The sequence below is a fragment of the Ornithorhynchus anatinus genome, chromosome 7 (assembly GCF_004115215.2).
Source record: "Ornithorhynchus anatinus isolate Pmale09 chromosome 7, mOrnAna1.pri.v4, whole genome shotgun sequence".
NCBI classification, from domain to species: domain Eukaryota; kingdom Metazoa; phylum Chordata; class Mammalia; order Monotremata; family Ornithorhynchidae; genus Ornithorhynchus; species Ornithorhynchus anatinus.
The window spans coordinates 78348424-78491223 of NC_041734.1; the positions used below are offsets into that span (position 1 = coordinate 78348424).

At 53.0% G+C, this 142800-nt stretch overlaps 2 protein-coding genes across 5 annotated transcripts; both read right to left on the reverse strand.

The window, feature by feature from the left end:
• Positions 1 to 8960: 8960 nt before the first annotated feature.
• SGO2 (shugoshin 2) lies at positions 8961 to 37633 on the reverse strand. Of its 2 annotated transcripts, XM_039912669.1 has the most exons (9): positions 37491 to 37633; positions 33153 to 33317; positions 30570 to 30745; positions 27837 to 27914; positions 24923 to 25005; positions 23535 to 23725; positions 16961 to 18517; positions 15726 to 15876; positions 8961 to 9395 (listed from the first exon to the last, which is right to left on the reverse strand). In XM_039912669.1, the coding sequence occupies exons 2-9, from the start codon at positions 33289 to 33291 to the stop codon at positions 9281 to 9283; spliced, it is 2490 nt and encodes an 829-aa protein (XP_039768603.1). In that variant the 5' UTR covers positions 33292 to 33317; positions 37491 to 37633; the 3' UTR covers positions 8961 to 9280. The 2 variants fall into 2 exon arrangements, with proteins under 2 accessions (XP_039768603.1, XP_039768604.1); XM_039912670.1 differs by lacking the exons at positions 24923 to 25005; positions 30570 to 30745; positions 33153 to 33317; positions 37491 to 37633 and having other exon boundaries at positions 27837 to 27900.
• A 7586-nt stretch (positions 37634 to 45219) lies between these two features.
• On the reverse strand, positions 45220 to 116853 carry SPATS2L (spermatogenesis associated serine rich 2 like). 3 transcript variants are annotated; one of them, XM_039912769.1, is made up of 15 exons: positions 116753 to 116853; positions 107495 to 107578; positions 97870 to 98031; positions 88689 to 88732; positions 75948 to 76016; positions 74036 to 74144; positions 71928 to 71977; positions 69975 to 70218; positions 63422 to 63580; positions 59494 to 59629; positions 56264 to 56322; positions 55664 to 55773; positions 52362 to 52464; positions 49116 to 49366; positions 45220 to 45628 (listed from the first exon to the last, which is right to left on the reverse strand). In XM_039912769.1, the coding sequence occupies exons 5-15, from the start codon at positions 75984 to 75986 to the stop codon at positions 45257 to 45259; spliced, it is 1632 nt and encodes a 543-aa protein (XP_039768703.1). In that variant the 5' UTR covers positions 75987 to 76016; positions 88689 to 88732; positions 97870 to 98031; positions 107495 to 107578; positions 116753 to 116853; the 3' UTR covers positions 45220 to 45256. The 3 variants fall into 3 exon arrangements, with proteins under 3 accessions (XP_039768703.1, XP_039768702.1, XP_028925517.1); XM_039912768.1 differs by lacking the exon at positions 88689 to 88732; XM_029069684.2 differs by lacking the exons at positions 88689 to 88732; positions 97870 to 98031; positions 107495 to 107578; positions 116753 to 116853 and adding an exon at positions 92011 to 92077.
• Between the last annotated feature and the right edge of the window lie 25947 nt (positions 116854 to 142800).

Below are 142800 nucleotides of genomic sequence, written 5' to 3' on the forward strand. Positions count from 1 at the left end.
CAGAGGATGTTTGTATTCCACTGAGTAAATAATAGATGACTTAACCCTCATGGACAGGAATGTGTCTGCTAATTCTGTTGTAACAATAATAAAAATAATAATTATGGCATTTATTAAGCGCTTGCTCTATGCCAAGCACTTTACTAAGCGTTGGGGTGGATCCAAGCAAATCGGGTTGGACACGGTCCCTGTCCCACGTGAGGATCATGGTCTTAATCCCCATTTCCCAGATAAGGTAACGGAGGCCCAGAGAAGTGAAACGACTTGCCCAAGATCACACAGCAGACAAGTGGCAGAGCTGGGATTAGACCCCCTGACCTCTCCCTCTTGTACTGTACTCTCAAGTGCTTAGTACAGTGCTCTGCGTGTAAGGAAGTAACACGGCCGAGTGGATAGAGTGCGGCCCTAGAATTCATAATAATGATAATAATAATAATAATAATGATGTTAGTATTTGTTAAGCGCTTACTATGTGCCGAGCACTGTTCTAAGCGCTGGGGTAGACACAGGGGTATCAGGTTGTCCCACGTGGGGTTCATAGTCTCAATCCCCATTTTACAGATGAGGTAACTGAGGCCCAGAGAAGTGAAGTGTCTTGCCCACAGTCACCCAGCTGACAAGTGGCGGAGCCGGGATTCGAACCCATGACCTCGGACTCCCAAGCCCGGGCTCTTTCCACTGAGCCCGCTGCTTCTCTAGCCACGCTACATCTAGAAGGAGAAGCAGCGAGACTCAGTGGAAAGAGCCCGTGCCTGGGAGTCAGAGGTCATGGGTTCTAATTCCGACTCCTCCCCTTGTCTGCTGGGTGACCTTGGACAAGCCACTTCACTTCCCTGTGCCTCAGTGACCTCATTTGTAAAATGGGGATGAAGACTGTGAGCTCCACGTGGGACAACCTTATTACCTGGCAACTACCCCAGCGCTTAGAACAGTGCTTGGCACATAGGAAGCGCTTAATAAATACCATCATTATTATTATACAGAGACGGAGAATGAGAGAGACAGAGGCACAGAGACAGAGAACGAGAGAGACGGACCCAAAGGGAGAAGGGAGAGGAGGAAGAGTAAAGGAGGGGAAGAGGGAGGGACGGGTGCGAGAAGGGAGATCGGAGGAGAGAGGCGGGCAGAGACGGGGAAGGGGAAGTTGAGTCAGACCCTGAGGGCCTGTCATCATATGTGTATACGTGTGCACACGCCTGACATAGAGACAGGAAGAGACGGAGACAATAGCAGCCAGAGCCTGGGCCTGGGTGTCAGGAGGCCATGGGTTCTAATCCCGGCTCTGCCACCTGTCCGCTGTGGGATCTTGGGCAAGTCGCTTCACTTCTCTGGGCCTCCGTTACCTCATCCGGAAAATGGGGATGAAGACTGTGAGCCCTCTGTGGGACAGGGACTGTGTCCAGCCTGAAAACCTCGTCTCTACCCCAGTGCTCGGGAAGGCGGTCCCGTCGGACAGGAGATTGGGATCCTAACTGTACCATCATCCTTATTGGGCTTCTTTTCATAATAATGTTGGTATTTGTTAAGCTCTTACTATGTGCCAAACACTGTTCTAAGCGCTGGGCGATGTCCCACGTGGGGCTCACGGTCTTAATCTCCATTTTACAGATGAGGGAATCGAGGCCCAGAGAAGTGATTTACCCAAAGTCACACAGCTGACAATAATAATAATAATGATGTTGGCATTTGTTAAGCGCTTACTATGTGCAGAGCACCGTTCTGAGCACTGGGGCAGATACAGGGTAGTCAGATTGTCCCACTTGAGGCTCACAGTCGATCCCCATTTTGCAGATGAGGAAACTGAGGCACAGAGAAGTTAAGTGACTTGCCCACAGTCACACAGCACTGTGGAAAAGAGTCCGGGCTTGGGAGTCAGAGGTTAAGGGTTCTAATTCCGGCTCCACCACTTGTCAGCTGTGTGACTTTGGGCAGGTCACTTAACTTCTCTGAGCCTCAGTTCCCTCATCTGTAAAATGGGGATGAAGATTGCGAGCCCCACACGGGACAACCTGATCACCTTGTATCCCCCCAGCGCTTAGAACAGTGCTTTGCTCATAGTAAGCGCTTAACAAATGCCATCATTATTAAGTGGCAGAGGCGGAATTAGAACCCACAACCTATGACTCCCAAGCCCGGTCTCTTGACACTAAGCCACGCTGCTTCTTTTTCCAGCAGAATCTAAGCTTTTGGCTGCTTTGGGGTTGTGGGTTGGGGGGTGACAGGTGGGTCTTGGGGGAGGACGGTCTCTCCTCGCCGGTCTCCTGGAGGGGCTCTGGGGGGGGGCGTTTTGGGCCCGAGGGAGCCCCTAGGAGGGTCTCCACCTTCTGGGAGAGGCAGCTCAGGTAGCGCGGGGCGGGGGATCGTTCGTGGGGGGTCTCGGGGCCTGCGCCCAGCGAGGGGGCATTCCAGGGGATTGGGGAGAGCGCTGGTCCCCCGAGACAATTTTCCAGCTGGAGTGCTTTTTTCCTGATAACGAGGTGTCCGAGAATTCCGGGCCCGGCTCCTTTAGCTCCGTTCTTAGCAGCGTGGCTCAGTGGAAAGAGTCCGGACCCGGGAGTCAGAGATCATGGGTTCGAATCCCGGCTCCGCCGCTTGCCAGCTGTGTGACTTCGGGCAAGTCACATCTCTGGGCCTCGTTGACCTCATCTGTAAAACGGGGATTAAAAAAACGTGAGCCCCACGTGGGACAACCCGATCACCTTGTGTCCCCCCCAACGCTTAGAACAGGGCTTTGCACAGAGTAAGCGCTTAACAAATACCACCATTATTATTATTATTATCATGGATGAATAAATTACATGCTGGCATTAGTTACATACTGGAATTTGGAGTTGATGATGGGAATGGCACACTGAGGAGAACGAAAACTTTCATAGTTTTCACTTTCCCCTTCTTTGACCGTCACGTTGCCTCTCCCATCATATACTAGACGATAAGTCAGTTGTGGGCAGGGAACGAGTCTACCAGCTCTCCAAGCCCTACACAGAGTAAAGGCTTCTCCTTCGCTCCTCTAATGCCAACACAACTCCTCTGTGTACCTCGATCCCGTCTCTCCGGCTGCCGACCTCTCGCCCCGACCTTCCACCGGCCTGAAACTAGCCCCGCTTCGTATCTCCCAGACCACCACCCTCCCCCCCTTCGAAGCCTTTTTAAACCGATATTCAGGGTCAACGTCTCCTCCGAGAGGCCTCGGCCCGCTAAGACCCCATTTCCTCTACTCCCTCTCCCTTCTCCGTCGTCCTCGCCCTTGGATCTGGACCCATTAAGCACCTGATATTCACCCCACCCCCGGTCCCACAGCACTAAAATACACATTGGGGATTTATTTTCAGGCCTCTCACCCTTTATAGTTTCTAAGCGCCTCGTGGACAGGGAAAGTGTCTTCCAACTCTGCTGAATTATACTCTCCCAAGCACTTGCCTCAGTGCTCTGAAATAGTAAGCACTGAATAAATTCCAAAATCGACCGATCGATTGACTTGCCCTCTGTTCTGCATCATTTTTTTGATGGTATTTATTAAGCGCTTACTACATGCCAGGTACAGAAAATATACACACAGCAGCGTCAGAGCTGGGGTTAATCTTGATGTCGGATGGACACCGAATCAGTCGATCGCTAACAGCTCATTAATCGTAATAGATTGTGGTATTTGTTAAGCACTTACCATTGCCAAGCACCGTATTAATCGTTGAGGGCAGGGACTGTGTCTGTGGTTGTTTGTCGTCATCCTCTCCCAAGCGCTTAGTACAGCGCTTTGCGCATAATAATCGCTCAATAAATATGATTGAATGAGCTAGGAGGAAAACACACCATAAATGCTCTCGGTTGATCGATAGTCTGTCCTAACATGAGCAGGTAATTAAGGTTTACTGTATTAAGTCTGATCTCATTGCATTTGACGGTTAAAATTTCAGAACAGAAATCAAATAGAGAAGCAGCGTGGCGCAGTGGAAAGAGCACGGGCTTTGGAGTCAGGGCTCATGAGTTCGAATCCCAGCTCTGCCACTTGTCAGCTGTGTGACTGTGGGCAAGTCACTTAACTTCTCTGTGCCTCAGTTCCCTCATCTGTAAAATGGGGATTAAGACTGTGAGCCCCACGTGGGACAACCTGATTCCCCTGTGTCTACCCCAGCGCTTAGAACAGTGCTCTGCACATAGTAAGCGCTTAACAAATACCAACATTATTATTATTAAATATAGGGTTCGATATGTGGATTGTTTCTCTCTGACCTCTAATAGGGCAAGCAGCAAGCGGCATAGCCTAGTGGATAGAGCCCGGGTCTGGGAGTCAGAAGGTCACGGGTGCTGATCTTGGGTCTGCCGCCCGCCTGCTGTGTGACCTTGAGCAAGTCATTCATTCATTCAATCGTATTTATCGAGCGCTTACTATGTGCAGAGCACTGCACTAAGCGCTTGGAATGTACAAATCGGTAACAGATAGAGACAGTCCCTGCCCTTTGACGGGCGCACAGTCTAATCAAGTCGAATCACTTCTCTGTGCCTCAGTTCCCTCCTCTGTAAAATGGGGATTAAGACTATGAGCCCTATGTAGGACAGGGTCTGTGTCCAACCCGATTATCTTGTATCTACCCCAGCGTTTAGTACATGCCTGGCACATAGTAAGCGCTTAACAAATACCATTATTATTATCTCCATTCTGCCACTTGTCAGCTGTGAGACTCTGGGCGAATCACTTAACTTCTCTGTGCCTCAGTTATCTCATCTGTAAAATGGGGATTAATAATAATTATGGCACTTGTTATAGCGCTTACTATGTGCAAAGCACTGTTCTAAGCGCTGGAGAGGATACAAGGTGATCAGGTTGTCCCACGTGGGGCTCACAGTCTTAATCCCCATGTTACAGATGAGGTCAGTGAGGCCCAGAGAAGTGAAGTGACTTGCCCAAAGTCACACAGCTGACTAGCGGCCGAATGGGGATTTGAACCCATGACCTCTGATTCCCAAGCCCGGGCTCTTTCCACTGAGCCACGCTGCTGGAGCCCCTGGTAGGACAACCTGAAATCTACCTCAGCACTTAGATCAGTGCTTGGCACATAATAAGCGCTTAACAAGGATTTTATTATTATTATTATTATTATTATTTCAGGATTGGAGGTTGAAGGCCTTATACTTGACTGGGTGCTGCTGCCACCTCGTGGCAAGATGAAAAACTACTCCTAAGCAATAGGAACCAGACGGCGTAACTTTCTATAATAATTAATAATAATTGTGATATTTGTTAAGCGCTTACAATATATCAAGCACTATACTAAGCGCTGGAGCAGATACAAGATAATCAGGTCTCATATGGGGCTCACAGTCTAAGTAGGAGGGAGAACAGGGATTGAATCCCCATTGTGTAAATGAGGACACTGATGCCTAGAGCATAATGATTATTATTATTAATGAGGAAACTGACGCCTAGAGAATAATAATAATTATTATTACCGTATTCGTTAAACACTTACTATGTGCCAGGCACTGTACTAAGCGCTGGGGTGGATACAAGCAAATTGGGTTGGACGCAGTCCCCGTCCCACCTGGGGCCCCCAGTCTCAATCCTCATTTTTCAGATGAAGTAAATGAGGCACGGAGAAGTGAAGTGACTGGCTCAAGGTCACACAGCGGGTACGTGGCATCGCCGGGATTAGAACCTCTGACTGTCAGGCCCTGGCTCTTTCCACCAGGCAATTGTGCGTCTAGACTGTATGCTCGCTGTGAGCGGGGAAGGTGTCTCCCAGCTCTGTTACGTGGTATTCTCCCAGGAGCTCAGTGCAGTGCTCTGCAGACAGTAGGTGCTCAATAAATACGATTGGTTGGCCGATTCTACGTGCCTCATAAACTGTATGGGAGCGGTGCCTTTTTCCGACCACAGTTAAAGGCCGTGAAACTTGTCCATTTCTGGGCAATGGGGATGGGGTAGCTGTCAAGCACGCTGGCTCCGGGGTCAACCCCTGAGATTCTGAGTCCCGAGAAGCAGCCTGGCCTAGTGGGTAGAGCCCGGCCAGGGATTCAGACGGTCATGGGTTCTAATCCCAGCTCCGTCACTCGTCTGCCGGGTGACCTTGGGCAAGTCACTTCATTTCTCTGGGCTTCAGTGACCTCATCTGGAAAATAGAGACTGTGAGCCCCTCGGGGGACAGGGATTGGGTCCAACCCGGTTTGCTTGTATCCACCCCAGAGCTTAGTACAGGGCCTGGCCCATAGCACTTAACAAATGACACAATTACTATCTCTGTTATTCTCCCAAGCTCTTAGATACAGTGCTCCGCACGCAGTAGGTGCTCAATAAATACATCTGTAATTCTATTTACACTGATGCTATCGATGCCTGTTGCATTGTTTTGCTGTCTTCCCCCTTCTAGACTGTGAGCCCAGTGGTGGGTAGGGATTGTCTCTGTTGCTGAATTGTACTTTGCAAGGCTCAGGACGGTGCTCTGCACATAGTAAGCGCTCAATAAATACGATCGAATGAATGGATGAATACCAACTGATTGTCCGACTGATTTTACAAGCCTCGTAAACAGTATCGGAGTGCTGTGTTTTTCCAACCGAAGTTTAAAGGCAGAGCAACTTGTCCATTTCGGTCACCTCGTTCCCTCCTACCTCACCTTGCTGTTCTCCCCCTCCAACCCGGCCGGCACGCTCCGCTCCTCTAATGCCGACCTCCTCGCTGTCCCTCCCTCACGTCCATCTGGCTGCCGACCTCTCGCCCACGTCCGGTCTCTGGCCTAGAACGCCCTCCCTCCTCATAACTCTCCCCCACTTCAGGGCCTTATTGAAGGCCCATCTCCTCCACGGGGCCTTCCCCGATGAAACCCTCTTTCCTCTTCTCCCAATCCCTTCCGCGTCACCCTTGTGCTTGGATAGGGTCCCTTTATTCACCCCTCGCTCGGCCCCCTAGCGCTTACGTGCCTATCCGTAATTTATTTATTTCTATTCATGTCCCTCTCCTCCTCTAGAGCCGAATGCGGGCAGGGAAGGCGCCTCTTGACTCTGTTCATTTATTCGGTCGTATTGAGCGCTTAGCGCGCGCAGAGCAATGTACTAAGCCCTCGGAAAATACTCTCCCGCGCGTTCAGTGCAGCATTCGACAGGCAGTAAGTACTCAAGAAATAGGATCGGTTGATTTGTCGACGCAGAGTCCAGCGGCCAGGACTACGGAGGCTACCCCGGCGCTTGGTACGAAGTAAGCACTTCACGATCTCCACAGTCATCATTATTATTCTGTCAACCATCGATCAGTCAATCCCCCTGACTTTCCCATCCCTGTAGACGGCACCCCCCCCCCCCCCCTTCCTGCCTTACAAGCCCGGAATCTCGGCGTCATCCCCTCCTCTTCTCTCATTTAAACCCACAGACTCCCTGCATCACTAAATCCTGTCGCTTCCACCTCCCCCACCTCCCTAAAATCCCCCCTTCCCCCTCCATCCGAACGGCTTCCGCGTTAATACAATCACTTCTCCTCTCCCGCCTTGATGACTTTTATCGGTCTCCTCGCTGACCCCCCCCCGGCTTCCCGTCTCTCCCCACTCCGGTCCAGACTTCATTCCGCTGCCCGGATCGATCTTCTATAAAAAGGTTTAAGACCCGTCACCCCGCTCCTCGAGAATCTCCAGTGGTTGCTCGTCCACCTCCGCATCAAACGAAACCTCGTCACCGTCGGCTTCCGAGCCGTCCGTCCCCTGGCCCCCTCCTACCTCACCTCCCTTCTCTCCTCCTCCATCCCAGCCCGCGCATTTCGTTCCCCTGATGCCTCTGACCTTCCCACCGGGCCCCCATCTCGCCGCCAACCCTCCGGCCCACGTCCCGCCCCTGGCCCGGAACGTCCTCCCTCCTCAGATCCCACAGACGATGACTCTCCCCCCTTTCAAAGCCTTACTGAAGGCCCATCTCCTCCAAGAAGCCCTCCCTGACTAAGCCGTCCTCTCTTCTTCTCCCACTCCCTTCCGTGTCCCCCCGACTTGCTCCTTTTTCTCATTCCCCCGCCGCCCCCAGCTCCGCACCACTTACCTCTGTATCCGTTTTATTTCCATCAACGTCTAATTTCTATTAAGCGCTTCACGAATACCGGAGTTATCCTTACTTAATAAATCTACCATTTTAGACCGTGAGCCCGTCCTTGGGCAGGGACGGTCTCCATCTGTCGCCGAACTGTTCTTTCCAAGGGCTTAGCAGGGCACTTCGTGAGCACTTCAGAAACGCCACAGCCAAGTCCTCCGGTTTCATCTGATGAAGCGGCCCATAAGGAACGGTTGAAATGCTCCCAACAGAAAAAGAGTTATTTTCGCAAGGACGGCGTTGTTTGCCCGGCTTCCATCCCCACGCCATTCCTTCCTGTAAAATCGAGGCGGGTTTCCTCCCGCTAGGTTTCAGCGACCTGCGGGCTCTATTGCGGGGACGCGAAGAAGGTCTGGGAAGAAGTATGCCCGCGTCGCATCGACGCCTCTCCCTTCACTCGGGGATTTTCCGCATCCCTTTCCTGTTTGCAGCCAAAGCCCATCTAGAATAATATGATAACGATGGTACCTGCTAAGCGGCTGTTCTGCGTCAAGCACCGTTCTGTGCTGGGGTAGATACAACCTGATAAAAATTACAATAATAACCGTAGCATTTCTTAAGCGCTTACCGTGTGCCAGGCACTGTAATTAAGCGTCGGGGTGGATACAAGCAAATGAGGTTGGACACGGTCCCCGTCCCACTTGGGGCTCCCGGTCTTCATCCCCATCTTACAGATGAGGGAACTGAGGCCCAGAGAAGAGCGACTTGCCCGGGGCCACCCGGCAGACAAGCGGCGGAGTCTCGAGCCACCGGGTGGCCGGCAATACAGCTTTGATAAAGACAACCCCTCCCCACCGAAAACCCATCCCCAGAAACGGAACGCGGTCGCCTTTTCTCCGGTGGGAACGAGAGACACTTTGCCGCGCTCCTCCACGTGGAATACAAAATACCCCTCGATCTTCAAAGCTAAAAAATGACTTTATTCAGCAGAAAATCGGGAAACGGTTTTCACGTTGTCTTAAATCGGCTGACGTATATCACGCGAAGCGCAGTGGGGAAGTCAGCTGACGTATATCGTGCAAAGGGCAGTGGGGGTGAGGACATAAATCACAAGGGGAAAAAAAAAAAGCCTAAATATTTGTAAACAGCTACTTGACACAAGATTAGGCTCTAGAATGAGGGAGGGGAGGGATCTGACCTCATCCGCCCCCCCCCCCCCCCCCCAGGTAAGTGAAATATAAATATAATTCTTTGAGCTTTTCTTCTTTGTTCGATCCATTCAAGATTTCAATTCCTTCTGCTTCTTCGTGTTTTTGTGCTTTGACTTCTTGGATTTGAAGATGGGGGAATGCAAGAACATAGAGTCCGTGAAGTCGTCTCCCCGCCTTAGCTTCCTGTGGGACAGAAGGCGGTACGTTAGCGTGGGCCGGGCGCCTACGGACACGGAAAGGCAGGCTGGCCGTTCCCGGAAACCAGCCGACGGCAGCCTGACCCTCGGATCCTGACCGCCCCGGGGCCTGGGTTCAGGCTCACGGTCGACCGACTCGACGGGCCGCTTACTGTGAGCTCGTCGGAGGCGCTTCTCTGTCCGTCTGGCGTTCTACTGTCCTCCCCCAAGCGTTTAGTTCAGTGCCTCGTCCACAGAAAGTGCTCAATAAATACGATTAAATGAATGAAGAATAATAATAACGGTATTGGTTAAGCGCTTACTATGTGGCAAGCGCCGTTCTAAGCGCTGGGGGAGGTACGGGGTCATCAGGTTGTCCCCCGGGGGGCTCACGGTCTTCATCCCCGTTTTCCGGATGAGGTCAATGAGGCACAGAGAGGTTAAGTGACCTGTCCGTGTCGCCCAGCTGAGAAGCGGCGGAGTCGGCATTAGAACCCACGACCTCTGACTCCCAAGCCCGGGTTCTTGCCACCGAGCCACGGGACGCCACCCTCCGTAGCTTCTGAAACCGCGGCATGTTTCTCAATGGTATCTGTTAAGCGCTTACTTTGCGCCAGACACTGTATCACGCGCCGGGGGAGACACAGGCTAATCAGGTCGGGCCCAGTCCACGTCCCACGTGGGGCTCCCGTCGTTCATTCACTCGATGGTATTTATCGAGCGCCGACTGGGCGCAGAGCACTGTACGAAGCGTTTGGGAGGGGAAAAGAGAACAATCAACAGACACGTCCCTGCCCGCGACGAGCTTATCACCTGCGGGGGGGGACGGGACGGGACGGACGACGTCTTCATCCCCATTTGACAGATGAGAAGACTGGGGCCCAGAGGAAGTGAAATGACTTGCCCAAGGTCACAAAACAGACAAGGTGACGGAGGCGGGATCGGAACCTTGATCCTTCTGACTCCCAGGCCCGACCTCCGGCCACCCTGCTTCTCTACGCCCTTGTGTGATCTACTTTATCGCAAGCACTCCTCCCCTCCTCCCAAGCGCTGAGTACAGTGCCCTGCACGTGGCAAGCGCTCAATAAGCGGCGTTTGTGACGGACCGCCCGCCGCGGGAGAGGCCCCGACCCACGCCGGCCTCCCCGCAGGGCGCGGGAACCGGGTCGGGGCGGGGCTGATTCCGTGCCCTCCGTCACCGCTCCCGGATAAGCAAACGGAGAAGGGGCCGGCTGATCCGAGAGGCCGCCACCTCCGGGGATCCCACCGTCCACTCCGGGAGCGTCCTTCCCTCCCCGCCCCGGTCCGGATCCGCCCTCCGTCCTTCTCCTCCACCGGGGGCCGGGGGGCCGGGGGGTTCGCTCTCGGGGCAGGGAGGCGGCCTTCGCTAGGGTCAGCCGGAGAGAGAGGGAGGCCCCCCGCCTCCTGCCCCGTCTCCGGCCCCGAGAGGAGAGAGGCAGCTCTCCCCCCCGCGCCGCGGCATCTGTGTGACTTTGGACATGTCGCTTCCCTTCTCTGGGCCTCGGTGACCTCATCTGGAAAATGGGGATGAAGACCCCGAGCCCCACCTGGGACAACCTGATCACCTTGTATCTCCCCCAGTGCTTAGAACGGTGCCGGGCACATAGTCGGCGCTTAACAGAACAGCACGGTGGCAAGTGCCCGGGCTTAGGAGTCAGAGGTCGTGGGTTCTAATCCCGGCTCCGCCGCCTGTCAGCTGTGTGACTTCGGGCGAGTCACTTCACTTCTCGGTGCCACGGTGACCTCATCTGTAAAATGGGGATTAAGACTGTGAGCCTCACGTGGGACAACCCGACGACCCCGCATCTACCCCAGCGCTTAAAACGGTGCTGGACACGTAGTAAGCGCTTAACAAATGCCAACGTTATTTTTATTATTAAGAAAAACATCGTTAATGTTCTATCATCATTATTAATCTTATTATGATTATTAATTAATCTTCTCTATCATTATCATCATCTGCACCAGTTGCCTTGATTCTATTTAGTCGCCATCGTTTTTACGAGACGTCCTTCCCCTCGACTCTATCCGTCGCCATCGTTCTCGTCCGTCCGTCCGTCTCCCCCGATCGGACCGGGAGCCCGTCGGACGGCGGGGACCGTCTCTATCTGTCGCCGACTCGTTCGTCCCGAGCGCTTAGTCCGGTGCTCTGCACACGGTAAGCGCTCGATAAATACTATTGAATGAATGAATGAACTTCGGGCGGGGGCAGCGGTAGACAATAAGCTCGTTGCTGGCAGGGAACGTGTCCTTTCATTGTTCTGATAGATTCACCCAAGAGTTTAGTACAGCGCCCTGCACACAGTAAGCGCTCAATAAATACCACTGAACGAACGGTGGGACGAGTTAACCCTCTTCCTCCTCCTCCTCTTCACCCTCATCCTCCCGCTCCTCCCCTCGTCCTCCCCCGCCCCCTCCTCCATCACCGAATCGGTCGTACTTCCCGAGCGTTTTCTATGCGCAGGACGCTCTACTAAGCGCTCGGGAGAGTCCGACAGCCGAACGAGCAGACACCTTCCCTGCCCGCAACGGGCTTCCGGTCTCAGGTTCTGCCGCTCACCCACCCGGAGAGTCCCGCTTTTGTGTCAATAAAAAAGGGACTCGCTTTCTGGAATTGTAATGATGATAATTGTGGCATCTGTTAAGCGCTCATTGTGCGGCAGACACTGTACTAAGCGTCAGGGTGGATAGAGGCAAATCGAGGTGGACACGGTTCCCGCCCCACTTAGGGATCCCCCCACATCCCTCCTCCTGTTCCCCCTTTTCCTTCCTTCCTTCCTTCCTTCCTTCCTTCCTTCCTTCCTTCCTTCCTTCCTTCCTTCCTTCCTTCCTTCCTTCCTTCCTTCCTTCCTTCCTTCCTTCCTTCCTTCCTTCCTTCCTTCCTTCCTTCCTTCCTTCCTTCCTTCCTTCCTTCCTTCCTTCCTTCCTTCCTTCCTTCCTTCCTTCCTTCCTTCCTTCCTTCCTTCCTTCCTTCCTTCCTTCCTTCCTTCCTTCCTTCCTTCCTCGCCCCTTCCCATTCAGGAGAGACAAACTTGGTTATGGGAAAGTTGGTTTTAAGGCCCCGGGCGAACCAGATTCCCTCTGCTACTTCAAAACCCCAAGTTCTCCCCGGGCCAAAGGTTTGACATTTACCCAAGCTAAAATGTCAACTTCTCGGAAGGCTCTGAACACACCAGATGACGACGCAAAGAAGCGCACTGGGGTCAAGAGAATATTTACGAGGCAACGGAAAAGAACGAGGACAAACCGGATCCTACGACGACCCCTGATTTTTCTAACTTTCCCACGGAGGTGGGGTGGGAACGGGCGGGGGGGGGGGGGCTATCGACTCTTTAAACCAAACTTCGGCACCTTCTGGGGTGAAACATCCGTCGGAGCGCAGATGATGATAATAATGACGGTGTCTGTTAAGCGCTTACTACGTGCCAGACGCCGTATCGAGCGCCGGGGCGGATCCAGGCAAATCGGGTTGGACACGGTGCCCGGCACGTAGTAAGCGCTTAAACACCACAGTTTTCGCTATTCTGATCATTATTCCGTCTCCCCCTCTGGACTGTAAACTCACCGTGGGCAGGGAACGTGCCTGACGACTCTCCCAAGTGCTCAGTACAGAGCCCGGCACATAGAGAAGCAGCGTGGCTCAGTGGAAAGAGCATGGGCTTTGGAGTCAGAGGTCATGAGTTCGAATCCCAGCTCTGCCACTTGTCAGCCGGGTGACTGTGGGCGAGTCACTTCACTTCTCTGGGCCTCAGTTCCCTCATCTGTAAAATGGGGATGAAGACCGTGAGCCCCACGTGGGACGACCTGATTCCCCTGCGTCTACCCCAGCGCTTAGAACGGTGCTCGGCACATAGTAAGCGCTTAACAAACACCAACATTATTATTATTAGTAAGCGCTTAAACACGACGACTGTCGTTACTATGATTATTACGTCTCCCACTCCGGTCTAAACTGTGAGCTCGCTGTTGGGGGGGAACGTGTCTATTGGTTGTTATACCGGGAAGCAGCGGGGCTCAGCGGAAAGAGCCCGGGCTTGGGAGTCCGAGGTCATGGGTTCGAATCCCAGCTCCGCCGCTTGTCAGCTGCGTGACTGTGAGCGAGTCACTTCCCTTCTCCGTGCCTCAGTGACCTCATCCGTAAAATGGGGATTAAGACCGCGAGCCTCACGTGGGACGATCTGATTGCCCTGTGTCTACCCCAGCGCTGAGAACAGTGCTCTGCACGTAGTAAGCGCTTAACAGATACCAACACTATTATTATTATATTGTACTCTCCCAAGTGCTCAGTACAGCGTTTTCCCCAGAGTAATAATAATAATTGTGGCGTTTAAGTGTTTACAATGCGCCAAGCGCTGTTCTAAGCGCCGGGGTAGCTAGAAGGTGATCAGGTCGTCCCCCGTGGGGCTCACGGTCTTCTTCATCCCCACTTTACAGATGAGGGAACTGAGGCGCAGAGAAGTGAAACGGCTTTTCCAAGGTCACACGGCCAACAAGCGGCGGAGCCGAATCAACGAATGGACTGCAAGCTCATCGCGGGCAGGGAACGTGTCAACTCCGTTGCGACGAACCCTGCCAAGTGCTTAATACAGGGCTTTGCACAGCGCTCAGTAAATACCACTGATTGATTGCCTGAAATACCAACGGCCCGCGGTCTGCCTAACTGAAGAGTCCTCCGCTCAGGCCCGTTCCAAAGAAAATTCCGTTTCCCGAGAGACAAAATAATCCTTCGAATCGAGCGACCTGTACGATTAGGCCGAAGGGCCAGTTCGCTAGAGGAGTTTTCGAATGCGTCGCGTACCGGTGAGGACCAAGAAGTCGCCGGGGGCTCGGGGTCGCGCGGCCCCCGGGGACCGAGTCCGCGTGAAAACGCTCGGGGGGCGGGAAGCGGCTGTCCGCAGCTGGCCGTCGCCCGGCTTACACGGACCAACCGCCTTAAGGTCTGGTCCTCCCCCGGTATTTTGCCTCATTCACTCAGTGGTATTCATCGGGCGTTTACTACGCGCCGATGGCTCCGGAGGGTCCGCTACGACGGAGTTGGCGGACGTGATCTCCGGCCCGTAACGAGCGGGCCTCAGATCCCACGGATAATTCCTCTCCCGCCCTTCTAAATCTTACGGAAGGCCCATCTCCTCCAAGAAGCCTTCCCTGACCGCGCCCTCCTCTCCTCCCACTCCCTTCTGCGTCGCTCCGACTTGCTCCCTTTCTTCATCCCCCTTCCCGGCCCCTCAGCCCTCACGGGAATACCTGCGTTTATTTCCCTCTCTTAACGTCTGTCTCCACACCTCTAGACCGTAAACTCACTCTGGGCAGGGAATGTGGCGACCTGTTATTCTACCGTCCTCTCCCAGCCGCTCAGTCCGGTGCTCTGCGCACAGTAAGCACTCAACAGATAACAACAACAACTGCGGGGCTTGTTGAGCGCTTACTACGTGCCCGGCCCCGTACCAAGCGCCGGGGGTTGGACACCGTCCCTGTCCCACCTAGGGCTCGCAGTCCTCGCCCTCATTTTCCGGATGAGGTCACCGAGGCACAGAGAAGTGAAGTGACTCGCCCAGGGTCACACGGCAGACACGTGATGGAGCCCGGGCCCGGGAGTCAAAAGGACGTGGGTTCCGAAGGACCAGCCGGCTCTTCGGCGGATATACGTTTGGTTTGGTTCTGTTTCGCTGTCTGTCTCCCCCGTTTATTTCGTTGGTATTTGTTAAGCGCTTACTGTGTGCAGAGCACTGTTCTAAGCGCTGGGGTGGATACGGGGGAGTCAGGTTGTCCCCCGTGAGGCTCACAGTTAATCTCCATTTTACAGACGAGGTCACTGAGGCACAGAGAAGTCAAGCGACTCGCCCACAGTCACACAGCTGACAAGTGGCAGGGCCGGCATTCGAACTCATGACCTCTGACTCCCAAGCCCGGGCTCTTTCCACTGAGCCACGCTGCTTCTCTAAAAATGTTGGTATTTGTCAAGCGCTTACTATGTGTGGAGCACTGTTCTAAGCGCTGGGCTAGATACAGGGTGATCGGGTAGTCCCACGTGAGGCTCACGGTCTTAATCCCCATTTTCCAGATGAGGTCACTGAGGCCCAGAGAAGTGAAGTGACTCGCCCACGGTCACCCGGCTGACAAGTGGCAGAGCAGGGATTCGAACCCACGACCTCGGACTCCCAAGCCCGGGCTCTCTCCACTGAGCCACGCCGCTGTTCAGACCGTGAGCCCGTCGTTGGGCAGGGACTGCCCCTATCTGTTGCCGGATTGGACATCCCAAGCGCTCAGTACACGGTGAGCGCTCGATAAATGCGACGGAATGAATGACTGTAGTTACCCGGTGAGTTTCGGCTCCGTGTAGCACACGGCCGGTCGCTTCCGCCTGGTGAGCAGCGGAGAGGGGTCGGCGTCCGATCCTCTCGGGGAAGTCGGCGAGACGGGGTGGGGAACGAAGCTGGTGTTGGTCAAATCCTGCAGCGCGTGGCTCCCTGCGAAACAGGACAACGCGACTCTTACTCTCAGAGGATTTCCGAATCGCCATGCCGGCGAGGTAGAGGGACTAATGATAACGTCGGTATTCGTTGAGCGCTTACTGGGTGCCCAACACTGGTCTAAGCGCCGACTAGAGGGGGAAGATGGAGAGGTTTCGTGGGAGACGAGGGTTGCTGAAATAAAACAAAATAAAAAAATCCCATCGGGAGCAGTCCGCATCCATCACCCCACGATCCCTCGGGTCGCTATGTTGCTTATAGGACTACCTTCATTTTATAAGCCGTTCGGGTTGGGTCATTTCTCCGAGATCCCTGAAGAATCGAGAAATGGTATTTACTGAGCGCTTACCGTGTGCGGAGCACTATACCGAGCGCTTGGGAGAGGACAATACGACAATAAACAGACACACGCCCTGCCCACAGTGAGCTTCCAGTCTAGAGGTGGGGAGACAGACATCAAAATTGAAAAAGACATACGTAAAAATGATGACGACGACGATATTTGTTGAGGGCTTATTATGTGCCAAGCGCTAAGGGCTGGGGGAGATACAAGGTTATCGGGTTGCCCCAGGTGGGGCTCACAGTCTTCATCCCCATTTTGCCGATGAGGGAACTGAGGCGCGGAGAAGTCCCAAAGTCACACAGCTAAGTGGCGGAATCGGGATTTGAACCCATGCCCTCAGACTCCCAAGCCCGGGCTCTTGCCACTAAGCCAACCCGCTTCTCGGGGAAGAACCAAGTCCATCAGCATGGACACAGTCACCGTCCCGCATCGGGATAGGCTTAATCCCCGTTTTTTTTTTTTTTTTTTTGCAGTTGAGGGAACCGAGGCCCAGAGAAGCAAAGTGACTTGCCCGGGGTCACACGGCAGACAAGTGGTGGAACTGGAACCCATGGCTTCCGACTCAATTCCCTCCTCTGTCAAATGGGGATGAAGACTTCGAGCCCCATGTGGGACGGGGACTAATTTTTATCTACCCCAGGGCTCAGACCAGTGCCTGGCATAGAGTAGGCGCTTAGCAAATATCGCAATTATTATTCTTGTTGTTCTTCAATCACCAGGTCGCGCCCCGTGGCCTACCGGGAATCGGCGTCACCGGTTCGGCTTTCACAATCGGCTCCGCCATCGTCCCTCGGCGCTTCCTCGGGGAGAGCTCGACGTCCGTCGCCCTGAGGCCCGGCGGCTTCGCCGGGGCAGAGCCCGTGGGCGCTTCTCGGCCGGCGGCGCCGGAAGCGCCCGGGCGCGGGCCGGCCGGCGGCGGGATCTTGCGGGAAAACGTCGGGGGCGGCTCAAAACCCGACTCGTCGTCCACCGTCCCCGCCTCGTCCGGGAAGCCCACCGGCTCCACCTTGACGGTCTCGGCGACCTCCCCGAGCTGCCACCCGGCCGGACGGCCCCACCCCGCCGCGGGGTCCGGTCCGCCGCCCCCGGCCCCCGACGGGCCCCCGGGACGGGCGACGACGACGACGTACGTCTTCCCGCTCTGGGACTCGGCCCGGCCGCCCCTCCCGGCTCCGCCGCCGGAGCCCGGCCTCTCTCCGGCCGCTCCCGGGCCGGCCCCCTCCGGCCTCTTCCTCCTCGGAGCGGGTCCCTTCCGGCAGGCATCGAGGCCGGAGGCTCCCACGTGGCTGGGGACGGCTTCCGCCCGGGGCCGAGAGCTCCCGTCCTCTCCCCCGGGACCTCGGGGGAGGCCTCCCGGGCCGCCCGGCTCCCCGACGCCGTCGTCCCAGAGGGCCTCCGTTCCGGAGGGCGACGCGGGGGTCTTCCGGCTCCCTCTGGGTCCGACCGGCTTCCCGGCGGCTCCCGGCCGAGCCCTCCCGCCCTTGGATGGTCCGGTCCTCCCTTCTCCGCTAAGCGCGGGCCTCGGCGGTCCGGTCCCCGGGCCCGCCCGGGCCTCGGGAACGGGTCCGGCCGGCTTCTCCACCACGTAGGTTCTCCTGCGGACGGCGCTTCTCCCGCGGGGTTGGGAGCCCTGCCCCGTGGCGCGCTCGGTGACCTCGGGGCGAGGCCCCCCGCTCGGTTCGGGGAGGAGACCCGGGGCTCCCTCTCTCCCGCTCACCACGTACGTTCTCCTCGAGCCGTCCCCTCCGGCGCGGCGGGGCCCAGGGGAGCCGCCACCCGGGACTCTCCGGGGCGGCGTCTCGCCCGACGGGAGCCGCCCGCCCGGCTCCGCGTCCCCGCCGGCGCCTCCGTCGTCCGAGACGGGGCCGGGTCGGCTCCCGGCCCTCCGCCCGGTCGCCCGCGGGCCGGGCCACCCCGGGAAGCCCTCCGTCCGGGCCGCTCCGGCCTCGCGGCTTCCGGGGCTCCTGCCGCCCGCCCCGTCCGGCGACTCCCTTCCGGGGGCGACGGCCGGGGGGTCCCCGCCCGGGCGAGGCGGGCCCGGGCCCCGCGTCCCGTCGGGCTCGGCTCCGGCGCCCGCCCGAATGGATTCCGGGCTCGGGGCCGGAGCCGCGAGGGGCGGCGTGCCGGGAGGGGGGCCCGAGCCCGCCGACGTCACCCGCTTTTTCCTTTCGGTCACGTGCCCGGACGGGCGCTGGCCGCGAGGCCCGTGCTCCTTCCCTCGCTCGGCGCTCGGACGGTGGTCCCGCTCACCATCGAGGCGGCTCGGGGCCCCCCGTCCGGAGGGAGACCGGCTCGCTGCGGGGAGAGGAAAAACGCACACACACACACACACACACACACAGAGAAAGGGAAGAAACCAGTCAGGAGGTGCTGCTGCGAGGTGATTTTCTCCCCAGGGCCCATCCCGCTCCCGCCGGCCTCCCGAACGCCGCGCTCGGAGCCCCCGGGGGCGGCCGGGCCTCGCCGCACAACGGCCCTTCGGGAGGGCCGCCCAGAGACGCCGAGCCCCACGGCGCAGGCTCGCGGGGAAGGCGCTGTACCGCGCGCCGGGGTGGAGACGAGCAAATCGGGTCGGACGCGGTCCCCGTCCCCCACGGGGTTCACGCTCCCAATCCCCGTTTTACAGATGAGGATGCCGGGGCCCGGGGAGGTGACCCGCCCGAGGTCACGCGGCCGCCGGAAGGAAGAGCAGGGACGGGGAATCCTGGACTCCAACGGACTCCCCCGGGTTTCACGGTCGACGCGCGCGAGTGCGGCCGGTAAGCGCCCCGCCACGGCCGCCGTGTGATAGAGCGTTGCGGCCGCTTCACTTCTCCGGGCCTCGGTTCCCCCGTCTGGAAAACGGGGACGGGGACTGGGAGCCCCACGGGGGACAGGGACCCCGTCCAATCCGATTTCCTTGGATCCGCCCCAGCGCATAACACAGCGCTCGGCGCACAGTGAGCCCCTGACCGATCCCACGGTTATTTTTCTTCTTCTTCTTCTGCCCACGTCTCTCCGCCGCCCCACGTTCTCTCTGCAGGCTATTCGCCCGGCTCCCCTCGCCCGAGGTGGGCAGGGGAGCGGACAGAGCCCGGGCCCGGGAGTCAGAAGTTCAGGGGTTCTAACCGCGACTCCGCCACTTCATTCATTCATTCAATAGTATTTATTGAGCGCTTGCTAGGTGCGGAGCACCGTACTAGGCGCTTGGAACGGACCAATCGGCAACGGATAGAGACGGTCCCTGCCCTCTGACGGGCTCACGGTCTGATCGGGGGAGACGGACGAGAACGAGGGCAACAGAGAGAGTCGAGGGGGTGAACATCTCATTAAGACGATAGCAAATAAATAGAATCAGGGTGATGTACATCTCCTTCGACAAAATAAATAGGGGTGATGAAGATACACACGGTCCAGCGGACGGGTACGGCGCCGAGGGGAGGGGACGGGAGAGGGGGAGGAGCGGAGGGAGAGGGGGGAGAAGAGGGTTTAGCTGCGGAGAGGTGAAGGGGGCGTGGAGGGAGCAGAGGGAAGAGGGGAGCTCAGTGTGGGAAGGCCTCTTGGAGGAGGTGAGCTTTAAGTAGGGATTTGAAAAGGGGAAAGAGAATTAGTTCTTGTCTGCCGTGTGACCCTGGGCGAGTCACTTCGCCTCTCTGGGCCTCAGTTCCCTCGTAATAATAATAATAACAATAATAATAACGTTGGTATTTGTTAAGCGCTTCCTACGTGCAGAGCACTGTTCGAAGCGCTGGGGGAGATACAGGGTCATCAGGCGGTCCCACGCGAGGCTCACGGTCTTCATCTGCATTTTCCAGATGAGGTCACTGAGGCCCAGAGAAGCGAAGCGCCTCGCCCACAGTCCCGCAGCTGCCAAGTGGCAGAGCCGGCCTTCGAACCCACGACCTCTGACTCCCAAGCCGGGGCTCTTTCCACTGAGCCACGCTGACTCTCATCTGGAAAATGGGGAGGAAGACTGGGAATCCCACGGGGGACGGGGATCGTGTCCAACCCGATTTGCTCGTGTCCACCCAGGTGCTTAGTCCGGCGCCTGGCACTTAAATACCATAATTATTACTATTATCAGCAATGGGCCGCGGTGAAAAGGCACTGCCTTCCGGGCAGGTGGAAAGTAAAGGTTTGGCTAAGAATTTAAAAAAACAAAAACCTCCACAGCCCAAACCCTGCTAAGCTTGGCCCGGATCTAGGGGCTCCCAGATGAAGCGGAATGGCCTAGTGGTTGGAGCCCAGCCCGAGGAGTCAAAAGGATCTGAGTTCTAATCCCAGATCTACCACGGGTCTGCGGTGTGACCTGGATAAGTCCCTTCACTTCTCTGAGCCTCAGTTCCCTCATCTGGAAAATGGGGATCGACCGTCAGCCCCACGCGGGACTGTGTCCAACCCGAACTGGCCTGGGATCCACCCCGGGGCTCAGAACACAGTACTACGCGTACTCAGAACTACGTGCCCGGCACACGGCAGACGCCTCACGAATGCCGTCGTCATCATGATGATGAACGCAGGGAAGGGTAGGGCCGGACCCCAGCTAGGCCGGCAGGGCGGGCGGCGCCGTTCTGGCTTTCCCCGGGCGGGACCAAGCCTTCCGTTTCCGGGGGTGGCCCCCGGGTAGTTTTTTAACCTTTGAATCCGAGGGAAGGGATCTGGGAAAAATCTATTTTCGGTTCCACCTCAAAAGGCCATCCAAGTTGTCACCCTCGCGAGGTGGCTCGGCGGACAAGAGCCCGGGCGTCAGAGGAGCCGGGTTCTCATCCCGGCTCCTCCTGGGGGCTGCTGCGTGCCCCTGGGCGAGTCGCTTCCCTTCTCCGTGCCTCGGTTCCTTCATCTGTAAAAGGGGGACGAAGACGGTGCGCCCGCTGTGGGGCGGGGACCGTGTCCAGCCTGACGATCTTGTAGCTCCCCTAGCGTTTGGTACGGCGCCTGCCAACGTGATAAGCGCCCAACAGATGCCGCAAGAAACGAAACGATAACGTTGGCGCCCGTTAAGCGCTTACTCCGTGCACGGCGCCGTTCTGAGCGCCGGGGGAGATAGAGGGGAATCAGGTCGTCCCAGGCGAGGCCCACAGTTAGCCCCCATTTTACAGATGAGGCGACTGAGGCCCAGAGAAGCGAAGCGACTCGCCCACGGTCACCCAGCTGACAAGCGGCAGAGCCGGGAGTCGAACCCGTGACCTCCGACTCCGAAGCCCGGGCTCTTTCCACCGAGCCGCGCCGTTTCCCCGCGAGAGGCGACAGCTGGGAGAAGCTGCCCTAGGCCTCCCAGCCCCCGGAAGGCCCAGAGGAGTGGAGGCGAGGAACTTTACCCAAAGCAGAGCCGATAATAATAATAATAATCACGGTACTTGTTAAGCGCTCACCACGTGCCAAGCACTGCTCTAAGCCCTGGGGTAGGAAGCTCGTTGTGGGCAGGGAATGTCACCGTCTGTTGCTGCATCGCACTCTCCCAAGCGCTTAACACAATGCCCTGCACACAGTAAGTGCTCAACGCGTAATAATAACAATAACGTTAATTACGGTATTCGCTATTGGCGCTCACTGTGTGCCAGGCACCGTACTAAGAGCCGGGGTGGGGACAGCAAATAGGGTTGCACACAGCCCCCGACCCATGTGGGGCTCGCAGTCTCGATCCCCATTTTCCAGCTGAGGTGACTGAGGTGCAGAGAATAATAAGAATAATAAGAATAATGATAGCATTTAAGCGCCTATATGTGCGAAGCACTGTTCTAAGCGCGGGCGGGGGGGGGGGGGGGGGGGGGGGGCGGGGGATACAAGGTGATCAGACCGTCCCACGTGGGGCTCCCGGTCTTCATCCCCATTTTCCAGATGAGGTAACCGAGGCCCAGAAAAGTGAAGTGACTTGCCCAAAGCCACCCAGCTGACAAGCGGCGGATCCGGGATTAGAACCCACACCCTCCGCCTCCCAGACCTGTACTTTATCCACTACGCTGTGCTGCTTCAGTTACTCGGGTTGGACACAATCGCCGTCCCCCGTGGGGCTCACGCTCTTCGGCCCCATCTGACGGACGGGGAAACCGAGGCCCGGAGGAGCGAGGCGACCCGCCGGCGCGACGCCAACGGAAAGGTGAAGGGGGAGAAATGTTCTTCGGAAGCGTCGGTGGGAGAGCGAGCGCGTCGGGGGGGGATTCTGGCCCCGGTGCCTCGAGCGCAGGGTCTGCTTCATTCACTCAATAGTATTTAGTGAGCGCCTACTGATAAAAATGCTGCTATTTGTTAAGCGCTTACCATGTGCCGAGCACCGTTCTAAGCGCTGGGGTGGATGCAGGGCCATCAGGTTGTGCCACGGGAGGCTCGCGGTTAGACCCCATTTTACAGATGAGGTCACTGAGGCACAGAGAAGTGACTTGCCCGCAGTCACACAGCCGACACGTGGCAGAGCCCGGAATCGAACCCATGACCTCTGTCTCCGAATCCCGGGCTCTTTCCGCCGAGCCACGTCTACCGCGTGCAGAGCGCTGTACTAAGCGCTCGGAATGGACAATTCACCGAGCTCCGAGGAACCGTCCGCTCGGAACCCAGCCTCCTCTCCCGGCCGGTCGACGTCCCCCGCCCGGAGGGGCCGACCTTCCTCTCCACCGGTCCGAGAAACGCCACCGGAAAACCCCACCTCGCCGCCGGGGCCCCGGGGCCGGGGCCGTAAGCTCGCCGTGGGCTCCGAATGCGTCCGTTTGCCGTACCGGACGCTCCGGAGCGCTCGGCGGAGCGCTCTGCGCGTAGTAAGCGCCCGACGAACACGGCCGGATCAACGAACGCATGACCACCCGGAGCCGGCCGGCATCCGACGGCCCGGTTCCTCGGCCCGGTGAACGGCAATACCGACGGCGGTCCGCGGGGAGCGCCTCCTGCGGAGGAGCGGCCCGGCGGAGCGGGTGGGGCCCGGGCCGGGGAAGGTCACGGGTTCCGATCCCGCCTCCGCCCCCGGGCCGCCGTGTGACCTGGGCCGAGTCGCCCCGCTTCCCCGGGCCCCGGTTCCCTCATCCGTAAAACGGAGACCGCGCCCCACGCGGGACGGCGACCGGGTCCGCCCCGCCCCGCCTCTCTCCGCCCCGGCGCTCGGCCCGGTGCCCGGCGCGCAGTCGGCGCTTCGCCGATTCCACCGTCGGCGTCGCCGTCGCCACCCCGTCCCCGGGACCGTCCCGAGCGCCGAGGCGGACGCCAGGAGGGACGGCGGGTGTCCGATCCCCGTCGGGCGGGCTCCGGGCCGAAAGCGAGCCGCGGTCGTATTTATCGAGCGCCGCCCGCGCGCGGGGCGCTGCGCTAAGCGACGCGGCGACGGAAGGGGGCCGAGGTCCCGCCTCACCTGGGAAAGGGACGGCCGAGGCCCGGAGGCCCGCCTCTCCTCCCTCCGGCCGCCCGGACCCCCGCTTCCTCCTCCTCTCCCGGCGGGGCGGCTCGGCCGGCGGCAGGTCGTCGTCCGACGGCTCTTCCTCCTCCTCCTCCTCCTCTTCGTCGTCCACGGTCAGCGGGACCCTCATGGGCAGCGGGGCGGGCCTGGCGGGGGCGGGAAGGCAGCCACCCCCCCGTGAGCCGCCGGCCTGCCGCGGTCCGAGTCCGAAGCGGGGGACCCCGAGACCGGAATCCACCCGCGGGTCGGCAACCGCGGGTCGGAAGGGTCGCGTGGGTGCTTGATGCCCATCCGGCGTATTTACCGAGCGCTCACCGGGTGCAGAGCACCGCCCCAAGCGCTTGGACCGCACAGTTCGGCAGCAGGTTAGGGACCGTCCCCGCCCGACGACGGGCTCGCGGTCCGAAACGGGAGGATTATTAAGTAATGACGATTCCGGCATCCGAAGCGCTTACCGCGTGCCCGGCACCGTGGTGAGCGCCGGGGCGGACGCGAGCCGATCGGGCTGGACCCGGTCCCCGTCCCACGCGGGGCTCCCGGTCTCGATCCCCGTTTTAGAGGCGAGGGAACCGAGGCCCATAAAAGTGAAGTGACCCGCCAACGGTCACCCAACGGGGCGAGTGGCGGGGGTGGGATCAGAACCCGCGACCTCGTCATTCCCAGGCCCGGGCTCCGTCCGCTACGCCTCGCTCCTTCTCACCGTTGCCGCCTCAGTTCCCTCGCCTGTGAAACGGGGATCGAGACCGGGAGCCCCGCGTGGGACGGGGACCGCGTCCAACCCCACTCGCCCGGATCCGGCCCGGCGCTCAGTACGGCGCCTGGCACACGGTAAGCGCTCAGCGTATACCACGGCTATCGTTGGGATCATAACAGAACGGGCCAGGGCGGCCCTCCGCGGGGCAGCTTAAGCCTACGCCTATCTCTCAGCGAACGATGACGAGCGCAGCATCCGTGAAGCGCTCGCCACGTGCCTCGGACCGCGCCAAGCGCCGACGAAGGTCCGAGATCGTCGGGCGGATCCCCCCCCCCCCCCGGGGCTCCCGCTCTGAGGGGGAGGGAGGAGGGAGGCCGAATCCCCATCCCGCGGACGAGGGAACCGAGGCCGCGAGAGGCGACTCGGCCGAGGTCCCGCGGCGCGAGCGCGGAGGGGGGCCGGGGTTAGAACCCGGGTCCTCTGACCCCCGGGCCCGGGCTCCACCCACGGGGGCCGCGCCGCTCCTGACGCTTTTCGGTCAGGCCTCGGTTCGTCCCGCCCGACCCACGTCTGATGGCGGCCGAGGGGGACGGGGTTTCCCGCCGGCCGGCGGAAGGGGAAGGGAAGGAGAATCCCCTCCCTCGATCACCTCGGCGAAAACGGGGCCGCGGCGGGGTGACCGTCCTCACCCTTCTTCGCCTCGTCCGGTAAGACGAAGGGGCTGTGACGGTCCTTTGGGTGAAGGAGAAACGGGTGAGGAAAGCGAAAGAGCGGAATTCATTCGTCCATTCATCCATTCAGTCGTCTTTACCGAGCGCTTACTATGTGCGGAGCACCGTACTAAGCGCTCGGAACGGACAGTTCGGCAACGGATAGAGACCGTCCCCGCCCACTGACGGGCTCAGGGTCGAGTCGGGGGAGACGGCCGGACGAAAACGATAGCGACGAATAGGATCGAGGGGACGCCCCTCTCGGAGAAAATAACGGCAGTAACAAGAACGACGACGATGACCGCGGTATTTGTCGATTCATTCACTCGATCGCATTCATCGAGCGCTCGCGGTGTGCGGGCCGCTGGGCTAAGCGCTCGGAGAGCACAACCGGGCAATAAGCGCCGAGCATTCGACGACGTCTGGGCCCGTTCTGAGCGCCGGGGTAGATGCGAGATGTACTGTATTCATTACAATCATAACGGTAATGATAACGACGACGGTATTTGTTGAGTGCTTCGTATGTGCCGAGCGCTGGGGTAGGCACAGGATGATCAGGTCGTCCCACGTGGGGCTCACGGTCTTCATCCCCATTCTACAGAGGAGGGAAACTGAGGCCCGGAGAAGGGAAGTGACCCGCCCCAGGCCACGCAGCAGACCAGTGGCGGAGCCGGGATTAGAACCCACGACCTACTCTCTGACTCCCGGGCCCGATCCACTACACCGTGCTGCTTCTCGCTAGGGCCCGGGAGTCGGAAGGACCTGGGTTCTGATCCCGGCTCCGCCGCCTGTCTGCTGTGCGACCTGGGGCAGGTCACTTCACTTCCCTGGGCCTCCCCTACCTCGGCTGTAAAACGGGGATGAAGGCTGAGAGCCTCACGCGGGGCGGGGACCGCGTCCGACCCGATCGGCTTGTATTTACCCCAGGGCTTGGAAGAGTGTTTGACACGCGGCAAGCACTTAACGGATACCACCATCCTCATCATCATCCAGTCGTACCTACCGAGCGCTTACCGTGTGCGGAGCGCCGGACTAAGCGCCCGGGAGGCCTCCCGCAACCGGACCTCGCGTCTGGCTCCTCCGACGCCAACCTGCTAGCCCGCGAGCCCGCCGCGGGCAGGGCCTGTCCCCCTCTGCGGCCGAACTGGACTTGGTTCGATAATTTATCGAGCGCTCACTACGTGCAGAGCACCGTACCGAGCGCTCGGAACGTACAGTCCGGCGCCAGATGGAGACGATCCCCGCCCGACGGCGGGCGCACGGTGGACTTTCCGAGCTCTCAGGCCGGGGCTCCGCGCCCGGCGAGCGCTCGTTAAATACCACTGACCGGACCTCCTTCCCGAACCCCGATCTCGCCCCCTTGCCCGCCTCCTCCGGACAGCGAGCTCGCTCCGGACCGCCGAGCGCAACGCTTTGCACGCGGGAAGCCCGCGGTCCCGGAAGGCCCTCCCTCCTCACCTCCGCCAAACCGATTCTCTTTCCCTCTTCGAAACCCTACTTAAAACTCACCTCCTCCGAGAGGCCTTCCCGGACCGAGCTCCTCTTCTCCCTCTACTCCCTCCGCCATCCCCCCTTCGCCTCTCCGCAGCTTAACCCTCTTCTCCCCTCATCTCCCTCCGCTCCTCCCCCTCTCCCTTCCCATCCCCACGGCACCGTACTCGTCCGCTCGACCGTATATATTTCCGTCACCCTATTTATTTTGTTAATGAACCGTGCATCGCCTCGATTCTATTCAGTCGCCATCGTTCTTACGAGACGTCCTTCCCCTCGACTCTATCCGTCGCCATCGTTCTCGTCCGTCCGTCTCCCCCGATCGGACCGTGAGCCCGTCGGACGGCGGGGACCGTCTCTATCTGTCGCCGACTTGTTCGTCCCAAGCGCTCGGTACGGTGCTCTGCACACAGTAAGCGCTCAATAAATACCATTGGATGAATGAATAAATCCGATCCAACGAACCAACGGTCCCCGGAACCCGGGGCTCTCTCTCTCTGTCGGCATCCGGAAGGTCGGCCCCTCTCCCCTCCATCTCGGCCTTCCCCGATCAAGCCCTCATTTCCCCGGCTCCCTTCCCCCTTCGGGCACTTGATAGCCGCCCCCCCCCCCGGCCCCTACCGTCCACCGGCCTCCCCCTCGAGACCGCAGACCCGTGGCCGGGGGACGTGGCCGCCGACTCGGTTGCGCTGGACTCCGCCAGACCCCCGGCCCGGTGCTCCGCGCGCGGGGAGCGCTCGGTACATAGCACCGACGGCGGGGCTCAGCGGACGGAGAGAGGGCCGGGGAGTCGGCAGCGCCGGTCCCCGCCGCTCGTCGGCCGCGTGGCCTCGGGCGGGTCGCTTGGCTTCCCTGGGCCTCGGTTCTCTCATCTGTGAAACGGGGATCGGCAGCGTGAGCCCCGCGCGGGACGGGGACCGCGTCCAACCCGATTTGCCCGGATCCACCCCAGCGCTCGGTAGAGAGTCTGGCACGCTGAAGCGCTTCACAGATACCTCGATTCTTCTCCTTACCGCACTGTAAGGGGGGAGGCCGGTTGGTCTGGCGAGCGCTTTCATTTATTCGCCTCTCTAAATAGCGTGGCTCAGTGGAAGGAGCCCGGGAGCCGGGGGGCACGGGTTCGAATCCCGGCTCTGCCACCTGTCAGCTGGGGGACCGTGGGCGAGTCACTTCGCTTCTCTGGGCCTCAGTTCCCTCGTCGGGAAAATGGGGATTAAGACCGTGAGCCTCACGTGGGACGACCTGATTCCCCCGTGTCTACCCCGGCGCTTAGAACAGTGCTCGGCACACAGTGAGCGCTTAACAGATACCGACATCATTGTTATTATTAAATGAAAGTAATACTTACTCGGTGCCACTTACCTCAAAAGGGTTGCTCATTTCAATGGCGCTTAACAAGTTACCGCTCATGAAAACTTCTATATCTATGAGGGTCTTATTCTGCCAACGAGAAATGGAACGGTAAATACGAAACTCAGTTTATCCGCAACCATCACCACCAGAAACGCTGTCCTCCGTGTCCGGGCTGCACATTCGCCGCCCGGCTGAAGGGAGAGATTTAAACAACAACTCCTCGGAGGAGGGCTAAACTAGAACTGTCCTCTCCCAAGCTCCGTCACTTGTCTGCTGTGTGACCTTGGGCCAAGTCCCTTCTCTGGGCCTCAGTTGCCCAGTCCGGAAAATGGGCATTAAAACCGGAAGCCCCACGGGGGACAACCCGATGACCCTGCATCTCCCCCGGCGCTCAGAACGGTGCTCGGCACATAGCGAGCGCTTAACAAATATCCACGATATTATTATTCTCTGGGCCTCAGTTACCCTGTCTGGAAAATGGGGATTAAGACGGCGAGCCTCATGTGGAACAACCCGATGACCCTGTATCTCGCGTAATAATAATGCTGGTATTTGTTAAGCGCTTATTATGTGCAGAGCACTGTTCTAAGCGCTGGGGGAGACACGGGGGGATCAGGTCGTCCCACGTGGGGCTCACGGTCTTCATCCCCATTTTACAGATGAGGTCACTGAGGCCCAGAGAAGTGAAGTGACTCGCCCACAGTCACCCGGCTGACAAGTGGCAGAGCTGGGATTCGAACTCATGACCTCTGACTCCAAAGCCCGTGCTCTTTCCACTGAGCCACGCCGCTTCTCTAAGTAAGCGCTTGAAGAGGCCGGGCTTGGGAGCCAGAGGTCATGGGTTCGAATCCCGCCTCCGCCACTTGTCAGCTGGGTGACTGTGGGCGAGTCACTTAATTTCTCTGGGTCTCAGTGACCTCACCTGTAAAATGGGGATTAACCGTGAGCCGCGCGTGGGACAACCTGATGACCCTGTATCCACCCCAGTGCTTAGAACGGTGCTCTGCACATAGTAAGCGCTTAACAAACATTATTATTATTATTGTTCTCTGGGCCTCAGTTACCCCATCCGGAAAATGGGGATTACGGATGTGAGCCTCAAGAGGGACATGGACCGTGTCCAACCCGATTAGCTTGAATCCACTCCAGCGCTTAATACATCTCCTCCAAGAGGCCTTTCCCTCCGCCCCTCCCCGTCGCCCCACAGCACTTGTGTCTATATGTACGGATTTATTATTCTATTTTATTAGTGATGTGCATATATCTATAATTCTATTTATTTTGATGCTCTCGACGCCTGCCTACTTGTTTTGTTTCGTTGTCTGCTTCCCCTTCTAGACTCCGAGCCCGTCGTTGGGCAGGGATGGTCCCTATCTGTTGCCCAAATGTACTTTCCAAGCGCTCAGTCCAGTGTTCCGAACACAGTAAGTGCTCAGTGAATACGACTGAATGGATACAGGGCTTGGCACACAGTGAGCGCTGACCGGAACATCTCAAAGATGACAATGCCCTGCGCGAAAAAGGGCTCAATAAATGCTACTGATGGATCGATCCCAGATGCGGCCACTACAAAGTTTCATTTTTTTAATGGTATCTGTTAAGCGCTTACTATTTTCCAGGCACTGTACTAAGCGCTGGAGTAGATGATAATGGTGGCATCTGTTAAGCACTTACTATGTGCCAAGCACTGTTCTGAGCCCTGGGGTAGATACAAGGTCATCAGGTTGTCCCAGGCGGGGCTCACAGTCTTCATCCCCCTTGTACAGATGAGGGAACTGAGGCCCAGAGCAGTTAAGTGACCTACCCGAAGTCACCCAGCCGACGAGTGGCGGAGCCGGGATTGGAACCCACGACCTCCGACTCCCAGGCCCGGCCCCTTGCCGCTAAGCCACGCCGCTACTCGTCCGGTTAGACGCGGTCCGTGTCCCACGTGGGGTTCAGAGCCTCAACCCCCGTTTTAGGGACGAGGCCCAGAGAAGAGAAGCGACTTGTCCAAGGTCACCCGGCAAGCCATTAGCAGAGCTGCGATTCCCACTCGGCCGCGCCCCGCTCACCGCTGAGGCGGGATCCCGCCTCTGCCACTTGTCGGCTGTGTGACTGTGGGCGAGTCGCTTCACTTCTCTGTGCCTCAGCGACCTCCTCTGTAAAACGGGGATTAACTGTGAGCCTCACGTGGGACGACCTGATGACCCCGCCTCTCTCCCAGCGCTCCGAACGGTGCCCGGCACATAGTAAGCGCTTAACAAATACCAACATTATCATTGTCGTGTAAAGTCGCCGAGAAGAGGGATGTCTTTTAGCTTATTCCCCCCCAGGGTTCTCGACAGACCTCGTCCGCCACCTCGGCCCAAATCAAATCGCTGAGGGCAAGTTTTAACATCTGAGGGAGGTCGAAGAAAAACCGAGCTAGTCGGCTCCTTTTCCTCTCCTCCATAAAATTCGTCCTGGCTCGATTTTGGGCAGGTTCTTGCCCAAAACTCTTGTTGCAAGGAGAGGGCGGGGGGTCCAAAAGATTCAGAACGCAGGGTTTTGCTGAGCGCTTAAAAAAAGAGGCCTATATACAGTCTCCTGCCTTTGCACGTCGGATTTCTCCGACCCGCTCGGGTCAACGATTTCAGACCGCATCATCTGTAAGGCGGAGGGCGTGTGGCGTTCCCAAGACCGGGACTGACCTTCTAATGCCCTATTCTTCGGAAATGACTTCTTCTAAATTCAAATCTGACAAGAGAACGGGGTCCTTACCAGAAGATTGAGTTTTTGGCGGAGAAAGGCGTTCTGAAAGTTCAACTTCTCCACTTCCTTGTGCAGTAACATTTTTTCCGTCGTCAGCCTCCGAGAGTTCTCTCTCTCCAAACTGAGGGCAAGGGCCAACGCCCGATTGTTGTGTTTTAAAGAAATCTTGATAATAGACGAATTATCTAGAGAAGGAGAAAAAAGGAAAAATGAAGACAGTTTAAAACTTTTTGATGTTTTGTGATGTAAATTCTGGTTTTTTGGGGTTTTTTTTTTTTTTTTTACATCAAAGAGTTTTCCTACGTACATTCCGTAGAACGTGCTTACGCGTGGGACTCTGCCTTCCAACGCATCCAAGGCTCTGGAAGAATCGGTCGTATTTTTTGAGCGTCTACTGCGCGTAGAGAATAATGATAATAACGGCATTTGTTAAGCGCTTACTACGTGCAAAGCACGGTTCTAAGCGCTGGGGGGGGGATACAAGGTGATCAGGTTGTCCCACGTGGGGCTCCCAGTCTTCATCGCCATTTTACAGATGAAGTCATGGAGGCCCAGAGAAATGAAGCGACTCGCCCAAAGTCACACAGCTGACAGGCGGCTGAGCCGGGATTCGAACCCACGACCCCCGACTCCCAAGCCCGGGCTCTTGCCACTGAGCCCCGCTGCTTTTCAGTAACTGTACTGAGCGCTTGGGACAGGACAATCCAACAGTCAATCAATAGATCCTGTTTGTTGAGCACTTACTGGGTGCGGAGCACTGTACTGAGGCGTCTTATTTCTAAATTGCGTTTGATAAGCGCTTACTAAGTGCCCGGTCCTTTAGTAAGCGCCGGGGCAGACGCGGACCACTCGGGCCGCACACGGTCCCCGTATCACGTGGGGTCGACGGTCTCGATCGCCATTGCGCGGATGAGGAGACAGAGGCACGGGGAAGCCGGGGGACTCGTCCAAGGTCCCACGGGGACTCGAACCCAGGTCCCCCGGCCACGTCGCTTGGGAAAGGACAATCCGACGGAGCAGCCGGACGCGGTCCAGCGGGAGGAATCCGACCTGAGCCCGCCCGCCCGCCGCGTCCGTGGCGCCGTCTCCACCTCTCGCCCGGCTGGACCTCCCGGCTTAGACGCCCCGCCGCCCTCCATCTGCCCGGATGGGGCGGGAGGGGGTCGATCGTCATTCGGTAGTATTTACTGAGCGCTTACTCTGCGCGGGGCACCGTACTAAGCGCTTGGAATGGACAAATCGGTAACAGATAGAGACGGTCCCTGCCCTTTGACGGGCGCACGGCCCGATCGGGGGAGACGGAGGGACGAGAACGATAGCAGTAAATAGAATCGAGGGGACGAACATCTCACTTAAGCAACGGCAGATAAACAGAATCGAGGCGACGTACATTTCTCTGCACCGTGCGCAGGGTCTAGGGGAGGCCTGAGAGCTTAGGAGGGTCCCACGGGACAGACACGGTCCCTGCCCACACAGAGCTCAGAGCCTAGAAAGGGACACGGGCAGAGATAGAAAGAAAGAAGCGGGGGATGTGGACATAAGCGGCGAGGGCCCGGACGGGGGGTGAAGAAAGGGAGCCGGTCGGGGCGACGCAGAGCGGCGTGGGAGAAGAGGAAAGGAGGACTCCGTCAGGAGAGTCTTACTGAGCGTCCTTCAAAGCCTTACTGAAGGCCCGCCTCCTCCCAGAGGCCTTCCCAGACCAAAGCCCGCTTTTCCCCGTCTCCCGCTCCCTTCTGCGTCGCCCCGACGCGCTCCCTCTGCCCTCCCCGCCTCTCCCGGCTCCACGGCTCTTACGTCCAGCGCGTGTAACGTATATTTCTATTGACGACCGCCTCCCCCTCTGGACTGCGAGCTCCTCGCGGGCGGGGCACGCGGGTCTGTTTATTATTTTATCGTCCTCTCCCGAGGCGGTGACGGGCACACAGTAAGCGTCCGGCGAACACGATCGGACGGACGAACAAGCGGGCCGGTTGGGGCTTAACAGATGCCGCCATCATTATTATCTCTCGCGGCTCAGTGGCGAGAGGCCGGGCTCGGGAGTCGGAGGTCACGGGTTCGGATCCCGGCTCCGCCACCCGTCCGCTGTGTGACCTCCGGGCCTCAGTTCCCTCATCTGGAAAAGGGGGATCGAAACTCCGAGCCCCGTGCGGGACGGGGACCGCGTCCACCCTGATGTACTTGCATCTGCCCCGGCGCTTCGAACGGCGCTTGGCACGTAGCACTTAAGAAATGCCACAGTCGTTATTAATTATTAACAACTCTGCTCAACTGGACTCTCCCGAGTGCTCGGGACAGAGCTCTGCACGCAGTAAGCGCTCGCTAAATACCACCGATTGTCGATTTTAAGGCATCGGTGACCGGAAAAAACCAACCACCCGGCATTCCACGCTTTCCTACATCGGATATCGCACGGGGACCGAAGATGTCTCGTCTCCCGCCGTCCTCTCCCAAACGCTTAGTACAGTGCTCCGCACACAGCAAGCGCTCTAGAAATACTGTTAACTGGCTGACAGATAAAAACAAAAAAATTCGATCGGAGGGTATTTCTGCACCTCCCCTGCCCCCGACGATCTTAATTATCGCCACGCTTACTTATGATTTTGGATTTGATCTTTGACGCAAGAGAAACATTGAGTTTGGCAGCTTTAGAAACTTTCTTGTCCCTTTTATATCTTCTAACGCCTTCCTGGGAGAAAAAGGAGGGCGCGTCGCTCATTCCGGGATCTTCCATCTTGGAGGAAGTGCGGGCTGCTGCTTCTAAGGAAAACAGATGGGTTGAAAGCGAAGAAAAAAAGGGGATGAACCACATATTGAAAAAGGTAACCTCGCAGCTTGAAATAGGAAGGCAGAGATAGTCCTCTAGACCGTAAGCTCGTCGTGGGCAGGGGATGCATCTGTTATATCGTCATATTATACTCTCCCAAGCGCCTAGTGCAGTGTTTTGAACACAGTAAGCGTTCAAAAAATACAACTGAATGTGATTTAAAAAAAGAAGGCTCAGACGATTCTGCAGTCCTAAATCAAATTCCTAAATCAGACGAACAAATTTGATTGATCAAATTTACATTCTATTACATTATCGTATACTCTCCCAAGCGCCTACTACAGTGTTTTGAACACAGAAAGCGTTCAATACATACAACTGATGTAATTTCAAAAAAAGAAGGCTCAGAAGATTCTGCATTCCAAATTTGGCTTTTTCCAGGCAAATGGAACCCAAAAGGAAATTAGCTGCCCCGGGGGACTATTATTCATCCATTCATTCGATCATCGTATTTACTGAGAGCTTACTGGGTGCAGAGCACTCTACTAAGCGCTTGGGAGAGGACACTATTATAGAGCTGGTAATAATAATGACAATAATTCTGGTATTCGCTAATAATCATTATGGCATTTGTTAAGCACTTAATAAGTACCAGACACTTTAGGGTATTTCTTAATAATTATTATGGCATTTGCTGGCGCTCACTTTGTGCCAGGCACTGTTCTAAGCGCTTGAACACACTGAGAAGCAGCGTGGCTCAGTGGAAAGAGCCCGGGCTTGGGCGGCAGAGGTGGTGGGTTCGAATCCCGGCTCTGCCCCTTGTCAGCTGGGTGACTGGGGGCGAGTCACTTCACGTCTCGGTGCCTCAGTGACCTCATCTGGAAAATGGGGATTAACTGTGAGCGTCACGTGGGACAACCCGATGACCCCGTATCTCCCCCAGCGCTTAGAACAGTGCTGTGCACGTAGTAAGCGCTTAACAAATACCAACGTTATTATTATTATGATTCCCGGCCCACAAGGCAGGTAGAGCCTATTAGGGGAGACAGATAGATATTCATACAAATAAACCGATAACACATCTGGACGTGGGGGGGGCGGGGGGACTTCGAGAGCAACGTGACGCAGAAGAGAGGGAGAGGAAGGTGGGGAAGGCCTCTCGGAGGAGACGTCCCTTTATTAAGGCTTTAATACGGATCACTAGTATATTTGGGAATTTTCAGGTGTCTCAATTGCCTAAAAATCACAATTCCGATCCGGGTACTCGTTAAACACTTACTCCGGGCCAGGGATCGAACTCCGCAACGGGAGAGACCCGAGATATTCGCCGAGGTCGGACGCAGTCCTCGTCCCACACGGAGCTCGCAGTGGAAGGAGGGGGAAAACCGGGCGATCGGTGGGACTGACCGAGCGCTTACCGTGCGCAGAGCACTGTACTAAGCGTTTGGGAGACCACGATAAAACAGAGCGGGTAGACCCGATCCCTGTCCGCAACAAGCTTAGTCTAGAGTGGGCGGGGATCGTCTCCCTTTATTGCTGAATTGTACTTTGCAAGCGCTTAGCACAGTGCTCTGCACACGGTAAGCGCTCAATAAATACGACCGAACGAATGGAGGTGGAGACAGACATCGAAAGAGATAAATACGCTAAATGATGGAGATGTGACACGTACGCACGTGCTACGGTAAATTCGGTGCACATTAATAATAATAATAATAATAATAATAATAATAATGTTGGTATTTGTTAAGCGCTTACTATGTGCCGAGCACTGTTCTAAGCGCCGGGTAGACACAGGGGAATCCAGGTTGTCCCACTTGGGGCTCACAGTCTTAATCCACATTTTACAGATGAGGTCACTGAGGCACCGAGAAGTGAAGCGACTCGCCCGAAGTCACCCAGCTGACAAGTGGCCGAGCCGGGATTCAAACCCATGACCTCTGACTCCAAAGCCCGCGCTCTTTCCCCCGAGCCACGCTGCTTCAAGCGCAAGGGAGACGCAGAAGGAATGGGAGAAGCAGGGTGACTCGGCGGAGAGACGGCAGGCCCGGCGGTCAAAAGGACCTGGGTTCTGATCCCGCCTCCGGCTCTGGTCCGCCGGGCGACCTTGGGCGAGTCGCTTCGCTCGTCTGGGCCTCAGTTCTGTAAAGTGGGGATGAAGACCGGGAGCCCCACGTGGGCCAGGGACTGTGTCCAACCTGACAACCTGTACCCACCCCAGCGCTTAGTACAGCGACTACAATAATAGTAATAATAATAACTGTGGCATTTGTTAAGCACTATGTGCAGAGCATTGCTCTAGGCACCGGGGTAGACACAGGTTAATCACATCATCCCACGTGAGCCTCACATTTTTTTTAATCCCCATTTTTACAGATGAGGTCACTGAGGCCAGAGAAGTGAAGTGACTTGCCCCAGGTCACCCAGCTGACAAGTGGCAGAATCGGAATTAGAACCCACGACGTCTGACTCCCAAGCCTGTGCCCTTTCCGCCGAGCCACGCCGCTTCGTAGAGTAAGCACTCCACCGTTAAGCGCTCGATAAATACTACTGAGTGAACAAAATAATACACGTTGGTATTTGTTAAGCGCTTACTATGTGCAGAGCACTAGTTCTAAGCGCTGGGGGAGAGAGAGGGTCATCAGAGAAGCAGCGTGGCTCAGCGGCAAGAGCCCGGGCTTGGGAGTCAGAGGTCGTGGGTTCGACTCCCGGCTCTGCCGCTTGTCAGCTGGGTGACCGTGGGTCAGTCACTTCACTTCTCTGGGCCTCAGTTCCCTCATCTGTAAAATGGGGATTATCTGTGAGTTTCACGTGGGACAACCGGATTCCCCTGTGTCTCCCCCAGCGCTTAGAACAGTGCTCGGCACACAGTACGCGCTTAACAAATACCAACATTATTATTCTTATCAGGTTGTCCCCCGTGAGGCTCCCAGTCTTCATCCCCATTTTCCAGAGGAGGGAACTGAGGCCCAGAGAAGTGAAGCGACTCGCCCAGGGTCACCCAGCTGACAAGCGGCCGAGCCGGGAGTGGAACCCATGACCTCTGACTCCCAAGCCCGGGCTCTTTCCACCGAGCCACGCTGCTCCATCGTTATCATTACCTCCGTGTGGGGCATGGACTGCGTCTAACTGGACTTGCTTGAATCAACCCGGCGCTTAGTACAGTGCCTGGCACCCAGCAAAGCCCCTCTAGGCCGTCAGCTCCTTGTGGGCAGAGGATGTGTCTGCTTATTAATAACGTTGGTATCTGTTAAGCGCTTCCTACGTGCAGAGCACTGTTCTAATAATAATAATAATAATAATGTTGGTATCTGTTAAGCGCTTCCTACGTGCAGAGCACTGTTCTAAGCGCTGGGGGAGATACGGGGTCATCAGAGGGTCTCCCGGTCTTCATCCCCATTTTCCAGAGGAGGGAACTGAGGCCCAGAGAAGGGAAGCGACTCGCCCAGGGTCACCCAGCTGACAAGCGGCCGAGCCGGGAGTCGAACCCATGACCTCTGACTCCCAAGCCCGGGCCTCTTTCCGCCGAGCCACGCTGCTTCTCTTACAAATACCAACACTGTTATGTCTCTCATTCTCGGTGGAAGGAGCCCGGGCTTGGGAGGCAGAGGTCATGGGTTCGAATCCCCCTCCGCCACCTGTCAGCCGGGTGACCGTGGGCGAGTCGCTTCAGTGGGCCTCAGTGACCTCATCCGTCAAATGGGGATGAAGGCTGGGCGCCTCACGGGGGCCCACCCGATGCCCCTGTGTCCCCCCCAGCGCTTAGGACAGTGCTCGGCACATAGTAGGCGCTTAACAAATCCCCACCAAAATCCCCACACTCATTTTTTTAAATTTCTACCGATGGTCCCGCTGCCCGTTTGCTTCCCGGGCCTCCGGCGTCCCCGCTCGTACACACCGTGAGGCCGCTGTGGGCAGGGACGCCCTCTGGGGCTGGACTGGATGTGCCGAGCGCTCAGCACAGCGCCCTGCACCCTGCAAACGCACCGGGGGAACGAATGAATGAAGGAGGGAATGAATGAATGCGTCGCGGGCCGCTGCGCATGCGCAAGGCCGTCGAGTCCCAGAACCGTGGGCCGGGAGAGCCAAGGCGCCAAAGGGAGGAAGAGGAGGAGGAGGAGGAGGAGGAGGAAGAAGAGGAGGAAGAAGAGGAGGGAGTCATTTACCTGGTCGGGGGATCCAGGTCCCGCCGTCCGTCCGTCCCTCCGTCCGTCCTTCCGCCCGCCTCCTCGTTCAAACCCGGCGGCCGTTAGCGCGCTCCCCGCCAAGACCAACGAGCGGAAGCCGCCGCCCTCCCCGAAGCCGGGCGGAAGGGGCGGGGCTTTCCCTCAAGGCCGGGCGGAAGGGGCGGGGCTTTCGCGGCAGGAAAGGGCGGAAGGGGCGGGGTTACGGCCCGAGGGGGGGGGGGCGGACGGGGCGGCGTTTTTGTTTTAAGGAGGGCGGGAGAGACTGGGCTGGAGGAAGGGCGGAAGGGGCGCGGTCACCGCCTCCAGGAGGGCGGAAGGGGCGGGGCTTTCATGCTAATGAGGGCGGGAGGGGCGGGGCTATCGCGCCGGGAAGGGCGGGGACGCCATCTCCGGGCCGGGCGGAAGGGGCGGGGCTTTCGCGTCAGGAAGGGCGGAAGGGGCGGGGCTTTCGCGTCAGGAAGGGCGGGAGAGACTGGGCTGGAGGAAGGGCGGAAGGGGCGCGGTCACCGCCTCCAGGAGGGCGGAAGGGGCGGGACTTTCATGCTAATGAGGGCGGGAGGGGCGGGGCTATCGCCTCCCAGGGGGGTGAAGGGAAGGGACTGTCATAATAATGTTGGTATTTGTTAAGCGCTTACTATGTGCAGAGCACTGTTCTGAGCGCTGGGGTAGACACAGGGTAATCAGGTTGTCCCACTTGGGGCTCCCAGTCTTCATCCCCATTTTACAGATGAGGTCACTGAGGCCCAGAGAAGTGAAGTGACTCGCCCCCAGTCCCACCGCTGACAAGTGGCCGAGCCGGAATTCGAACCCATGACCTCTGACTCCAAAGCCCGGCCTCTTTCCACTGCGCCACGCTGCTTCACGCTGCTGTCATGCCATTGAGGGCAGAAGGGGCGTGGTCGGTGGCCCAGTTTGGGTGGGAATAATAACAATAATAATAACAATAATGTTGTTATTTGTTAAGCGCTTACTATGTACAAAGCACCGTTCTAAGCGCTGGGGGAGATACAGGGTCATCAGGTTGTCCCACGTGGGGCTCACAGTCTTCATCCCCATTTGAATAATAACAATAATAATAATAATAATAATAATAATGTTAGTATTTGTTAAGCGCTTACTATGTACAAAGCACTGTTCTAAGCGCTAGGGGAGATACAAGGTGATCAGGTTGTCCCACGAGGGGCTCACAGTCTTCATCCCCATTTGAAGAAGAAGAAGAATAATAATAATAATGTTGGTATTTGTTAAGCGCTTACTATGTGCAGAGCACTGTTCTGAGCGCTGGGGGAGATACAAGGTGATCAGGTTGTCCCACGTGGGGGCTCACAGTCTTCATCCCCATTTGACAGATGAGGTCACTGAGGCCCAAAGAAGTGAAGTGACTCGGCCACGGTCACGCAGCTGACAAGTGGCAGAGCCGGGATTCGAACCCATGACCTCTGACTCCCAAGCCCGGGCTCTTCCCACCGAGCCCCGCTGCTTCTCATAATTACGTTGGTATCTGTTAAGTGCTTACTCTGTGCAGAGCACTGCCCTAAGCGCTGGGGTAGACACGAGGTAATCAGATTGTCCCACGTGAGGCTCACAGTCCTCATCCCCATTTTACAGATGAGGTAACCGAGGCACAGAGAAGTTAACAATATTGGCGTTGGTTAAGCAAGCGCTTACTATGTGCAGAGCACTCTTCTAAGCGCTGGGGTAGATACAGGGTCATCGGGTTGTCCCACGGGAGGCTCCCAGGCTTCATCCCCATTTTACAGATGGGGTCACTGAGGCACAGAGAAGTGAAGTGACTTGCCCACGGCCACACGGCTGTCGAGTGGCAGATCTGGGATTCGAACCCATGACCTCGGACTCCCAAGCCCGGGCTCTTGCCACTGAGCCACCCTGCTTCTCAACTGCTACTCACCCGGCTACTATGTGCCGAGCACCGTTCTAAGCGCTGGGGGAGATACAAGGTGATCAGGTTGTCCCCCGTGGGGCTCCCGGTCTTCATCCCCATTTGACGGATGAGGGCACTGAGGCCCAGAGAAGCGAAGTGACTTGCCCAAAGCCCCACAGTTGACAAGCGGAGGGGGCGGGATTAGAACCCACGACCTCTGGCTCCCAAGCCCGGGCTCTTTCCACTGAGCCACGCCGTTAGCCACGACGGTCCCTGTCCCACGTGGGGCTCACCGTGTCCACCCCCATTTCTCCGTTGGGGGAACTGAGGCCCAGAAGAGTGAAGTGACTTGCCCTAGGTGACCCGGCAGGCTAGGGGCAGAGTCGGGATTAGAACCCATTCACCCTCGTCCCCATCAGGATAAGCCTGAACGGATGAGATGAAAACGGCATAAAAAAGGAACCGGTCCTGGGTTCCAGTTCCGACCCCGCCACTTTGCTGTGTGACTTTGGGCCAGTCACTTCACTTCTCTGGGCCTCAGTTCCCCCATCTGTAAAACGGGGATGAAGACCGTGAGTCCCATCCCAATGGCAAGAGCCCGGGTTTGGTAGTCAGAGGACATGGGTTCTAATCCTGACTCCGCCACTTGTCTGCTGTGTGACTCTGGGCAAGTCCCTTTGCTTCTCTGCGCCTCAGTTCTCTGCCCATCTGGAAAATGGGGATGAAGACCGGGAGCCCCACAGGGGGACAACCCGATGACCCCGTATCTCCCCCGGCGCTTAGAACTGTGCTCGGCACATAGTAAGCGCTTAACATATACCATCATCATCAGTGCTTAGAACAGTGCTCGGCGCATAGTAAGCGTTTAACAAATGCCATTTATTATTATCATCATTATTATTATTATTATGTGGGACAGAGACTACGTCCGGCCTATCTTGTATTTACCTCAGGGCTCAGTACAGTGCCTGGTACACAGAGAAGCAGCGTGGCTCGGCGGAAAGAGCCCGGGCTCGGGACCCAGAGGTTGCGGGTTCTAATCCCGGCTCCGCCGCTTGTCGGCTGTGTGACTTCGGGCGAGTCACTTCACTTCCCTGGGCTTCGGTTACCTCATCCGGAAAACGGGGATGAAGCCTGTGAGCCCCGCGTGTGACAACCTGATCACCTTGGGGCTCCCCCAAAGCTTGGCACACAGTAAGCGCTTAACAAATACCGACATTACCAATAAGCACTTAACAGATACCGTAAGAAAAACAAAATCACCGGCCGTCCGGTGGGGCCGTACTGAGCCCGCTCGGCTTCAGAGCCCGGGGACGAAGGGTCCGGCGGGATTGGAGTGAGGCCGCTCGGCAGCAGACCCCCACCCTAGTCTCCTATCGTCGCTCTCACCCTCCTGGTCCTGCTAGTTCCAGTCCCCTGGACTGGAAGCTCCCTGCGGGCAGGAAATACGTCTTCTAACGTTCATTCGATCGTATTTATTGAGCGCTCACTGTGTGCAGAGCACTGTACTAAGCGCCTGGAATGTACAGTTCGGCAACAGAGACAATCCCTATCGCTCTACTGTACCCTCCCAAGACCTTGGCATTATTGTTATGATCATCATCCCGGCATTTGTCAAGAGCTAACTACGGGCCGAGCACTGCTCTGAGCGCGGGGATAGATACGAGGTCATCGGGTCGTCCCCTGTGGGGCTCACAGTCTTCATCCTCATTTGACAGATGAGGAGACTGAGGCCCGGAGAAGGGAAGTGGCTTCCCCAAGGTCACAGGGCAGACAAGTGGCAGAGTGGGATTAGAACCCACAACCTCTGACTCCCAAACCCGGGGTCTTGCCACTTAGTAAGGGTGCTCTCACCCACTAAGCGTTCGGTAAATACGATCGACTGACTGGCCAAGGGCTCTGATGTAGACCCCAGGGGAAGGCGGCTTCCCCATTAGCTTCTGATCTTATTCTATAAAGTCCTGTGGGTTTAGGGTCTCGTATAATAATAATAATAATAATAATAATTATGGTATTTGTAAAGCGCTTACTATGTGCAGAGCACCGTTCTAAGCACTGGGGTAGACACAAGGTAATCAGATTGTCCCACGTGGAGCTCACATTTTTTTAATCCCCATTTTTACAGATGAGGTAACTCAGGCACAGAGAAGTGAAGCGACCTGCCCAAAGTCCCACAGCAGACAAGTGGCGGAGCCGGGATTGGAACCCACGACCTCGCACTCCCAAGCCCGGGCTCTTTCCGCTGAGCCACGCTGCTTCTCGTACGGCATGGCCTGGCGGAGAGAGCCCAGGCCCGGGAGTCAGAAGGTCGTGGGTTCTAATCCCGGCTCCGCCACTTGTCTGCTGTGTGGCCTTGGGCAAGCCGCTTCACTTCCCTGTGCTCAGTCACCTCATCTGTCAAATGGGGATGAAGACCGTGAGCCCTTTGAGGGACAGGGACCGTGTCCAGCCCGATTTACTTGTATCCGCCCCAGGGCTTAGTACAGTACCTGACACACAGTAAGCGCTTAACAAAGAGCTCAATTATTATTATTATTATTATTATTACTATTATTAGATTGCCATAGATTGTTGAAAAACAAATGACTGGAGGGCTAGCCGTTTAGTATACCCTTTTAACGGTAAAAGTCATTTAAATCCCCTGCCGTCTGTCTGTTAATATCTACTGAGCACCTACTCTGTAGTGAACACCGTCTTGGGCACTGGGAACAGAAAATTAGGTCAGAGATAATTAGGTAAAAGATACGGTCCCTACTCTCGAGAAACCTACAATCTAGCATCCGCTTTAAAACTCAAAATGATCCTAAAGATTTCCCAGCTTCTTATTTTATCAATCAGTCGATCGGTGGCATTTATTGAGCCCTTACTCTGTGCCGAGCGATCTTATTTATTGAGCGCTACTGTGTGCAGAGCACTGTTCTAAGCGCTTGGGAGAGTACCATAGAACAGACCTTCCCCGCTCGCAATGAGCTTGCCACCGTATTAAGCGCTCAAGAGGGTCCAGTAGAGTCCGTAGGCACATCCCCTGCCCACAAGGAGAGGCGGAGGGGTCTAGTGGAAAGAGCACGGGCCAAGGAGTCAGAGGACCTGAGTTCTAATCTCGGCTCTGCCCATTACTTGCTGTGTGACCTCGGGTAGGTCACAGACTCTCTGTGCCTCGGTGACCTCATCCATAACACGGGGATTAAATCCTCCTCCCTCCGTCTTAGACCGCGTCCCTCATGTGGTAGAGGGATGGGGTCCGGCCCGATAAACGTGCATTCATACCAATGCTTGGAACGGCGGCTTCGCGATTATCGTTCAGAAATCTAAAAGCGGGGAGCTTACAGTGATAGAGGGGGATTTCTCCCGTCATTCTCATTTCCTCACGGTCTTTCCCCTCCCACCTAGGAAGGATACGAAGTCGTCTACTCTCTTCTTCCCCTCTGTCCCGGCCATCGGTCAGTCGGTCGGAAGTATCTGCTGAGCGCCTAGTGTGGGCCGAGCACAGAACGGAGTGTTTGGGGGCAGGTGATAGTGAGTGGGCAGGATCCCTGCCCTCAAGGAGCTTAAAAACTAGCTGGGAGGGCAAACACTAAAATGATTTCCAGATTCGAAGGCAAATCTAGGAAATCGGCTCCCCCGTTATCTCAACTCCCCTATTTGATCGGTCACCAAATCCCGTCGGTAGAATATTCATTCATTCATTCATTCATTCATTCATTCATTCAATAGTATTTATTGAGCGCTTACAATGTGCAGAGCACCGTACTAAGCGCTTGGAATGTCCAACTGGGCAACAGATAGAGATAATCCCTGCCCAGTGACGGGCTCACGGTCTAATCGGGGGAGGTAAAATAGAGAGAAGCAGCGTGGCTCAGTGGAAAGGGCACGGGCTGGGGAATCGGAGATCATGGGTTCAAATCCCGGATCCGCCGCTTGTCAGCTGTGTGACTTTGGTCAAGTCACTTGACTTCTCTGGGGCTCAGTTCCCTCATCTGGAAAATGGCGATGAAGACTGTGAGCCCCACATGGGACAACCTGATGACCTCGTATCCTCCCCAGGGCTTAGAACAGTGCTTCGCACCTCGTAAGCGCTTAACAACTGCCAACATTATTCTTAAAATGCGCCCTCTCCTCTCCATCCAAATGGCTACCACGTCAGCACGGTCACTGATCCCACCGCGCCCGGATGACCGTAGCAGCCTCCTCGCTGACCTCCCGGCCTCCTGCCTCTCCCCGCTCCAGTTCCTCCTTCGCTCCGCTGCCCGGTGCCCATTTTCCCCCAGAAACGTTGAGGCCGTGTCTCCCCGCTCCTCAAGAACCTCCGGCGGTGGCCCATCCGCCTCCCGCATCCGCCCGAAAGTCCGCATCGTGGGCTTTACTCAGTCGGCTGGCCCTCTCCCACCTCACCCGCCGGGTCTCCTCCTCCAGCGCGGGCCGCACGCCCCGCTCCTCCGACGCCGGCTTTCTCCCCGCGCCCCGATCTCGTCTCTCTCGCCGCTGACCCCTTCCCGTGTCCCGAAACTCCGTCCCCCTCCACATTCGCCAGACCCCACTCTCCCCGCCTTAGAAAAATTACACCTCCGAGTGACCTTCCTCTCGTCCCCAAGCTCCCTCTCCGTCGGGCATCGCCTATCTACTTGGACCCGTGACCTTTGGGCGCTTGATAGTCTCCCCTCCCTCAGTCCCGCAGCACTCAGGTCCTGCCTTACGCCGTCAAGTCGTCTCCCACGGCCACACCACGGACACGTCTCTCCCTGGACGCCCCGTTCTCCCCTTGCCATCGTTCCGGTAGAAGGTCCACAGAGTCTTCTCGGGAAAAATCCGGCAGCGGTTGACCGTCGCCGCCTTCCACGCGGTCAACTCGAGTCTCGCCCTCGACTCTCTCCCGGGCCGCTGTTGCCCAGCACGGGGGAGTTCTGTATTCATCCAGAGGTTCATAAATGATCTCTTTCTATTACCGGCCATCTCCCTCCAAAGAGAGCAAGCTATAATAATAATAAAGGCGGTTTGGCGAAAGGGTCCGGGCTTGGGAGTCAGAGGACGCGGGTTCTAATCCCGGCTCTGTGACGTATCGGCCGGGCGACGTTGGCCAAGTCACTTGGCTTCTCCGTGCCTCAGTTATCTTTTCAATGGGGATTAAGACTGTGAGTCCCACGTGGGACAACCTGATGACCTCGTATCTCTTCCAGGGCTTAGAACAGTGCTTGGCACGTAGTAAGCGCTGAACAGATACCATCTCATCATTATTACTATTGTTGAAACCACCGGGGCCCGACGGGCAGGATGGCTCACCCGGGGGGAAGACGGGGCGGGAGCCACGGATGGGGAGGAGGAAGAAGAAGAGGAGGAGCACGTGCCGGCCGGCGGCACGAGGCTGGGCGGAACCTCGACCATCCCACCTCCGCTGCCACGGCCGCCTTCCGTTCTTGGGGCCGGGGGCCCGGCCGGCCCGGCCCCGACGAAGCGGAGATCCGGAGGGTGGGACGGGGCGGCCCGGGGAGGGGAGCGAGGAGGCCGGCCTCCTCCCCGCGGGCCCCCGGCGGCCCCGAGGACCCCCTGCCCCCCCCGGCCCACGCACAAACAGTCAGGCAGGAGACGGGAGAGGGTTTTAATCGTTTTCCGGGGGACGTGGGTCGAATTGTTCGGAGAGACGGCCGAGGTTCCGCCGCACAGAAGGCGGGGGCGGCCCGGGACGTGGCCGGCGGCGAGGGGTCGGTCACGGGGGCGAGGCCGACCCCGAGCCGGGGTTGGGCCTCGTCCCCGTTCCTCTCCTCGGGGGCCGGAGGGAGGCCCGGTCCGGAGCGGCCCGGGGTTAGGCCGTCGGGCCCGGGGCCGGGCCGGGGGCTCCGGGCCCCCGGGGTGGGACGGAGGCGGCCACTCAGGCCACCAGGGTCACGGCAGGGAGGTCGAGCCTCGAGGGTCCCAGGGGGCGCCGGGCCAGGCCGTCCCGCGGGGGCCGAGCCTCGCGGGCGTCCGGCGCGGCCTGTCGACGCCGGGGCTTCTCCGGGGAGGCCCGGCCCGCGGGGCCCTTCCCCCCGACCCCCGCCCCGGCCTCCGCGACCCCCGCCGCCTCTTGGCTCCTGGCGGGGCCCCTGGCTTTGGGGCGGAAGGCTCCGTGCGGCGGGCGCCGGTAGTCGTGGCGGGGCCCGGCCTCGCCCGGCCGGTCCCCCTCGGGGCCCGCGGGGCCCTCGGCGGGCCGGGGCGGGCGAGGCTGGGGGGTCGGTCTTCGCCGCTGGCCGGACGAACCGTTCTGGAGGAAACCGAAAACACACACGCGGGCCTGTTAGAAGGCTGGGATGGAGGTCAGGTATAGGGCGGAACCCCAAATATCCAGCAGTGTGGGACCCAGAGGGTTTTAAAAATTATGATTAGCATCATTATTATGATTACTACTCCTACTACTAATAACCACGGTATCTGTGAAGCGCTTACTATGGGCCAGGCACTGTACTAAGCACCGGGGTGGATACAAGCAAATCAGGTTGGAAGCGGTCCCCGCCCCACGTGGGATAGATGAGGCGACTGAGGCCCAGAGGGGCAGCACGGCCTAGGGGGTAGAGCACAGGCCTGGGAGTCGCAGGGTCGTGGGTTCTAATCCCGGCTCCGCCATTTGTCTGCCGTGTGACCTTGGGCAAATCACTTGACCTCTCTGGGCCTCGGTTCCCTCATCTGTCAAATGGGGATGGAGACCGCGAACCCCACGTGGGGCGGGGACCGCGTCCGGCCCGATCGACTCGTAACCGCTCGTGCATTCATTCATTCAATCAACTGTATTTATTGAGCGCTCACTATGTGCAGAGCACTGGACTTGGAAGGGCTTGGAATGGACAATTGGGCAACAGATAGAGACAATCCCTGCCCAACAATGGACCCACAGTCTAAACGGGGGAGGGAGACAGCAAAACAAAACCAGACAGGTAGTACAGTGCCTGGCATATAGTAAGCGCTGACCAAATACCCTGATTATTATTACTTGCCCCAGGTCACCCGGCAGACAAGTGGCGGAGTAGGGATGAGAACTCAGGTCTCCTGGCTCCCAGGCCCGGGCTCTTTCCACTAGGCCACGCTGCTCTAACAATAATAATAATAATAATGATGTTGGTATCTGTTAAGCGCTCACTATGTGCCGAGCACTGTTCTAAGCGCTGGGTTGTCCCACGGGGGGCTCACAGTCTTAATCCCCATTCTACAGACGAGGTAACTGAGACACCGAGAAGTGAAGTGACTCGCCCAAAGTCACACAGCTGATACGTGGCTGAGCCGGAATTCGAACCCATGACCTCTGACTCCAAAGCCCGTGCTCTTTTCACTGAGCCAGGCTGCTTCTCTACACAGGTGGGACCAAAGAACGTCTCCACGTGCTGGTCAACCTGGGCTCTTCTCCCACTGGCCGGTCCTCGGACGTCTACTGAAAACGTCACTTCTTTTCCCTTGAAAAAGATGAGGCGGGGGAACAGAAGCGTCACGTTCTGTTTAGGAGTTTTCTTATTTGGCAAAAAATTGCCAGTTGAGTCTTCTGAGCCAGGCCCGGCCTCTTCTGAACCTTCCGGATTCAAAAGAACCCGGGCCTGGGAGTCAGAAGGTCGCGGGTTCCGATTCCCAACTCCGCCACTTGTCTGCTGTGTGACCTTAGGCGAGTCGCTTCGCTTCTCTGGGCTTCAGTTCCCTCATCTGTAAAAATGGGGATGGAGACTGTGAGCCCCACGTGGCGCAGGGACCGTGTCCAACTCGATTCGCCTGTATCCACCCCAGCGCTCAGTACAGCGCCTGGCACATTGGAAGCGCTTAACAAATAACGTCGCTCTTCCTGGAGGCCTGGGCTGAGGAGGGCACCACCTCAGGTCTTGGAGAGGAGGCCTCCGTGGGCTTTTTATTTTCTTTCTAAATGGTATCTGTGAAGCGCTCGCTAGGTGCCAGGCACTGTCCTAAGCGCTGGGGTAGGTACAAGGCGGTTAGGTCAGACATAGTCCATGTCCCCCATGGGGCTCACGGTCTTCATCCCCATTTTATAGGTGAAGGAACTGAGGCACGGAGCAGTGAAGTGACTTGCCCGAGGTCACACAGCAAACAAGTGGCAGAGCCGGGATGTGAACCCAGGTCCTTCTGACTTCCGGACCCGGGCTCTACCCACTAGGCCCCGCTGCTGACGGTGACAGCGTGATGAGGAACTATAATTATGGCTTTTTAAATAATAATAATAATGATGTTGGTACTGGTTAAGTGTTTGCTACGTGCCAACCCCCGTTCTTAGCGCCGGGGCAGATACCAGGTCATCAGGTTGTCCCCCATGGGGCTCGCAGTCGTAATTCCCCTTTCCCAGATGAGGTCACTGAGGCCCAGAGAAGTGAAGCGACTTGCCCACAGTCACACAGCTGACAAGTGGCGGGGCCGGGATTAGAACCCACGACCGCTGACTCCCAAGCCCGGCCTCTTGCCGCTAAGCCACGCCGCGGAGAGCAAGCGTCTTACGGCCATTTTTAAGAAGAGGAAATCGAGGTCCGGAGAGGTGAAGTGACTTGGCCGAGGTCACACGGCGGGCCGGTGGCGGAGTCGGGACTAGAAACTGGGGCCCCGGCAGCTCGGTCCTGGGCTCTCTCCACTGGGCCGCACTGCCTCCTTACTGGGCAGCCTAATGAGGATGGCTGAGCCACCTAAACGCCCTAAATAATAAAGTTGGTATTTGTTAAGCGCTCACTATGTGCCGAGCACTGTTCTAAGCGCTGGGGTAGATCCAGGCTACTCGCGTTGTCCCACGCGAGGCTCACAGTTAATCCCCGTTTTATAGATGAGGGAACTGAGGCACAGAGAAGTTAAGTGACTTGCCCTCAGTCACACAGCTGACAAGTGCCTTTTCCCTTCTCAATCCCGTTCCCGATTCGCATATTTATCATCCCGGCAGGAGACCCCCATTTGGGGTGATGGAGCCGGTAATAATAATAATAATAATAATAATGATAACTGTGAGATCCATTAAGCACCCACTATGTGCCGAGCCCAGTGCTGAGCACTGGGGTAGATCCGATACAAGCAGATGGCACACAGTCCCCGTCCCACGAGAGGGGGAGAGAACAGGGAGTGAGCCCCATCGAGCCCTGAGTCCGGTGCTCTGCGCACGGTAAGTGCCCCATAAATACGACCGAATGAATTTCACAGAATCTGAACCGCCTCACAGAGAATCTAAGTGATTTGCCCACGGCGGCCAGCAGCGGTGGAGCCGGAATCAGAACCCAGGTCTCCGTGCAGTCTGGCCTAGTGGAAGGAGGACAGGCTGGGCGTCAGAAGGAGCTGGGTTCTAACTCTGGGAGGAGGACGTGGAGGAGGAGCATTCCTGGCCCCCCAGGAGTCCAGCATGGATTCCCTGCCTCGGAAGAACCGACCCCGTTATAATAATGATGGCGTCCGTTAAGCACTTTCTATGTGCCAAGCACTGTTCTAGGCACTGGGGGAGATACAAGGTGATGAGGTTGTCCCACGTGGGGCTCACGGTCTTCATCCCCATTTTACAGAGGAGGTAACGGAGGCACAAAATTACACAGGTGGCGGCCCGGGATTAGAACCCACGACCTCTGACTCCCAAGCCCGGGCTCTTTCCACCGAGCCACGCCGCTTCCCACGGTCGTGGGGGAGGCCGCCGACACCGACCCACCCCCCCGCCCCCCCCCCCCCCGACCCCGGGGGGAGCCCGGGTGGTCCCCCCTTTTCTTCCCCACCCGGCCGGGACCCCCGCTAGGGCTCACCTTGCTGCCGGCCCGGGGAGAGGCCTCGGCGCCGAGGTGTGGGGGGCGGGCGGGCCCCCGGCCCCCGGCCGTCGCGTGGCCGTCGTCGCGGCCGTCGTCGCGGCCGCCGTCGTGGGCCGCCTCGTGGTGGTGGGGTGGGAGGACGGGGCCGGAGGGGGCGGCCCCGCGCCGGGAGCCGGCGGCCTTCCCCACGGCGGGCAGGAGCCAGCCGCATCCGGCCCGCGCCGAGTAGTTGTTCTTCGGGTGCGAAACTGGAACCCAGAACCCAGGGCTCGACGTTAGAGGGTGCGCCTTCTCCTCCGCCCCGTCCGGCCCATCGGTCGGGCAGTCGGCCCTAATTACTGACCCGTAACGGGCGGGGGACGGGGTTCCTGACTCCGTTTGGCAGCGCTCTCCCAAGCGCTTCGTCCCGTGCTCCGCGCGCAGTAAGCGCTCAATAAATACCGTCGACTAATTGAACGCTCACTGCGTGCGGAGCACGGGACGAAGCGTCTGGGAGAGCACCGCACGACAGAGTCGGTAGCCAGGCTCCGTGCCCATTACGTATCCAAACGTTTCAACAGCGCTTAGCGAATATCATCATTGTTTCAACTGCTCTTCGGTGAAAGGCTATAATATACTGAACGCCAGCCCGGGCCTGGGAGTCAGAGGGACCTGGGTCCGCTCATTCATTCCATCAGTCGTGTTCACCGAGTGCCTAGTGCGTGCCGAGCACTGTTCTGAGCGCCGGAGTAGACACAAAATAATCAGGTTGTCCCACGGGGGGGGGGCTCCCGGTCTTCATCCCCATTTTCCAGAGGAGGTCACTGAGGCCCAGAGGAGTGAGGTGACTCGCCCAAAGTCACACGGCTGATAAGCGGCAGAGCCAGGATAAGAACCCACGACCTCTGACTCCCAGGTGCACATAGGCGAATCTCCGGGATGCATTAGATGAATTGGACAACGAGCTTACAGTCCAGGTCGGGGGGAGACAGATATTAACATAAATAAAGAAAGTGAAAGATCATGGGTTCTAATCCCGGCCCCGCCGCTTGTCTGCTGGGTGAACTCGGTCAAGTCACTCAACTTCTCCAGGCCTCCGTCACCTCATCTGGAAAATGGGGATTAAGACCGTGAGGCCCATGCGGGACAGGGACCGTGTCTAACCCCGTTATCTTGCATCTACCCCAGCACTTAGAACAGTGTCTGGCACAGAGTAAGCACTTAATAAACGCCATTATTATTATCATCATGTAAGTGCCGTGGGGCTGGGAGGGGGGCGGAACCAAGGGAGCACATCAGGGTGGCGCAGAAGGGAGTGGGACAAGAAGAAAGGGGGGCTTAGTCGAGGAAGGCCTTTTGGATGAGATGATGATAACAACGACGGGATTTGTTAAGCGCTTACTATGTGCCAAGCACTGTTCTAAGCTCTGGGATAGATACAAGGTCATCAGGTTGTCCCCCGTGGGGCTCACGGTCTTCATCCCCATTTTACAGATGAGGTCACTGAGGCCCAGAGAAGTGCAGCGACTTGCCCACCGTCACACAGCTAAGCGACATAGTAGGCGCTTAACAATACCGACATTATTATTATTATTATTACTGTTAAAGATTTTTAGAGGAGTAGGATGGTTTAGTGGACAGAGCGTGGGGCTGGGAGTCGAAAGGTTCCGTGTTGTCTCCTGGTTGCGCTGACCGTCTAGACCGTTCTAGACCGTGAGCCCGTCGTCGGGCCGGGACGGTCCCTCTCCGTTGCCGAATTGGACTTTCCAAGCGCTTAGTCCAGCGCTCTGCACACGGCAGGCGCTCCATAAAGACGGCTGACGGAATGAATAATCCCGGCTCCGCCGCTGGTCTCGCGGGATACGCGTCCAACTGGTTTAAGACGATGTAAAAACCGTCCCCTTATTTTCTGCTGAATAAAGGAAGGTCATTTTTGAGCTCTGAAGATTGAGGGGCATTTTGTATTCCACGCGGAGGAGGGTGGTAAAGTGTCCCGGATCCCCCAGCGAAGAAAATGGGACCGCGTTCTGGTTTTGGGGGTGGAGTTTTTCATTTTTTTGCCTTTCTCAAGGCTGGACTGCCGGCCCCACGGTGGCTCGAGGCACCGCCGTTTGTCTGCCGTGTGACCTTGGGCAAGTCACTTCATTCCTCTGGGCCTCAGTCACCTCGCGTGTAAAATGGGGATGGAGACTGTGAGCCCCACGGGGGACAGGGACCGGGTCCACCCCGATCGGCTCGTATCCACCCCAGCGCTCGGTAATAATAATAATAATAGTTGTGGTATCTGTTAAGCGCTTACTGTGTGCAGAGCACTGTTCTAAGCGCTGGGGAGATACAGGGTAATCAGGTGGTCCCACATGAGGCTCACAGTCTTAATCCCCATTTTCCGGATGAGGTGACTGAGGCCCAGAGAAGTGAAGTGACTTGCCCAAAGTCACCCAGATGACAGGCGGCGGAGCCGGGATTAGAACCCACGACCTCTGACTCCCAAGCCCGCGCTCTTGCCACCGAGCCACGGTGCTTCTCAGTACGGCGCCTGGCACAGAGTAAGCGCTTAAAAAAATACCATGATAATAAGAATAAATACCATAATAATAATTATTCTTATTAGAGATGGGGAAACCGGGGCCCAGAGAAGTGAAGGGACTCACCCAAGGTCATTCATTCACTCAGTCGTATTTATTAGTAATAATGATGGTATCTGTTAGGCGCTTACTATGTGCCGAGCACCGTTCTAAGCGCTGGGGCGGATTCAAGATCATCGGGTTGTCCCAGGTGGGGCTCAGAGTCTTCATCCCCATTTTCCAGACGAGGGAACTGAGGCCCAGAGAAGTCAAGAGGCTTGCCCGAGGTCACGCAGCAGACGGGTGAGAGAGCCGGGATTAGAAACCGTGTCCGTGTGACTCCCAAGCCCGGGCTCTTTCCACTAAGCCACGCTGCTTCCCAAGCTCATTGAGCGCTTACTGGGCGCAGAGCACCGGACTAAGCGCTTGGAAAGTACAACTGGGCGACAGATAGGGACAAATCTACCCAACGACGGGCTCACGGTCTAGAAGGGGGGACAGGGAGAGGTCACACAGCAGACCCGTGGTGGAGGCGGAAAGGGAAGCCGGCTCTCCCGACGCCCAGGCCCGGGCTCCCTGATGGAAATCCCAGTCGTCCCCTGGGATCGTTATCCCGCGAGGAGCCCCGGGAAGCGGGAAAGGGACCGAGGATCCCCTCCCGCCCACCCTCCCCACCCCCGCGCCGGGGTGGAAGACTCACTCTCTCCGCAGAGCGAGATCTGGGCCTTCAGCGGCTCGACGTCGCAGGAGAAGCGGGCGGAACGGCCCAGCTCTTCGTCGTATTTGCGTTCGCTGACGAAGTGCTGCAGACCCAATGGAAGAAGACGCGGGGCGTGAGCCGTCCGAGACGGAGCGGGGCCCGGCGGACGGGAAACTCCGACGGGAGGTGCTCGGCAAATAGCTTTACGGCCACTCCCGCTTCTAGCCGGCTCCTCCGCCTGTCGGCTGTGCGACTTTGGGCCAGGCGCTTCGCTTCTCTGGGCCTCGGGGACCTCATCGGTAAAATGGGGATGAAGACCGGGAGCCCCGCCTGGGACAACCGGATGACCCCGTATCTCCCCCAGCGCTCAGAACCTCGGCGCAGAGTGAGCGCTTAACGGATACCGTCATCGTCATCGTCATCACTGCTATTTTGGCTGCTACGACCAATAACGACGGCACCCGTTAAGCGCTCACTCTGTGCCGAGCGCCGTTCTAAGTGCTGGGGTAGACACAGGGCAATCTGGCTGTTCCACGTGGGGCTCACATCTTTCAATCACCATTTTTCCAGATGAGGTAACTGAGGCCTAGAGAAGTGAAGCGACTTGCCCAAGGTCACACGGCAGACAAGTGGCGGAGTCGGGATGAGAACCCACGATCCCCGACTCCCGAGCTCTTTCCACGAAGCCACGCTGCTTCTGATATTATCGTTAATAATAACAGTGATAATCTGTCAAGCGCTTACTATGGGCCGAGCCCTGTTCTCAGCGCTGGGGTAGATACAGGGTCATCAGGTTGTCCCACGGGAGGCTCCCGCTCTTCATCCCCATTTTCCAGATGAGGGGACTGAGGCCCAGAGGAGCGAAGTGACTCGCCCGAAGTCACCCAGCTGACAGGTGGCGGAGCCGGGATTAGAACCCATGACCTCCGACTCCTAAGCCCGGGCTCTTCCCACTGAGCCGCGTTTCGTCACGTAACTAATAATCAAGGTATCTGTTAAGCGCTTACTACGTGCCAGGTAGTGCACTAAGCGCCGGGATGGGACACGGTCCCCGTCCCACGTGGGGCTCGCGGTCTCAATTCCCGTTTTCCAGAGGAGGGAACCGAGGCCCAGAGAAGTGAAGCGGATCGCCCAGGGTCACACGGCAGGCAAGTGGATTAGAACCCAGGACCTTCTGACTCCCTCTGCTACCGCCACTACTAATATTTCCAGTCGGCCAAACGTATTCATTGCTATTACGATCAATATTACTATGCCAGTGTACTATGTCATCATCGTACTTGTTAAGGGTTTTCTAGCCTGTGAGCCCGCCGTCGGGCAGGGATCGTCTCTATCTGTTGCTCTCCAAGCGCTTAGTACACCGGGCCTAGTAAGCGCTCACTAAATACCACTGAATGAATGGAAGTTGGTCGGGCGGGACGCGGTCCCCGTCCCACGTGGGGCTCACGGTCTTCATCCCCATCTTACAGATGAGGGAACCGAGGCCCAGAGAAGCGAGGTGACTTGCTCAGGGTCACCCAGCTGACATGAGGGGGAGCCGGGATTAGAACCCAGGTCCCGGAGCACCACTGGGTGCAGAAGCAGCAGCGTGGCTCAGCGGAAAGAGGCCGGGCTGGGGAGTCAGAGGCCCCGCCACCTGTCAGCTGTGTGACTTTGGGCAGGTCACTTAACTTCTCGGTGCCTCAGTTACCCCGTCTGTAAAATGAGGATAAAAAGTGTGAGCCCCCTGTGGGACAACCTGATGACCTCGTATCTACCCCGGCGCTTAGAAGAGTGTTCGGCACCTAGTAAGCGCTTAACAGATACCAACATCAGAGAAGCAGCGTGGCTCAGTGGAAAGAGCCCGCGCTTGGGAGTCAGAGGTCATGGATTCGAATCCCAACTCTGCCACCTGTCAGCTGTGGGACTGTGGGTGAGTCACTTCACTTCTCTGGGCCTCAGTGACCTCATCTGGAAAATGGGGATGAAGGCCGTGAGCCTCACATGGGACATCCCGATGACCCCGTATCTCCCCCGGCGCTTAGAACGGTGCTCTGCACATAGTAAGCGCTTAACAGATACCAACATTATTATTATTATGATTGTGATTACTATGAAGCACTGGGGAGAGTACAGTATAACAATATAACAGGCACATTCCCTGCCCCCAGTGAGCTTACAGTCCAGAGGGGGACGCAGACATTAATATGAATAAAGAAAATGACGGATCCGGACTTAAGCGGTGTGGGGCCGGGAGTACATTCCAAGCGCTTAGTACAGTGCTCTGCACATAGTAAGCACTCAATAAATACTACTGAAGGAAAAGGGAGCAAGTCAGGGTGACGCAGAAGGGAGCGGGAGAGGAGGAAAAGGGGGGTTTAGTCAGGGAAGGCAGCGTGACTCAGTGGAAAGAGCCCGGGCTTGGGAGTCAGAGGTCATGGGTTCGACTCCCGGCTCTGCCACTTGTCAGCTGGGTGACCGTGGGCGAGTCACTTCACTTCTCTGTGCCTCAGTTCCCTCATCTGTAAAATGGGGATTAACTGTAATAATAATAATAATAATACTGTTGGTATCTGTTAAGCGCTTACTATGTGCCGAGCACTGTTCTAAGCGCTGGGGGAGATACGGGGTAATCAGGTCGTCCCACGTGAGGCTCACAGTTAATCCCCATTTTACAGATGAGGTAACTGAGGCCCAGAGAAGTCAAGTGACTCGCCCACAGTCACACAGCTGACAAGTGGCAGAGCCGGGAGTCGAACCCATGACCTCTGACTCCGAAGCCCGGGTTCTTTCCACTGAGCCACGCCGCTTCCCAGTGAGTCTCACGCGGGACAACCCGATGACCCCGTATCCACCCCAGCGCTTAGAACGGCGCTCTGCACCTAGTAAGCGCTTAACGAATATGAACATTATTATTATATAAATGAATTCCAGATATGTAGTGAGCACTCGGGAGGGTCCAACAGAGTTGGATGGCCCGTTCTCTGCTCACCACAAGCTTAGTATCTAGACTTTGAGCTCGCCAGGGGCAGGAATGTGCTGTTCTATTGTAGTCTTCCGAGCGCTTAGTACAGTGCTCTGCACCCGGTAAGCGCTCCATAAATACGGCTGAATGAATGAAGGAATGGAGGGAAAGGGAAGCCGAGTCACTTCTCTGTCCCCAGACTGAGCCCCCCTTTCCCTCTGCTCCCCCTCCCCTCCCTTCCCCCCACCACCCTCCGCTTTTCCCCGCTTTCCCTCCCCTCAGCGCTGTGCTCCTTTGTATACGGTATTTAGCACCCGATTTATTTTGTTAAAATAAATACGTCTGTTTCCGAACGTACCTTAATTTCAGCTCGGAGCTCCGACAGCTGGGTCTCCGCCATCAGGTTGGCCAGATCGGTCAGTCTCTTTAACTCCTCCGCTTTCTTCTGACGAGCGGTCAGAATTCCCACTGCCAGATACGAAGGAAATCCCATTTAGGGTGGGGAATTTTCCCGTGGGAAAAAGCCCCCCCCCCCCCCCCCACTGCCAGCCTGCGGATCCATTTAATAGTATTTTATTGAGCGCTGACCGTGTGCGGGGCACTGTACCAAGCGCTGGGGAGAGTACGACGCAACGAGAAAAGGACGCATTTCTTGCCCACTGTTCTAGGCTCCGGGATGGACCCGAACAAATCGGGTTGGCACGGTCCCCCGTCCCGCGTGGGGCTCACGCTCTCGATCCCCATTTTCTCGACGAGGTCGCCGAGGCCCGGAGAAGCGAAGTAACTTGCCCGGGGGTCACTCGGCAGACAAGAGGCGGAGCCGGGATTAGAACCCAGGTCCTTGCGACTCCCAGGCCCGCGTTCTAGCCACTGGGCCACGTTGCTTCTCGGCGGGAGAAAGAATCGTCACCATCATTTCCCGAAAGCCACCCCCTTCCCCGGGCACCCGTTCGCTTACTGGCCTCTTCTTTGACTTTATCCATTTCGGCCATTAACGACTTTTCTTTGTCTGTGATGCTGGAAAAGATAAAAAAAAAAAGGGAAAATATCTTCATTCGAGAGGTACTTTTAACACCCGATAATCTTATCTCAGATACGTCTGTCGGAAAGTATGCGTTCTTTGACTGGGATTAGGCCTGCAGGGTCGTGGAGTTCGCCTTCCTCCTAGCAGACGAGAAGACGCCGCCGATGCCCAAGTCGATACACGAGAAGCTGATTATCATTTTCGGAGGGCCAAGGGAAGCGGCGTGGCTCAGCGGCAAGAGCCCCGGCTTGGGAGTCAGAGGTCGCGGGTTCTAATCCCGCCTCCGCCGCTTGCCCGCCGCGTGACCTCGGGCAAGCCGCTCCGCTTTGCTGGGCCTCAGTTACCTCATCCGTAACATGGGGATGGAGACGGCGAGCCCCACGTGGGATGACCCGCTTATCTCGCATCTACCCCGGCGCTTAGAACGGTGCTTGGCACATAGTGAGCGCTTAACAAATGCCATCGTCGTTCAGGAGGCCTTCCCAGACCGAGCCCCCCTTTCCCCCCGCTCCTCCTCCCCTCCCCATCGCCCCGACTCCCTCCCTCTGCTCTACCCCCCTCCCCGCCCCACAGCCCTTGTGTATATCTGTACAGATTAATTATTCTATTTATTTTATTAATGATGTGCATATATCTATAATTCAATTTATTTATACTGATGCTATCGCTGCCTGTTTACTTGCTTTGTTTTGCTTTGTTGCCTGTCTCCCTCCTTCTAGACCGTGAGCCCGTCCCTGGGTAAAATAAAAATGAATAAACGGTGGTATTTATTAAGCGCTTACTATGTGCAAAGCACCGTACTAAGCGCTGGGGGGGATACAAGGCAATCAGGTCGTCCCACGTGGGGCTCACAGTTTTTAATCCCCATTTTACAGATGAGGTAACCGAGGCACAGAGAAGTTAAATGACTTGTCCAAAGGCACACAGCTGGCAAGCGGCGGAGGCAGAATTCGAACCCATGACCTCGGACTCCCAAGCCCGGGCTCTTTCCACCGAGCCACGCTGCTTCTCAAGATGTCTGTTGCCGAACTGTACTTTCCAAGCGCTCAGTACAGTGCTCTGCACACAGCAAGCCCTCAATAAATACGATCGGATGAATGGATGAACGAATAAAAAAATAATAAGGATGGTATTTGTTAAGCGCTTACTATGTGCCTAAGCGCTGGGATAGACAGACCACGTGGGTAATCCCACGTGGGGCTCACAGTCTTCACCCCCATTTTCCAGATGAGGGAACTGAGGCTCAGAGAAGTGAAGCGACTTGCCCAAAGTCACACAGCAGACAAATGAACCTCGGAGAAGTGACTTGGGTGGTGGCGGGGTGGGGGGGGGGGGGGAGAAGAGCAGGCCGTGCCGCTTCTCTGATTGATTGACCGATTGACCCCCTCTGCTGGGAGGATTCATTCCTTCAATCCTACTTATTGAGCGCTTACTGTGTGCAGAGCACCGTACTAAGCGCTCACCAGATAGAGACAATGCCTGCCCAACAACGGGCTCACAAACTAGAAGGAGGGGGAGACAGGCATCAAAACGAAACGAGTGGAGAGGCGTCAGCAGCGTGGTTCAGTGGAAAGAGCCCGGGCTGGGGAGTCTGAGGTCATGGGTTCGAATCCCGGCTCCGCCCCTTGTCGGCTGTGTGACTCTGGGCAAGTCACTTCACTTCTCTGGGCCGCAGTTCCCTCATCTGGAAAATGGGATGAAGACTGTGAGCCCCACGTGGGACAACCTGAACACCCTGTATCCTCCCCAGCTCTTAGAACAGTGCTCGGCACATAGTAAGCGCTCAACAAATGCCATCATTATTATCAGTAGCATCAAAAGGGATAAACAGAATTATAGATATATACAGAGGATGAGACGGATAGGGAAGCAGCGGGGCCTAACGGAAAGGTCACGGGTCTGGGAATCAAAAGATACGAGTTCTAATCCCGGCTTGGCCACGGGTCTGCTGTGGGACCGTCACTTCTCTGTGCCTCAGTTCCCTCATCTGTAAGATGGAGATTAATACTGGGAGCACCGTGTGGGACAGGGACTGAGTCCAACCTGCTTATCTTAGAACGGTGTTTAGCACATAGCGGGAGCTTAACGGACACCATATTTTTTTTTTTTTTTAATGACTTCTGCAGGGTTGGAAGTCCTGCTAGAAAGCTGCCCGGTCTCCTGGGGAGAAGGGAATGAAACGTTTCCCATCCACTGTGAGGAATCCCCCTGAGAAACTAACCTCGGCCGGCTCAGGAGGGGCGGCACGGCCCAGGAGGGCCCGGGTTCTAATCCCGGCTCGGCCCTGCGTCTGCCGTGTCACCCCGGCCGGGTCCCTTCACTTCTCTGGGCCTCGGTTCCCTCATCGGTACAGTGGGGGTGCAGACTGTGAGCCCCACGGGGGACGGGGACCGTGTCCAGCTTGATTAGCTTGTATCTGCCCCCGCGCTCAGGACAGTGCCTGGCGCACGATGACGACGACGGTATCCGTTATGCGCTTAGCTATGTGCCGGACACTGTTCTAAGTGCCGAGGTAGGTACGAGATAATTAGGTTGGACACAGTCCCCGTCCGGGCACTGTACTGAGCGCTATCACCCTCGACAGATACCGATCGTCATCGATTCCCCGGGGCCGGGAGGAGTTCCTTACCGGATGTGCGATTTGACAAAGGCCACTTTTATCATCTTCTACGTGCCAGGCACCGTTCTGAGCGCTATCGCCCTCGACAGATACCGATCGTCATCGATTCCCCGGGGCCGGGAGGAGTTTCTTACCGCTCGTGCAATTCGGCAAAGGCCTCTCTGATAGTCTTTTATGTGCAAGGTCCCGTTCTGAGCGCTGTCACCCTCGACAAATGCTGATCATCATCGATTCCCCGGGGCCGGGAGGAGTTCATAATAATAATAATAATAATGTTGGTATCTGTTAAGCGCTTACTATGTGCAGAGCACTGTTCTAAGCGCTGGGGTAGACACTGGGGAATCAGGTTGTCCCATGTGGGGCTCACAGTCTTAATCCCCATTTTACAGATGAGGGAACTGAGGCACAGAGTTCCTTACCGGACGTGCAGTTTGGCAAAGGCCACTCTGATCATCTTCTATGTACCCGGCACCGTACTAAGCGCTATCACGCCCGACAAATAACGATCATCATCGATTCCCCGGGGCCGGGCGGAGTCCCTTACCAGACGTGCAATTCGGCAAAGGCCGCTTTGATCTTCTTCACGGAGAGATCCACCTCTTCTTTGATCATCAGGCGGTATCGGGCCAGGGAAAGCGTGCAGCGCTGTAGATCCTTCATCGATTTCTCGATATTGGGGCCTAAGACGAAAGGAGAAGGGGACGGAGAGGAGGGGGAAGAAGCGGGAGAAGGGGAGGCCCAACTGAGCGGGTCGTGAAAGGTCGCCCTCCTTCAGCGCCGCCCTGACTTCTCCCTTTTGCTCTTCCCCCCTCCCAGCCCCACACCGCTTATTCATTCATTCATTCATTCATTCATTCATTCATTCATTCATTCATTCGTATTTATCGAGCGCTTACTGTGTGCAGAGCACCGTACTAAACGCTTGGAATGTACAATTCGGCAACAGTAGACCATCCCTACCCGAACGGGGCTCACAGTCTAGAAGGGGGAGACAGGTACAAGCAGAAGGCGTCGCTACCATCCGACTAGATAAATAGAACCACGGATAAAGGCACAGCGTGGCTCAGTGGCAAGAGCCCGGGCTCGGGAGTCAGAGGTCCTGGGTTCTAATCCCGCCTCCGCCGCTTGTCAGCTGTGTGACATCGGGCAAGTCGCTTCACTTCTCTGGGCCTGAGTTACCACATCTGGAAAATGGGGATGAAGACCGTGAGCCCCGCGCGGGACGGGGACTGCGTCCAACCCGATCTGCCTGTAACCGCCCCAGCGCTCAGGACAGTGCCTGGAACATAGTGAGAGCTTAACAAATACCACAATTATTATCAATCAGTGGCATTCATTGAGCGCCTACTGTGTGCGGAGCACCGTACTAAGCGCTTGGGAAAGTACAGTACCACAGAGCGGGCAGACACATCCCCCCGCCCACAAGGAGCTTCCGGTCTAGAGTATCAATACCACGGATCGACTGATGTACAGAGGCATTCATGATGGATTGCGATGGATTTATCCCTCTGAACAGGATTCTCAGAAGAGGATTATGGGCAATTCTTCGAGGGGACAGAGATCTAAAGATTAAGATGAAAGTAAGTGGGGGGAGGGACGGAGGGAAATACGGATGCCGGGTATCTTGGCAAGACCTCTGTTATCCTCCCGGCCCGGATTAGGAAGACAGAAAGCTGTTTCAAACCCGATCTTTCACTGATTATCTTGGGCCATTTTCTAGAACTCTCCCTGGCATTCTGTAGCCTGCCTCGAAATGGAGAGCCAAACAAATTCCCACTGTACTTGGGCCAGCCAAAGCATATTTAGAATGAAAAAAGAAATCGCCCTCCACAGAGAGATTAGACACCGTGGAAGGGGGCCGGGAAGGGAAAATCCAATTTCATCTTCCGGGCATTGGAGAGGAAATGGTCGACACGCTTCAGTTCGACATCGTAATGGATTAAGATGACTTTTTCCCTGAAGCGTGAAAAGAAGACCGGGTTTAAACAGGTCAGATTATTCGGGGATCGACACACTGTGGCAAATCTGGTCTCCGGGGTTTATTCTAAGGGCGATTTCTCCCCGTGCAAGTGAGGACGTCCTAGCAGAACCACGTGTGGGGAGCTTGGGCCCTAATGGCCCTCGATAGTTTGTACTTTCCCAAGCGCTTAGGACAGCGCCATGCACACGGTCAGCGCTCAATAGATACAACTGATTGAAGGAATGATATTTTTCCCACCTTCGGTTCCGAAGCACTTCTATCTAGATCCATAATTCATTTCAGTGTCTGTCTTCCCCTCTAGACTAGACTGGAAGCTCCTTGAGGGCAGGGAATGTGGGGATAATAATAATCCCCATTTTATAGATGAGGGAACTGAGGCCTAGAGAAGTGAAGGGACCTGCCCGAGGTCACACAGCAGACACCCGGCAGAGCCGGAACTCGCTCCCTTTCTTCATCCGCCCTCCCAGCCCCACACCACTTACGTCCACATCCCTCAATTTTGGATTTCTATTAATGTCCGTCTCCCCCTCTAGACTGGAAACTCACTGTGGGCAGGGAATGTGCCCGTTCTATCGTTCTACTGTCCTCTCCCGAGCGCTTAGGCCCAGTGGTCTGCACACAGTAAGCGCTCAATAAATGCCACTGACGGGCTGGTCGGTGGGGCAGTAAGGGGACCCCAGAGATCCCCCGCTCCCGAGACTGTAAGCCCGCTGTGGGCAGGGATTGTCTCTCTTTATTGCCGCATTGTACTTTCCAAGCGCTTAGTACAGTGCTCTGCACCCAGTAAGTGCTCAACAAATACGGCTGAATGAATGAATCTTTCGCCGCTGCTGTTGCGTTCTTGCCTCTCCTGGTCATTCATTCAATCATTTTTATTGAGCACTTACTGTGTGTAAAGCACTGTACTAAACGCTCGGGAGAGGACAACAGAACGATAGAACGGGCACATTCCCTGCCCACAGTGAGTTTCCAGTCTAGAGGGGGAGACGGACATTAATAGAAATCCAAAATTGAGGGATGTGGACGTAAGTGGTGTGGGGCTGGGAGGGCGGATGAAGAAAGGGAGCGAGTTCCGGCTCTGCCGGGTGTCTGCTGTGTGACCTCGGGCAGGTCCCTTCACTTCTCTAGGCCTCAGTTCCCTCATCTATAAAATGGGGATTATTATTATTAATGACAAAAATGACAGTAATAATGATCATCATCGTCGTTATGGTATTTGTTAAGTGCTTACTATGTGCCAGACACTGTACTAAGCCCTGGGGTGGATACAAACAAATGGGGTTGGACCCAGTCCCCGTCCCACGTGGGGCTCACAGTCTCAATCCCCATTTTTCAGAAGAGGGACTTGAGACCTAGAGAAGTGGAGTGACTTGCCCAAGGTCACGCAGCTGATAGGTGGCGGAGTGGGTACAGCGTGGCTCAGTGGAAAGAGCCCGGACTTTGGAGTCAGAGGTGATGGGTTCGAATCCCGGCTCTGCCACTTGTCAGCTGTGTGACTGTGGGCGAGTCACTTCACTTCTCTGTGCCTCAATTACCTCATCTGTAAAATGGGGATGAAGACCGTGAGCCCCACGTGGGGCCACCTGATTCCCCCGTGTCTACTCCAGCGCTTAGAACAGTGCTCTGCACATAGTAAGCGTTTAACAGATACCAACATTATTATTATGACCTTCTGACTACCAGGCCGGTGGTCTAGCCACTACGCCGTGCCGCTTCTCAGTACACCCCGCTACAGCGTGAGCCCCAAGGGGGACGGGGACTGTGTCCAACCTGATGATCTCGTATCTCCCCCAGTGCTTAGAACAGTGCTTGGTCCATAGTAAGCACTTACCAAGTATGGTAATAAGAATAATTATTATTAATTATTATATGGGACAGGGACCATGCCCAACCTGATGATCCTTTATCTCAGTGCTTAGAACAGTGCTTGGCACATAGTAGGCACTTAACGAATACCACGATTATTATTATTGGTTATTATTATGTGGGACAGGGACTGTGTCCTACCTGATGACCCTGTTATCTCCCCCAGTGCTTAGAACAGTGCTTGGCACATAGTAAGCGCTTACCCAGCACCATGATGACGATGATGATGATGGCATCTGTTAAGTGCTTCCTATGTGCCAAGCACTGTTCTAAGCGCTGGGGGAGATACAAGGTCATCAGGTAGTCCCCCGTGGGGCTCGCAGTTTTCCAGTGCTTAGAACAGTGCTTGGCACATAGTAAGCGCTTAACAAATACCATCAGTATTCTTAATCCCCATTTTCCAGATGAGGTCACTGAGGCGCAGAGAAGTGAAGTGACCTGTCCGAAGTCACATAGCTGATAAGTGGAGGAGCCGGGATTAGAACCCACGACCTGTGACTCCCAAGCCCGGGTTCTTTCCACCGAGCCACGCGGCTTCCACAGTTAAATAACAATAATGAGGAGGAGGAGGAGGAGGACGGCATTCTTTAAGCGCACCCCCCGGCTGGGAAAGGCTTCACGTTACCTCTTTTCTGGGCCTCCTCAGCCTCGGGTCCGTCGGGGTCTCCGGGGGTCCAGGGCTGGAGGCCGGGGGTTCGGGCCGCCGGCCTGTTGGGGTGGGCCGCGCGGGTGGGCTTCGGGGTGCCCCCTCCGGGCGCTTTCCGCTGCCCGGCTCTGCCGCCTTCTGCAACCGAACGCGGAAAGGAGACGGGCCCGGTGAGAGACGACCAAACCCGGCGCGGCCCGGCGCCGCTGCCCCTGAAAAGCGGGCCGGGGGCCGCCTCCAACCCCACGGGCTTGGATCCGTCCCAGCGCTCAGGACGGTGCCCGCCACGTAGGCAGCGTGGCTTCGTGGAAAGAGCCCGGGCTTGGGAGCCGGAGGTCGTGGGTTCTAATCCGGCTCTGCCGCTTGCCGGATGGGTGACTCTGGGCAAGTCACTTCACTTCTCTGGGCCTCAGTGACCTCAAACGGGGATGAAGACCGTGAGCCCCACGGGGGACACCCTGATCACCTCGTATCCACCCCGGCCCTTAAAACAGTGCGTGGCACATAGTAGGCGCTTAACGAATATCAAGGTGACGATTATTATTAGGGACCCAAAATGGCGGCCTGAGGAGGAAAGAGGATAGAACAGGCCTTGAAACACATCTGTCAGGGGGGATTAGCCGAGTGACTAATCCAACACACAAATAAGACTGTACATTTAGGGGCGAGGAGACAATGCCGCCCATTGTACACAGTAACCGGGATATCAGCAGAATTCCCAGAGCATAAGAAGGATGAACAAACACGGTCCTTGGGGCGGAAGGCCGGCCAACCGGACCGTTCCGTCGCGACGAGGGCTTAAGAGGTTTTAAGCGGAACCAACGTCTCACTGCCGCTGAAAAAATCTCGGCGACCTCACCGCCTCGGGTCAGCGCGACGCTCATTGCGGTCTCTCCGGGTTGGAGCAGGCCTCGGAGCGATTCGATCCAGAGAAAACAAACCCAGAGAGGGAAAGAGAGGGGGCAAACTCCGCAGATCGCCTCCCCTGAAAATAGGTCGAGTCCTGGGCCATTTCAGGTTTTTCGGAGGGCGGGGGGGGGCCGGCTCCGGGAGAGATAATTCCTTATCTCCGAGTCGAGGTCTTGGAGGGAAAGCAGCCGGGCTCCTAACTTCCCGTGCGTGATCAGAGGCCGACTGGAGGATTGAATCCTTCAGGGCGCTCGTCAACCGGACAGTCTCTGGAGATGCCGCCGGCGTTTTGGCCGGCTGGGTCCCCGGCGGGCGTGGAGGCGTGCCGAGCGAAGACCCGCTCTGAGAATCCGTCACCGCAAACCCCCGGAGCTAAAATCTAGACGCGGGTTCTAATCCCGGCCCCGTCACACGTCTGCCGTTGACCTCGGGCAAGTTACTTCACTTCTCTGGGCCTCGGTTACCTCATGTGGAAAACGGGGATGAAGACCGTGAGCCCGCTTCTCCCCGACCCACCTGAGGCTCCCAGTCTAAAGGGGAGGGAGAACAGGTACTGAACGCTACTCCGATGCTCACCTTCTCACTTCTAAATGCTCTCCTCCTCGCCGTCCCCCCATCTCTCTATCTCGCCACCGACCTCTCGCCCACATCCTCCCTCGGGCCTGGAACAGCCTCCCTCCTCCCATCAGACAGATTATTATTATTATTGTGGTATCTGTTAAGCGCTTACTATGTGCCAAGCACCGTTCTAAGCGCTGGGGGGGATCCAAGGCGATCAGGTTGTCCCACGTGGGGCTCACGGGCTTCATCCCCATTTTACACATGAGGTCACTGAGGCACAGAGAAGTGAAGTGACTTGCCCAAGGTCATAGGGCAGATAAGTCCCTTCTCTCTTTCTACCGCCCACCCCGCACGCTCCGCTCCTCCGCCGCCCACCTCCTCGCCGTCCCTCGGTCTCGCCCATCCCGCCGTCGACCCCCGGGTCACGTCCTCCCGCGGTCCCGGAACGCCCTCCCTCCTCACCTCCGCCAAACCGATTCTCTTTCCCTCTTCAAAACCTTACTTAAAAATCACCTCCTCCAAGAGCCCTTCCCAGACTGAGCTCCTCTTCCCCCTCTACTCCCTCTGCCGTCCCCCCTTCACCTCTCCGCAGCTAAAGCCTCATTTTCCCCTTTTCCCTCCGCTCCTCCACCTCTCCCTTCCCATCCCCACAGCACCGTACCCGTCCGCTCAACTGTATATATTTTCGTTACCCTATTTATTTTGTTAATGAATTGTACATCGCCTCGATTCTATTTAGTCGCCATTGTCTTTACGAGACGTTCTTCCCCTCGACTCTGTCTATCGCCATCGTTCTCGTCCGTCCGTCTCCCCCAATTAGACCGTAAGCCCGTCAAACGGCAGGGACCGTCTCTATCTGTTGCCGACTTGTTCATCCCAAGCGCTTAGTACAGTGCTCTGCACATAGTAAGCGCTCAATAAATACTATTGAATGAATGAATAAGTGGCGGAGCCAGGATTAGAACTCGGGTTTTTCTGACTCCCAGGCTCAGGCTCTATCCACTGTGCCATGCCGCTTCTCTAATTGTGCTTCTCTAATAGCACGATTATTACTCACCCAAGCGTTTAGTACATTGTCCTAAACCAAGGGGACACAGCGAGAATGATAATGTTGGTTTTGTTAAGCGCTTACTGTGTGCCAGGCACTGTTCTAAGCGCTGGGGTAGATACAAGATAGTCGGGTTGTCCCATGCGGGGCTCACAGGCTTCACCCCCATTCTACAGATGAGGTCACCGAGGCACAGCCAGACGAAGTGATCCGGCCGAGGTCACCCAGCTGTCAAGTGGCAGAGCCGGGATGAGAACCCTCGACCTCGGATCCCCGAGCCCGGCCTCTTTCCACACCACGGCCTTTAGGGAAGAGTAAGAGTCAGGGCTGGGCTGCGAGTATTAGGGGTCTTTTCCGCTCCATCGGAAAAAACCACGAGAAGCCAAAAGGAGAAACGAAAACCAAAACACAAAACAACAACAGTGACGGCAGTGACCACCGGAATGCGACGGGTGGACTGAATAACCTGTGCCTCGGGACTGAGAATCCACCGTCCGCATTGTCCTCTTGCCGGTTTCTGTTTGTCAACACGTGATCGTTTGGATTTCAGATGCCTCCGCAATGACTGGGCCTGAGGTCTCCCCTGGCCTTTTCCAAAGTTTTCTCCCTCACTGATGGAATAAAGCGAGGTGGCCTAATGGCTAGAGCCCGGGCCTTAGAATCGGAAGCACCCGCCTTCTAATCCCGGCTCCGCCGCTTATCCGCCGCGGGACCTCAGTTCCCTCATCTGGAAAACGGGCGGGACGGGGACTGGGTCCAACCTGCTTAGCTTGCATTCGTTCGATTCAAAAGCATTTAATAATAATGACGGTATTACTATTGAATGCTTACCGCGTTCGATAATGATAATGTCCATATTTGTTAAGCGCTTACTATGTGCCGAGCACCGTTCTAAGCGCTGGGGGAGATACGGGGTCATCGGGTTGTCCCACGTGAGGCTCACAGTCTTCATCCCCATTTTACAGATGAGGTCACTGAGGCCCAGAGAAGTGAAGCGACTCGCCCGCAGTTACACAGCTGACAAGTGGCAGGACCGGGATTCGAACCTGTGACCTCGGACTTCCAAGCCGGGCCTCTTTCCACTGAGCCACGCTACTTCTCAACACCGTACTAAGTGCACTACGGTTTAAAACACTGTACTAAGTATTCTTTCATTCGGTTGTATTTATCGAGCGCTTACTGTGTGCAGAGCACTCAGTATCTACCCTGGTGCTATAATAATAATATAATAACATCGTTGGTATTTGTTAAGCGCTCATTATGGTCAGAGCACTGTCCTAAGCTCTGGGGTAGAAACAGGGTAATCAGGTTGTCCGAATTGAGGCTCACAGTTAATCCCCATTTTCCAGATGAGGGAACTGAGGCCCAGAGAAGTGAAGTGACTCGCCCACGGTCCCACAGCTGCCAAGTGGCAGAGCCGGGATTCAAACCCGTGATCTCTGACTCCCAAGCCCGGGCTCTTTTCACTGAGTCACACTGCTTCTAGAAAGTGCTTAACAGATACCATTTGTTAATAACAATGATGATGACGACGGTATTCGTTAAGCGCTTACTATGTGCCAGGCACTGTTCTAAATGCCGGGGGCGATACAAGGCTATCGGCTTGTCCCATGTGGGGCTCCCAGTCTTCCTCCCCATTCTCCAGATGAGGTCCCTGAGGCCCAGAGAGGCGAAGTGACTTGCCCGAAGTCACACAGCTGACCGGGGCGGAGCCGGAATTCGAACCCCCGATCTCTGACTCCCAAGCCGGGGCCCTCGCCGCTCAGCCAAGCTTTTTCTCACCTTATCTCGCTTTTACCGAACTGAGTGAAGAACAGAAAGCCGCAGCCTGTGAAAGTTTTTCGGAGGTCTTTTTTCTTTCTCCCTCACGGAGAGAATAGAGCAGGATACTGATGAATTACGCCGATGCCAATCAATCGGTCGATTTCATTTATTGAGTCCTGACCGTGTGCGGTGCCCTCAGGTAGCGGGGAGAAGCAGTGCGGCTTAGTGGAAGGAGCCCGGGCTTGCGAGTCACATAGTCACGGGTTCTAATCCCGGCTGCGCCACTTGGTTTAGAGCACCGGTCTGGGAGTCAGAAGGTCATGGGTTCTAATCCCCGATTAGACGGGGATTGCCCCTTGTCCGCCGTGTGGCCTTGGGCAAGCCACTTCACTTCTCTGGACGTCGGTGACCTCATCCGGAGCCCGCCGTGGGCGGGGGGTTGTCTCTCTTTGTCGCTGAATTGTACTTTCCAAGCGCTTAAGAGAGTGCTCTGCACACGGTAAGCGCTCAGTAAATACGTCGGAACGAAGGAACGAAAATGGGGATTGAGACTGTGAGCCCCACACCGTCCTACCCAATCTGCTCGTATCCACCCTGGTGCTTGGAGGAGTGCCTAGCACAGAGTAAGCGCTTAACGCATACTCTTATTTTGATGAACAAACCCAGTTCTGCCTCTTACTGCTTTGCGACCTCGGGCCAGTCACTTCGCTTCTCTGGGCCTAGACCGTGAGCCCGTTGGGCAGGGATTGTCTCGATTCGTTGCCGACTTGTACTCTCCAAGCGCTTAGTACAGTACAGCCCTGCACAAAGTAAGTGCTCAACAGATGCGACTGAATGAATGAAGGGACCTCACTGATCTCGTCTGTAAAATGGGGATTAAGACCGCGAATGAGCCCCATATGGGACATGGATAGTATCCAAACTGATGAGCTTGTACCTACCCCAGCGCTTAGCACAGTGCCTGGCAAATAGTAAGCGCTTAACAAATACCGTAAAAAAATCCTTCCAAACTGCAGATTTTCTTGCTCCTTCAAGACCACGTGAAGATTTGCACCCACCGACTTGCCACAACGGCTAATACCGTTAATATTAGTACCGAAAATCAGCCTGGCTTAGTGGCTAGAGCCCGGGCCTGGGAGTCAGAAGGACCTGGGTTCTAATCCCGACTCTGCCACATGTCTGCCGGGTTGACCCTGGGCAAACCGCTTTACTTCTCTGGGCCTCAGTTCCCTCATCTATCAAATGGGGATGGAGACCGTGAGCCCCAGGGTAAAAGATGGGGAAACTCGGTGGGTTGTGGAGTTGGAAGAGCTTCAAACACAAAGACAGCGAGCCCGTCGTTGGGCAGCGACTGTCTCTCTCTGTTGCCGAATTGTCCATTCCAAGCGCTTAGTACAGTGCTCTGCACATAGTAAGCGCTCACTAAATACTACTGAATGAATGAATGAATGAATGAACTGAGAAGCTGTGTGGCCTAGTAGATAGAGCTCGGGTCTGGGAGTCAGAAGAACCTGAGTTCTAATCCCAGCTCCGCCGTTTGTCTGCCGGGTGGCCCTGGGCAAGTCGCTTCACTTCTCTGGGCCTCAGTTACCTTATCTGTAAAATGGGGATGAAGACTGTGAAGCCCACGTGGGACACCCAATTGTACATCGCCTCGATTCTATTTAGTCGCCATCGTTTTTACGAGACGTTCTTCCCCTCGACTCTATTTATCGCCATCGCTCTCGTCCGTCCGTCTCCCCCGATCGGACCGTGAGCCCGTCAGACGGCAGGGACCGTCTCTATCTGTTGCCGACTTGTTCATTCCAAGCGCTTAGTACAGTGCTCTGCACATAGTAAGCGCTCAATAAATACTATTGAATGAATGAATGAATGAACCTCGTATCTACCCCAGAGCTTAGAAGAGCGCTCGTCACATAGCGAGAGCATAACAGACCCCATCATTGTTATTAATTATTATTGTCTGCTGTGTGACCTTGGGTAAGTCACTTCACTTCTCTGGGCCCCCCAGTTACCTCATCTGTAAAAAAATGGGGATGAAGACTGAGCCCCACGTGGGACGGGGATCGTATCCGACCCGATTAACCTGTACCTACCCCAGCGCTTAGAACAGTCCCTGGCACGGAGTGAGCGCTTAACAAGTGCCCTCGTTATTATTATACCGATACTTGAAATTGTCCTGAAAATTTCACGTCACAGAATTTCACGTCAGGTCACTGTCCGAGTATTTCTTCGGTCGCGTGTACTGGCCTGTGGCTTTGGGATGCCCCCGCAGTGAGTCGGGAAGCGAGGAGGGATTCTGCTCCGGATGGCCTGCCTCCGTTTTTTCCCCGGCCGGGCCGGCGGGAGGGTGATCCTTCCCGCAGCAGCCGTGGAGCGGGAGAATCCGGAGTCCTGCCGATCCCGGGGGGTCCGGGGCCGTTCCGGCCGCTCTCTCCTGCGCCTCTTGGCTTCCTGGGTGCTGTTTCGATTTGCTTTTTTTCCTCTTGTTGCTCTAGGAGGAGACGTCACCACAAGACAGGTTATTCGGCGTGGATCTCAGAAACCGGTTGGGAGGATGAACTGAGGGGCGGCGTGGCGTAGCGGAGACAGCCCGGGCCTGGCAGTCAGAAGGGCGTGGGTTCTAGTCCTGGCTCTGCCACTTTTCTTGGACAAGTCACGTTACTGCTCTGGGCCCCAGTTCCCTCCTCTGGAAAATGGGGATGGAGACTGAAAGCCCCACATGGGACAGGGACTGTGTCCAGCCTGATTATCTATAAAACGGGGATGAAGTAATAATAATAATAATAATAATAATGTTGGTATCTGTTAAGCGCTTACTATGTGCCGAGCACTGTTCTAAGCGCTGGGGGGATGCAAGGTGATCGGGTGGTCCCACATGGGGCTCACAGTCTTCATCCCCATTTTACAGATGAGGGAACTGAGGCACCGAGAAGCGAAGTGACTTGCCCAAGGTCACACAGCTGACTCGTGGCGGAGCCGGGATTCAAACCCACGACCCCTGACTCCCAAGCCCGGGCTCTTTCCACTGAGCCGCGCTGCTTCATAATGATGGTATTTGTTAAGCGCTTACTACGTGCACAGCTCTGTTCTAAGCGCTGGGGGAGATACGGGGTCATCAGGTTGTCCCACGTGGGGCTCACACTTGTTCCCCATTTTACAGATGAGGTCACTGAGGCCCAGAAATGAAGTGACTTGCCCAAGGTCACAAAGCAAGCAAGTGGCAGAGCCAGGGCTAGAACCCACATCCTCTGACTTCCAAGTCTGGGCTCTTTCCAATAAGCCCCACTGCTTCTCTACTGGATTATCTTGGCTCTACCCCAGAGTCTAATGCAGTGCTTGGAACGTAATAAGCACTTAGCACATACTATCATTTATTATTATTTGTTATTATTATTGTCATCACGACTACTATTATTATTGCTTGTGGTTTCAAATGGTCCCATTACTGTAGTTCCAGTTTTCCTCCCCGACCTAGATTGAGAGCTCCATGCCGGCCAGGGACCACGACTGGACTGTTCATCTTGTTTTCACCCCAGTGCTTAGCACAGTGGCTGGCGCTTATTAATCGATCGATCGTATTTATTGAGCGCTTACTCTGTGCAGAGCGCTGTACTAAGCGCTTGGGAGGGTCCAATAGAACAGAATTAGCCCGAACGGTCCAAGCCCGCGACGAGCTTACAGTCCGGAGGGGACGCGACGTGAAGTTAACTCTGGGACCCGAGACCGTAGGCTCGTCGTGGGCAGGGGATGCGTCTGTCTATTTTTACAACGGACTCTCCCAAGCGCTTGGTACAGTGCTCCGCACACAGTAAGCGCTCAATAAATCCGACCGAATGAACTCTGGGACTATTCGAGGTCTGCTTGGATCACCGCTTATGGAGTTTTTCGGAGCTCAGGTTCGGGCGGACTTTGCGGCCCGGACGGCCGAATCCCCGGGTGAGGCCGCCCATCATTACTTGCTTAAATGCCAAAACCGCATCGATTAAGCGGGACCGGCGTTCTACCGGGGGTGGGGGGAACCCAGAGAAACGGAGATTTGGAGGAAAACGGAAACCGCTAATTTATTTCCCAACGTTCTGAGTTGAGGTTCCACCCTAAAGGAGAAACCGCACCTCCAACTGGCAACGGTGTGTGGCTGGAAATGATGAAATGAAGAAATGATGCGGCAGATTAGGTTATCTTTTAATATTTCTCTCTTACCTTCTTTTTCCCTGTCACATTCCATTCTTTTAGAACCTGGACAGCACTTCCTAGACAAAGATAGAAATGATTCATTCGACATACACCGCTCTCAGTGCTTGGCACATAGTAAGCGCTTACCAAGTATCATCCTTTTTATGATGATCATACCAACACAGGGGAATAATTTCAGCCATCCTAACCTTTATCCTGTCGCTTGAGTTGGGAAAACACTCTGCGGGAATCCACAACCATCTGCCTTTCTCGTTTCTCTTTCTCTCGCTGTCCGGATTTAATTCACCTGGGGAATTCTCCTTTCATTCAGTCGTACTTATCGAGCACTTACTGGGTGCAGAGCACTGTACTAAGCGCTTGGAAAGTACAACTCGGCTCCTCCAATACTGATCCCGACTTCCCTTTCACCTAACCCGGAGAATCAACCCATCGGCCGACGGTATTTATTGAGCGCTTACTATGTGCAGGGCACTGCGGTAAGCACTAGGGAGAGTCCAACAGAACCGAGCTGGTGGACACGTTCCCTGCTCGCAGCGAATTTACAGTCTAGAGGGGATGGACGACTCTTTTGCGAATTCTCCGCTAGGCGGACTGCCCAAAGTAGCATCGCGGCACCGCATCTCTTCTCTGGGCTGGATATAGCTCGGGTCGGAAACCCTATCTCTTTTTCTGAATGCATTCGTTAAGCGCTTACTACGGACCAGGCGCTGTACGAAGCGCTGGGGTTGATACAAAGTCATCAGGTTGGACACAGTCCACGTCCCACGTGGGGCTCACGGTCTTCGGCCCCATTTTTCAGACGAGGTAACTGAGGTACAGAGAACGGAAATGACACGCCCGAGGTCCCCCAGCAGGCAAGTGGCAGAGCCGGGATTAGAACCCAGGTCCTTCTGGCTCCCGGGTTCGGCCGCTATCCGGCAGGCCATGCTGTTTTCCTATAAATAATCATTTATTTTTATGCGTGAATAAATGATCAATTTTAAAGATATTATTTATTTTTGTTAATGCCTGTCTCCCCCTCTAGACTATAAGCTCCTTACGGGCAAGGGATGTGTCTATCCACTCTGTTGTACTGAACTCTCCCAAGAGCTCAGCACAGTGCTCTGCTCACAGAAAGTGGTCAATAAATACCGACATTTGATTCCGAGGAGGGCGACCTTTTGGGGAAAGCACCACGGAAAGCCAAGGCCTGGGAATCAGAGGGACCTGGGTTCCAAACCCAGCCCTGCCAATCGCCTGCTGTGTGACGTGGGGCAAGTCACTTCACGTCTCTGGGCCTCAGTTCCCGCAGCTGTAAAATGGGCTTGAAGACTGTGAGCCCCACATGGGACCTGGACCGTGTCCAACCTGATTATCTTGTATCTACCCCAGGGCTCAGTACAGTGCCTGGCACGTAGTAGCGCCCAAAAATATACAGTAAGACAGGTGGAAAAAAAAAAAGGTGTCCATTGGAAGACCAGGAAGCAGCCCCAACTATGTGGCTGATTTCTTCTTCCAGGTTTAATTGCTGGCTAAGTGATAAGAAATCCTGTGAAGTGTCCTTGAACCCATCCCTCCCCTTCCTTGGGGGGAAAACTCTTTCTCCTCTCCCCCAAGCTTCCGGAAGGACTTGTCCCGCCGTCGACCCCCGGCCCACATCCTACCTCTGGCCCGGAACGCCCTCCCTCCTCACCTCCGCCAAACTAACTCTCGTCCCCTCTTCCAAGCCCAACCGAGAGCTCACCTCCTCCAGGAGGCCTTCCCAGACTCAGCCCTCTCTTTCCCTCTGCTCCTCCTCCCCTCCCCATTTTACAGATGAGGGAACTGAGGCCCAGAGAAGTGAATAATAATAATGATGATGATAGTAATTGTATCTGTTAAGCGCTCACTATGTGCCGACCACTATCCTAAGCACTGGGGCAGATACAAGGTAATCAGGTTGTCCCATTTGGGGTTCACAGTCTTCATCCCCATTTGACAGATGAGGGAACTGAGGCCCAGAGAAGTGAAGCGACTTGCCCAAAGCCACACAGCTAACAAGTGGCGGAGCCGGGATTAGAACCTGTGACCAGGTGAGGGCTCTAGCCAGCGGGCCGTGCTGCTTCCCGGTCCGGAGGCGAGACGCTCCCGCTTACCATCCACGAAAGCCTGGATGGCTTTATCCACATTATTGTCGAACTGCTGAAGCACCAGCACGATCTCATTTTTCCTCCTGTTGGGGACGACCGATCGGACGGCCGAGATCTGGAAAAAAGATTTGGAAAAGGCCCGCTTAAATGCTGCATTCCCGGCCCGGTGAGGCTGACTGTCTTTCAGAGGAGAAAGAAAGTGAGCACGGAACCAGGACGGTCCATTCAGATATTTTCCCGTTCGCGGCGGATGGGTCTGACCATCTTTAAAAGGCCCCTCCAGACCCTCAGCTCATCGTAGGCAGGGAATGTGTCCGTTTATTGTGGTGCTGTCCTCTCCCAAGCGCTTAGTACAGAGCTCTGCACACAGTAAGTGCTCATAAATACGATCGAAGGAATGAATGAATGAGAAAAAAGGCTAGCACGGACCCAGAGTGACCCATTCAAATATCGGCCCAGTCCTGGGAGGGGTGTCTGAGTATTATTAAAAGGAATAAAACAGGGCAGCACAGAACTGTAACGGTCCATTCAATATTTTCCCATTCCCGGCTGGTGTATCCGAGTATCTTTAAAAGAAGAAAAAAGGCCGGCGGAGAACCGTAACGATCCATTCAAATATTGGCCCATTCCCGGCGGGTGTGTCTGTCTATCTTTAACACCTCCCACGGCCCTCGTGTATAGATGTATATCTTTATTATTCTATTCATTTTATTAATGATGTGAAAATATCTATAATTCTATTTATTAATATTGATGCTATTGATGCCTGTCTACTTGTTTTGTTGTCTGCCTCCCCCCTTCTAGACTGTGAACGCGTCGTTGGGTAGGGATTGTCGCTATCTGTTACCGAATTGTACTTTCCGAGCGCCTAGTACCGTGCTCTGCACACAGTAAGCGCTCAGTAAATACGACTGAATGAATGAATGAAAGGAAGAAAAAACTGTGGCATGGAACCATGTCGGCCCATTCAGATATTTTCCCATTCCCGGCTGGTGTATCCGAATATCTTTAAAAGAAGAAGAAAGGCTGGCAGAGAACCGTAACGATCCATTCAAATATTGGCCCATTCCCAGCGGGTGCGTCTGTCTATCTTTAACAGGAGGAAATTATTTGGCAGGGAACCAGGATGGCTCATTCCAATATATTCCCCCTCCCGGAAGGGGTATCTGAGAATCTTTAAAAGTAGAAAAAAGGCCATCGTCGAACCAGTAGGGCCCACTGGAATGTTTTCCCCTTCCAGGCGGGTGTTTCTGACAATCTTTAAAAGCCGAAAAAAGGCCATCTTGGAACCGGAATGGCTCTTTCCAACAACCCGTCCTCTTTCCGGTCCCGGGCGCCCCGTTCATTCATTCTTTCAATCGTATTTATTGAGCGCTTACTGTGTGCAGAGCACTCTACTAAGCGCTTGGAAAGCACGATTCAGCAATAAAAAGAGACAGTCCCTGTCCACACCGGGCTCGCAGTCTAGAAGGGGGGAGACAGACAACAAAACAAAGAGGCATCAGTATAAATAAATAGAATTATAGATACAAACACATCAAAACAAGGAAACGGGGATCTATATAAATAAATAGAATTATTGATATATACGTATGTACATAAGAGCTGCGGGGCCGGGGGAGGACAAAGGGAGAGAGTCGGGGGTGACGCGGAGGGGAGAGGGAGCTGAGGAAAAGGGGGGCTAAGTCTGGGAAGGCCTCTTGGAGGAGGTGAGCCCTCGGTAGGGTTTTGAAGGGGGGAAGAGAGATTGTTCGGCTCGTTGACGCCCTCCGGGCTCTGAGTGGAACAATCCAGTCCCTCGGCTCAGAGGAACCAAAGCAGCCTCGGCACTTGGAGCGACTGAGGCCTCTCTCCTGGACGTGTCGAGGGAGGGGGGCTCTGCGGACCCCCAGCGTACAACTCTCCCACTCACCCCTACCTTTTCCTTGATGTTCACTTGAGTCTGGATTTCAGCCATTTCTCTCCCGAGGGCGGGGAAAAACGGGACCTGTACGGGATGGAGACAGAGAGAAAATGGGAAGGAGGTTGAGAATTCCATGCTGACTTTGCGGGGCGTCACCGTTCGCTCATTCAGTCGTATTTATCGAGCGCTTACTGAGTGCGGAGCACTGTACTAAGTGCTTGGGAAAGTACAATACAACGAATAACGGTGACAGTCCATTCATTCAGCCAGTCAGTCATTCAATCGTATTTATTGAGAGCTTACTGGGTGCACAGCACTGTACTAAGCGCTTGGGAAAGTACAATACAACAAATAACGGTGACAGTCCCTTCATTCATTCATTCAGTCGGTCATTCGGTCGTATTTATTGAGAGCTTACTGGGTGCAGAGCACTGTACTGAGCGCTTGGGAAAGTGCGATGCAACAAGCTACAGTGACATTCCCTGCCCACGATGAGCTCACTTCATTCATTCATTCGCTCATATTTATTGAGCGCTTACTGTGTGCAGAGCACCGGACTAAGCACTTGGGAGAGGACAATAGAGCAATAAACAGTGACAATACCTGCCCCCAAATAACTCACAGTCTAGAGGTGGGGAGATAGACATTAATACAGATAAATAAAAAGACAGATCTGGGCATAAGTGCTGTGGGGCGGGGAGAGGGGGGAAGAGCAAAGGGAACCAGTCAGGGAAAGGGAGTGGGAGATGAGGAAAATGGGGGCTCGGCCTGGGGAGGCCTCTTGGAGGAGACGGACCTGCAGTAGGTCTTAATTTATCGAGTGCTTACTGTGTGCCGAGCACTGTACTGAGCGTTTGGGAAAGTACCATACAAGAACGACGAGTGAGATTCCCTGCCCACGATGAGCTCACTTCATTCATTCGTTCGCTCATTCAATCGTATTTATTGAGGGCTTACTGTGCGCGGGACACTGGACTAAACGCTGGGAGAACCCAGTGATCCCTACCTTCCAATTCCTTTGTTTCCCTCACGGATCTCTCCCCCTCTCACCCAGCCCGGAGCCCCCTCATTCCTTCAGTCGACTCCAGGCCTGCCGAACTCATTTTTATATCCTCCTCCACACTCACGTCTACCTGGATGCCCCAGTGTCTCCATTTTGACCACTCAAGTGGGCATTACCCTTCCCTCGTGGCGTCCTCCTTGACGCCTCCCTCTCATTCAACCCACGTATTCGATCCGTCCCTAAATCCCGTCGGTTCCACCGCCTCAGGATCACTGAAATGCGCCCTTTCCTCTCCTTCCCAACCGCTGCCATGTTAATCATTCCTTCGTTCGATCGTATTTATCGAGCGCTTACTGTGTGCAGAGCCCGTGGGAGAGTACAATGTAACGACAGACACATTTCTACCCACAGTGAGCTCAAAGTCTAGAGGGGAAGACAGACATTAATATAATGGGAGAGAAACAGCGTGGCTCAGTGGAAAGAGCCCGGGCTTGGGAGTCGGAGGTCGTGGGTTCTAATCCCGACTCCGCCACTTGCTGCTGTGTGTCCTTGGGCAAGTCACTGAACTTCTCTGGGCCTCAGTTACCTCATCTGTAAAAAATGGGGGTTAAAAAATGCGAGCCCCACATGGGACAATCTGATGACCCTGTATCTACCCCAGAGTTTAGAACAGTGCCCTGCACATAGTAAGTGCTTCACAAATACCATAATTATTATTAGTATTATTATAAATAAATAGATAGGTAGATAAATATGTAAATAAATTGTAGATATATTCAGATGTATGGAATGGAACGGAAGGATGGAATTGGAATGATTACTGTTACTATTGTTAATAAAAGGAATTGCCTTTAGATTTGGCAAGAAGGAAACAAAATAATAATAATAATAATAATAATAATAATGTTGGTATTTGTTAAGCGCTTACTATGTGCAGAGCACTGTTCTAAGCGCTGGGGCAGATACAGGGTCATCAGGTTGTCCCACGTGAGGCTCACAATCTTAATCGCCATTTTACAGATGAGGTAACTGAGGCCCAGAGAAGTGAAGTGACTCGGCCACAGTCACACAGCTGACAAGTGGCAGAGCTGGGATTTGAACTCATGACCTCTGGCTCTAAAGCCTGGGCTCTTGCCACTGAGCCACGCTAAGGTGGTGGAGAGACTTTGGTAAGATCCCACCTGATAATAACTGTGGTATGTGTTAAGTGCTTACTCTGTGCCAAGCACTGTATTCATTCATTCGATCGTATTTATTGAGCGCTTACTGTGCTCACTGCCCTGAGCACTTGGGTGAGTACGGTAATAGCAACAAACAGACACGTTCCCTGCCGACAACAAGCTTACGGTCTAGAGGAAGAAGGGAGAACGAGTATCGAATCCCCACTTAATCCAAGCACTTACAGTGCCCAGCGTTTAGTACGGTGCCTGGGACATAGTAAGAGCTTAAAATATACCAGCGCCGTACGACAAGCGTCGTGCCTTAGTGGCAAGAGCCCGGGCTTGGGCGTCAGAGGTCGTGGGTTCTAATCCCGGCTCCGCCACTTATCAGCTGTGTGACCTTGGGCCAGTCACTTCTCTGGGCCCCAGTGACCTCATCTGTCAAACGGCGATCAAGACTGTGAGCCCCATGGGACCACGATTACCTTGTAATTACCCCAGCGCTTAGAACACTGCGTGGCACATAGTAAGTGCTTAACAAATGCCATCATCATCATCACCATAATTATAATCACAATCATGATTATAATTATAATGTTATTAATATATTATTATTCTCTCCCACCTTGATTATTGCATCGGCCTCCCGGCTGACCTCCCTGCCTCCCGTCTCTCCCCTCTCCAGTCCACACTTCCCTCTGCTGCCCGGATGATCTTTCTACAGAAGCGCTCGGGCCACGTCTCCCCCACTCCTCGAGAACCTCCAGGGGTTGACCATCCATCCACCTCCGCATCCAACGGCAACTCCTCGCCATCGGCTTTAAAGCCGTCCATCCCCTGGCCCCCTCCTACCTCACCTCGCTTACCACGAACCAGCCTGCACATTCCACTCCTCTAAATCATTCATTCAGTGGTATTTATTGAGCGCTTACTGTGTGCGGAGCACTGGACTAAGCGCTTGGAAAGTACGATTCGGCAACAGATAGAGACCATCCCTGCCCAGTGACGGGCTCCCAGCCTGGAAGGGGGAGACAGACAGCAAAATAAAACAAGTAGACGGGCGTCAATACCGTCAAAATAGAGAAATCCCACCTTCTCCCTGTCCCTCCATCTCGGCTAGCTGGTCACCGACCTCTCGCCCAAGTCCCGCCTCCTTCGTATCCGACGATGACTCTCCCGCCCTTCAAATCCTTATGGAAAGCCCATCTCCTCCAAGAGGCCTTCCCCGACTGCACCCTCCTCTCCTCTTCTCCCACTCCCTTCTGCGTCGCTCTGACTTGCTCCCTTTGCTCATCCCCTCTCCCAGCAACACCCCGCTTTTTATTTATTTCTATTAATATCTGTCTTGCCCTCTAGACCGTAAGCTCCCTGTGGGCTGGGAATGTGTCTATCAACTCTGGCGTACTTTCCCCCGTGCGATATATTTCTATCAATTAATATCCGTCTCCCCCTTCAGATGATAAGCTCCTTGTGGGCAGAGAGCGCGTTGATCAACTCGGAGAAGCGGCACGGCATATTGGATAGAGCTTGGGCCTGGGAGTAAGAAGGTCGTGGGTTCTAATCCCGGCTCTGCCACTTGTCTGCTGTGTGACCGTGGGCAAGTCATTTCACTCCTCTGGGCCTCGGTTCCCTCATCTGTAAAGTGGGGATTAAGACTGTGAGCCCCATGTTGGACAGGGACTGTGTCCGAACCGACTACCTTGTATCTACCCCAGCGCTTAGAACAGTGCCTTGCACATAGTAAGCGCTGAACGAATACTATAATTATTATTATATTCTTATACCGTGCCATTTCTCCAATCTGTAATTTATTTTAATGTCTATCTTCCCCCTCTCCCCTGTAAGATCCTTTTTTAAAAAATAGCATTAATTAAGCGCTTACTATGAGTTTAAGTGTTGCGGTAGATACTACTTGATTAGGTTGGACACAGTTCCTGTCCCACAAGGGGCTCAGAGTCTAAATAGGAGGGAGAGCAACCGCTGAATCCCCATTATTCATTCATTCCTTAATCTTATTTATTAAGCGCTTACTGTGTGCAGAGCACTGTACTAAGTGCTTGGGAAAGTACAACACAATAATAAACATTGACATTCTCTGCCCACGGCGAGCTCACAGTTTGGGAGGGTGGGGGGAGTTTCCAGTTGAGGAAACTAAGGCACTGAGAAGTGAAGTGACGATAATATTAATAATGATTATGATCGTTGTTAAGCGCTCACTATGTGCCAAGCACTGTTCTAAGCGCTGGGGTAGATACGAGGTCAGGTTGCCCCACGTGGGGCTCACAGTCTTAGACCGCATTTCACGGATGAGGTCACTGAAGCACAGAGAAATGAAGTGACTTGCCCAAAGTCACACAGCTGACAAGCGGCAGAGCCGGGATTAGGACCCACGACCTCTGACTCCCGAGCCCGGGCTCCTTCCACTAAGCCATGCCACGGGACTCTTCTTCTTCCAAGGGATTAGTACAATGCTCTGCACACAGTAAGTGTTCAATAAATATCCACGATTGATTGTTTAAGCACTTACTATGTGCCAGGCACTGTACTGACCACTGGCGTAGGTAGACGATGATCACGTTGGACACGGTCCCTCTCCCACAGGGGGCTCACAATCTCAGGGGGAGGGAGAATGCGTATTAAATCTGCATTTTCCAGATGAGGGAACTGAGGCCCAGAGAAGCAAAGTGACCTGCCCACGGTCACACAGCGGACAGGTGGCAGAGCCGGGATTAGAACCCAGGTCTTCTGACTCCCAGGCCCGGGCTCTTTGTTCAGGGGCTGCCGGAGGAGTTGGACATGGGGCTTGAGGGAGGGGTCCACTTGTCCCAGCTGGAGAGGAAGGTGGAGACCCCCGCTGCTCTGGACACTTTGAGGGCAGACTGGAGTCGGATCCATCAATCCATCAATCAATCAGTCGGTCAATCGTAGTTATTGAGTGCTTACTATGTGCAGAGCACTGTCCTAAGAGCTGGGGAGAGTACAATCTAGCAATAAACAGACACATTCCCTGCCAAAATGAGCTAATAGTCTAGAGGGGGTGACAAACATCAATACAAACGAATAAATCATAGCGCTGGACACAAGTGGTGGGGGGCTAAGCGGGGGGATGAAGAAAAGGAACAAGTCAGGGTGATGCAGAAGGGAGACGGAGACGAGGAAAGGAGGAAAGGAGTCAGGGAAGTCTACGTCTCCTCCCCCGTTCTCTCTCCCTCTCTCCCTCCAGGCTGGCATCTCCTCCTACCTTCGGGATGTCTCCGCCTGGATGTCCTCCCGCCACCTCAAAGTCAAAACGTCCAAGACTGAGCTCCTTATCTTCCCTCCCAAACCCCGTACTCTCCCTGACTTCCCCGTCACCGTGGATGGCGCGACCATCCTTCCCGTCTCTCAGGCCCGTGACCTCGGTGTCGTCCTTGCCACCGCTCTCTCATTCACCCCGCACATCCAATCCGGCCCCACGCCTGCCGGTCTCACCTTCACAATATCTCCAAGATCCTCCCTTTCCTCTCCATCCAGAGGGCTATCATACTGGTACAAGCTCTCATAATATCCTCACTGGATTATTGTGTCAGCTTCCTCTCGGATCTCCCTTGCTCCTGTCTCTCCCCACTCCAGTCTATATTGCACTCCGTTGCCCGGATTATCTTTTTACAGAAACGCTCTGGGCATGTCACTCCCCTCCTCAAAAACCTCCAGTGGTTGCCTATCAACTTTCGCATGAAGCAAAAACTCCTCCCTCTTGGCTTCCACGCCGTCCATCCCCTTGCCCCCTCCTACCTCACCTCCCTTCTGTCCTTCTCCATCGCAGCCCGCACACTCCGCTCCTCTGGGGCCGCTCACCTTCTTACTCTGCCTCGTTCTCCCCGTCCCGCTGTAGACGCCCGACTCATGTCCTACCCCTGGCCTGGAACGCCCTCCCTCCTCAAATCCACCAAACTAGCGCACGTCCCCCTTTCAAAGCCCTATTGAGGGCTCACCTCCTCCAAGAGGCCTTCCCAGACTAAGTCCCCCTCTTCCTCAGCTCCCCTTCCCCTCCCCATCGCCCCAACTCGTTCCCTTTGCTCTACCCCCCTTCCCTGCCCCACAGCACCTGTGTATATGTGTATATACCTATAATTAGATTTATTTATATTAATGCCTGTTCATTTATTTTGACATATATATATATATATATATGTATCTATAATTCAATTCAGTTATACTGATGTTATTGATGCCTGGTCACTTGTTTTGATGTCTGTCTCCCTCCTTCTGGACTGCAAGCCTGTTGTGGGCAAGGATCGTCTCTCTTTATTGCTGAATTGTACTTTCCAAGAGCTTAGTACAGTGCTCTGCACACAGTAAGCACTTAATAAATGTGATTGAATGAGTGAATGGAAGGCCTCTTGGAGGAGATGTACTCTCAGTAGGGCTTGGAAGCGGAGGGAGAGTCATTATCTGTGGGATTTGAGGAGGGAGGGCGTTCCAGACCACAGGCAGGATGTGGGCCGGGAGTCGGTGGTGAGACAGATGAGATAGGGGCCCAGTGAGAAAGTTGCCATTAGAGGAGCCAAGTGTGCGGGCTGGATTGGAGTAGGAGACTACAAACAAAAGTCACCATTCATTCATTCATTCATTCAATGGTATTTATTGAACACTCACTGCGTGCAGAGCACTGTACTAAGTGCTTGGAAACAATTTGGCAACAGAGAGAGACAATCCCTACCCAAAAATGGGCTCACAGTCTAGCAGGGGGAGACAGATAAAATAAAACAAGTAGACGGACATCAATACCATCAGAATAGATAAATAGGATCATAGAAATATATACATCATTAATATAAATAGTGATAAATATGTATCTACACAAGTGCTGTGGGGAGGGGAAGGGGGTAGAGCAGAGGGAGGGAGTAGGGGCGAGGGAAGGGGAGGAGGAACAGAGGGAAAGGGAGGGCTGAGTGCGGGAAGGCCTCCTGGAGGAGGGGAGCTCTCAGTAGGGCTCTGAAGAGGGGACGAGAGCCAGTTTGGCGGAGGCGAGGAGGGAGGATGTTCCAGGTCAGAGGTGGGACGTGGGCCAGGGGTCGACGAAGGGACAGGGGAGAACGAGGATCTCGTTCAATCTCGTACAATCCTGCACAGATCCCCCGAGTAACGCAACTGGAATCTACAATATCCTCTGTACTTTTGCAGGGGACTCTTTGGCAGGCTCTCATACTCAGTCGATCAAGGTTATTTATTGAGCATTTACTATGTGTACAGAACTGCACTTGGGAGATTACATCCCCCCACCACCTGCGGAAAAGGCAGGAAAAGGGTAAAAGGCTAGCTTAGGTTTCCTGCTCTATCACGTTTCAACCTAAAGGCTGAGCCAGGGTGGAATGTTTGAGTTTATTCCAGCCCTTCACTCTTTTCTAATAACGATAATGAATAGTCGTATTGTATTAAGCCGCGGGGTAGATCCAAGACAATAAGGTCCTACATGGGGCTCATGATCTAAGTAGGAAAGAGACCAGGGATTGAATCCGCATTTTGCAGATGAGGTAACTGAGGCACAGAGAAGTCGAGTGACTTGCCCGAGGTCCCACAGCTGGTACGTGGCAGAGTCAGGATCGGAATCCAGGTCCTCTGACTCCCAGACCCATGTTTTTTCCACTGGGGTATGCTGCTTCTCAAGGAATGTGCCTAACAACTCTATAGTGTACTCTACCAAGTGCTTAATAATAATAATAATAATAATGGCATTTTTTAAGCCCTTACTATGTGCAAAGCACTGTTTTAGCACGGGGGGCGGGGGATACAAGGCAATCAGGTTGTCCCCCGTGGGGCTCACAGTCTTCATCCCCATTTTCCAGATGAGGTCACTGAGGCTCAGAGAAGTGAAGCGACTTGCTCAAAGTCACACAGCTGACAAGCGGCGGAGCCGGGATTCGAACCCATGACCTCTGACTCCCAAGTCCGGGCTCTTTCCACTGAGCCACGCTGCTTCTTGAGATTGTGAGCCCCATGTGGGACAGGGACTGGGTCCAACTCGATTAGCCTGTACCTACCCCAGCGCTTAGGACAGTGCCTGGCACATAGTAAACATTTAACAAATACCATAATTATCATCATGATTACTCAGCGCTGGGGCGGATACAAGCAAGTTGGGTTGGACATAGCCCCTGTCCCACATGGGGCTCATAGTCTCCATCCCCATTTTCCGGATGAGGTAACTGAGGCCCAGAGAAGTGAGGTGACTTGCCCAAAGTCACACAGCAGACAAGTGGAAGAGCCGGGATTAGAACCCATGACCTGCTGATTCATTCATTCATTCAATCGTATTTATTGAGCGCTTACTGTGTGCAGAGCACCGTACTGAGCGCTTGGAAAGTACAATTCGGCAACAATTCCCAGGCCCGTGTTCTATTCACATAAGAGGGAAGCAGTGCGGCTTAATGGAAAGAGCCCGGGCTTGGGAGTCAGAGGTCATGGGTTCTAATCCCGGCTCCGGCACCTGTCAGCTGTGTGACCTCGGGCGAGTCACTTCACTTCTCTGGGCCTCAGTTCCCTCATCTGTAAAATGGGGATTAAGACTGTGAGCCCCACGGGGGACAACCTGATTACCTTGGATCTACCCAGTGCTTAGAACAGTGCTTGGCACATAGGAAGCACTTAACAAATACCAGAATTATTATTACTATCATGAATAGCATCAAGATAAATAGAATCGCAGATCTACACACAGCATTAATACAATAATTAGAGTAACACGTAATACATACAAATATAGACAAGCGCTGCGGGGAGGGGAAGGGGGTAGAGCGGAGGGAGGGAGTCGGGGCGACGAGGTGGGGGGAAAGGGAAGGCCCAGTCAGATCCCACACTGTTCTTTTCTGCTCCCAACGCACTCATAAATGACCTGTGCTGTCACTGGGTCCTCTTTCACTACAAAGGACAACTACACACACACATGTACACATATAAACACACAGACACACGCACACACACAGATCCCACACTGCCCTTTTCTGCCACATATGCACTTCTAGGTGAACATCCCTGTCGCTGGGGTCTTCTTTGACGGCAAAGGACAGCCACACACACACACCCCCCCCAACACTGCTCTCTTCTACCCCAAAAGCACTCGAAGGTGAACTTAGCTGTCACCGGGGTCTTCTCGGACTACAAACTACACACACACACCCATTCAACACTGCTCTCTTCGACCCCAAAAGCACTCGACGGTGAACTTAGCTGTCACTGGGGTCTTCTTGGGCTACAAACTACACGCACACACCCAATCACACCCTGCTCTTTTCTACCCCAAAAGCACTTGTAGCTGAACTGAGCTGTCACCGGGATCTTGGACTACAAAGAAAACCCACACGCACGCACACACACACACACACACACACACACAGATCCCACACTGCCCTTTTCTGCCACATATGCACTTCTAGGTGAACTTCCCTGTCGTTGGAGTCTTCTTTGACTGCAAAAGACAACCACACACACACACACCCACTCTACACTGCTCTCTTCTACCCCCAAAGCACTTGTAGGTGAAGTTAGCTGTCACTGGGACCTTCTTAGACTACAAACTACACACACACACACACACACACACACACACAGATCCCCCACTGCCCTTTTCCGCCACATATACACTCAGGAGAACTTCATTGTCGCTGGGGTCTTCTTTGACTGCAGAGGGCAACTACACACCCACCCACCCACCCACCCACTTAACACTGCTCTCTTCTCCCCCCAAGAGCACTTGTAGGTGAACTTAGCTGTCACCGGGGCCTTCTTGGACTACAAACTACCCACACAAACACACACAAGCACACACAGAACCCACACTGCCCTTTTCTGCCACATATGCACTTCTAGGTGAACTTCCCTGTCGCTGGGGTCTTCTTCGACTGCAAAGGACAACCACACCCCCACACCCCCACTCAACACTGCTCTCTTCTACCCCAGAAGCACTCGAAGATGAACTTAGCTGTCACTGGGGTCTTCTTGGACTACAAACTACACACACACACAGCTCCCCCACTGCCCTTTCCTGCCACATATGCACTCAGGAGAACCTCCCTGTCGCTGGAGTCTTCTTTGACTGCAAAGGACAACTACACACACACACACACACACACACACTGCTCTCTTCTTCCCCAGAAGCCCTCGTAGGTGAATTTAGCTGTCACTGGGACCTTCCTGGACTACAGACTACAAACAAACACACACACACACACACACACACACACAGAGATCCCACACTGCCCTTTTCTGCCACATATGCACTTCTAGGTGAACTTCCCTGTCGCTGGGGTCTTCTTTGACAGCAAAAAACAATCACACACACACATACACACACACACTCTCAACACTGCTCTCTTCTACCCCAAAAGCACTCGCAGGTGAACTGAGCTGTCACCGGGGTCTTCTTGGACTACAAACTACACACACACACGGATTCCCCCACTGCCCTTTTCTACCACACATGCACTCAGGAGAACCTCCGTCACTGGGGTCTTCTTTGACTGCAAAGGACAACTACACACACACACACACACTCACACACTGCTCTCTTCTACCCCAAAAGCACTCGTAGGTGAACTGAGCTGTCACCGGGGCCTTCTTGAACGACAAAGAAAACCACACACACACACACACACAGATCCCACACTGCCCTTTCCTGCCACATATGCACTTCTTGATGAACTTCCCTGTCGCTGGGGTCTTCTTTGACGGCAAAGGACAGCCACACACACACCCCCCCCCCAACACTGCTCTCTTCTACCCCAAAAGCACTCGAAGGTGAACTTAGCTGTCACCGGGGTCTTCTCGGACTACAAACTACACACACACACCCATTCAACACTGCTCTCTTCGACCCCAAAAGCACTCGACGGTGAACTTAGCTGTCACTGGGGTCTTCTTGGGCTACAAACTACACGCACACACCCAATCACACCCTGCTCTTTTCTACCCCAAAAGCACGTGTAGCTGAACTGAGCTGTCACCGGGATCTTGGACTACAAAGAAAACCCACACGCACGCACACACACACACACACACACACACAGATCCCACACTGCCCTTTTCTGCCACATATGCACTTCTAGGTGAACTTCCCTGTCGTTGGAGTCTTCTTTGACTGCAAAAGACAACCACACACACACACCCCCACTCTACACTGCTCTCTTCTACCCCCAAAGCACTTGTAGGTGAAGTTAGCTGTCACTGGGACCTTCTTAGACTACAAACTACACACACACACACACACACACACACACACAGATCCCCCACTGCCCTTTTCCGCCACATATACACTCAGGAGAACTTCATTGTCGCTGGGGTCTTCTTTGACTGCAGAGGGCAACTACACACCCACCCACCCACCCACTTAACACTGCTCTCTTCTCCCCCCAAGAGCACTTGTAGGTGAACTTAGCTGTCACCGGGGCCTTCTTGGACTACAAACTACCCACACAAACACACACAAGCACACACAGAACCCACACTGCCCTTTTCTGCCACATATGCACTTCTAGGTGAACTTCCCTGTCGCTGGGGTCTTCTTCGACTGCAAAGGACAACCACACCCCCACACCCCCACTCAACACTGCTCTCTTCTACCCCAGAAGCACTCGAAGATGAACTTAGCTGTCACTGGGGTCTTCTTGGACTACAAACTACACACACACACAGCTCCCCCACTGCCCTTTCCTGCCACATATGCACTCAGGAGAACCTCCCTGTCGCTGGAGTCTTCTTTGACTGCAAAGGACAACTACACACACACACACACACACACACACTGCTCTCTTCTTCCCCAGAAGCCCTCGTAGGTGAATTTAGCTGTCACTGGGACCTTCCTGGACTACAGACTACAAACAAACACACACACACACACACACACACACACAGAGATCCCACACTGCCCTTTTCTGCCACATATGCACTTCTAGGTGAACTTCCCTGTCGCTGGGGTCTTCTTTGACGGCAAAAAACAATCACACACACACACACATACACACACACTCTCAACACTGCTCTCTTCTACCCCAAAAGCACTCGTAGGTGAACTGAGCTGTCACCGGGGCCTTCTTGAACGACAAAGAAAACCACACACACACACACACACACAGATCCCACACTGCCCTTTCCTGCCACATATGCACTTCTTGATGAACTTCCCTGTCGCTGGGGTCTTCTTTGACGGCAAAGGACAACCACACACACACACACCCACTCACACACTGCTCTCTTCTACCCCAAAAGCACTCGTAGGTGAACTGAGCTGTCACCGGGGCCTTCTTGGACTATATAGAAAACCACAGACACTCACACCCGGATCCCACACCGCCCTTGCCCGCCACATATGCACTTCTAGGTGAACTTCCCGGTCGAGGGGGTCTTCTTTGAATTCAAAGGACCGCCACGCACACACACGTATCCCCTCACACACCGGCAGAATCCACCCCGCATTTTGGTTTAATGGTGAAAAACGCCCAGCGGCACACTTCTCCTTAGACCCTTCCCCACCCAGGCCACAGACCGAGCGCCCTAAAACGCCGTCACCCAAAAGCCGCGGGCAGAGGAAAGTCGGGAAGGCGGTGGTTTTCCACTCACCTCTTCTGAGTCTCCCTCGTCTTTCCGGACCCGAAATGCCGGAGCTTGGTGGGTTTTCGGTTAGGGGGAAAGGAAAGAAACCGGAGTGTTGTATTTAGACAAGTCATTCGCCGTCAATATTTGTCTGCTAAGGCTTGTTTCCATAAGCCGATCCAAGCTGGCAGGCGCCGAGGCCGCCACCTGAGATCGTCGGAGATCTCTCGGTGTGGGCTGGGGGGAGACGAGCTCTAGTCCCGTTTGGAATAATAATGAAAACAATAATAATGATGGCCTTTTTTTAATGGTATTTGTTAAGCGCTTACTATGTTCTAAGCGCTGGGGTTGATACAAGGTAATGAGGTTGTCCCACATGGGGGTCACAGTCTTAATCCCCATTTTACAGATGAGGTAACTGAGGCACGGAGAAGTGAAGTGACTTGCCCAAAGTCACGCAGCTGACAAGTGGCGGACCCGGGATTAGAACCCCTGATCTCTGACTTCCAAACCCGGGCTCTTTCCACTAAGGCACGCTGCTTCTCGTGGCATTTGTTTAATGGCATTTGTTAAGTGCTTACTATGTGTCGAGCGCTGCTCTAAGCGCTGGGGTGGACACAAGCTAATCAGGTTGGACACAGTCCCTGTCCCACATGGGGTTCACGTTCTTAATCCCCCTTTTACAGATAATAATAATAATCATATTTATTAAGCATTTACTGTGTGTCAAGCACCGTTTTAAGCACCAGAGTAGATACAAGGTAATCGGGCTGGACACACGAGGGGCTCCCAGTCTTCAGCCCCATTTTCCAGAGGAGGAAACTGAGGCCCAAAGAAGTGAAATGACTCGCTCAAGGTCTCACAGCACACAAGGAAGGGGCCAGTGGGGCTGTTTCAAGCCATAACGCTAACGACTGATAGATAAATGATGAGTTCATAATCCCAGCTCTGCCATCCGTCTGCTGTGTAACCTTGGGGAAGTCACTTCTTTCATTCGTTCATTCAGTCGTATTTATGAAGCGCTTACTGTGTGCACAGCACTGTACTAAGCGCTTGGGAAAGGACAATACAACCATCAAGAGTGACAATCGCTGCCCACGACGAGCTCAGTCTAGTGCGGGGGGAGACAGACATCGATACAATAAATACTATGGTATTTATTGAGGGCTTACTATGTGCAGAGCACTGTACTAAGCGCTTGGAATGTACAAATCGGTAACAGATAGAGACAGTCCCTGCCCTTTGACGGGCTTAAGGTCTGTATGGGGGAGACGGACAGACAAGAACAGTGGCAATAAATAGACTCAAGGGGATGAACAGCTCATTAAAACAATAGCAAATAGCAAATAAATAAAAGATCTGGACACAAGTGGTGTGGGGCTGGGAGGGGAAGAGCAAAGGGCGACGCAGAAGGGAGGGGGAGATGAGGAAAACGGGGGCTTAGCCCGGGAAGGCCTGTGCCTCAGCTGCCTCATCAATAAAATGAGGAATAATCAATCAACGAGTCATGGGTGTTTATCGAGTACTGTTTGCAGAGCGCTGTACTAAGCGCTTGGGAGCATCCGATATAACAATATAATGGACACAGCGTGGTTTGGTGGCAACAGCCCGTGCTTGCCAGTCAGAGGACGTAGGTTCTAATCCCGCCTCCGCCACCTGTCTGCTGTGTGACCTTGGGCAAGTCGTTTCACGTCTCTGGGCCTCAGTGGCCTCATCTGGAAAATGGGGATGAAGACTGTGAGCCCCATGTGGGACAGCCTGATGACCTTGTATCTACCCCAGCACTTAGAGCAGTGCTTGGCACATAGTAAGCACTTGATAATAATAATATTATTACTATTATATATGTGTGTATGTGTATATATATTATATTATTATTATTACCCACAAGGAGTTACAGTCTAGAGGTTGAGGTCTGTGAGCGCCCTGTGGGACGGGGCTGTGTCCAACCTGATTGTCTCTATCTGTTGCCGAATTGTACATTCCAAGCGCTTAGTCCAGTGCTCTGCACATAGCAAGCGCTCAATAAATCGATTGAACGTATGAATTATCTTGCGTCCGGATAGAAGATGCGCTTAGAACGGTGCCCGGCTCGTAGTAAAAGCGCTTAGCAAATACCACGGGGGGAAAAGAAAGGATCGATTGGAGGGGGATGGGCGAGTGGCCCACACCTGCTTTACCAGGGTCTTGGGCTGGATCCCTGTTGCTCAACGGGACCGAGACCCCCCGAGGCCGGCCGGCCGACCCGCCTTCCCTCCCTCCCTCTCCCGCTGAAGAGAAGCGGCGGGGCTTAGTGGCAAGGGCACGGGCTTGGGAGTCAGAAGAGGTGGGTTCTAATCCTGGTTCTGCCACCGATCGGCTGTGTGGCTCTGGGCAAGTCACTTCACTTCCCCGGGCCTCAGTTCCCTCATCCGTAAAATGGGGATTAAAACTGTGAACCCCACGTAGGACAACCTCATTACTCAAGCGCTTAATATGGTGCTCTGCACACAGTAAGCGCTCAATAAATATGATTGAATGAATTCCCCTGTATCTCTCCAGGTGCTAAGAGCAGTGCTTGGAACATACTAAGCGCTTAACAAATAGACTGTGAGCCCGTTATTGGACAGGGATGGTCTCTGATGCCTAATTGTACATTCCAAGCGCTTAGTACAGTCCTCTGCACATAGTAAGCGCTCAATAAATACGACTGAAAGAATGAATACCCTCATTATGACTATTATTATTTCCTTCACTGCCGCTCCCTGCTTCTCCCTTCAGTCGGTCAGTCGATCGATGGTATTTATTGAGCACTTACGTGTGCAGAGCACGGTACTAAGCACTTGGGAGAGGCCACTAGGACAACGGAACAGATGCATTCGGGGCAAGGAAGTCTCCCCCAAAGTAATAATAATAATAATAATGGTATCTGTTAAGTGCTTACTATGTGCCAAGCACTGTTCTAAGCGCCGGGGTAGATACAAGGTCATCAGGTTGTCCCACGTGGGGCTCACAGACTTCATCCCCATTTTCCAGATGAGGGAACTGAGGCCCAGAGAAGTGAGGAGACTAGCCCAAAGTCGCACAGCTGATAAGTGGCGGAACCGGGATGAGAACCCACCGTCTCTGACTCCCAGACCCAGGCTCTCTCCACTCCCCCCCTCCCGCCCACCCTCCAGCAGCCGACTTCCGAGTGGGACGACGGTGGGCTCGTGGAGGCCGAGGGGGATGCGATGAGACCCCGACCTCCCGTCCGAGACCCGCTCCCACCCGGACCGGGCCCGACCTCCCGCCCGCCTGGGCGCTTAGCGCCGTGCCGACCGAGTCCTGCACCATCTCCGCGGGGTCCAGAGCGGGGGGACCGACTCACTTGCGGGGGTCTCGGGGGTTCCCGAGGCAGCGCAGCCAGCCGCCGACCCCGGACGGAAGGCGAGAGGGAGGACGGGGCCGGTCCCGGGCCTGCCGTTCCACCTGGAAGGCCGGGAGGAATGCCGAGGGCGGAGGGCCAGCAGGCCCGGAGTCAGGTGCAGGGCGGGGCCGGGAAGCCTGCCGGACGGCTCCCGGGCCCTTTCCGGACTCTCCTCCCCTGGCGTCGCCAGCGGTGAACTTTGACCTCGGCCGGCCCGGGAGCCGGGCGGCCGACTCCGGGCCTGGGGTCACCCCTCTTGACCGTGAGCCCGCTGTGGGTGAGGAACGTGTCTGGTAGACTGTTCTACTGGACTGTCCCGAGCGCTTAGTACAGCGCTCTGCACATGGGAAGCGCTCAATAAATACACTTGACTCACTGACTGACTGTGAGACGGACAGGTCAGCGGCAGGGGCAGTTTCTGGGTGCGGGGAGGCTCGACAATCACAGAGCCCAGGTCGCCTTCTAATAATAATTCTACTTGTTGAGCACTTACTATGTGCTAGGCACTGATTCTAAGCACTGGGGTAGATTCCCAGTAATCAGAGAAGCAGCGTGGCTCAGTGGAAAAAGCCCGGGCTTGGGAGTCAGAGGTCATGGGTTCGAATCGCAGCTCTGCCGCTTGTCAGCTGTGTGACTGTGGGCAAGTCACTTCACTTCTCCGTGGCTCAGTGACCTCATCTGTAAAATGGGGATTAACACTGTGAGCCTCATGTGGGACGACCCGATTACCCTGCGTCTATCCCAGCGCTTAGAAGAGTGCTCTGCACATAGTTAGCGCTTAACAGGTATCGACATTATTAATCAGATCGGGCACCTCCCTGGCCCCCAAAGGGCTCACATTCCTAATCCCCATTTGACAGATGAAGGAACTGAGGCCCAGAGAAGTGAAGCGACTTGCCCAAAATCACACAGCAGACACGTGGCAGAGCCGGGATTAGAACTCGGGTCCTTCTGACTCCCAGGCCCCGACTCTAGCCGCTAAACCATGCTGCGTCTCAGCTGCTTCTAATTCCGGTCAGCACAGAGGGCTGCCAATCTGGTTATGGGTTCTAATCCCGGCTCCGCCACTTGTCTGCTCTGTGACCTTGGGCAAGTGACTTTACCTCTCTGTGCCTCAGTTACTTCATCTGTAAAATGGGGATTGAGACCGTGAGCCCCACGTGAGACAGGGACTTTGTCCAACCCGGTTTGCTTGTATCCACCCCAGGGCTTAGTCCAGTGTCCGGCACTTAGTAAGCACTTAACCAATGTAACTATTATCGTTATTATCCTTTTCTCAATCACACCCACAGGGAAGAGAGATCACGTTACCAGGTGGAGCATCTTAGTGGGATTGAGGTGGTCACGTGTAGAGAAGCAGCGTGGAAAGAGCCCGGGCTTCGGAGTCAGAGGTCATGGGTTCGAATCCCGGCTCTGCCACTTGGCAGCTGGGACAACCTGATGACCCTGTATCTACCCCAGCACTTAGAACAGTGCCCTGCACATAGTAAGCGCTTAACAAATACCAACATTATTACCATTCGTGGAAAGTGAAGTGATTTGCCCGAAGCCACACAGGTGATAAGTGGAGGAGTCAGGATTAGAATCCAAGACCTGTGACTCCCAAACCTGGGCTCCTTCCACTATGCCGCGCTGCTTCTCCAGATGAGGTAAATGAGGTCCAGAGAAGTGAAGTGACTCACCCAGGGTCACACAGCAGACGAGCTGCAGAGCCGGGATGAGAAGCCAGGTCCTTCTGACTCCCCGGCCCGGGCTCCGGCCACTAGGCCACGATCCGTTGCAAGCGTAATCGGCGTGTGAAGAAGCAGGTAAATGCCATCATTATCGAGAAGCAGTGTGGCTCAATGGAAAGAGCACGGGCCGGGGACTCAGAGGTCATGGGTTCAAATCCCAGCTCCGCCGCTCGTCAGCCGTGTGACTTTGGGCGGGCCGCTTAACTTCTCTGTGCCTCAGTTCCCTCAACTGTAAAATGGGGGAAATCCGCCAGTGCCCCACATGGGACAACCTGATGACCCTGTATCGTCCCCAGCGTTTAGAACGGTGCTTTGCACAGAGTCAGCGCTTAACAAATGCCATCATTATCATTATTAACCAGGAAATGTGGAGAAGAATAATAATAATGAAGAATTATGGTACTCGTTAAGCACTGACTCTGTGCCAAGCACTGGAGCAGATAGAAGATCATCGGGTTATGTTTGGTCTGCCGGAGCGGGTGACCCCGTCCACACGTGGGCCTGGTTTTGATATCTGTCTCCCCCCTTCTAGACTGGAAGCCCACTGTGGGCAGGGATTGTCTCTCTTTATTGTTGTACTGTACTTTCCAAGCGCTTAGTACAGTGCTCTGCGCACAGTAAGCACTCAATAAATACTATTGAATGAATGAATGGAAGGCCTCGTGGAGGAGATGTGCGCGATCAATACGATCAAATGAAGTTGATTTTCCCGCCGGAGGGAAGCCCGAACCCATGAGCGAGCACGCAGACCAACATCTCTCCCACTCCAGCGAACCCCAGCCGGACCCTGGGGAACGGGAATGTGCTGGGAGGCAGAGAAATCCTGGATTCAGCGTGACTCGGTAGAAAGAACCCGGGCTTGGGAGTCAGAGGACCTGGGTTCTAATCCTGACTCTGCCACTGGGCAGCTGTGTGACTTGAAGCAAGTCACTTCACTTCTCTGTGCCTCAGTTCCCTCATCTGTAAAATGGGATTAAGACTGTGAGCTCCACATGGGACAACCTGATGACCTTGTATCTACCTCCAGTGCTTAAAACAGTGCTCGGCATATAGTAAGCGCTTAAAAATACCATCATTATTATTATCATTTCACTTCTCTGTGCCTCAGTTACTTCAAGTGGCCCAGTGGTAAGAGCCCAGCCTTGGGAGTCGGAGGATATGGGACAGAGGTCAAGACTGTGAGCCCCACGAGGGACAACCTGATGACCTTGTATCTCCCCCAGTGCTTAGAACAGAGCTTGGCACATAGTTAGCACTTAACAAAAACCATTATTCTTCTTATTACTACCCGCTGTGTGTGTGTGTGTGTGTGTATGCCTCGGCCCATCTCTCACACTTCTGTCTCTCAGTGTCTCTCTCTCCAGCCCATCTCTGTCACTCTCTCTGTGTTTCTGCCCCATCTCTGTCTCTGTCTGTGTGCCCCTGTCCCCTACTTACTCTCTGTGTGTCTCTTTCTTTTTGGATTTCTCTCTCTCTCTGTGTCTGCGTTCGAGGATATGTTGTTATTGGCTGGGGGCGGTTTCTGATCTCCCTTTCTGTCATTCTGTTCCTCTCCCCCCACACCTTCCTCTTCCTCTCTCTCTTTTCTCTCTTTCTTTCTCTTTCTCTTTTTCTCTCTCACTCTTTCTCTTTTTCTTTCTCTTTCTTTTTTTCTCTCTCTTTCTCTCTCTCTTTTTCTTTCTCTCTCTCCTTCCCTCCTTATTCCTTTCTTGGCATCTTAGCCAAACCTCCCTGGAACCCTGGACTCTCTCCTGCCCTGAATCTGGAAAACACAGTCTCTTCCCACATACTGAATATTCCTCAAGAATCCACAGACCTTTTTTCCCCCCAAAAAACCCTAAAAGCAGTCGATTCATTTTATTCAGCTACATTATCAATAAGCCTCACTGTATCTCTGTTTTAATGCTGAACACTGAACTATCACCATGTTCCACGTGTGGGGAAATTGCCATTCTTTGGAAATTGAAATTTACTTTCGACACTTAAACTAGGCAAAGAGCGGAATCTCGCTATCGTTTCTACGACTTAAAGATTCTTGCTAAGTACTCCCGGGCCATACTCCACGGCAACCCTCCCGAATGGATGAAATGATAATCCTTCTCTTCCTGCAATATCAAAATGGTCAACTTTAATTTCCTATTTTTTTTTTAAATGTACGTTTTCTTCTGGGCAGCCTCTCCAAATACCTGAGGCGTTTCAAATTTTTTTCCACAGACTCCGACTGCCTCAAGGAAGTCTTGGCCCAGAGCAAGACTGTAAATGAATTTCCTCCGGAGACTGCCGGATTTCCTGCGCTGGTGGATCGGGTCACTGGGCAGGGAATCTGTCTGTTTCTTGTTGTACTAGACTCTCCCAAGCACTCAGTATAGTGCTCTGCACAAGGTAAGCGCTCAATAAATACGATCAAATGAATGTTGGGCTCCGGTTCTCTGGGATCAGACTGGGGCCTCTGTTCTCGGCCTGTGTTTTCCCGATGCAACAAAGCCTCCGGACAGACCTGTCTGGAGTCATTGCCAGCAGCGGGGGACTGGCTTTCGCCGAGCAAAAGCTTCTTTAGAAAAGGGAGACGGGAGGCAAAATCAATGAGACCTCGCGCGAAGACCCCGAGCTTAGGAGTCGAAGGACCTGGGTTCTAATTCCGGCTCCGCCACTTATCAGCTGTGTGACCTTGAGCAAATCCCTTCACTTCTCTGGGCCTCAGTTACCTCATCTGTAAAACGGGGATGAAGTCTGTGAGCCCCACGTGGGACAACCTGATTACCATGTATCTACCCCAGGGCTTAGAACAGTGCTTGGCATGTGGTAAGCGCTTAACAAATACTATAATCATCCCCTTCTAGACTGTAAGCTCATTGTTGGGTAGGGATTGTCTCCACTTCTTCCTGAATTTTACTTTCCAACCACTTAGTACAATGCTCTGTACACAGTAAGCGCTCAATAAATTCATTCATTCACTCATTTAATCGTATTTATTGAGCACTTACTGTGTGCAGAGCACTGTACTAGGCGCTTGGAATGTACAGTTCGGCAACAGATAGAGACAATCCCTGCCCAGTGACGGGCTCACAGTCTAAACATACTAAGCGCTGGGGTGGATGCAAGCAAATCAGGTTGGAGACAGTCCCTGTCCCTCATGGGGCACACAGTCTTAATGCCCATTTTACAGGTAGATAACTGAGGCCCAGAGAAGCAAAGTGACTTGCCCAAGGCCACGCAGCAGACAAGGGGCAGAGCGGGGATCAGAACTCACGACCTTCTGACTCCCAGGCCCGGGCTCTATCCATTACGCCATACTGCTACTCATATGAATAGTTGGCACATAGTAAGCAGTTTAAAAGAAGGAACAAAAGCAAAAAATTTGTGGCTACACCAACATAAACAGTAATAACAATGATAATAATAATAATAATAATAACGGTATTTGTCAAGTGCTTATTATCTACCAGGCACCGTACTAAGCACTGCAATGGATATAAGCAAATCTGGTTGGACACAGCCCCGCCCCACATGGGGCTCACAGTCGCGATCCCCATTTGACAGATGAGGTAACAGGCCCAGAGTAGTGAAACGACTGCCTAAGGTCACACAGCAGATAAGTGGCAGAGCCGGGATTAGAATCCAGATCCTTCGGACTCCCAGGCCTGGGCTCTGTCCACTAGGCCCTGCTGATTGTCAACACTGTTTCAGACTACTACTTGGCCCCTGACAGAGGGAATCAAGTACAGCACCCGGCACATGGTACCGCTCAATAGATAGCGCCAACCGACCGATTGGAGAAAGAGGGCGATGGAACACCCAAACCACTTCTCCGCACGGGGTCCGTTAATCGCTCTCAGTGATTCTCACGTCTCGCCTTCCTAATTTAAACAACGCATTGCCGGGAACCTTGAGATTTCCGCAACTTAATACAATTCGTGATTCCGTCCCCACGACGGAAAGCCAGAAACGAGATCGGATTCCGGCGGCAAGCGGGTGGAGCCGGTAGAAAGCGACTCTACAGTGAAAAGACCCGCCCGGTGGGGATGAGGAACGGAGACTTAAACGAAGAGAATAATCACGCCGCAGAGGAAACCGGCGCTTGACTCACCGAGTCGATAAACGTGACCCTAAGGCCCAGCCGAAGTAGGTCTGTCGAGGTCGAAACAAAACGTCTGCCCGTGGTTCTTTTTTCCAAGGCTGAAGCGACGAGGAAACGAGGCTTAAACGCTGCGCTTCAGCGAAAACTTCTTTAAACGATTCCCTTTTGCACCTATGGGCCGGAAATAGGTTCGAGACCGATTAAAGGAAATTCTTTGGCACCCCGTGGGTGGCGAGCATATGGAATCGGTTATTACAGGAAGCGATGCGGGCTGGAGATATCAATAGGCTCCCGACGTGAGGGTGGAACTTCGTGGATGTGGGACGCGAAATGTGTCGTCGGTGGGAAAGGGGGAGTGTCTGAAGGTATCAGCAAGGGGGTCTTCGACGACGAGAAAAGTCGTCACTCCTCTCTGGGTCGCAGGCTTCTTGTGGAAGGGGAGCCTGTCTGCCCCCTCTGTGGTATGGTATCCTCCCGAGCGCTTAGTACGGTAACCTCTACCTACTCAGCGCCCAATAAATACCATTGATGGATTGATTGATGCAATGGGAGGCAACCATCACCTTGCCCCCTACAAATATCTTGAGGGGGCCCTCGTTGTCCATTTTCCTATTTTGATTCATGAGGCGGGAGTTTTTTAATGGTATTTACTATATGCCAGACACCCTACTGTGCGATGTGGTAGATACAAGGGAGTCAGGTTGGACACGGTCCATGTCCCACCCGGGGCAGGAATCGGTAAAGCTCCTCGTGGGCGGGGAACGTACCAACTCTGTTGCGTTGGACTCCCCCAAGTGCTTAGCACAGTGCTCTGCATGTAGTGAGCACTCAATAAATACCACTGATTGACAGTAAGCTTGTTGCGGGCAGGGACTGTATCGGTTACGATGTTATACTATCCGCTCCCAAGCGCTGCACACAGTAAGCGCTCAATAAATCTGATCGATCGATCGATTTAATACCACCGATTGATTGTAAGCTGGTCATGGAGAGGGACTGTGTCTCTTTTCTTGTTATACTGCCCCCTCCCAAGCGCTTAGTACAATGTTCCGCTCAATAAATACAACTGATTGGTTAATTAAATACCAGGGATAATAATAATAATGGCATTTGTTAAGTGCTTACTATGTGCCAAGCACTGTTCTAAGTGCTGCGGGGGAACAAGGTAATCAGGTAGTCCCACATGAGGCTCACAGTCTTAATCCCCATTTTACAGATGAGGAAACTGAGGCACAGAGAAGTGACGTGACTTGCCCAAAGAACCCATGACCTCTGACTCCCAAGCCTGGGCTCTTGCCACTGAGCCACACGTCAGATCATCCCAGAACTCTGTGCTGCCTTGCCCTTGCCTTGCTCTTTCTCACAAGTCTGAGATGGGACCGGCCTCAGAGCAGTGACGTGTGCGGGCCGGGGTGAAGTAGGAGATCGGTGGACTGAAGTTGTAAAAATAATAATGATTGTGGTACTTGTTGAGTGCTTACTATGGGCCAGGCCCTGTACTGAGCGCTGGGGTGGATCCAAGCAAATCGGGTTGGACACAGTCCCTGACCCACGTGGGGCTCACTGTCTCCATCCCCATTTTACAAATGAGGTAACTGAGGCACAGAGGAGCAAAGTGTCTTGCACAAGGCCACACGGCGGACAAGGGGCGGAGCCGGGAATAGAATCCAAGACCTTCTGACCCCCAGGCCCAGGCTCTATCCACTAGGCTAAGAGCCCGAGCTCGGGAGTCAGAGGTCGTGGGTTCTAATCCCAGCTCCGCCACTTGCTATTGTTTTTGTCCGTCTGTCTCTCCCGATTAGACCGTGAGCCCGTCACTGGGCAGGGATTGTCTCTATCTGTTGCCGAATTGTCCATTCCAAGCGCTTAGTACAGTGCTCTGCACATAGTAAGCGCTCAATAAATACTATTGAATGAATGAATGAACTTAGCTGTGTGACTTTGGCCAAGTCCTTTCACTTCTCTGGGCCTCAGTTCCCTCATCTGTAAAATGGGGATGAAGACAGTGAGCCCCACGTGGGACAGCCTGATCACCTTGTATCTCCCCCAGTGCTTAGACGAGTGCTTGGCACATAGTAAGCACTTCACAAATACCAGCATTATTTCTTCTACACTGTGAGCCCGTTGTCTGGTAGGGATTGTCTCTATTTGTTGCCGAATTGCACTTTCCAAGGGCTTAGTACAGTGCTCTGCACGCAGTAAACGCTCAATAAATACGATTGAATGAATGCTTCCCTTTGGCCCTTCTCGGGACGAAGTCTGAGGCAGGCAAGGATAACACCGTATGCTCACCGTGGGCAGGACCTCTGTCTGTTCACTGGCCCACAGCAAGCGCTCAATAAATACGGCTGAATGAATAACAGAGTTCTGAATCGCTGTGGGAGCCTTTACTTTGAGCCGTTGAATGATTTTCGTATTAAGAAGCGATCAGTCGAGGAACCGCAAACGTATCTTTGTTAGGAAGCCAATATTCTGTAGAAACGTTTCCGGTTTCCACCTCCATCTCTGTGAGAAGTGGTTTTTGACGTTAAAAAAATTCTTAATAACGCTCTGAAATTGGGCAGTCGTGGACAATGTGAACCGTATCCCACGGGGAATGAGTCGGATTTCAGCTCAGCCTCCTCTGTAGGCCCGGCTCCTTTAGACCGACCTGACCATCTTCTACCTAGAGCACTGGCTGGGAGTGGAGACCTGAGTTCTAATCCCGGTTCCCGCCTCCTGCAGGCTGGGTGACCTTGGGCAAGTCACTTATCTGGGCTTCTTTATCCTCATCTGGAAAATGGGGATACCAATCCCCGTTCTCCCTCCTATTTAGACTGTGAAGCCCCATGTGGGAGAGGGACCGGATCTGGCCAACCCAGTGACCTGATGACCTACTTGGTTGAGAAAACTGAAACCATCAGGCGTGATGTCCCTACAATCTGCTCCTGGCCAGTCGCCCCGCTGCCCCCCATCTCTTCTTCAACTATCCCATCTTTCCCAGTGGGATCTCAAGAGGAGATTTCCTGCTTTTCTACTTGCTTTGTTTTTTTGTCCGTCTCCCCCTTCTAGACCGTGAACCCTTTGTTGGGTACGAACTGTCTCTATTTCTTGCCGAACTGTACCTTTTGAGTGCTTAGTATAGTGCTCTGCACACAATAAGCCCTTAACAAATATGATTGAATGAATGAATGCTTTCTTTCAGAATCCACCCCCCTCCACCTGCGCATCCAATCTCAACCTTTAGCACCTTCCCTTCTTCCCTCCCTAACTGCCATCTTCCACAGTTGGCTCTCCATTGGCTTCTTCCCCACTGCTTTCACACATGCCCGTGTCCTCCCCATCCTAAAAAAAACCCCTCCCTCGACCCCACGGCTCCCTCCAGTCATCTCCCCATCTCCCTCCTACTGTTCCTCTCCAAACTCCTTGAGCGAGCAGTCTACACCCACCGCCTCCACTTCCTCTCCTCCGATTCTCTCCTCAGCCCCCTCCAATCTGGCTTCCGTCCCCTTCGCTCCACAGAAGCGGCCCTCTCAAAGGACACCGATGATCTCCTCCTTGCGGAATCCAACGGCCTCCACTCCATCCCGATCCTCCTCGACCTCTCGGCTGCCTTCGACCCCGCGGCCCGCCTCCTCCTCCCGGAAACGTGATCCAACCTCGGCGTCGCCGACACCGTCCTCTCCTGGTTTTCCTCCTAGCTCTCTGGCCGCTCCTTCTCAGCCTCCTTTATGGGCTCCTCTTCTGCCTCCCGCTCCCTAACTGTGGGGGTCCCTCACGGTTCAGTTCTGGGTCCCCTTGTCTTCTCCCTCTCCACCCACTCCGTCGGAGAACTCATCCGCTCCCATGGTTTCAACCACCACCTCTCTGCGGATGATTCCCGAAACTCCCTCTCCAGCCCCGATCTCTCTCCCTCTCTGCCGTCTCGCACCTCCTCCCGCCTTCGAGACGTCTCGACTGGGATGTCCTCCCATTACCTCAAGCTTAACGTGGCTAAAACAGAGCTCCTCATCTTCCCACCCAAACCCTGACTTTCCCATTGCTGTAGACAGCACCATTATCCTTCCTGTCCAAAAGGCCATAACCCTGATGGCATCCTTGACTCCTCTCATTCAACCCATATATTCAATCCATCACTAAATGCAGCTGGTTCAACCCTCGCAACAGTGCCAAAATCCGTTCTTTCCTCTCCATCCAAACACCTACCACATTAATCCAGACCCTCGTCCCGCCTCGATTATTGCATCAGCCTCCTCGCTGAACTCCCTTCCTCCTGTCTCTCCCCACTCTAGACCAGACTTCACTCTGCCGCCCGAATCATTTTTCTACAGAAACGTTCAGGCCACGTTCCCCGACTCCTCGAGAACCTCCAGCGGTTGCCCATCCACCTCCACGACAGACAGAAACTCCTCATTATCGGCTCTAAAGCCGTCAATCCCCTTTCCCCCTCCTACCTCACCTCACTTCTCTCCTACTCCAACCCGGTCCGCACACTTTCCTCCTCTAATGCCAACCTCCTCATTGTCCCTCCATCTCATCTAGCTCGCGGCCGACCTCTCGCCCACATCCTGCCTCTGGCCTGGAACGTCCTCCCTCCTCATTCCCGACAGACAGTTGTGTATATATCTATCATTCTATTTACCTATTTTGGTGCTATTGATGTCTATCTACTTATTTTATTTTGTTGTCTGTCTCCTCCCTTCTCGACCGCGAGCCAGTTGTTGGGCAGGGATTGTCTCTCTTTATTGATGAATTGTACTTTCCAAGCGCTCAGTCCAGTGCTCTGCACACGGTAAGCGCTCAATAAATATGACAATGAATAAATGAACAAATTCTCTCCTCCGCTTCGAAGCCGTATCAAAGGCCCATCTCCTCCAAGAAGCCCTCCCTAAGTCCTCCTTTCCTCTTCTCCCACTCCCTTCTGCGTCACCCAGACTCACTCCCTTTATTCATTCCCCCACTGGGCCCCGCAGCCCTTACGTCCCATATCTGTCATTTCTTTATTTAGATTCATGTCTCTCTCCCCTGCTAGACTGTAAGCTCGTGTGGGCAGGGAATGTGTCTGTTATATTGTTATATTGTACTTTCCCCAGTGCGTAGTACAGGGCTCTGCACACAGTGAGTGCTCAATAAATACAACTGACTGAGCCGGGATTGGAACCCAGGTCCTCAGGCTCCCAGGCCTGTGCTTTATCCACTAAGCCATGCTGCCGAGGTGAGGCCCGGAGAAGTGAAATGACTCGCTCAAGGTCACACAGCGGACAAGTGGCAGAGCCGGGATTAGAACCCATGACCTTCTGAGTCCCAGGCCCGAGCTCTACCCACCGGCCACGCTGCTTCCCCCGCAGTATTGTCTGGTTCTACTTTTGATTCTATGTCTTATTTCCCAAGTAAGCTTAAAAGCGGTTTCTAAGCGCAGATCGTACCGTTATTATTTTAGTGTCCGTCTCCCCGACTAGACGGTAAAATTCCTCGAGGGCAGGGATCACCCCTACCGTCTATATTTTCCTCTCCCGCGCTCTCGGTACAGTGCTCTACCCAGAGCAGGCGCTCAATAAATACCATCGACTGATTTCACAGCAACAGTATCGACGCTTTGATTTGCCGCTTGAATTCCGCGTCCTAAAGAACTGACTATAACACCCGCAAATCTCAAGCCGAATAACTGCCGGTAGAGGGTTCAGCTCAGGTTCAGCTCAGGGGTCGGTTCCTAGAAGCGAAACTAATAATAAATTCTCCTCAGAATTTTCCGCGCAAAGCGTTCGGCTAATAATACACTTGAGATTTTGTTCAGAACAAACACTGAGAAATGGAGGAGAGTTAAAATGGTTGTGTTATTACCTCCAAGGCCCACAGAGAAGCAAACCGGAGCTTGCCAAAAGAAGCATTTTTGAAATGTGTACAACACGGGGAATGGTCACTGTATCATTTTGCATGAGATAAGGAATTTTGACGACCGTTCCAGAAACGCCATCTCAATAAAAACACGAAGCAAACTCCCTCCCCCCGATTCCTTGCCCTCAGAAAGAAACCCCAACCGGGTTGTTCTTCCCAGATGCCTCAGATACAACCGTTACTTTCTCAGGGAAGTATTACGTTAAACTACTCTTAACGATAACACGGATTTCTACCTTCAGACTCATGGAGGAATTCTTCTCTAGGGGTTTTCTCTTCAGAGAAGCCAAAAACTTCCAAAGCGCTGGAGACGTGCAGGGGGGTTGGAGGGAAGGGGATGGATGCCGGGGTGGGGAGAAGGAAAGAGGGAGAGGAGGGTTGGAGCAAAGAATTCGTTCATTCATTCATTCGATCGTATTTATTGAGCGTTTGCAGCGTGCGAAGCGCTGTACGGAGCACTTGGGGAGAGCACAGTGGAACGATAAATAGACACATTCCCTGCCCACAACGAATTTACAGTCTAGATCCGGAGACGGACAAAAGGAGAAGGAGCGTGGCTCAGTGGAAAGAGCACGGGCTTTGGAGTCAGGGCTCATGAGTTCGAATCCCAGCTCTGCCACTTGTCGGCTGTGTGACTGTGGGCAAGTCACTTAACTTCTCTGTGCCTCAGTTCCCTCATCTGTAAAATGGGGATTAAGACTGTGAGCCCCACGTGGGACAACCTGATTCCCCTATGTCTACCCCAGCGCTTAGAACAGTGCTTGGCACATAGTAAGCGCTTAACAAATACCAACATTATTAAAAATAGAAATAAATAAAGGGAAAGAGAGAGGTGGAGAGAGGAGAGAAGGACCGTGGTGGAGTGGGTAGAGCCCGGGCCTGGGAGTCAGAAGATCATGGGTTCTTATCCCAGCTCAGCCACTTTCATTCATTCAGTCGTATTTACTGAGCGCTTACTGTGTGCAGAGCACTGTACTAAGCGCTTGGAAAGTACAATTCGGCAACAGAGACAATCCCTGCCCAACAATGGGCTGTGTGACCCTGGGCAAGTCCCTTCTCTCATCTGTAAAATGGGGATGGAGACTGTGAGCCCCACGGGGGAAGGGGACTGTGTCCAACCCGATTTGCTTGTATCCACCCCAGCGCTTAATACAGTGCCTGGCACATAGTAAGCTCTTAACAAATATAATTATTAATATAATTCAGGGGCATCACCCCACAGATCTGCCTGTCACTTGCTTTGAATCAACTCCTATAACAGGGAGCAGTGTGGCCTAGAGGAGAGAGTCCAGGGCTGGGAGATACAGGGAGCCTCCACTCTAAATGGGAAGACAGATGTTTATATAGTTCATAGATATATATATATAATATTATATATTATATAATAATAAAAATGGTGGTATTTCTTAAGTGCTTACTATGTGCCAAGCACTGTTCTAAGCGCTAGGGAAGATACAAGGTCATCAGGGTGTCCCACGTAGGGCTCACAGGCTTCATCCCCCCTTTACAGATGAGGGAACTGAGGCCCAGAGAAGTGAAGGGACTTGTCCAAAGTCACACAGCTGACAAGTGGCAGAAGCGGGATTAGAACCATATAGCTATATATGTCCTCTCCCAAGTGCTTAGTACAGTGCTTTGCACATAGTAAGCGCTTAATAAATATGATTGAATAAATGATTATGGTCATAATTATAATCATTATGGTGTTTGTTAAGTGCTTACTATGTGCCGGGCACGTATTAACCGCCGGGGCGGATTCAAGCAAATCGGGTTGGACGCGGTCCCTGTCCTACGTGGGGCTCCCGGTCTCCATCCCCATTTTACAGAGGAGGTCACTGAGGCCCAGAGAAGTGAAGTGACTTGCCCAGGGTCACACAGCAGACAAGAGGCGGAGCCGGGATAAGAACCCAGGACCTCCTGACTTCCGGGCGCGTCCTTTAGTCGCTAGGCCATGCTGCTTCCCAAAAGTGTTGTGGGGCTGAGGGAGCGGGGGAATAAGCTCGCTGCGAGCTGGGAATGTGTCTGTTTATTGGGCTGTACTCTCCTGAGCGCTTACTGTGCTCAGAGTATTCATTGGATCGTATTTATTAAGTGCTTACTGCGTGCAGAGCACTGTACTAAGCGCTTGGGAAAGGACAGTACAACAATAATACAAAATGAGCTCACAGTCTGGGGGTGGGGAGGCGGGGGAGACAGACATCAATACAAATTAATCAAATTACAGATAATAAGAATGATGGTATTTGTGAAGTACTTACTATGTCCCAGACACTGTACTAAGCGCTGGATTTGGATGAAGTGTGGTCAGTCGGCGATGTTAGTGGAACTGCTCACCCTGTAGTGCTTTTCCCGCATAATAACCGCTTAATGCCCTATTTCATTTTTTTAATTACACTTGCTTATTTGTTTTTCCATTGTCTCACCATTTCCATTGGAATCTGTTTTTTTCCCAGGACCCGGGGTCTTTTTCTTTCCTTTCGTCCCTCCTAGTTAGACTGTGAGCCCCTCGGGGGACAAGGACTCTAACCAGACCCGATGATCTTGTATCTCTCCTTAATCATTAATAACAACGAATTATGATGATAATTGTGGTATTTGTTAAGAGCTTACTAGGTGTCAGGTACTGTCCTAAGCGCTGGGGTGGATACGAGCAAATCGGGTTGGACACAGACCCCGTCTCACGTGGGGCTCCGGGTCTCCATCCCCATTTTCCAGATGAGGCAACTGAGGCTCAGAGAAGGGAAGCAACTTGCCCAAAGTCACACAGCAGACAGGTGGCGGAGCCGGGATTAGAATCCATGACCTTCTGACTTCCAGGCCCATGATCTACCCATAGAGAAGCAGCGTGGCTCAGTGGAAAGAGCCCAGGCTTGGGAGTCAGAGGTCCCGGGTTCTAATCCCAGCTCTGCCGCTTGCCAGCTGTGTGACTTTGGGAAAGTCACTTCACTTCTCTGGGCCTCAGTTATTTCATCTGTAAAATGGGGATGAAGACTGTGAGCCCCACGTGGGACAACCTGATTATCTTGTATCCCCCCAGCGCTTAGAACAGTGCTTTGCACGTAGTAAGCGCTTAACAAATACCACCATTATTATTATTATTATTATTATTAGGGATTGTCTCTATCTGCTGCCAAATTGGACTTTCCAAGTGCTTAGTACAGTGCTCTGCACACAGTAAGCGCTCAATAAATATGATTGAATGAATGAATGAATTAGGCCATGCTGCTTCTCTATCCCTTTATGAATCCCTGCATTCAGTCCAGTGCTTGGCACATAGTAAGCGCTTAACAGTAAAGAAGCAGCGTAGCTCAGTGGAAAGAGCCTGGGCTTGGGAGTCAGAGGTCATGGGTTCGAATCCCAGTTCTGCCACTTGACAGCTGTGTGACTGTGGGCAAGTCACTTAACTTCTCTGTGCCTCAGTTCCCTCATCTGTAAAATGGGGATGAAGACTGTGAGCCTCACGTGGGACAATCTGATTCCCCTGTATCTCCCCCAGCGCTTAGAACAGTGCTCTGCACCTAGTAAGTGCTTAACAAATACCAACATTATTATTATTATTACCACCATCACTCTTACTACTGATACAGATTCCCTTTGCGACGGACCAACCAGCCGACACGGTCATTTCCCCGAACCCGGACATGGCAAGAGGAGGTGGAATTCTACTCTCCAAGCACTTAGTACAGTGCTCTGCACAGAGTAAGCGCTCAAGAAATAAGGTTGAATGAATGAGTGAAAGAATGAATCTTTGGTCACTTACCTCGGACCAGGCAACGTCTCAGAGTCCCTGGGATTTGTAGTTTGCCTGAAGATCCTGTGTGGCTTGTGTCACAGGGGTTGGATTCTGTGAAAAAGTCGTAAAAAAGGCAAAGAAAATGACTTTTGAGGAAATTCTCCGGGCTGAGCCAAGCGTATCCAAGATCCTCTGGACCCTCAGGATCTTCTGGGCTTCATGGATCCTAACATTAGTGACAAAGCCCTGGTCTTGAGAGGGATTTAAGTCAGTCAGTCCTATTTCTTAATAATAATAATAATGTTGGTATTTGTTAAGCGCTTCTTATGTGCCAAGGACTGTTCGAAGCACTGGGGTAGATACAAGGTAATGAGGTTGTCCCATGAGGGACTCACAGACTTCATCCCCATTTTCCAGATGAGGTCACTGAGGCACAGAGAAGTGCAGTGTCTGGCCCAAAGTCACACAGCTGATAAGTGGCGGAGCCGGGATTAGAACCCATGTCCTCTGACTCCCAAGCCTGGGCTCTTTCTCGCCGCCAATCCCTGGCCCACATCTTGCCTCTGGCAGTTCTTGGCACGTAGTACGTGCTTAATACGTACCATTATTATTATTATTATATTATATATTATATTATTATTGGTCTACTTGCTGGACTCCCCGCCTCGAGCCTCTTCCCAGCCCGCTCTCCACTGCACTCTGTCGCTCGGCCCGTCTGCCTGAAACCTCCCTCTTATTTTTATTTTTTAAGGGCACTTGTTAAGTGCTTACTCTGCACCAGGCACTGTTCTAAGCGCTGGGGTAGGTGCCGGCTAACAGGTTGGACCCAGTCCCTGTCCCCCAAGGGGCTCACGGTCTTAGTCCCCATTTCCCAGATGAGGGAACTGAGGCCCAAAGAACTGAAGTAACTTCATTCATTCAATCGTATCGATGAGCGCTTTCTGTGTGCAGAGCACTGTACTAAGTGCTTGGAAAGTCCAATGCGGCAACAAATAGAGACGATCCCCACCTGACAACGGACTCACCGTCTAGTGACTTGCCCAAGGTCACCCAGTAGACAAGCGGTGGAGCCGGGATGAGAACCCAGGGGCTTCTGACTCCCAGGCCCGGGATCTACCCACTCCACCACGCTAGCAAAATATCGTGGATCGGTGACGAAGCCGAGCTTAATGTGGAAATAATAATAATAATGTTGGCATTTGTTAAGCGCTTCCTATGTGCCGAGCACCGTTCTAAGCGCTGGGGTAGATACAGGGTCATCAGGTTGTCCCAAATGAGGCTCACAATCTTAATCCCCATTTTACAGATGAGGTAACTGAGGCCCAGAGAAGTGAGGTGACTTGCCCACAGTCACCCAGCTGACAAGGGGCAGAGCCGGGATTCGAACCCATGACCTCTGACTCCCAAGCCTGTGCTCTTTCCACTGAGCCACGCTGCTTCCCAAAAAAATAATGATAGCATTTGTTAAGCACTTACGATGATGTGCCAAGCACTGTTCCAAGCGCTGGGAAGATGCCAGGTAATCAGGTTGTCCCACGTGGGGCTCACAGTCTTAATCCCCATTTTCCAGATGAGGTCACTGAGGCACAGAGAAGTGAAGTGACTTGCCCAAAGTCACACAGCTGACAAGTGGCGGAGTCGGAATTAGAGCCCAGGACCTCTTGCCCCCAAGCCCATGCTCCTTCCATTGAGCCACGCTGCTTCACCTTTCTCTTACCACATTCGTTCATCCTCACATTCATTCAATCATATTTTTTGAGCACTTACTGCACGCAGAACACTGTGCTAAGCGCTTGGAAAGTACAATACAGCAATAGAGAGAGACAATCCCTGCCCACACCGGGCTCCCATGTCCCCCGGGGGGCCGTGCCCTGGCTCTTTCCAAACTTCCCACGAAGCAGCACGGTCTAGTGGCAAGAGCACAGGCTTGGGAGTCAGAGGTCGTGGGTTCTAATCCCGGGTCCGCCACTTGTCTGCTGTGTGAACTCGGGCAGGTCACTTCACTTCTCTGGGCCTCGGTTACCTCATCTGGAAAACGGGGATTGAGACCGTGAGTCCCACGTGGGACAGGGAGTGGGTCCAACCTGATGACCCTGTATCTACCCCGGCGCTTAGAACAGTGCTTGGCACATAGTAACTGCTTAACCAATACAATAACAGTAATTATTATTATTAAACTGAATGCCGGTTCAACATGACTACCGCTTAGTATCATCCTCTGCCTCTCTGGCTCCTGTCTCTCCCTGCTCCCGGCCATACTTCACTCTGCTGCCCGGATCATTTGTCTCTCCCCTTTTCAGTCTGTACTTCACTCCGCTGCCCGGATGATCTTTCTACAGAAAGGCTCTGGGCACGTCACCTCCCTCCTCAAAAACCTCCAGTGGTTGCCCATCAACTCTTCGCATGAAGCGAAAACTCTTCACTCTTGGCTTCTAAGCCGTCCATCCCCCGGCCCCCTCCGACCTCACCTCCCTTCTCTCCTTCTCCATTGCAGCCCGCACGCTCCGCTCCTCTGCTGCCGCTCACCTCCTCACGGTCCCCTCTTCGCGCCCGTCCCGCCGTCGACCCCCGGCCCACGTCCTCCCGCTGTCTCGGAACGCCCTCCCTCCTCACGGCCGCCAAACTAGCTCTCGTCCCCTCTTCAAAGCCCTACTGAGAGCTCACCTCCTCCAGGAGGCCTTCCCAGACTGAGCCCTCCCTTTCCCTCTGCTCCTCTTCTCCTCCCCATCGCCCCAACTCCCTCCCTCTGCTCTACCTCCCTCTCCACCCCACAGCACTTGTGTATATATGTACGTATTTATTATTCTATTGAAGGCCCATCTCCTCCACGAGGGCTGCCCAGACTAAGCCCCACGTTTCCTCATCTCCCACTCCCTTCTGCGTCGCCCTGACTCGCTCCCTTTGTTCTTTCCCCCCCTCCCAGCCTCACGCCACATATGACCATGTCTGCCATTCATTTCTTTCTATTAATGTCTGTCTCCTCCCTTCCTGGAGGCTGTAAGCTGGTTGTGGGCAGGGAACGTGCCTGTTTATTGTTGCACGGCACTCTCCCGAGCGCTTAGTACAGAGCCCTGCACCCAGTAAGTGCTCAATAAACTTGACCGAACCAATGAATGAATTTAGCCAAGTACTCGGCACACATTAAGTCCTCAATAAATACGGCAGGAGCCGAGTGCCGGGTCTTGGTTTCGAGTAGCGGAGCAGAAACCCAGTGAGGCGTCGCAACTGTCGAGGGTGAACCGTAGTGAAGCGTAGTCCCCTCAGCACTGTGCTCATTTGTATATATTTCTATTACCCTATTTATTTTGTTAATGAGGTGTACATCCCCTTGACTCTATCGTGATTAAGTTGTCTTGTTTTTGTCCTTCTGTCTTTCCCGGTGAGACTGTGAGCCCGTCAATGGGCTGGGATTGTCTCTGTTGCAGAATTGTACATTCCAAGTGCTTAGTACAGCGCTCTGCACATAGTAAGTGCTCAAAAAATACTACTGAATGAATGAATGAACTATCGAAAGATTTCTTCCCTAATTATTGCCCATTGAAAGAGCCCTCTGGGAGCCTTCAAAGGTTCATCCAGACCCCTTCTGAAAGAGCTCTTGGAAAGCCCACGATCACACAGCGCTGAAGCGATTTTTACGGAGGGGCTCCATTAAAGATCAACCTCCAAGAGTTATCGATGGACATGCATATCAAAATGAAAGCAGAAACCCAAGAAATCACTTGCCGCTTTTATCAAAAGGAAGAGAAAGAAACGGCATTATCGGGAGTAGCTAAGAGCCTCGTTAGCCACATTCTTCTCCCTGCTAAATAAAGGCCCATTTCTGGCATTTCGATGCTGTGTTTGGACGTCAGTCGATCGATCGATTGTATTTATTGAGCGCTTACTCTGTGCAGAGCACTGAACTAAGCGCTTGGGAGAGGACAACAGAACAATAAACGGATCCATTCCCTGCCGACAGCGAGCTTATAGTCTGGGGGGGAGGCGGACATTAATAGAAATGAATAATTTACGGTTATGAACACAGAAACCGTTCTGGGCCAGGCCTCGGAATTTAAAAAACTCTCAGAGACATTGCATTTGACATGTTTTCTTTTACGCTCTTCTTCCAAATTGGTTTGAACACAGGCTTATTCCCACACTCTAATTAGGGACTGCTGCACCGTTTGCCTTGTCTAAACAGAAAATCACGTCAGAGGCTTCTCTGCTCTTCCCCTCCAAGTTGAGAATTCAGCTAAAACACCATCACGTAAAGCTTTAAAGCCGTCTTCAGCGTCCATTCATTCATTCGATCGCATTCACCGTGCGCTTATCTGGGTGCAGAGCACTGGACTAAGCACTTGGGAGAGGACAGGACAAGAAAAAACAGACCCATCGTCTGCCCACAAAGAGCCTTGCTACACTAATAAGGCATATGCAATTGTCGTGATGTATTTAGACTACGGTTGCTGTCCCCCTGAAAAATTTCACATTAAGCATTCTACCCTGAAGAGCTCTTGTCAAATTGCCCTTTAAAATAACTGACTGTGACAGCTAATTTTCCTTTTCCTGAATGAGAAAATATGGCGCCTATTTAATCCCATCCCTGCCACCTATTACATATTGGGTTCTTAGGTTTCGGGTTTCAGGAAAAATCAGAAGCTGCCTAGAAGAGTTCCTGAAAAACTAATTGGAAAAGTACACCGACTTTATAAAAAAACACACCAAAAAAACCCCTTAAATCTTTCGAAAACCGCTACCTAGTCTCAGTCCTCAAAAACCCAAACCAAAAACAACTCCTCAGATCTTTCGAAACTGTTACCTAAACCCGCTCCCCCCAGAAAAGCATCAATTCAAATCTTTCGAAACCGCCGCCTAGTCTCCGTCCCAAGTGTGAAACGGCAGAGATTATATTTACCTTCCCTGGCCAAGGAAAGGCTTTCTAAAATGAACTAAAAAGGCTCCCAGTGACATTTCCAACTTGCCTTTTGTTTCTAACATTGAATTTTTTCCCTCAAAAGAGGGCTGCATGCTTCGGGGAAGGCATTTTTTCACAGTTTAAAGAATATCAAACTCTTAAAACACGGTTGACATGGCAGCGCTCTGCATACAGTAAGCCCTCAGTAAATCCCTTTGTTTGCAATTCTTGATATCGGGTTTGAGAACGGAATCGACATTACACAAACGCGCACTCCCTCGCTCAATCTCTCGCAGGGCAACGGATGTTTAGGCTTTGGAACATTTCTACCAGTTCTCATTCTAGGAACGTTTCCTCGATAAGTTTTAAGTGTCGGAAGTCCGTCGGCTAAAACCGGGTACGAAGGCGACTGAGGAGCCGGGACCTTTCCGTCTCTCTCATTCATTCCGTCGGGTTTATCGAGTGCTTACCGTGTGAGGGGCACTGTAATAATAATTATAACGATTAATAATCATGGCATTTGTTAAGCGCTTACTAAGTGCCAAGTACTTTTCTAAGCACTGGGATAGATAAAGGGCAGTCAGGTTGTCCCATGTGGGGCTGACACTTTAACCCCCATTTTCCAGGTGAGGTAACTGAGGCACAGAGAAATGAAGTGACTTTCCTAAGGTCACACAGCAGAAAAGCGGCAGAGCGAGGATTAGAACCCGTGTCCTTTGACTCCCAAGCCCGGGCGCTTTCCACTAAGCCACGCTGCTTACTCTGCAACAATAATAATGTCGGTATTTGTTAAGCGCTTACTATGTGCAGAGCACTGTTCTAAGCGCTGAGGGAGACACAGAGTAATCAGGTTGTCCCAGGTGAGGCTCACAGTCTTCATCCCCATTTTACAGATGAGGGAACTGAGGCACCGAGAAGTGAAGTGACTCGCCCACAGTCACCCGGCTGACAAGTGGCAGATCCGGCATTCGAACCCATGACCTCTGACTCCCAAGCCCGGGCTCTTTCCACCGAGCCACGCTGAACGCTTGGTAGAGTCGAATGCCACGATAAACGGTGACATTCCCTGCCCACAACGAGCTCACAGTCTGGGGGGGGGGGGGGGGAAAGCCGGACGTCGGGAGGGAAAAATCAAACGACAGATGTGGACGTGAGCCACGTAAGCGCGGCCAGGAGGGAGGGTCTCCATTCTCCGGCCCGGCTTCGGGCGGGAAGGGAGAGGGTCTCCGTTCCTCCCCTGGCACGGTGGCACCCCGGGTTCCTCTGGCCTGGTCTAGGCCGGCGCCATGTCCTGGAAACCCCGGGGGGAACTCGCTTGTTAATGATCCAGTTTGCACTTGGCAGAGGCAATCCCATCCGGCCTTTCACGTGGCTGGAAGGACGCACGACCTCTCCAAGCGTCTCCCCGTCGACGGCGCCCTCGCTCTTTTCCCCAAAGAGACGTACTGAACAGAGCTCCGCTAAGTTCATTCCTTCAGCCGTGTTTACTGAGCGCTTGCTGCGCGCAGGGCACTGTACTAGGCGCCTGGGAAAGCACGCTATAACAATAAACGGTCACGTTCCCTGTCCTCAAGGAGCCTTTTAGACCGTGAGCCCGTCGCTGGGCAGGGATGGTCTCTATCCGTAGCAGAATTGTACATTCCAAGCGCCTAGTACAGTGCTCCGCACATAGTAAGCGCTCAATAAATACGATTGAATGAATGAATGAATGAATGACTTGCCTGCTCCCTACCGTTACGGAAGCAAAGACTGAAAATTCCTTGTGGGGGAGGATGGTGCCTAACTCTCTTGCATGGTGTAGTGGGATCCCGGGCCTGGGAGTCAGAAGGTCATGGGTTCTAATCCCGTCTCTGACACTTGTCTGTTGTGGGACCTTGGGCAAGTCCTTTCCCGTCTCTGGGCCTCAGTTCCCTCACCTGTCAAATGGGGATGGAGACCGTGAGCCTCACGTGGGACAGGGACTGAGTCCAACCCGATTTGCTTGGATCCACCCCGGCGCTTAGTACAGTGCCTGGCACCCAGTGAGCGCTTAACAAATGCCACGATTATTATCCGTGGAAAGAGCACGGGCCTGGGAGTCAGAGGTCATGGGTTCTAATTCCGACCCTGCCACGTGCCTGCTTGTGACCTTGGGCAAGTCGCTTCTCTGTGCCTCAGTGACCTCACCTGTAAAATGGGGATCAAGATGGTGAGCCCCATGACGGGCATGGACTCTATCCCAACCGACGACCTCGTATCTACCCCGGCGCTTAGACCATTCATTCAGTCGTATTTATTGAGCGCTTACTGTGTGCAGAGCACTGCCCTAAGCGCTTGGGAGGGGCAGCATGGCATAGTGGACAGAGCAAGGGTCTGGGAGTCAGAAGGTCTAATTAGTTTCTAATTCTGGATTTGCCACTTTCAATCACTCATTCGGTCGTATTTATCGAGTCAACTGTATTTATTGAGCACTTACTGTACTAAGTGCTTGGAATGTACAACTTGGCAACAAATAGAGACAATCATTCATTCGTTCATTCATTCGATCGTATTTATTGAGTCAAATGTATTTATTGAGTGCTTACTGTGTGCAGAGCATTGCACTAAGCGCTTGGGCAGTACAACCTGGCAATAAATAGAGACTCTCATTCATTCGTTCATTCATTCAATCGTATTTATTGAGTGCTTACTGCGTGCAGAGCACTGGACTAAGTGCTTGGAACGGACAACTGGAGAAGCAGCGTGGCTCGGTGGAAAGAGCCCGGGCTTGGGAGTCAGAGGTCGTGGGTTCGAATGCCAGCTCTGCCACGGGTCAGCTGTGTGACTGGGCAAGTCACTTCACTTCTCTGTGCCCCAGTTCCCTCATCTGTAAAATGGGGATTAACTGTGAGCCTCACGTGGGACATTCTGATTACCCCGTATCTACCCCAGATACAGAGAAGCCCGAGATACCCCAGATACCCCGAGAAGCAGCACGGCTCAGTGGAAAGAGCACGGGCTTGGGAGTCAGAGGTCATGAGTTCGAATCCCAGCTCTGCCCCTTGTCAGCTGTGTGACTGTGGGCGAGTCACTTCACTTCTCTGTGCCTCAGTTCCCTCATCTGTCAAATGGGGATGAAGACCGTGAGCCCCACGTGGGACAACCTGATTCCCCTGTGTCTACCCCAGCGCTTAGAACAGTGCTCTGCACCTAGTAAGCGCTTAACAAATACCAACATCATTATTATTATTATTATTATTACCCCAGCGCTTAGAACAGTGTTCCGCACATAGTAAGCGCTTAACAGATACCAACATTATTACAGTTCAGCACCAGATAGAGACAATCCCTGCCCAACGACGGGCTCACAGCCTAAAAGGGGGAGGCGGAGAGCAGAACAGAACAAGTAGACAGGCACCAGTTCCATCAAAACAGAGAAACAGAGTCACAGATAGAGACAAATCATCAAGAAAATAAAAAGGGTAATAAATAATATCTACAAATATGCACAAGTGCTGCGGGGAGGGGAAGGGGGAAGGGCAGAGGGAGGGAGAAGGGGAATGGGGAGGGGAGGAGGAGCAGAGGGAAAGGGAGGGCGGAGTCTGGGAAGGCCTCCTGGAGGAGGGGAGCTCGCAGTAGGGGTTTGCAGGGGGGGAGAGAGCTACCTGAGGGATCCCTACCCAACAACGAGCCTCACCGTCCAGAACGGAGTGTGGCACATCCTAAGCGCTTCCCAAGGAGCAGAATTATCATTATTATTGTTGTCAAAAGAAAAACGAAGGGTCTTCCTCTGCCCCGCCTCATTTCACACCAACCGGTTCCAATGGGGGGATGGGATGGCATGGAAAGGGATGGGATGGAAGGGGAGGGGAGGGGAGGGGAGGGGAGGGGATGGAATTAGACTGATTCGACTGATACAGTCTAATCGATTAGACTGTAAGCCCCACAATGGGCAGGGATGGTCTCATTCTGTTGCCGAATTGTCCATTCCAAGCGCTTAGTCCAGGGCTCTGCACAGAGTAAGCGCTCAATAAATAGTAGTGAATGGATGGGACGGGACGGGACGGGAGGGGGTGAGGAGGGTCCGGGGCGGCCTTTCCCCTTCCCCACCAGGAGGGGGCGCCGCCGGCGGCCCGCGGCGGGGAAGCGCGGGGAGGGGCGCGGCGCTCGGGGGCGCGCACGCACGGTCGGGGGGCGCGCGCGCACGGCCCGCCGGGCCCCCGAGGGGAAGGGGGAGGGGCGGCGGGCTGGAGGGCCGCCTGGAGGAGGAGGAGGAGGAGGAGGAGGAGAAAGAAGAAGAGGAGGAGGAGAAAGAGGAGGAGGGCGGCTGCCTGTGCCCCTCCCCCCCTCCCCCCCCCGGCCTCTCCAAGCCGTGTCCCTTCCTTCCCCTCCCCCTTCCCCTTCCCGCGGCGGGCGGGCGGGCGGGCACTTACATTTACTTCTTCCTCGGGTCTGTGTGTGTCTCCTCTGGGGGTCTGTGTCTCCTCGCCCCTTTTCCCCCCCGCCTCTCCCTCGCTCACATCCTCCCTGTCCCCGTCCTCCTTCTCTCCCCTCCTCGCCTCTTTTCCCCTCCCTCTTCCCCCCGTGTCCCCTCTCCCCCCCCCTTTTCTTCTCCTCTCCCTCCCTCCTCCCTTCTCTCTCCTTCCTCTCTTTTCTTCTCTCCCCTCTCTTTCCTTCTCCTCTCCCTCCTCCCCCCCTCCGTCTCCTCTCCCTCTTTCCTTCTCTCTCCTTCCTCCCTTCTCTCTCCTTCCTCTCTTTTTCTTCTCTCCCCTCTCTTTCCTTCTCCTCTCCCTCCTCCCCCCCTCCGTCTCCTCTCCCTCTTTCCTTCTCTCTCCTTCCTCTCTTTTTCTTCTTTCTCCTCTCTTCTGTCTCTACTTTCTCCCTCCTCTCCTCTCTTTTCCCCCTCCCTCTTCCTCCCGTCTCCTCTCTCCTCCCCTCTCTTTCCTCCTCCTCTCCCCTCTCTTCCTCCCGTCTCCTCTCTCCTCCCCTCTCTTTCCTCCTCCTCTCCCCTCTCCCCCCCTCTTCTCTCTCCCTCCTGTCGTTTTCTTCCCTCTCTCCCCTCTCCTCTCTTCTCTCTCCCCTCCCTTCTTTCTGGCTCCTCTCCTCTCTTCCCCCCTCCCTCTTCCTCGTGTCTCCTCTCTCCTCCCTTCTCTTTCCTTCTCCTCTGCCCTCTCCCCCTCCTCTCTTTTCTGTCTCCTCCCCATCTCTTCTCCCTTCTCTCTCCTCACTCCCTCCTTTTTCCTCTTTTCTCTTCTCTCTCCTTCTTTCCTCTCTTCTCTCCTTCCCCTCTTCTCTCTCCTCTCCCCCTCCTCTCTCCTCTCTCCTCTCCCCCTCCTCTCTCCTCTCTCCTCTCCCCCTCCTCTCTTCCCTCCCCCTCCTCTCTTCCCTCTCCCTCCTCTCTTCCCTCTCCCTCCTCTCTTCCCTCCCCCTCCTCTCTTCCCTCCCCCTCCTCTCTTCCCTCTCCCTCCTCTCTTCCCTCCCCCTCCTCTCTTCCCTCTCCCTCCTCTCTTCCCTCCCCCTCCTCTCTTCCCTCTCCCTTCTCTCTTCCCTCTCCCTCCTCTCTTCCCTCTCCCTCCTCTCTTCCCTCTCCCTCCTCTTCTTCGCTCCTCCCATCGAAACCTAGCCTTTCCTGCCTCACCTCTGACACCCAAATCCTTCCCACCTTCCAAACCTCCTAAATCAATCAATCGATGATGTTTATTGAGCTCTCCCTGTGTGCAGAACAGTATACTAAGTACTTGGGAGAGTTCGATATAACAATATAACAGATACATTCCCTTCCCACAGTCAGCTTCCAGTCGATAGGGCCCTCCTCTAACAACAGTAATAATAATTATGGTATTTGTTAAGTGATTATTATGTGACAGGCACCCTACTAAGCATTGGGGTGGTTACGACTAGTCAGGTCGGACACAGTCCCTGTCCCACATGGGGCTCACAATCTTAATCCCCATTGTACCGGTGAGGTAACAGGCACAGGAAAGTGAGGTGATTTGCCCGAAGGTCACACAGCACACTCGTGGTGGTGGAGCCGAGACCCAAACCCCGTCTTCTCCACGATGTTCCCATCACCGTAGACGGCACCACCATCCTTCCCGTCTCACAAGCCCCTAATCTTGGTATTATCCTTGACTCCTCTCTCTCATTCAACCCACATATTCAATCCGTCACCCCAACCTGTCGGTTCCACCTTCAGTGCATCGTGAAAATCCGCCCTTTCTTCTCCATCCAAACCGCTACCATGTTAAGACGGTCGCTCATCCTATGCCACCTGGGTTCCTGCTTCACCCTCTCTGTTGACCATGCAGCCTCCTGTCTCTCCCCACTCCAGTTCATATTTCACTCTGCTGCCCGGATCGTTCTTCTACAAAACGTTCTGGACACATCACCCCGCTCCTCAAAAAGCTCCAGTGGCTGTCCATTCTCCTCCATATCAAACAGAAACTCCTCACCATTGGCTTTAAAGCAGTTCTTCACTGCCCAGCCCGCACACCCCGCTCCTCTAGTGCCGCTAAACTTCTCACTGGGCCCCGATCTCTCTTTTCTCGCCGCTGTCCCCTGGTCCACGTCCTTCCTCTGGCCAGGATCCTCCTCCCTCCTCTAATCTGACAGACAATTACTCTCCCCCGCTTCAAAGCCTTACTGAAGGCCCAACTCCTCCAACAGGCCTTCCCGGCCTAAGCCCCACTTTTCCTCCTCTCCCAGTCCCTTCTGCGTCGCTCTGACTTGCCCCCTTTGTCTTTCCCTCTCCCAGCTCCACACTCCTTATGTCCAGATCTGTCATTTTATTTATCCCGTTGCTCTTCCCCTCCATCCCAGTCCCACAGCACTTAAGGGCATCTCTGTCTTTTAATTTATTTGTATTGCTGTCTGTCTCCCCCTGCCAGACTGTGAGCTCTCTGTGGGCAGCGAATGTCACTGTTTATTGTAGCATTGTCCTTTCCCAAGTGCTTAGTACAGTGCTCTGCACACAGTAAGCGCTCAATAAATACGATTGAATGACTGACTCTGATTCTTGTATATGTCACAGTACCGAGCACAAAGTAAGTACTTGATAAATAAATAATTATTGGCATAGCAACCTTCTGGATACAATTCTTATTGCTCTCCACATCACACAAAAAAATACCTAGCACAGAGAGCTGTTTTTTAGAAGCTGAAGACAACTCCTCCGGGTTTTAACAGAATGAGAATAAAGCCAGGTCTTATTTTCTTTCTATAGAGGAATAGCAGCACTGTATATTCTGTAACATAATTCAACCCCTCGTTTCCAGCTTTCTATTAACATGAAAATGGAAAATGGTTACAGGTTAACTGCTCTTCTAAATTAAATAGTTTCCTTACGACGAAACGTTTGATGCGATTTCTGAGAAATACAGACTTCACCACATATCTAAAATGGTTACTCAAAGAAAGCCGAAAGGAAAAGATCAGTTTCCCCTAGCCATATATTAAAGGCGACTTAATATAATTCTGATTGATAGGAGCATCTTCTTCTTTTTCAAATGCTGTGGAGTCATTTCCGAACCATAGCGACTCCGTGGACGCGTCCTCTTCGAAATGCCCCATCTTCCGTCACAGAGCCGTCCCGGTCTGTGTATTCACAGAGTTTTCTCGGTAAGGATCCGGAATTGGTTTACCATTGCCTTCTTCCACGTAGTGAAAGCTTGAGACTCTGCCAGTGTCTTCCATCAACGTTTTCCTCACTTGATCATCCGTCTTTGACTCTTTCACACATCACCGCTGTCCAGCGCAGGTGAATCGACTTTGTCTGATGCTTCGGCTTAGACCTTTCATTCATTCATTCATTCATTCACTCATTCATTCATTCAATAGTATTTATTGAGCACTTACTACGTGCAGAGCACTGTACTAAGCGCTTGGAATGTACAATTAGGCAACAGATAGAGACAATCCTGCCCAGTGATGGGCTCACAGTCTAAACGGGGGAGACAGCAGAGCAAAACAGAACAAAACAAAACAGCATCATCAAGATAAATAGAATCGTAGAGATATACACCTCATTAACAAAATAAATAGGGTAATTAATTTATACAAATAAGCACAGTGCTGAAGGAAAGGGGAAGGGGGAAGAGTAGAGGGCAGGAGGGGGGACGGGGAGGGGAGGAGGAGCAGAGGGAAAGGGGGTGCTCAGGCTGGGAAGGCCTCCTGGAGGAGGTGACCTCTCAGTAGGACTTTCCATCACGGGTAGCCCTATACGGCATAGCTCTAAGCTTCATCGGCGGATGCAAACTCTCCTGGCCACGATCAGGTGTCGATTCACAGGAGAGGATATGAGCGCAGTTCCTGTTATTTTCAGCTTGTCAACAAACTATACCAAAGTACCACAGGTTGAAAATGATGCTAGAAAAGAGTGCAATTTGGCTTCCAGGAGAAAAAATCCCCCTCTCAGAGTGGCACCTGGAGAGATTCCAGTCTTCTACCAGTCACGGCTACAGGAGTGAGAGGGAAGGAGAGACCCGTCCATTCCATTCCTAGCTTGGCCAGGGGCTAGCGAGTGGCAGGCCATCGGCTGCAAGTCAAAACTCCCCCATGCTGGGCAGCAGCGGCACGGGAGACAGTCAAGGGCAGAGACTCATTTACTGTGTGGAAAGACGGAATGGTCAACCACTTCTGGATTTTTCCCAAGAAAACTCTGTGGATCCACTACCAGAACGATTGTAGATAGAAGTGGGGCGTTCTGGGAGAGATCCTTCTACGGCGTCGCTATGGGTCGGTCACCACTCGACAGCATAAGACAACAACAAGAAACAATCCATTAAATGGTGACATTAGCAGCGTGGTCTAGTGGAAAGAGCCCAGGCCTGGGACCTGGATTCTAATCCTAGCTCCGCCCCTTGTCTGCTGGGTGTCCTCGGGCAAGTCATTTCACTCCTCTGTACCTCAGTTACCTCATCTGTAAAATGGGGATTAAGACGGGGAGCCCCCTCTGGCCACCGCTTTCAAACATGCCCATGCCTGTGCTATTAAAAGAAATCCATCCCTCGACCCCAAACTTCTCCCTCCCACCCTTCCTCTCCAAACTCCTTGAGCGAGTCGTCTACACCCTCTACTTCAAGTTCTTCTCCTCCAATTCTTTTTTCTGACCAGCTTCCATCTGGCTTCTGTCCTCCTCACTCCACAGAAACCATCCTCTCAAAGGTCACAAATGATCTCCCTCTTGCCAAATCCAACAGCCTCTACTCCATCCTAATCCTCCTCGACCTCTCGGCTGCCTTTGACACTGTGGACCGCTCCCTTCTCTTGGAAACATCATCCAAGAGAAGTGTTATTATTATTATTATTGACACCATCTTCCCCTGGTTCTCTCTGGCCGCTCATTCTCGGTCTCTTTTGTGGACTGCTCTTCTGCCTCTCACGGGCTTCTTGTGGGGGTCCCTCAAGGTTCATTTCTGGGTCCCCTTCTACTCTCCATCTACACCCACTCCCTTAGAGAACTCATTCACCCAGGGGACTTCAACTATCACCTCTATGCAGATGATATCCAATCTCCATCTCCAGTCCCGATCTCTCCCCCTCTCTGCAGTCTCACGTTTCCTCCTGCCTTCGAGACATCTCTTCTTGGATACCCTCCCGACACCTCAAACTTAACACGTCTAAAACAGAGCTCCTTATGTTCCCACCCAAACCCTGTCCTCCCCCTGACTTTCCCATCACTGTAGACGGATCTACCACCCTTCCTGTCTCACAAGCCTGTAACCTCATTGTTATCCTTGACTCCTCTCTCTCATTCAACCCACATCTCCTACTCATCACTAAATCCTGTCAGTTCCACCTTCACAGCATCACTAAAATTCCTCCTTTCCTCTCCATCCAAACTGTTACCATGTTAATCCACTATATGTATCTATGGATTAACAAGTATATATGCTCAGTAATAGTGCTGGGATTTAAGTGCTTACTAATGCAGAGCACTGTTCTAAGCACCGGGGTAGATACAGGGTCATCAAGTTGTCCCACATGAGGCTCACAGTCTTGATCCCCATTTTACAGATGAAGTAACTGAGGCAGCGAGAAGTTGAGTGACTTGCCCACAGTCACACAGGTGACAAGTGGCAGAGCCGGGATTTGAATCCATGACCTCTGACTCCCAAGCCCGGGCTCTTTCCACTGAGCCACGGTATATTGCATCCGCTTAGTAAATACCATAATTAATAGGGAGCTTTAGTCATACTATAATTAAGAGCTTTATAAAGTAGCTCTTACTTTCAGAGTTCTAGTATGGAACACCATATATGCCCAATCAATGAAATTATCAATCAATCAATCAATCAATCATATTTGCTGAGAGCTTACCATGTGCAGAGCATTGTACTAAGCACTTGGGAGAGTAGAATATAACAGAGACGGTTGATATGTTCCCTGCCCACGAGGAGCTTAAATCTAGAGAAGGAGGCAGACATTAATATAAATAAATAAATTCAGGATAATGCTAATAAGAATAATGTTGGTATTTGTTAAGCGCTTACTATGTGAAGAGTACTGTTCTAAGCGCTGGGGTAGATACGGGTCATCAGGTTGTCCCACGTGAGGCTCACAGTTAATCCCCATTTTACAGATGAGGTCACTGAGGCACAGAGAAGTTAAGTGACTTGCCCACCGTCCCACAGCTGACAAGTGGCAGAGTCGGGATCTGAACCCATGACCTCTGACTCCCAAGCCCGGACATAAGTGCTGTGGGGATGAAGGCTTAGCAGATAGAGCCCGGGCCTGAGAGTCAGAAGGTCATGGGTTCTTATCCTGACTCCACCACTTGTCTGCTCTGTGACCTTGGGCAAATCCCTCCACTTCTCTGAGCCTCAGTTCTCTCATCTGTAAAATAGGGATGGAGACCATGAGCCTCACGTGGGACAGGGACTGCGTCCAACCTGATTTGCTTGTATCCACCCCAGTGCTTAGAACAGTGCCTGGTGCATAGTAAGCGCTTAACAAATACCAATATTATTATTATTAATAATAAAGGCACAAATTCAATTACAAGTCTGACCCAGGAGAGAGAGGGAATGGGGGGAATTAGGGCTTAGGGAAGACCTCTTGGAGGAGATGGGATTTTACTAAGGCTTCGAAGGTGGGGAGAATGATGTTTATCTCAATAAATACGAATGACTGAGTGACCCGACTGGCTGATAATGAAGAGGGAGGGAGTTCCAGGCCAGGGGCAAGGTGTGGGCAAGGGAGGAAGCTTAACATGAAAAAGGGAAGAACCTTTTCCTTTTAGTAAAGTTGATGCTTTCATATTCCTCCCCACATGCATCGTTTCGATCAACCAGTGGTATTTATTGAGCGGCAAGCATTGTTCTAAGTGCTTGGGACAGCATGGGGTAGAAACAAAACACACGTTCCCTGTCCTCAAAGAGTTTATCATCTAATATGGGAGACTGATAAAAATGATTTACAAAGGGTGGGAACAAGAAGAAAATGGGTGACAGAGTGTGACATTGTTCAAGATGAAGCATCAGAATATGTCAGAATAAATGATTGAAATGAAATAATTTCAAAAGCAGCCCAAATGACAGTCACCCAGAATAATACTTTATAAATTCGAGCAAATTGGCCTGCTATAGAGCTCAGATTTGGTTTATCAGCTTGTAGAAAGGGACCGGCAAATGCCTAGGGAAAGTAGATTAGACCCATCCTTTGCTGCTCTATATATTCATAAAAATAATTTTGCCCAAGTGAGGTTTCTTCTATTAAGATTGAAAATGAATATATTTTTGTAATATAGTTATAAACAGCCTGCAAAATCTTTTCAAGAAAGCAATTATTTCTATAATTCTCCCAGATTATGCTCTAAAATAGCCCATCTGAATATTTCAGTTCAAATCAACATCTTCTCAGTGAATGACAACAGTCATGATTAAGAGAAACTCACTCATTTTATGTTGAAATCATCAACTCCATAGTTATTTATTGTATTTTTAAGTACTTATTCTGTGCCATTTATTCTGCCGGTACTAAAAGTGATAATAATCAGATCAGATAATCAAATAATCAGATCAAACACAGATCCTGCCCCACATAGAGAAGCAGTGTGTGGCTCGTGGAAAGAGCCTGGGCTTGGAAGTCAGAGGTCACGGGTTCTAATCCCGGCTCTGCCGCTTGCCAGCTGTGTGACTTTGGGCAAGTCACTTAACTTCTCTGTGCCTCAGTTACCTCATCTGTAAAATGGGGATTAAAAGTGTGTGAGCCCCACTTGGGACAACCTGATCACCTTGTATCTCCCCCGCCTCCCCAGCACTTCGAACAGTGCTTTGCACATAGTAAGCGCTTAACAAATACCACCGTTTATTTTTTATTTTATACGATTCACAGTCCTAAACCCAGCATGGGCGGGGAATGTCTCTCTTTGTTGCTGAATTTTACTTTTCAAGTGCATAGTACTGTGCTCTGCACATGGTAAATGCTCAATAAATACCACTGAATGAATGAATGGAGGGAGAGCGGGCACTTTAGCCCCATTTTACAGATGAGGAAACTGAGGTCCAGCAAGTGGGTCAGGGGCAAAGTAGGGATTAGAATTTGAGTTTCCTAACTCCCAAATCTGCGATCTTTCCACAAAGTCGTATTGCCCAGTCTCACTTTAAAACATCAATCAAATAATCCATGGTATTCACTGAGCGCTTGCTGTGTTCAGAGCCCTGGTCTAAATTCTCAGGAGAGAATGTAATATAAAGAAGTAGATGTAGACAATCCCTGCCCACAGAGAGCTTTTAGATATAATTCTTTATACCTCTGTCTTTGATAGTTCTGGCCACAGGATTAAAAAAAAATTACCGGCCCCCCAAATGCATAATAATAATAATAATAATATGATTATTAAAATCCATCACTGACACTTAAAAAGTCATCATTGTTTTCAGTTTACAGCAATCACTGTTTTTTTTGATATTCCCCACAATCATTTTTCCATTTATTCTCCATGAAACAACTCTTTAGTTTCATATTAGGCTTGAAGCAATCCTGATATTTTGGTAGAAACGTAATGCGCAACAAACGTGGGAAAAGCCAGATGCAGGAAAGAAATGAAAACACCATCATTTCCCCTGTCTCACTACATCTCACTAACTTAGCTTTAAACTGCAACTGCCCTATTTTTTTGAATAGTATTTGATGAGCGCTTACTACGTGTCAGATACCGTACTAAGCACTGAGGTAGATAGAAGATAATCAGGCTCGACACAGTCCCTGCCCCACAGGGGGCTCACAGTCTTAATCCCTGTTTTACAGATGAGGGAAATGAGGCCCAGAGAAACAAAGTGCAGAAAAGTGGCAGAGCTGGAATTAGAATCCAGTCCTCTAACTCCCAGTCTTGTGGTCTTTCCACTAGGCCACCGGGCTTCTCTAGCGGTTTGAAAATCAATATGTTATGGATGCTAAGAAAAGCCTTAAAAGCAGGTAAATTACCATCTAGTTTGAATGGCTTAAAAGTGACTGAAGAATCCATCCCCGCTTAGAGGGAGTCTGCAAAATCCTATCTTGTTTTCTGAGGATTCCTAGTCCACGTACCCCAGGCCTGAAGGAAATCGGTCGACAGATGCACTGGAAACCACGCAGAGGGGACGTGATCCTCTTCGACCTGAGGGATTTGCATTTGTCCATCGGTATTTCATTCGGTCGCATTTACTCATCGCTTAGTGTGTGCGGAGCACTGTACGAAACGCTTGGGAGAGTACAGTGCAACGATAAAGAGACACATTCCCTGCCCACAGTGAGCTGACAGTCTAGAGTATTTATCAAGCACCAGGATGCAGAGTCTGTCCTAGACTGTTGGGAATATAGAATAGGTTAACAGGTGGCCCGTGCCCTCAAAATGAGAGACAGGCAGAAACTAATTAATAATAATGATAATAATAATAACCAAAATGATCATTATTATTATAATAGTTCTTGTAAAGTGCTTTCTACGTGCCAAACCCTGCTTTATAAGCTAGCCCGTCACTGTGCAGGGATTGTCTCTATCTGTTGCCGAATTGTACATTCCAAGCGCTTAGTACAGTGCTCTGCACATAGTAAGTGCTCAATAAATACTATTGAATGAATGAATGGAGTAGATACAAGCTAATCCGGTTGAGCACAGTCTAATAATAATGATAATAATAAGGAGGGTACCGGTTAAGCGCTTACTATGACCCAGCACTGTTCTAAACTCTTGGATAGCTACAAATTAATCAGTTTGGACACAGTCCCTGTTCCCCATGGGGCTCACACTCTTAATCCCCATTTTACAGAGGAGGTGCCTGAGGGCTAGAGAAGTTAAGTGACTTGCCCAAGGGCAGACAGCAGACACTTGGCACTGCCGGGATTAGAACCCTGGTCCTTCTGATTCCCAGGCCCATGCCGGAGTAGGATTTAATCCCCATTTTAGAGATGGGGTACCTGAGGCCCAGGAGGTGAAACGACTTGCCCAGGGTCACCCAGCAGACAAGAAGCAGAGCCGGGTTTAGAACCCAGGTCCTCGGACTCCCCGGCCCTGGCTCTTTCCCGCTAGGTCACTCTGCTTCTCGAAAGACTGTAAGCCCATCAATGGGCAGGGACTGTATCTGCTGCTGATTTGTACATTCTAAGAGCTTAGTACAGTGCTCTGCACATAGAAAGCGCTCAATAAATACTATTGAATGAATGAATGAATATTCTAGAGGATTATCATTACAGATTATAGAGGAGAGATCTATATTTGTAAATCAGTAAATAGATAGCTAAAGGGGTAAGGGCTAAAGGTGGCTGACAGAATGAGCACGGGAGGTAGGGATTGATTGGATGAGGGTGGTTATTCAGGATTGGGGGGCTTAAAGGGAAGGGGGTTAGTAATATGGTTTGGGAAATTTGAAGGGGGAGGGAGATCTGGGCAAGAAGGATGTTTATGCTAAGCAGACGGGGACGGGGGAGACTGGAGTAGGAAGAACGGCAAGGAGGTGAGACTTGGAGCAAATTAAACCAAAGCGGTCTTTGGAAGGCCAAATGACTCGACTTAGATTAGCAGATTTTGGACACATCATCCGGAGGACTGATTCTCTGGAGTAGACAGTAATGCTAGGAAAAGTCCAGGGAAAACGTGGAAGAGGCAGACCGGCAGCTAGATGGATAGAGACCATAATAACGATAACAAGAACCGTTAGAAAGGTTAGGGATTATGGTCGAGGACAGGACATTCTGGAGAAAACAGATCCGTAGACTCGCGACGAATAGGAAACGAATCGACGGCACTCGATGATAATTGATAATAAAATGTCGGTGGGTTTTCGGTAGGAGTAGAGAGGAGCACTTCTCATTTGGGACAGGGAGCCAGGGACCTGTTATTCAATAATCACTCAATAAATGAATCAAATTTATTGAGTGCTTACTGTGTGTGTTTTATGATATTTGTTAAGTATTTACCATATGCCAGGCACTATACTAAGCACTGGGGTAGATACAAACAAACTGGGCTGAACCCAATCCCTGTCCCACATGGGGCTCAGAATCTTCATCTCCATTTTCCAGATGCGGGAACTGAGGCCCAAAGAAGTGAAGTGACTATCCCAAGGTCACGCAGCAGACAAGTGGTGTAGCAGGGTGGAGAACTCAGGTCCTCTGCCTCCCAGGCCCGGGCTCTTTCCATTAGGCCACACTGCTTCTCAAGTGCTTAAAAAGTATCATTATTATTATTACAATTATTGCTATATTTTTATTATTACCAGTGTGTGTCTGTGGTTCTTTCCCAAGCACTTAGGATATAGTACACGGCCCTCAGTAGGCATTCAATAAATACCCTTACTACTTACTTATTACCCTCACTATCCTTACTTCTTGCCTCCACTGCTCACAAACGTTACATGCATCAAAAGAGGAAGAAGCAAAGAGGTCTGTCCTATGTCGTAGAGTCATTTCCAACCCGTAGCAACACCTCGGACGCGGGGTCTCCCAGAAGGCCCCGCTCTCCATCTGCCATCGTTCCCCTAGTGAATCCGTAGAGTTTTATCGGTAAAAATCTGGAAGCGGTTGACCCTCACTGCCTTCCACGCGGTAAACTTGAGTCTCCGCCCTCGACTCTCTCCTGGGCCGCTGCAGCCCAGCACAGGGGAGTTTTGACTTGTAGCCGATGGCCTGCCCCTTGCTAGCCAAGCTCGGAATGGAACGGACAGACCTCTCCTTCACTCTCCCTCCCGTAGCCGAGACTGGCAGAGGACTGGAAACTCTCCAGGTGCCACCCTGAGAGGGGGAACAAAGAGTAATCTGAGCTCACTCAATGCAAGATGCCGTAAAAATCATCTCAAGTTTGATTCAGATTTAGTTCTTATTTCAGTACCTTTTGGCTCCCCTTAAGTGGGCTCCAACACTGCCTGTTTGCTTTCCTCTTTGATTACTATGCGGACTTTTTACTGAAATCATAAAAGGAGGTAGCTGACAGAATGGGGAATTATTCACAATGCCTTACAGTTGCAGGTCCCTTCCTGAACAGTGAAAAGATCTTTTCTGTCTCACGTCTTCATAATGTAAAGGCTGAAGAAACGACATTTCTCAAAAAAAAACAAAAACCCACCTCCCTAGACCCCATGATTCCTTTCAGTTTATGCTCCATCTCCCTCCTACCATTCCTACCATGGGAAGTGGCGTGGCCTACGTGGGTAGAGCCTAGAAGTCAGGAGGCCCTGAGTTCTAATTCTGACTCTACCACTTGTCTGCTGTGTGACCTTGAGCAAGTCCCTTCACTTCTCTCTGTCTCAGTTACCTCATCTGTAAAATGAGGATCGAGACTGTGAGTCCCTTGTGGGTCAGGGATTCTGCTCAACCTTATTTGCCTGTATCCACCCTGGTGCTTAGTACAGTGTTTAGAACTGTGCTTGGCACATAGTAAGCACTTAACAACACTTAACTCAAGCACTTAGTACGGTGCTCTGCACATAGTAAGCGCTCAATAAATACTATTGAATGAATGAACAATACTATCATTATTATTACAGTGCGGGCACATAGTAAGTGCTTAGCAAATTTCTCTCCAAACTCCATGACCCTCTGTCTCCAGTTCCTCTCCTGGATCCCTTCCAATCTAACTTCTGCCTCCTTCACTCCACAGACACCACCCTCTCAAAGGTCAAAAATGTTCTTTTTGCCAAATCCAACGGCCTCTACTCCATCCTAGACCTCTCATACACCTTCGACCCCGTCAACCACCCCCTTCTCCTAGAAACATTATCCGACCTCGGCTTCACTGACACTGTTTCTCTTCTGGTTCTCCTCCTAGCTCTGTGGCTGCTCCTTCTCAGTCTCGTTCGCGGGCTCCTCCTCTGCCTCCCACCCCCTAACTGTGGGGGGTCCCTCAAGGCTCAGTTCTGGGTCCCCTTCTCTGCTCCATCGATGCCCACTCCCTTGGAGAACTCATTCACTCCCAAGGCTTTAACTACCATATCTTTGCGGATGAACCCCAGATCTCCATCTCCAGCCCTGATCTTTCCCCTTCTGCAGCCTCGTATTTTCTCCTGCCTTCGGGACATCTCTACGTGGATGTTTCATCGACACCTCAAACTTAACACGTCCAAAAATGAATTCTTCACCTTCTCACCGAAATCCTGTCCTCCCCCTGAACTTTCCCATCTCTGTAGGCAGGAACACCAACCTTCCCGGCCATTACCCGTGACTCATTTCTCTCGTTTAACCCACATATCCAACCCGTCACCAAATCCTGAAGGTCCTCCTTCCACGACATCGCTAAAATCTGCCCCTTTCCTCTCCATCCAAGCTGCTATCCCATTAATCCAAGGGCTTATCCTATCCCGCTTTGATTACTGCATCAGTCTCCTTACTGACCTTCCTACTTCCTGTCGCTTCCCAATCCAGGTCAAACTTCACTCTGCTGCCTGGATCATTTTGCTATAAAACCATTCGGTCCAGGTTTCTCCACTCCTCGAGAATCTCCGGCAGTTGTCCATCCACCTTCTCATCAGACGGAAACTCCTTACTATTGACTCCTATCGCGATGATTACTTCATGAAGTACTAGGCGTATAGTCTTAAAATGACAATGAAAAAACTTTTGCTTAGATCAGTAAAGTTAGAAGTAACGATATATCCAAGAATACCTCTAACTAAATGATTAGCAACAGCAGAGTAAAATCTATGTACGTACATATATATAATACGAATAATAATAATGTTAGTATTTGTTAAGCCCTTACTGTGTGCAGAACACTGTTCTAAGGGCTGGGGTATACAGGGTAATCAGGTTGTCCCACATGAGGCTCACAGTCTTAATCCCCATTTTACAGATGAGGTAACTGAGGCACCAAGAAGTGAAGTGACTTGTCCATAGTCACACAGCTGACATGTAGCAGAGCCGGGATTCGAACCCATGATCTCTGACTCCCAAGCCCGGGCTCTTTCCACTGAGCCACGCTGCTTCTCGCATATAGAGAGTGATTATCTTATATCTACCCCAGTGCCTGGCACATAGTAAATGCTTAACGAATACCAAAAAATATGCATATACATGATCTTACATATCTGTACTTTACATATACACTCACATATATACATAGACTTGCAAAGCATCGCTATACAAACACACACGTGTATATGTACCTATATGTATATAAATATATATACTCACACCCAGAGACACAGAGACACGGGCAAAAAGAGGGGAGAGATTAAATTTATTTTCTTTAGCCTGGGAATTAACATTTCTCAGAAAGACCTCATAAGAGGTTCATGGGGAGGTAAATTAAAACAAATTTTTCAGAGCAATTTGCCATTAATCATGATTATTAATTCATGAATTCGTGACAAACCTGTTTTGTGATATCTCTTTAACCTCCACGTTTAGAAGTTGAATTTCGAATATTTGCCTGCATTAGGCCACTCGTGGCAGCATTTGAGCTGATTAGTTCACAGGGAATTGATTAGTTTAAGGTCACGGTAGTGTAAAAGTGGAAATTTTAATAGGCTATGCAGATGAGCCTATATTGGTAGTGCTTATGACAAAGAACTCAAGGAACAGGTTTTTATTCAAATTAGAGAGTCTCTTAATTGTAATCCATAAAAGACGGGGAAAATGACAGTTACTGAATGACTATGTAAATTTAACCTTCCATCTCACCGAAGCTCTCATCATGGTTTTCTTATTTTCCACTGAAGAGCGAGAGACACCAAGAAAACCATACCCTAAGAAGGATACGATTGAAAAACAATTGAGGGAGAAACACTGTGGCCTACTGGATAGAGTACGGAACTGAGTGTCAGAGGACCTGGGTTCTAATCCTGCCTCTGCCATCTCTGCTGGGTGACCTTGGGGAAGTCACTTCACTTCTCAAGTGCCTCGGTTCCCTCATCTGTAAAATGGGGATTAAGACGGTGAGCCCCATGTGGGACAGGGACTGCGTCCAAGCTGATTTGCTTGCATCTACCCCAGCGCTTAGTACAGAGCAGCGTGGCTCAGTGGAAAGAGCCCGGGCTTGGGAGTCAGAGATCATGGGTTTGAATCCCGGCTCCGCCACTTGTCAGCTGTGTGACTGTGGGCAAGTCACTTCACTTCTCAGTCCCTCAGTTACCTCATCTGTAAAATGGGGATGAAGACTGTGAGACTCACGAGGGACAACCTCATTCCCCTGTATCTCCCCCAGCGCTTAGAACAGTGCTCGACACATAGTAAGTGCTTAACAAATACCAACATTATTATTATTACAGAGCTCGGAACATAGTAAGCGCTTAAAAAATACCATACAAAGAATTCAAAACATTCATAAAGAACAGTCCATTTCTGGGGGAGCAGTCAATCATGAATCACTAGCATTCGTCCAATCATATTTATTGAGCGCTTACTGTGAACATTCGTTGCAGAGCAAAGCACTGCGTTCAGAGCACCTTATCAAGTGGTTGGGAGAGGACGATTCCTTCATTCGATGGCATTTTTTGAGCACTTACTATGTGCAGAGGATAATATGAGGTACAGTAAGTAGGTCAGGTCAGGGTTCACACCTCAAGGAGGAATACCTGGAAAATTGTGCAAAGTCCAGCTCAGTTCACGTTTTAGTAAAAGGTTTTACTCACTGAAATGGGCCAGGGAATGACCCTTTTCATTCTCCTGAGGTTCTAGAGAATGAAGAAGGGCTCGCTCTGCGAAATACGGAGAGCCCCATGTGGCAAATGGACCTTGTTGGACTGTGTCCAACCTGCTGATCTTGTATCCTAGAAGGAGCATGGCATAGTGGATAGAGCACGGGCCTGAGAGTCAGAATAATTGTCATAATTATAGTATTTTTAAGCATTTAGTATGTGCCAAGCACTGTTCTAATCCCTGGGGTGGATACAAGGTAATCAGGTTGTCCCACGTGGGGCTCGCAAGTCTTCATTCCCATTTTACGGATGAGGTAACCGAGGCCAGCCTCTTTTTACCATGGTAGTTCAGAACATCATCATTACACCCCCGACTCATGTCTCTGCTCTTCTTGTCACTTCCTTTTTTTTTTAATGGTACTTGTTAAGCGCTTACTAAGTGCCAGGCACTGTACTGAGTGCTGGGGTGGATACAAGCAAATCCGGTTGGACACAGTCCCTGTCCCACGTGGGGCTCACAGTCTCAATCCTCATTTTCCAGGTGAGGGAACTGAGGCCCAGAGAAGTGAAGTGACTTGCCCAAGGTCATCCACCAGTCAAGTGGCAGAGCTGGGATTAGAACTCAGACTCCCATGCCTGTGCTCTTGACACACGGCCATCCTGCTTCTCAACCATCTCTTGCATTTGATCCTCCCTTCTCCCACCGCTGATCAATCAATTAAACAATCAGGGGATATTTACTGAGCACCTACTGTGTCCAGATGCCTCTCAGGACACAGACGCAGTGTGGCTCAGTGGAAAAGCAGCGTGGCTCAGTGGAAAAAGCACGGGCTTTGGAGTCAGAGGTCATGAGTTCAAATCCCAGCTCAGCCACTTGTCAGCTGTGTGACTGTGGGCAAGTCACTTCACTTCTCGGTGCCTCAGTTACCTCATCTGTAAAATGGGGATTAAGACTGTGAGCCCCACATGGGACAACCTGATTCCCCTGTGTCTACCCCAGCGCTTGGAACAGTGCTCTGCACATAGTAAGCGCTTAACAAATACCAACATTATTATTATTATTACCTGGAGAATTTCCAGTCCTCTATCGGGCTCGGCTATGGGAGGGAGAGTGAAGCAGAGGCCTGTCCATTCCATTCTGAGCTTGGGCAGTGGCTAGCGAGGGGCAGGCCATCGACTACAGGTCAAAACTCACCCGTGCTGGGAAGCAGTGGCATGAGAGAGAGTCTAGCGTGGAGACTCGAGTTGACCACACGAAGGAGGCGATGGTCAACCACTGCTGGATTTTTCCCAAGGAAATTCTCGGGATCCACTCCCGGAACAATGGCGGATGGAGAGCGGGGCCTTCTGGGAGAGTTGTGTCTGTGGTGTCGCAATGGGTCGGAGACGACTCGATGGCATAAGACAAGACCGTGTCCAAAACAATGTCCTAAGCACTTGGGACAGTCCAACAGAATGATCGGACGCTCTCCCTCCCCCTCGAGGAGCTTAGAATCTAGTGAGAGAGACAAGACACTAAACTGCATTACAGATAGGTGGCTCTTGTTTGCTCCTTGAGCTTGGCCAAGTCACTTCACTTCTCCGCGCCTCAGTTACCTCATCTTTAAAATGGGGATTCAAACCGTGAGCCCTGTGTGGGGCAGGGATTTTGTCAATCAGTCGGTCGATTAAACCTACTGAGCCCTTACTGTGCGCAGATCCCTGGACTAAGCAGTTGGGAGAGGACAATACAACAGATTTGGTAGACACGTTCCCTGCCACAACGAGCTTACCATCTAAAGGGGGAGACAGACATTAATTGTCGGCCTGCGTGAGACGAGTCATCTCCGATCCATAGCGACGCCATAGACACACCTCTCCCAGAACACCCCAACTCCACCTGCAGTCATCCTTTTGTGTATCCGTAGAGTTTTCTCGGTAAAAATCCGCAAGCGGTTGACCATCGCCTCCTTCAGTCAAGTGAACTGGAGTATCCACCCTCGACCCTCTCCCGTGCCGCTGCTGCCCAGCACGGGGGGATTTTGATTTGTAGCCGATGGCCTGCGCTTCGCTAGCCACTGCCCAAGCTAGGAATGGAATGGATAGGCCTCTGCTTCACTCTCCCTCCCATAGTCGAGACTGGTAGGGGACTGGAAACTCTCCAGGTGCCACCCTGAGAGGGGACAGACATTAATAGAAATACATAAATTACGGATATTCATTCATTCATTCAATCGTATTTATTGAGCGCTTACTATGTGCAGGATATGCACATTAGTGCTGTGGAGCTGAAGGAGGGGTGAATAAAGGGAGCAAATCCAAGTTCAAGGGCGACACAGAAGGAAGCGGGAGAAGAGGAAATGAGGGCTTAGTCAGGGAAGGCCTCTTGGAGGAGATGGGCCTTCAGTAAGACAGCCTATCTTGAATCTACCCTAGTGCTTAGTACAGTGCCTGGAACATAGTAAGCACTTAATAAATTCCATGTAAAAGAAATGAATAAATAAATATTCATTCAGTCAGTCAGTCAATCGTATTTATTGAGCACTGACAGTGTGCAGAGCACAGTACTAAACGCTTGTGAAAGTACAACACGGCAATAAAGAAAGACCATCCCTGCCCACAACGAGCTCACGGTCTAGCGGCGAGGAGGCAGACATCAATGCAAGTAAACAGACATCAATATAAATAAATAAAATGACTGATATAGACATAAGTGCTGTGGGATGGGGAGGGGGGGAAGAACAAAGGGAGAGAGTCAGGGGGACGCAGAAGGGATTGGGAGATGAGGAAAAGTGGGGCTTAGTCTGTATAAATATAATAGGAGAAACTGTTAGAGTGTAAAAACACTTAAGTGCAACAAGGAGTATTCAAGTTAGAAGCGGCACGGCCTAGTGAAAAGAGTCCAGGTCTGGGAATCAGAGGTAAAATGAGGATTACGACTGCGAGCCCCACGTGGGGCAGGAACTGTGTCCAACTCGATCATCTTGCAGCTACCCCGGCGCTTAGTAGAGTGCCTGGCACACAGCAAACGCTTAACAAATAGCACATTTATTATTATTTTTGTTAATAAGGGCTCCCCAGGGGTCAAAACAAGTGCTAAGCACTGGGGTAGATTCAAGTTAATCAGAAGATAATGCATTCTTTGTTCCACCTAGAATTCCCAGACTAAGTGACTTGGGACATTTGATATTCATGCATTCCTTCATTCAATCGTATTTATTGAGCGCTTACTGCAGAGCATTGTACTAAGCGCTTGGAAAGTACAATTCGGCCCTAAAGAGAGACAATCCCTACCCAACGACAGGTTCACAGTCTAGAAGGGGGACACAGACAACAAAACAAAACAACTAGACAGGCATCAATAGTGTCAATATAAATAAATAGAACTGTAGATGTAGACCCATCATTAATAAAATAAATAGAATAATAAAATAATAAATATGCATATAGACACAAGTGCTGTGGGGCAGGGAGAGGGGTAGGGCAGAGGGAAGGAGTAGGGGCGATGGGGAGGGGAGGAGGAGCAGAGGAAAGGGGGGGCTCAGTGTGGGAAGGCCTCCTGGAGGAGGGGAGCTCTCAGAAGGGCTTTGAAGAGGGGAAGAGAGTTAGTTTGGTGGATGTGAGGAGGGAGGGCATCCCAGGACAGCGGTAGGACGTGGACGGGGGTCGACAGCGGGACAGGCGCGAATGGGGGACTGTGAGGAGGCGAGCGGCAGCAGAGGAGCGGAGTGTGCAGGCTGCGACGGAGAAGGAGAGAAGGGAGGTGAGGTAGAAGGGGGGCAGGGGATGGACGGCTTGGAAGCCAAGAGGGAGGAATTTTTGCTTGATGCCAAGGTTGATAGGCAACCACTGGAGATTACTGAAGAGGGGGGTTACATGCCCAGAGTGTTAGAAAGGTCACACGGCCAGCCGTCCTGAGTCCCTGACCCTCGATCCCCCCATCCTCCCGTGGACTTTCGTTCCTGACTGCATCCCAACTTTTTCTAAACCTATTCGGTATTTTCTGTGATACGAAATTCAACGTGCTCACCCCCAGCCAAACGCAGGTGGGAAAAGGAAGGGAGAATAACAAATTCCAAAAAATATGTTATTGAGATTATAACAGAGCCCATCTCTGTCGAGAGGTATGAAACAGCTTTTTTTTTTTCATTTATAAGAAAAGCCTCTCTGCGAAAGTACTGTGAATATCTTCCCAGCCTAACAAGCCCCTTAAATATCGGTCTGAAAGAAGAACACATTCTTACCTGAATTCCCACAAAGGAAAAGAGCCGAAACCGTCCATCAGTCTTCCGTATCAAGCGTTCAACTCAAAATGTTCTCTCCTTTTTTAATTTTTAAACCTTCCTTATCAAAGCCTGGCTCTGTCCTCGTCCCAGCGGTAATATCTCGAAACTGATGCTGTCGGCTCACCCGCTCTCTCCCTCTCTGATTTCTTCCTATTGCTCGTTGCCAGAAATAAGAGATGGTGCCACGAGCTAGAAATAGGGATTAGTTTAACTCTGTTGTCTGTGAACACATATTTGTTCCCTAGAAAAAACACTCCCTCTTCTTCAGTGGGATTAAAAGTAACGTTCTACCACTTAGCACAGAAACATTCCGTCGTGTTTGGAGGGATGGTTGGTTGGATGCATGAATGGAGGAAACAGCATGGTTTAGTGGATAGAACCCGGGCCTGGGAGTCAGAAGGACCTGGGTTCTAATCCTGGCTCCGCCACTTGTCTGCCGTGTGACCTTGGGGAAGTCGCTTCACTTCTCTAGGCTTCGGTTCCCTCCTCTGGAAAATGGGGATGAAGACTGTGAGCCCCACGTGTACTAAGTGCCTAGTACAGTGCTCCGCATAGAGTAAGCGCTCAATAAATACGATTGAATGAATGAATGTCGGGAAGGGACGAGGTCCAACCTGATTAACTTGTATCTACTTGGTGCTTAGAACGGTGCTTAGAACGTAGTAAGCACTTAACAAGTACCATTATCATTATTATTATTATAATTGAACCTAGGTCTTGGAACTTCAGGACTGAGAACCTGCGTGAAGGCGTTGATTTGATTTTAATCGTCGAAACATTTATAAAGTGCTTCACTTGCGCATAATGCTCTGCTAAGCCCTGGGAAAGAGCATGCAGGTGGAAATTAGACAAGACCCTGCTCCTGGAGGGGCTCACAATCTAAGGTCCGTCTTCCCCAATAAATTGCAAGCTCCTTGTAGGAAAGGTTCAAGGTCTACAGTCTTGCCCTCTCCCAAGCGCTTAGTATGATGCTCTGCACACACTGAGTGCTCAATAAATACAACTGATTGATTGACTGATATATTAAGTCTATCTCTCCCTCTAGACCATAAGCCCTTTACAGGCAGGGAAGATATCTGCTAATTCTGTTGTATTGTACTCGCCCAAGCGCTTAGTACAATGCCCATTAGCAGGCTACTTTTCAGGATTCCCGCTTGGCACCGTCTACCTCCAACGACCCAGTGATTCTTTCATCAGAAACCTTCACCACCGAAGGCAAGGAGACAGAACCAAGATTGGAAACCCGGGCTCCTGATTCCCCGACTTTTGCTCTTTATTTGTTCGTGCATTCATTCACTCAATCATAATTATCCAGCACTTACTGCTTGCAGAGCGCTGTAGTAAGCGCTTGGGAGATGACAATACAGCAAGAAACAGTCACATTCCCTGCCCACTGCGAGCTTAACGTCTAAAGGACTCGTCTTCATATCTAACTCCACTTCTAGACCGTAAGCTCCTTGAGGGCAGGAGTTGTTTCTACAAACTCTGTTCTGTTGTACTCTCCCTAGCTTTTAGAACAGTGCTCAGTGCTTAGAACGGTGCTTGGGAGAAGCAGCGTGGCTCAGTGGAACGAGCACGGGCTTTGGAGTCAGAGGTCATGGGTTCGAATCCCGGCTCGGTCACTTGTCAGCTGTGTGACTTTGGGCAAGTCACTTCTCGGTGCCTCAGTTACCTCATCTGTAAAATGGGGGTGCAGACTGTGAACCCCACGTGGGACAACCTGATTCCCCTGTGTCTACCCCAGCGCTTAGAACAGTGCTTGGCACATAGTAAGCGCTTAACAAATACCAACATTATTATTACTTAAAAAATACCATCATTATTATTATTAGTGATCTGCACAGAGTAAGCGCTCCATAAATATCACTGAATGATTAAGTGCTCTTTCCATGGAAAAACAGCAAGTCTCCTCTGACTCTGTTTTTGTTTGTTTTAAATGGTATTTGTTAAGCGCTTACTAGGTGCCAGGCACTGTACTAAGCAGTGGGGGGAATATAAGCAAATATAAGCAAATATAAGCAGTCCCTGTCTCACATAGGGCTCACAGTTTCAATCCCCACTTTACAGATGAGGTGACCGAGGTCCATAGAAATGAAGTGACTTGCCCAGAGTCACTCGGCAGATACGTGGCAGAGCTGGGATTAGAAACCGGTTCCTTCAGACTCCCAGGCCTGGGCTCTATCCAGAAATGATATTGAGAAATAGTATAATAATATCACCAATAGACCTGAAGCCTATTTTCTCATCCCCGTTCTAGAAGTATTTCTGAGACCTGCCCTGGGGAAGAATATCGGTTTTGGAATGCATAAATCTTGACAAAAGTCCAGCAGACCATCATTTATTCATTCATTCCATTGTACTGAGTGCTTCCTGTGTGCAAAGCACTGCACTAAGCACTTGGAAGACTACAATACAACAATAAACGGACACATTCCTACCCACGACAAGCTTATGGCCTAGACGTTAAGCTCACTGTGGCACTGGCTTTTATTTCACTATTTAAAATCTGAGTTGGAGGAAGAGGCCTAAATTTCCTCTTTCTGCTTGTGTCCGGCAGCCTGAATCAGACTTTGGAGACCTCTGCTCTGCCCCCGCCATACCCGCTGGGTGACCTCAGGCAAATCACTTGACCTCTCTGGGCCTCAGTTTCCTCATCTGTAAATGGGGATAAGATGCCTGTCTTCCCTTTCCCTTAGACTAGCAGCCCCAGGTGGGACAGGGACTGTGTCTAGATCGACGATTCATTCAATCATATTTATTGAGCATGTATTGTGTGCAGAGCACTGTACTAAGCGCTTGGAAAGTACAATTCGGCATCAGATAGAGACAATCCCTACTCAAGACTATGTCACAATTGCCCCAGGTCTCAGAGCGTTGTAAGCGCATAATAATAATAATAATAATGCTAATGTTGGTATTTGTTAAGCGCTTACTATGTGCAGAGCACTGTTCTAAGCGCTGGGGTATACAGGGTCAGCAGGTTGTCCCACAAGAGGCTCACAGTCTTAATCCCCATTTTACAGATGAGGGAACTGAGGCCCAGAGAAGTGAAGTGACTTGCCTACAGTCACACAGCTGACAAGTGGCAGAGGTGGCATTCGAACCCATGACCTCTGACTCCCAAGCCCGGGCTCTTTCCACTGAGCCACGCTGCTTCTCTGATTGTGGTAAAGTAAGCACCTCCTATATGCCAGTCACTGTACTAAGCACTGTGCAAACTGGGTTGGCTGCAGTCCCCATCCCAATTGGGGCTCACAGCCTCAATCCCCATTTGACAGATGAGGGAACTGAGGCGCAGAGAAGGGAGGAGACTCGACCAAGGTCACACAACAGGCAAGTGGCGGAGCGGGGATTAAAACTCCCGGCCCTTCTGACTCTCGGGCCTGGCTCTAGCCATTAGGCCACGCTGCTCCATGGCAGCAACAGAGGTTGAAGATTCCATCTGTTTTCAGGAACCGGATCCCATATTTACACGTGCAAATGGGGAAAATGGGTAGTCTCAAGCCCCCGCTTGAAGACAGGTGGGTTTGGGTGTGTGTCATTCCTGCAGGAGTCCCCTCGGCTGCCGACAGCTGGACTCTTCCTCCCCGGGAGGGTTCGAACTGACGGAGGTCCGGATCTGCCGCTGACTCTCGCCAGCTATCATCTCCCCGTTCGCTACTAAAAATGACATTCGCCAAACCGTTGCAGCTGGAGCAAGCAATCAAAGAACGTTCGAGAAAGCACGGTTTCCCTTATTTTACACCGATGATGCATTTTTCAGGAAGGCCGGTGTAGTCGTGAACGCAGTTTGACCTAGCACCAAGGGGTGAGATTTTCAATATCGGGAAGGGCGACTTTTCTGTGGAGCCCAAGCTCAAAGCGGAATCCTCTGAATATGGAAGAAAAGAAAGTGGAAGGCCCTAAAGATGAAACCCGAAATGCCACTCCCTTCTTTCTTTTCTGAGGAGAATGGCGAGAGCCTTTAGGTGGATTCTTCTATAGCCTACTTGCTGTGTTCCCCGGCAACTCTCCCTTCCCCCCCTTCTCTCTCCCCACTTTTTCTCCCTCTTTCTCTCTCCCTCTCTTCTCCTCTTTCTCTTCCTCCCTTGGCCTTTTCTTTCTCCCCCCTTTTCTCTTTCTCTCTCTTTTTCCCCTCTCTTTTTCTCCCTCACTTCCTGTTCCCCTCTTTCTCTTCCTCTCTTCTCCTCTTCCACTCCCTTCTCTCTCCCTCTTTCTCCCCCTCTTTCTCTATCTCCCTCTCTCCCACTCTTTTTCTTTCTCTCTCCCTCTTCCACTGCCTTTCTCTTTTTTCTCTTCCTCCCTCTCTCTCTTCCTCCCTCTTCCTCCCTCTCTCTTTCCTTCTCCCTCTCTCTTTCTCTCCCTTCCCTTGTTCCCCCCTCTTCTCTCCCATCCCATCTCAGGCTTCTTCTCTCTTTCTCACCCCACCCCTGCTCTTTCTGCACCATCCCCGATTCCGTGTTCGGAGTGGGGATTCTCCCCTCTGGGCTCGGCCGCCTGCCGGGTCCCCGGCGATGGAGCCAAGAGAGTCCGGGTCCCCGAGGGAGCGTAGCGTGTCGGGAAGGGTGGACCTCCCAGGGTCTCAGCGGCCTCTGGCCGGGGGAGCAGCCGGAGCCCAGCCAGGAACCCGGGAGTCCTGCGGGGCCCCGATGCCTCTCTAGGGAAGCAGCGTGGTCTAGCCGAAGGAGCCGGGGCCCTGGAAGTCAGAGGTCCCGGGTTCTAATCTCGACTCTACCACTTGTCTTCTGCGTGATCTCGGACAAGTCATTTCACTTCTCTTGGCCTCAGTTTCCTCATCTGTACAATGGGGATTAAGACATGTGGGACAGGGGACTGTGTCTGAGTTGATTACCTTGCATCTACCCCGGCGCTTAGAACAGTATGTGTGTGTCTGTGTGTGTTTACATACATATACACGTCTGTGTATATATATGCATGTCTCTATATATGTGCACACACTCACACACACACACATATATGTCAAATGTCGAGTCATTTCCTATTCATAGCGACTTCATGGACATATTTTCTTCAGAACATCCTATCTTTTGCCTAAAGAAGCAGCATGGCTTAGTGGAAAGCGCCTGGGTTTGGGAGTCAGAGGTCGTGGGTTCTAATCCCGGCTCCGCCACTTGTCTGCTGTGTGATTTAGGGCAAGTCACTTCACTTCTCTGGGCCTCAGTGACCTTATCTGTAAAATGGGGATGGAGACTATGGGACAACCCGAATGACCTTGTATCTACCCCAGCAATTAGAACAGTGCTAGGCACATAGTAAGTGCTTAACAAATACCATCGTTGTTATTATTATTATTCTGCCATAATCCACATCCTTGCTAATGGTTCATCTGTTATTGTAGTTTAACAAATACCACAATTATTATTATTATTATTTCTCAGGAACACTGGATTCACAGCCAACCCTCTCCCCCCAAACCCCCCCCCAATCCCCCCAAACCCCGGGCCGAGTACTGAGTGGGCAGGCGGCCTTTCCCAAGCAGAATGGAGGTTCCAGTGAGGATCCGCATCACTGGAAACAGACCAGGATGGATGAAGAGCCTCGGAAGGGAACCGAGAGGATTAAAAAGAGCGGGAAGTAGGAAAGAACGTGTCTACCAACTCTGTTGCGTTGTCTTCTCCCGAGCGTTTAGCACAGTGCTCTCTGCTCACAGTAAGTGTTCAACAAATACCACTGATTGATTGAAGGGAGAAATATTTAAACAAGACAGAACCCTTATGCAGGGAAAGAGAGGCAGAGGGAAGACCAGGGCCAATCACATAGCTGTCAAGGAGAAAAAGGGATTATCATAGGCCAAATTACCAGATTTTCTTAATAAAAAATAAAAATAATGATGGTATTTGTTCAGTGCTTACTAGGTATCAAGCACTGTTCTAAGCGCTGACGTAGATTCAAGGTGATCAGTTTGTCCCATTCGGGGCTCACAGTCTTAATCCCCATTTTCCAGATGAGGTAATAATAATAACGTTGGTATTTGTTAAGCGCTTACTATGTGCAGAGCACTGTTCTAAGCGCTGGCGTAGATACAAGGTCATCAGGTTGTCCCATGTGGGGCTCACAGTCTTAATCCCCATTTTCCAGATGAGGAAACTGAGGCCCAGAGAAGTGAAGTGACTTGCCCAAAGTCACACAGCCGACGAGTGGCGGAGC

Excerpts from the sequence above, each read along its gene's own strand:
- SGO2 (XM_039912669.1), bottom strand. The coding sequence starts at position 33,291 with ATGGAAGATCCCGGAATGAGCGACGCGCCCTCCTTTTTCTCCCAGGAA. Across the intron at positions 27,915-30,569 it reads GCCAAAAACTCAATCTTCTG|AATAAGACCCTCATAGATAT; the intron begins GTAAGGACCCCG and ends TCTCGTTGGCAG. Across the intron at positions 25,006-27,836 it reads AAATGAGCAACCCTTTTGAG|GACCGTCACAGCCCCTTCGT; the intron begins GTAAGTGGCACC and ends CTTCACCCAAAG.
- SPATS2L (XM_039912768.1), bottom strand. The coding sequence starts at position 75,986 with ATGGCTGAAATCCAGACTCAAGTGAACATCAAGGAAAAG. Across the intron at positions 71,978-74,035 it reads CATCCAGGCTTTCGTGGATG|GAAGTGCTGTCCAGGTTCTA; the intron begins GTAAGCGGGAGC and ends ATCTTTGTCTAG. Across the intron at positions 56,323-59,493 it reads TTTGCCGAATTGCACGTCTG|CATCACAGACAAAGAAAAGT; the intron begins GTAAGGGACTCC and ends TATCTTTTCCAG.